Consider the following 133,702-nt stretch of genomic DNA (forward strand, 5'->3'; position numbering starts at 1 on the left):
TTAGGTTTAGGTTGAGAGTGAGTGTGAGGGTTAGGGTTAGGGCTAGGCTTAGGTTTAGGGTTAGGGTTTGGATTAGGTGAGGGTTAGGGTAAGGGTTAGGCTTAGCCTCTGGGTAACCTTAGGGTGAGGGTGAGTGTGAGGATTAGGGTTGGGGTGATGGTTAGGGTTAGGGTTAGTGTTATTGTTAGGGTTAGGGTTAGAGTTAAAGTGAGGGTGAGGGTGCGGGTGAGGGTTAGGGTTAGGGTTAGGGTGAGGTTTAGGGTTAGGGTTAGAGATAGGGTTAGGGTGAGCTTTAGGGTTAGAGTTAGGGTTAGTGTTAGGGTTAGGCTTAGGGTTAGGCTGAGGGTGAGAGTGGGGATGAGGATTAGGGTTACGATTAGGGTTAGGGTGAGGTTTAGGGTTAGGGTGAGGGTTAGGTTTAGGGTTAGTGTTAGCCTTAGGGTGAGGGTGAGGGTTAGGTTGAGGTTTAGGGATAGAGTTAGGATTAGGATTAGGGTTAGGGTGACTGTGAATGTGAGGGTTAGGGTTACGGTTTGGCTTAGGCTTAGGGTTAGGATTAGGGTGAGGGTTAGTGTCAGGGTGAGGGTGAGAGTTAGGGTTAGGGTTAAGGTGAATTTTAGGGTTAGAATACGTGTGAGTGTTGGTGTTAGGGTTAGGGTTAGGGTTAGGGTTAGTCTTAGGGTTAGGGTTAGGGTGAGGGTTAGTTTGACATTCAGGTTTAGGGTTAGGATTAGGTTTAGGAATAGGTTTAGGCTGATGGTGAGGTTCAGGGTGAGGGTTAGTGTTAGGGTGATGGTTAGGGTTAGGGTTAGAGTGAGGTTTAGGATGATGGTTAGGGTTAGGATTAGGATTAGGGTGAGGGCTAGGGTGAGGGTGAGGGTGAGGGTTAGGTTTAGGGTGATGGTTAGGGTTACGGTTAGCTTGAAAGTTAGGATGGGGTTTAGGGATAGGGTGAGGGTTAGGGTGAGGGTGATGGTAAGGTTAAAGTTGAGGGTTAGGCTGAGGGTGAGGTTTAAGATAAGGGTGAGTGTTACTTGTAGGGTGAAGGTTTGGGCAAGAATGTGGGTTAGGGATTAGGGTGAGGCTGAGGGTTAGATTTCGGGTTAGGATTAGGGTTAGTGTGAGGTTTAGGTTGAGGATGAGTGTTAGGGTTATGTGAAGGTAAGGGTTAGAATTAGGGTTAGGGTGAGAGCTAAGGTGAGGGTGAGGGTTAGGGTTAGTGTTAGGGTTAGGGTGAGGTTTAGGCTTAGGGTGAGGTTTAGGGTTAGTGTGAGGGTTAGTGTTAGGGTTAGGGTTAGTGTTAGGGTGAGGGTAAGTGTTAGGGTGAGAGTTAGGGTTAGGGTGAGATTTATAGTTAGGGTGCAGGTTAGGGTTAGGTTTAGGGTGAGGTTCAGGGTTAAGATTAGGGTTAGAGTTAGGGTTAGGGTGAGGGTAAGGTTTATGGTTAGATTTAGGCTTAGGCTGAGGGTTACAGTTAGGGTTCGGTTTAGGGTTAGTGTTAGGTTAGGGTTAGGGTGAGGCTTAGTATGAGTGTTAGGTTTAGAGTTAGGATTAGGGTAAGGTTGAGGGTGAGCGTGTGCGTTAGGGTTAGGTTTAGGGTTAGGCTTAGTGTTAGGCTGAGGGTGAGGTTGAGGGTGAGGTTTAGGGTTAGGTGAGGGTTAGGATTAGGGTTAGGTTGAGGGTTAGGAGGAGGGTTAGGGTTAGGATTAGTGTTAGGGTGGGGGCTAGTGTGAGGGTGAGGTTTAGGGTTAGGGTTAGGGTGAGCTTTAGGGTTAGGATTAGGGTGAGGGTGAGGTTTAGTGTTAGAGTTAGTGTTAGGGTGAGGGTTAGGGTTAGGGTTAGTGTTAGGGTTAGGGTTAGGGTGAGTGTTAGGGTTAGGGTTATGGTTATGTTTAGGATTAGGATTAGGGTTAGGGTGAGGGTGAGTGTGAGGATTACGGTTAGGCTTAGGGTTAGGCTGAGGGGGAGGGGGAGGATGAGGGTTAGGGTTAGGCTGAGGGTGATGTTTACGGTTAGAGTTAGTGTTACTGTGAGGGTTAGTGTTATGGTGATGGTGTGGGTGAGGGTTAGAGTTAGGGTGATGCTTAGGGTTATGGTCAGGGTGAGGGTTAGGATGAGGGTTAGGGTTAGGGTTAGTGTGAGGGTTAGCGTGAGGGTGATAGTAAGTTTAAAGTTGAAGGTTAGGCTGAGAATGAGGATTACGGTACATGTGAGGGTTAGGGTTAGATTGAGGGTTAGAGTTAGGGTTAGGGTGACGGTGTGGTTTAGATTGAGGATTAGTTTTAGGATTAGTGTGAGGTTTAGGGTGAGGAGGATAGTTAAGGTTGGGTGAGGACTAGGGTGAGGGTGAGGGTTAGGTTTAGGGTTAGGGTGAGTGTTAGGGTTAGGGTGAGTGTTAGGGTTAGTGTGAGGGTTAGTGTTAGTGTTAGGGTTTGGGTTAGGATGAGGGTTAGGGTTAGGGTTAGTGTGAGGGTTAGCGTGAGGGTGATAGTAAGTGTAAAGTTGAGGGTTAGGCTGAGAGTGAGGATTACGGTAAATGTGAGGGTTAGGGTTAGAGTGAGGGTTAGAGTTAGGGTTAGGGTGAGGGTGTGGATTAGATTGAGGATTAGTTTTAGGGTTAGTGTGAGGTTTAGGGTGAGGATGATAGTTAAGGTTGGGTGAGGGCTAGGGTGAGGGTGAGGGTTAGGTTTAGGGTTAGGGTGAGTGTTCGGGTTAGGGTGAGTGTTAGGGTTAGTGTGAGGGTTAGTGTTACGGTTAGGGTTAGTGTTAGGGTGATAGTAAGTGTTAGGGTTAGTGTTAGGGTTTGGTTAAGTTTTAGGGTGAGGGTTAGGGTTACGGTTAGGTTTATGGTTAGAATGAGAGTTAGGTTTAGGGTTAGGGTTATTGTTATGTTTGGGTTTAGGGATAGGATGAGGGTTAGGGTTAGGATTAGGGTTAGGGTGAAGGCTAGGGTGAGGGTGAGTGTTAGGGTTAGGCTTAGGCTTAGGTTTAGGATGAGGCTGAGGGTGAGGTTGAGGGTTAGGGTTAGCGTGATCGTTAGGGTTACGGTTAGGCTGAGGGTTAGGATGAGGTTTGGGGTTGGGGTGAGGGTTAGGGTGAGGGTGACAGTAAGGGTAAATGTGAGGGTTAGGGTTAGGGTGAGGATTAGGGTTAGGGTTAAGGTGAGGGTGAGGGTTAGACTGAGTATTAGTATTAGGGTTAGTGTGAGGTTTAGGGTGAGGATGAGGGGTAGGGTTAGGATGAGGGCTAGGGTGAGGGTGAGAGTTAGGGATAGGGTTAGGTTGAGGTTTAGGGTTAAGGTGATGGTTAGGGTTAGTGTGAGGGTTAGCGTTAGGATTAGGGTAAGTTTTAGGGTGAGGGTAAGTGTTAGGGTGAGGGTTAGGTTTAGGGTGAGAGTTATAGTTAGGGTTAGGATTAGTATTTGGGTTAGTGTTATTTTTAGGTTTAGGGAGAGGGGGAGGGTTAGGGTTAGGGTTAGCGTGAGGTTTAGTTTTAGGGTTATGGTTAGAGTTAGGGTTAGGTTGAGGGTGAGGTTTAGGTTTAGATTTAGATTTAGAGGAGGGTTAGGGTGAGGGTTAGTGTTAGGGTTAGGGTTAGTGTTAGGATTAGGGTTAGGGTGAGGGCCAGTGTGAGGCTTAGGGTTACGGTTAGGCTTAGGCACAGGGTTAGGCAGAGGGTGAGGGTTAGGGTTAGGGTGAGGGTTAGGGTTAGGGTTTGGGTGAGGGTTAGGATGAGCTTTAGAGTTAGGATTAGGGTTAGGATGAGGGCAAGGGTGAGGGTGAGGTTTAGACTTAGCATAATGGCGAGGTTTAGGATTAGGGTTAGGTTTAGGGTTAGGGTGAGGGTCAGGGTTATGGTTACTGTGAGGATTAGGGTTAGGGTTAGTGTGAGGGTAAGGGTTAGGATTAGGGTTAGGGTTATTGTTAGTGTTAAGGTTAAGGTTAAGTTCACAGTGAGGTTGAGGCTGAGGGTGAGGTATAGGTTTAGGGTAAGGGTGTGGTTTAGGGTTAGGTTTAGGGTTAGGGTTAGGGTGAGGGCTTGGGTTTAGGTTAGGGTTATGGTGAGGGTGAGCGTTAGGTTTAGGGTTAGGGTTAGTGTTATTGTTAGGGTTAGGGTTAGAGTTACTGTGAGGGTGAGGGTGAGGGTGAGGTTTAGGTTTAGGGTGAGGGTGAGGTTAAGGGTTAGAGTTAGGTTCAGGGGGAGGGTTAGGGTTAGGGTTAGTGTTAGGCTTAGGGTTAAGGTGAGGGTTAGGTTGTGGTTTAGAGTTGGGGTTAGGATTAGGATTAGGGTTTTGGTGAGGGTGAGGGTGAGGGTTAGGCTTAGGCTTAGGCTTAAGGTTAGGCTGAGGGTGAGCGTGGGGATGAGGATTAGGTTTAGGGTGATGGTTAGGGTTAGGGTTAGGTTTAGGGTTAGGATTAGGGTTAGGGTGAGGGCTAGGTTGAGGGTGAGGATTAGGGATAGGGTTAAGCTTAGGGTTAGGGTAAGCGTTAGTGTTAGGGTGAGGGTAAGGGTTAGGGTGAGGGTTAGGGTTAGGGTTAGGGCTAGGGTTAGGGTGAGTGTTAGCGTTAGGGTGATGGTTAGGGTTAGTGTGAGGGTTAGTGTTAGGGTTAGCGTTAGTGTTATGGTGAGGGTAAGTGTTAGGGTGAGTGTTAGGGTTAGGGTGAGGCTTATGGTTAGAATGAGGGTTAGGGTTAGGGTTAGGGTTATTGTTTGGGTTAGGGTTAGGGTTAGGATGAGGGTTAGGGTTAGGATTAGGGTGAGGGTGATGGCTAGGGTGAGGGTGAGGGTTAGGGTTAGGCCTAGGCTTAATCTTAGGTTAGGGCTGAGGCTGAGGGTGAGGTTGAGGGTTAGGGTTAGCGTGATGGTTAGATTATGGTTAGGCTGAGGGTGAGGTTTAGGGTTAGGGTTATGGTGAGGGTTAGTGTTAGGGTTAGGGTCAGGTTTAGGGTTAGGGTTAGGTTGAGATTTAGGTTTACGGTGAGCGGTTGGTTGATGGTTAGTGTGAGGTTTATGGTTAGGTTTAGGGTTATGGTGAGGGTGAGTGTTAGGGTTAGGTTTAGTGTTATTTTTATGGTTAGGGTTAGAGTTACGGTGAGTGTGAGGGTGAGGATGAGGGTTAGGGTTAGGATGAGGTTTAGGGTTAGTGTTAGGGTTAGGGTGAGGGTGAGTGTGAGATTCAGTGTTAGAGTTAGGGTTACGGTGAGAGTTACTGTGAGGCTTAGTGTTAGGGTTAGTTTTATGGTTAGGATGAGGGTGAGGGTTAGGGTTAGGGTTAGGATTAGGATTAGGTTTATTGTTAGGGTGAGTGTTTGGGTTAGGTGTAGGGTTAGGGTTAGGCTAAGGGTTAAGCTGAGGGTGAGGGTAAGGGTGAGGGTTAGGGTTAGGGTTCGGGTTAGGGTTAGCGTTAGGGTGAGAGTTAGGGTTCGGGTTAAGTTTAGGGTTTGGGTGAGGTTTAGTGTTCAGGTTACAGTGATGGTGAGGGTTAGAGTTAGTTTGAGGGTTAGGGTTAGGATTAGGGTTAGGGTGAGGGTTAGGGTTAGGTTTAAAGTTAGTGTTAGGATGAGGATTAGGTTTAGGATTAGGGTTAGGGTGAGGGCTAGGGTGAGGGTGAGGTTTAGGGTTAGGCTTAGGCTTAGGTTTTTTTTTTGTTTTTTTTTTTTAATTTTTTTATTGTAGAGATACTATACAGAGGGTTACAGTTACATGAGTGAGGTAATGAGTACACTTCCACTTCCTCTTGAACATTGTTACCCCCTCCATTGTTTTCCCCCTACCATCCCCTCCCTCCCTCCCTTCCCCAAGGTTCTTTTTTTTTTTTTTTAAGTGATTACTTAATTTCCGGAAATTCACAGTATTGTGGAATAATGATGCTCATTTAAAGTCACAAGTTCATTCTAACTTTCCTGGAGCAAATTGTCTATCACAGTCTGTAATATATAACGGTGCTCATATGTTATATACCATATATGTGATCAGCAGCATGGGGATATTTAGTAGTGGTTCAACCAGATGAGTGGGAGTTCTTTGTTTCTTAAGTCCTGTTAGTTTTGTCATATCACCTAACATTTTGGATTCATCATCCACTTATCAGGGAGACCATGTACTGTTTGTCTCTTCGTTCTTGGCTTACCTCGCTCAACATGATTCCTTCTAGCTCCATCCATTTCCCTGCAAATGCCATTATTTTGTCATTTCTAATGGCTGTATAATATTCCATTGTGTATAGATACCACAATTTTTGGATCCATTCATCTGTGGTTGTTTCCATATCCTAGCTATTGCGAACAGTGCTGCAATAAACATGGAGGTGCATGTGTCTTTGTGTATTGGTTCCTGTTGTTCAGGGTAGATGCCTAGAAGTGGTATGACTGGGTCGTAAGGGAGGTCAATCTTTAGCTTTCTAAGGACCCTCCAGACTGCTTTCCAAAGTGGTTGTATGAGTGTACATTCCCACCAGCAGTGTAATAGCGTTCCTCGTTCTCCACATCCCCTCCAGCATTTGTCGTTGGCTGATTTGTGGATGTGGGACATTCTGACTGGGGTAAGGTGGTATCTCAGGGTTGTCTTTATTTGCATTTCCTTCACCACCAGGGATGATGAACATTTCCTCATGTGTTTCTTTGCCATTTTTATTTCTTCATTTGAGAAGTCCCTCTTTAGTTCCCTTGCCCATTTAGTAATTGGTTTGTTGGGTTTGGGAGGGATTAGTTTCTTGAGTTCCCTGTATATACAGGATGTTAACCCCTTGTCTGATATATTGCTGGTAAATATTTTTTCCCAATTAGTTGGTTGTCTTTCTAGCTTGGTTGCGATAGCTTTATCTGTGCAGAAGCTTTTTATTTTAAGGTAGTCCCATTTGTCGAGTCTCTCTCCAATTTGTTGTGACCCTGGGACTCTGTTCAGGAAGTTCCTTCCTGTGCCTATTAGTTCAAGTGTCTCTCCTACTCTGTCCTGCAGTAGTTTCAGAGATTCAGGTTTAATGTTAAGGTCTTTAATCCATTTTGAGTTGATGTTGGTGCATGGTGATAGGCTGGGGTCCACTTTTAGTTTTCTGCATGTGGCTACCCAGTTTTCCCAGCACCAGCGGTTGAAGAGGCTGTGTTTCTTCCATTGTATGTCTTTGGCTCCTTTGTCGAATATCAGCTGGCTGTAGGCCTGTGGATTTATTTCTGGATCTTCTATTCTGTTCCATTGGTCTTCGGGTCTGTTTTTGTGCCAGTACCATGCTGTCTTTGTTATTATAGCTCTGTAGTAGAGTTTGAAGTTCGGCATGGATAGCCCTCCCATATTGTCTTTATCCCCTAGAATTGTTTTGGCTATTCTAGGTCTTTTGTTGTTCCATATGAATTTTTGGACTGTTTTCTGTATTTCAGAGATGTACGTCATTGGGATTTTAATAGGAATTGCGTTGAATTTGTATATTAGTTTTGGAAGTATTACCATCTTTACTATATTAAGTCGGCCTATCCAGGAGCATGGGAGGTCTTTCCATTTCCTAGTGTCTTCTGCAATTTCTTTCTTTAACTTTTTATAGTTCTCATTAAATAGTTCTTTTACATCTTTGGTTAGGTTAATTCCTAAATATTTTATTTTTCGGGAGGTTATTGTGAATGGGGTTGCTCCCTTTATTTCCCTCTCTTCCTGTACATTATCAGTGTATAGGAAGGCAACTGATTTTTGTGGGTTTATTTTGTATCCTGCTATTTTGCCAAAGTGATTTATGATTTCTAAGAGTTTGGGGATGGAGTTTTTGGGATCTTGGAGGTATAGTATCATGTCGTCTGCAAAAAGGGATAGTTTAACTTCTTCTTTTCCTATGCGGATCCCTTTAATGTCTTTTTCTTGCCTTATTGCCCTGGCTAAGGGTTCTAGGACTATATTGAAGAGGAGTGGAGACAGTGGGCATCCTTGCCTTGTTCCTGATTTTAGGAGAATTGGTTGTAGCTTTTCCCCATTAAGTATAATATTGGCTATTGGTCTGTCATAAATGGCTTTTATTGTTTTTAGAAATGTTCCTTCTATTCCTATTTTCTCCAGAGCTTTTAGCATGAATGAATGTTGAATTTTGTCAAAGGCCTTTTCTGCATCTGTAGCGATAATCATGTGATTCTTGACCTTGGCTCTGTTGATATGTTGGATTACATTTATTGACTTACGTATGTTAAACCATCCCTGTGTCTCTGGGATGAAGCCTACCTGGTCATAGTGAATTATTTTTTTTATGTGTTTCTGGATTCTGTTAGCTAGAATCTTGTTAAGGATCTTTGCATCTGTGTTCATCAAGGAGATTGGCCTGTAATTCTCCTTTTTGGTTGGGTCTTTGCCTGGTTTGGGGATGAGTGTGATATTGGCTTAGTAGAATGAGTTTGGGATAGCTCCTTCCTTCTCTGTTTCTCTGAAGAGCTTGAGGAGTATGGGTATTAGTTCTTGTTTGAAGGTCTTATAGAATTCTGCTGTGAATCCATCTGGTCCTGGGCTTTTTTTTGTTGGAAGACTTTTGATAGCTTCCTGTATCTCATTATAGGATATTGGCTTATTTAATTGGTTAACTTCTTCTTTGCTCAGTTTGGGCAACTTGTATTTCTCTAAAAATGCATCCATTTCTGCCCGATTTTCTTCCTTTAGAGAGTATAGCTTTTGAAAGTAGTCTGTTAGAATTGTTTGGATATCTTGGGTACGTGTGGTGATGTTTCCCGTGGCATCCCTAATCCTATTAATATGGGTTTCCTCTCTTCTTTTTTTAATTAATCTAGCCAATGGGCCATCAATTTTGTTTATTTTTTCAAAGAACCAGCTTTTTGTTTGGTTTATTTTGGTTATGGTTTTCTGATTTTCTAATTGGTTAATCTCTGCTTTTAATTTGGTTATCTGGCTTCTTCTAGTAGCTTTAGGTCCCATTTTTTCCTGTTTTTCTAGCTGTTTTAATTGCAACATGAGATTATTTACTTGGTCTGTCTCCATTCTCTTGATGTGGGCACTGAGGGCAATAAATTTGCCCCTCAGGACTGCTTTTGCTGTGTCCCACAAGTTTCTTTGTGAGGTGTTTTCATTTTCATTGAGTTGTAGGAAATGCTTTATTTCTTCTCTGATCTCTTCTGTTATCCAGGCATTGTTAAGGAGTGTGCTGTTCAATTTCCATGTATTGGAGAAATTTCTGCGGTATGCTTTGTTATTGAGAGCTAGCTTGATTCCACTGTGGTCAGATAGGATACAGGGGATTATGTCGATCCCTTTGTATTTGCTTAAGTTCCTTGCATGAACTATGATATGGTCTATTTTGGAGAAAGTTCCGTGAGCTGCTGAGAAGAATGTGTACTGTGTTGTTTTAGGGTGAAATACTCGGTAGATGTCAGTTAATTCCGCTTGCAGTATGGCCTCTCTTAATTCGGTAGCTTCTTTGCCAATCCTCTGGTTGGTAGACCTGTCCTTTGGTGAGAGTGGTGTGTTAAAGTCTCCTAGTATTATCGTATTGGGATCTATTTTATTCTGTAAGTTTGAGAGCATTTGTTTGACATATCTGGGTGCACCAATATTTGGGGCATATAAGTTGATGATGGTTATATCCTCCTCTTGGATTGTTCCCTTTATTAATATGTAGTGTCCGTCCTTGTCTTTCTGTACTGATTTTAATGAAAAGTTTATTTTGTCAGATATCAGGATAGCTACACCTGCTTTCTTACTGGGGGCGTTTGATTGGTAGATCCTTTTCCACCCCTTCACTCTGAGTTTGTTTGTATGTTTGGCTGAGAGGTGGGTCTCCTGAAGGCAACAGATGGATGGGTCTTGTTTTCTTATCCAGTCCTCAGTTCGTTTTCTTTTAATTGGCGAATTCAGCCCATTTATATTAAGAGAAAGTATAGAGAGATGCATTGTTGTCCCTGCCATTCCGTTTTCCTAAGTTTTTCTTTTTTCCTTTCCTCCTGTGCTTGCTCAGTTAGACTTTGAGTAACGCCTGTTTGGGGCAGGCCCCAGTTCCTGGCTGCTTTCTTCAGGTTGTGTCCCCCCTCTTAGAATTCTTTGTAATGCTGGCTTAATGTTTATGTATTCATTTAGTTTTTCTTTGCTATTAAAAGTTTTCAGTTCTCCATCAAATGTGAATGCTAGCTTTGCCGGGTAGATCAGTTTGGGTTGGCAGTTATTGGCTCTCAGGGCTCGTATGGTGCTTTCCCAGGCTTTTCTTGCATTCATTGTTTGTGTGGAGAGATCTGCAGTAATTCTTATTTTTTTCCCATTGTAGTATAGCTCCTTCTTCATTTTTGCTGCATGCAGGATTGTTTCCTTATTATTCAGATCTATCATTTTTACTATAATGTGTCTAGGAGTGTTTCTCCTGGGGTCTTGCTTGTTGGGTGTTCGATAAGCTTTTGTGATATAGTTAAGATGGTCGTTTTTGAGGTGGGGAAAATTTTCATTGATTATATTGTTAAATAGGTGGTGCATTCCCTTGCTCTGGAATTCCTCACCTTCGTCCACTCCAATTATGCGAAGGTTAAATTTTTTAGCATTATCTGCTTGCTCTTGAATATCCCTTTGGTTTAATTTGAGTAATTTTTCCATATCTGTCACTTTTTGGTCCAGTTGGTGTATTCTGTCTTCTGTATCTGACACTCGACCTTCCATTTCATTCACTCTGTTGACAGTGGCTTCTATTGTGGTTTGCATGGAGGAAATGGATCCCTTTATGGATTCAATGTTGGTTCTCAGAGTACTGATCTCACCTCTCAATGAGGTATGCATTACCTCTAATTTGGCGTTTATCTCACTTCTTACTGAAGTTTGTGCAGCTTCTATTTTTGCATGCATCTCTTGTTTGATACCCTGTATCTCTTTGGATAGTTCATCCTTGTGCTCTTTCAATTTCTGATCAATTTCTCGCTTTATTTCTTGAGTCATTGCCTCCAGCAACCCTTGGAAGTAGCCTTTGTCTTCCATTCCTGCTTTGCTCCCACTGGGGCTCTCCCCTGTGTGGCTGCTGGCTTTTGAGGTGAGCTTGCTGTCCTGGGTGGTAGTAAACCTTGTGATTTTTCTCTGTGATTTTCGCATGGAGGTTCAGGAGACTGCTCTTCAATTTTGTTTTGGTGTGTCTGTCTTTGCTTGGTTGCTGATTCTGTATTGGTAGAGAGAGTCTGTGCCTGATCTGGGTTCTGTTGGGAGCCTATTTCCAGCTGCTATTCTGACTTACTTAGGATTCTCAGCTCTCGGCTGTAGATTGCTGGCAGGTCCCGCCTTTGGAAGGGTTGAGCAGCCTAGACTGCTTGTGTTTGCTCCTACGGGTGCTCTTGTGAAGAACAGATGCTCTGGATGCACTCTCCCAAATGCTGGAGTCTGCTATGGGCTCCTGATGTGTTTTTGTTTATTTGTTTTGGGCTGGTTGTGGGCTTGAACTCTAGGTTTGGGTGCTGTCCCTCAGCTTTTCAGCTCAAGGCTGGCACCCTACCGTTTGAGCCACAGCACCACTTCTGACCCTTTTTGCTTTTGTGATGCTGAGGAATCAGATCCAGGGCCTCATACATCCAAGACTATCACTCTATTGCTGAGCCGCCTTAACAGTCTGAGCTCCTGCTTACTATCAGGTGCTGGCAGCCTGTGTTGCCCAATTCCCAGTCTAGGGTATATGGGTGGAGTTTTGGTGGGGTTTGGGCTTCTCTTGTCCTGGGCCTCCAGGTCTTTTGTTGTCACAGGCGTGCTTCCCGGGGGAGTGTTGTTTCCTGGTTTTCTCCCCTCTGTTGAGGCGTATGCTCAGCTTTTTACTTCAATTGGGAGGAGTTGGTTGTGTTGTTCAGGCGCCGGATCCCCGGGCCTGGTTCCGGCCCCAGCCTGGAGCGCGCTTGTTAGGCCTGTGCTGATGTGTATACCACCTAGGTTATGCAGCCTGGAGCGCACTCGTTAGGCCTGTGCTGATGTGTATACCACCTAGGTTATACAGCCTGGGGGACACAGTTCAAATTTCTTCTACTGTTGGTAGTCTTGACCCAGGGGCGCTGTTCCTGGCTTGGGCATTTAAGCTCCCTTCCAGGGGTGCTCTTGCTCTAGCCTGGCCAGCTGAGTGTGCTCCATGGGCTGGTGGAGCTCTCAAACAGTTCCCAGTTTTAGTGGGTCCTGTGGTCCGGGTGCTGGGGTAGGGAGTCTAGGTCAGGGTCTGGGGATTCCCTCCAGCTCTGGTCTCCCTTGAGGGATACACTTCCCCTGTGGGGTACTCACCCTGGAGCTGGTTGTTTCTGTGTGGTGTAGGTCGTCAGTTGTTGTTGCAATCCGCGCTGGGTTGGGCGGTGGTGGCTCTGTGTGATTCTTTTCTGTCTCTGCCTCTGTCGAAGCTGTTGGGTCAAGAGTGTCCACGCTCAGGCAGCTTCTTCTCGGTACCTCTGGGGCCCAAGTGACCCCGCCGGGTTGTTGCGATCGTGATCGGGTGGGCGGGTGGTCTGCAGACAGGACCCTTTGTCGCGCCAAGCGGCTTTGGCGGGATGGAACCTCTCTGCTCGGGTGGAGAGTGCTGGATCGTTGCGATCGCGATCAGGCGGGCTGGGTGGTCTGCCCACAGGTCCTTTTGTCACTCTGCTGATGCCGAGCGGCTTTGGCGGGATGGAGCCTCTCTGCTCGGGTGGAGAGTGAGGGGTGGGGGTGGGATCCTCGTGGAGACTCCCGGCTGGTAGGTTTCTCTGTTCCTGGCGATCTGCTGTTCTGCAAACCAGTACCTGATGTTCTGAAAGTGGCCCCTTGTGTCTCTGCTGTTTCTCTGGGGCTCCCACAGCCCCCGCCAGGCCGGCTGGCCGGCGGCTTGGCGCACTGCCGCGCAGCCAGTAAAGGTTGGGGGAGGGGTCTTCGCTTTTCTCTGTTTTGAAATTCTTTTCCTCTCTTTCTTTTTTTGTTATTCTCCGCCTCTGGTTTTTCTCTGAGTGTTCGTCTTTTTGTTGTTGTCGGTCTCTTGGGGAGATTAAGCGTTGGAACTCGAACTCTCTTTTTGGTTGGAGAGAGCTGTGGCGTTTCCCTACTGCCCCGTCGCCATCTTCAGGCTTAGGTTTAAGTTGAATCTGAGGGTGAGGTTGAAGGTTAGGGTTAGCATGATGGTTAGGGTTAAGGTTAGGCTAAGGGTTCAGATGAGGGTTAAGATTAGGGTGAGGGTTTGGGTGAGGGTGACAGTAAGGGTAAATGTGAGGGTTAGGGTTAGGGTGAGTGTTAGGGTGAGGATAAGAGTTAGGGTTAGGATGAGGGTGAGGGTTAGATTGAGTATTAGTCTTGGGTTAGTGTGAGGTTTAGGGTGAGGATGAGGGGTAGCTTTAGGGTGAGGGCTGGGGTGAGGGTGAGGGTTAGGGATAGGGTTAGGTTGAGGTTTAGGGTTGAGGTGATGGTTAGGGTTAGTGTGAGGATTAGTGTTAGGATTAGGGTTAGTTTTAGGTTGAGGGTAAGTGTTAGGGTGAGGGTTAGCGTTAGGGTGAGAGATGGTTACTGTTAGGATTAGTGTTAGGGTTAGTGTTATTTTTAGGGTTAGGGTTTGGCTTATTGTTACGTTGAGGTTGAGGGTGAGGATCAGGGTTAGGGTTAGGCTGAGGTTTAGGTATAAGGTTATGGTTAGAGTTAGTTTTAGGTTGAGGGTGAGTTTTAGGTTTAGAGTTAGGGTTAGGAGGAGGGTTAGGGTGAGGGTTAGGGTTAGGGTTAGGGTTAGTGTTAGGATTAGGGTTAGGGTGAGTGTGAGGGTTAGGGTTAGGCATAGGCTTAGGGTTAGGCTGAGGGGGAGGGGGAGGGGGAGGGTTAGGGTTAAGGTGAGGGTTAGGGTTAGGGTTAGGGTGAGGGTTAGGATGAGGTTTAGGGTTAGGATTAGGGTTACGTTGAGGGCAAGGGTGAGGGTGAGTTGTAGAGTTAGCATTATGGCGAGGTTTATGATTAGGGTTAGGGTTAGGGTGAGGGTTAGGGTTAGGGCTACTCTGAGGGTGAGGGTTAGGGTTAGGTTGAGGGTTAGGGTTAGGGTTAGTGTGATGGTGAGGGTTAGGATTACGGTTAGGGTTATTGCTAGTGTTATGGTTAAGGTTAAGTTTACAGTGAGGCTGAGGCTGAGGGTGAGGTTTAGGGTTAAGGTTAGGGTGAGTTTTAGGGTTAAGGTTAGGGTTATGGTTAGGGTGAGGGCTTGGGTTAGGGTTAGGATTACGGTGAGGGTGAGCGTTAGGGTTAGTGTTAGTGTTAGGGTTAGGGTTAGGGTTAGAGTTACAGTGAGGGTGAGGGTGAGGGTGAGTTTTAGGGTTAGGGTTAGGTTTATGTTGAAGGTGAGTTTTAGGGTTAGAGTAAGGTTTAGGGGTAGGTTTAGGGTAAGGGTTAGGGTTACGGTTAGTGTTAGGTTTAGGGTTAGGGTGAGGGTTAGGTTGAGGTTTATTGTTAGGTTTAGGGTTAGTTTGAGGATTAAGGTTATGGTGAGGGTGAGTGTGAGGGTTGGGGTTAGGGTTAGGCTTAGGCTTAGGGTTAGCCTAAGAGTGAGGGTAGGGATGAGGATTAGGTTTAGGGTGATGGTTAGGGTTAGGGTTAGGTTTAGAGTTAGGATTGGGGTTAGGGTTAGGATTAGGGTTAGGGTGAGGGCTAGGTTGAGGGTGAGGGTTCCGCTTAGGTTTAGGCTTAGGGTTAGGGTTAGGCTGAGGCTGTGTGTGAGGGTGAGGGTTAGGGTTAGGGTGATGCTTAGGGTTACAGTCAGGGTGAGGTTCAGGATGAGGGTTAGGGTTAGGGTGAGTGTTAGGGTGAGGTTGACTGTAAGGGTAAAGGTGAAGGTTAGGCTGAGAGTGAGGATTAAGGTAAGGGTGAAGGTTAGTTTTAGGTTGAGGGTTAAGGTTCGGGTTAGGGTGAGGGTGAGGTTAAGGTTGAGGATTAGTTTTAGGGTTAGTCTGAGATTTAGTGTGAGCGTCAGGGCTAGGGTGAGGGTGAGGGTTAGGATTAGATTGAGGTTTATGGTTAGGGTGACGATTAGGTTTATTGTGAGGATTAGTGTTAGGGATAGGTTTAGTGTTAGGGTGAGGGTGTTAGGGTGAGGGTTAGGGTTAGGGTGAGGGTTAGGTTGAGGTTTATTGTTAGGGTTAGGGTTAGGGTTATGGTGAGGGTGTGTGTGAGGGTTAGGGTTAGGCTTAGGCTTAGGCTTAGGGTTAGGCTGAGAGTGAGGTTAGGGATGAGGATTAGGTTTAGGGTGATGTTTAGGGTTAGGGTTAGGTTTAGGGTTACGATTGGGGATAGGGTGAGGATTAGGGTTAGGGTGAGGGCTAGGGCTAGGATGAGGGTTAGGGCTAGGTTTAGGCTTAGGTTTAGGGTTAGGCTGAGGCTGTGTGTGAGGGTGAGGGTTAGGGTTGGGGTGATGCTTAGGGTTACAGTCAAGGTGAGGGTTAGGATGAGGGTTAGGTTTAGGGTGAGTGTTAGGGTGAGTTTCACGGTAAGGGTAAAGGTGAAGGTTAGGCTGAGAGTGAGGATTACAGTAACAGTCAGGGTTAGGTTTAGGTTGAGGGTTAGGGTTCGGGTTAGGGTGAGGGTGAGGTTAAGATTGAGTATTAGTTTTAGGGTTAGTCTGAAGTTTAGGGTGAGGGTGAGGGTTAGGGTTAGGCTGAGGGCTAGGGTGAGGGTGAGGGTTAGGGTTAGATTGGGGTTTATGGTTAGGGTGACGATTAGGGTTATTGTGAGGATTAGTGTTAGGGTTAGGGTTAGTGTTAGGGTGAGGGTAAGTGTTAGGGTGAGGGTTAGGGTTAGGGTGAGAGTTATTGTTAGAATGAGGGGTAGGGTTAGGTTTAGGGTTATTGTTAGGGTTACAGTTACGATGAGGGTGAGGGTTAGTGTTAGGTTTAGGGTGAGGTTTATGTTTAGGGTTAGTGTTAGAGTTAGGGTGAGTGTGAGGGTGAGGTTTAGGGTTAGAATAAGCGATATTGTTAGTGTTAGTGTTAGGGTGAGGGTTAGTGTGAGGGTTAGAGTTAGGATTAAGCTTAGTTTTAGGCTTAGGCTTAGACGGAGTGTGAGGGTGAGGGTTAGGGTTAGGGTTAGGGTTAGGGTTAGTGTTAGGGTTAGGGTCAGTGTTAGGGTGAGGTTTAGGGTTAGTGTGAGCGGTTGGTTGATGGTTAGTGTGAGGTTTAGGGTTAGGGTTAGGGTTATGGTGACGGTGAGGGTTAGGGTTAGGGTCAGGGTTAGTGTTATTGTTAGGGTTAGGGTTAGAGTTACGGTGAGGGTCTGGGTGAGGATCAGGGTTAGGGTTAGGATGAGGTTTAGGCTTAGGTTTAGGGTTAGGATGAGGGTGAGGGTGAGATTGAGTGTTAGAGTTAGGGTTAGGGTGAGAGTTAGTGTGAGGGTTAGGGTTAGTTTTAGGATTAGGGTGAGGGTTAGGATGAGGGTGAGTGTTAGGGTTAGGGTTAGGATTTGGATTAGGGTTAGTGTTAAGGTGAGTGTTTGGTTTAGGCTTAGGGTTAGGGTTAGGCTAAAGGTTAAGCTGTGGGTGAGGGTAAGGGTGAGGGTTAGGGTTAGGGTATGGGTTAGGGTTAGCGTTAGGCTGAGCATTAGGGTGCGGGTTATGTTTAGGGTTTGGGTGAGGTTTAGGGTTCAGGTTACAGTGATGGTGAGGGTTAGAGTTAGGATGAGGGTTAAGGTTAGGATTAGGGTTAGTGTGAGGATTAGGGTTAGGGTTAGGGTTAGTGTTAGGATGAGGATTAGGATTAGGATTAGGGTTAGGGTGAGGACTAGGGTGAGGGGGTGGGTTAGGGTTAGTGTTAGGGTGAGGTTTAGGGTTAGGGTTAGTGTGAGGTGATGGTTAGGATGAGGATTCGGTTTTTGGTGAGGCTGAGGGCTAGAGTTACTGTGAGGGTTAGGGTCAGGAAGATGGTTAGGGTTAGGATTAGGGTTAGTGTTAGGATTATTGTTAGTGTTAAGTTTATGGATACCTTTGCAGTGAGGGTGAGGCTGAGGGTGAGGGTTAGGGATAGGATTAATGTTAGGGTTAGGTTTAGGTTTTGGATTAGTGTTATTGTTAGTGTTAGGGTTAGTGTTACGGTCAGGGTGAAGGTCATGGTAAGGCTGGGGTTTAGGGTTAGGTTTGGGGTGAGGGTTAGGGTTAAGATTAGGGTTAGGGTGAGTGTGAGGTTTAGGGTTAGGGTTAGGGTGAGTGTTAGTGTGAGGTTTAGGGTTAGAATTAGGGTTAGGGTTAGCATTAGGGTTACGTTGGGGGTGAGTGTGTGGGTTAGGGTTAGGTTTAGGTTTAGGGTTAGGGTTAGGCTGAGGGTGAGGTTGAGGCTGAGAATTAGGTTTATGGTGAGGATTAGGATTATGGTTAGGGTGAGGGTTAGGTTTAGGATTAGGTTTAGGGTGAGGGCTAGCGTGAGGGTGAGGTTTAGGGTTAGGGTTAGGGTGAGCTTTAGGGTTAGGGTTAGGGTCAGGGTGAGGTTTAGTGTTACAGTTAGTGTTAGGGTCAGGGTTAGGGTTAGGGTTAGGTTGAGTGTTAGGGTTAGTGTGAGCTTTATGGTTATGTTTAGGATTAGGATTAGGGTTAGTTTGAGTGTGAGTGTTCGGGTTAGGTTTAGACTTAGGCTTAGGCTGAGGGTGAGGGTGAGGGTTTGGGTTAATGTGTGGGTGAGGGTTAGAGTGAGGGTGATGCTTAGGGTTACAATCAGGGTGAGGTTTAGGATGAGGGTTAGGGTTAGTGTGAAGGTTAGGGTGAGGGTGACAGTAAGGGTAAAGTTGAGGGTTAGGCTGAGAATGAGGATTATAGTAAATGTGAGGGTTAGGGCTAGGGTGAGGGTTAGAGTTAGGGTTAGGGTGAGGGTGTGTTTTAGATTAAGGATGAGTTTCAGGGTTAGTGTGAGGTTTAGGGTGAGTATGATAATTATGGTTAGGGTGAGGCCTAGGGTGAGAGTGAGGGTTAAGGTTAGGGTTAGGGTGGGTGTTAGGGTTAGGGTGATGATTAGGGTTAGTGTGAGGTTTAGTTTTAGGGTTAGGGTTAGTGTTAGGGTGATGGTAAGTATAAGGGTGAGGGTTAGGGTTAGGGTGAGGGTTATGGTTAGAATGAGGGTTAGGGTTAGGGTTACGGTTATTGTTAGGTTTAGGGTTAGGGTTAGGATGAGGGTTAGGGTTAGGATTAGGGTTAGGGTGAGTGCTAGGGTGAGGGTTTGGGTTAGGGTTAGGGTTAGGCTTAGGCTTAGGTTTAGGCTTAGACTGAGGGTGAGGTTGAGGGTCAGGGTTAGCATGATTGTTAGGGTTATGGTAAGGCTGAGGGTTAGGATGAGGGTTAGGGTTAGGGGTAGGGTTAGGCTGAGGGTGACAGTAAGGGTAAAGGTGAGGGCTAGGGTGAGGGTGAGGGTTAGATTGAGTATTAGTGTTAGGGTTAGGGTGAGGGCTAGGGTGAGGGTGTGGGTTACGGATACTGTTAGGTTGAGGTTTAGGGTTAAGGTGATGGTTAATGTTAGTGTGAGGGTTAGTGTTAGGGTTAGGGTTAGTTTTAGGGTGAGGGTAAGTGTTAGGGTGAGGGTTAGGGTTAGGGTGAGAGTTATGCTTAGGTTTAGGATTAGTGTTAGGGTTAGGGTTATTTTTAGGGTTAGGGTTAGGCTTATGATTAAGGTGAGGGTGAGGGTGAGGTTTAGGGTTAGAGTTAGTGTGAGGTTTACGTTTAGAGTTATGGTTAGAGTTCGGGTTAGGTTTAGGGTGAGGTTTAGAGTTAGGGTTAGGGAGAGGGTTATGGTGAGTTTTAGGGTTAGGGTTAGGTTTAGTGTTAGGATAAGGTTTAGGGTGAGGGTGAGTGTGAGGGTTAGGGTTAGGCTTAGGCTTAGGCATAGGTTTAGGCTGATGGTGAGGGTGAGGACAAGGGTTAGGTTTAGGGTGAGTGTTAGGGTTAGGGTTAGGTTGAGGGTTAGGATGAGGTTTAGGGTTAGGATTAGGGTTAGAATGAGGCAAGGGTGAGGGTGAGGTTTAGAGTTAGCCTTATGGCGAGGTTTAGGATTAGGGTTAGGTTTAGGGTTAGGGTGAGGGTTAGGGATAGGGTTACTGTGAGGGTGAGGGTTAGGGTTAGGGTGAGGGTTAGGGTTAGGGTTAGAGTGAGGGATAATGTTAGTGTTAAGGTTAAGGTTAAGTTTACAGTGAACGTGAGGCTGAGGGTGAGATTTAGGGTTATGGTTAGGGTGAGGTTTAGGGTTAGGGTTAGGGTTAGGGTTAGGGTGAGGGCTTCGGTAAGGGTTAGGTTTATGATGAGTGTGAGCGTTAGGGTTAGGGTTAGGGTTAGGGTAAGTGTTATTGTTAGGGTTAGGGTTAGAGTTACGGTGAGGGTGAGGGTGAGGGTTAGGTTTAGGGTTAGGCTTAGGCTTAGGGTTAGGCTGAGGGTGAATGTAGGGATGCGGATTACGTTTAGGGTGATTGTTAGGGTTAGAGTTAGGGTTAGGGTTAGTATTAGGGTTAGGGTTAGGATTAGGGTTAGGGTGAGGTCTAGGGTGAGGGTGAGGGTTAGGGTTAGGGTTAGGCTTAGGGTTAGAGTTAGGCTGAGGCTGTGGTGTGGGTGAGGGTTAGGGTTAGGTTGATGCTTAGGGTTACAGTCAGGGTGAGGGTTAGGATGAGGGTTAGGGTTAGGGTGAGGGTGAGGGTTAGGGTTAGGTTGAGGTTTAGGGTTTGAGTGACCATGAGGGTTAGTGTGAGGATTAGTGTTAGGGTTAGGGTTAGTGTTAGGGTGAGAGTTAGGGTTAGGGTTAGGGTTATGGTTAGAATGAGGGTTAGGGTTAGTTTGAGGATTATTGTTAGGGTTAGGGTTAGGGTTACATTTACAGTGAGAGTGATGGTTAGGGTTAGGTTTAGGGTGAGGTTTTTGTTTAGGGTTAGGGTTAGTGTGAGGGTGAGGTTTAGGATTAGAGTTAGCGTTAGTGTTAGTGTTAGGGTTAGGGTGACATTGTGAGGGTTAGGTTGAGGTTTAGGGTTAGGGTTAGCATTACAGTTAGGATTAGTGTTAGGGTGAAGGTAAGGATTAGGATTAGGATTAGGGTTAAGGTGAGGGTGAGTGTGAGGGTTAGTGTTATGGTTAGTTTTAGGGGTAGGGTGAGGGTGAGGGTTAACTTTAGGGTTAGGTTTAGAGTGAGGGTTAGGGTGAGGGTTAGGCTGACGGTGATTGCTAGGGTGGTGGTTAATATGAGGGTTAGGGTTAGGGATAGGGTTAGGTTTAGGATTAGGTTTAGATTGAGGGTAAGTGTGAGGGTTAGGGTTAGGGTTAGGGTTAGGCTTAGGGTTAGAGTGAGTGTTAGGGTTAGGCTTTGGTTTAGGGGAAGGTGAGGGTTAGGGTTAGGGTTAGGGTGAGGGTGAGGGTGAGGGTTAGGGTTAGGGTTAGTGTGAAAGTTAGGGTTATGGTGAGGGTATGGTTAGGGTGAGGGTTAGGGTTAGGGTTAGGCTTAGGGTGAGGGCTAGGGTGAGAGTGAGGTTTAGGGTTAGGGTTAGGGTGATTTTTAGGGTGAGGGTGATGTTTAGAGTTAGGGTTAGGGTGAGTTTTAGGGTTAGGGTTAGGGTAAAGGCGTGTGTGAGGTTTAGAGTTAGATTTAGGGTTAGGGTGAGGGTTAGAGTTAGTGTTAGTGTTAGGGGCAGGGTTAGGATGAGGGTTCGGGTGAGGGTGAGGGTTAAGGTAAGTGTTAGGATTAGGATTAGGGTTAAGGTGAGGGTGCATGTGAGGGTTAGTGTTAGGGTTAGGATTAGGTGTAGGGTGAGGGTGAGGGTTAGCTTTAGGGTTAGGTTTAGAGTGAGGGTTAGGGTGAGCGTTATGGTGAGGGTTAGGGATAGGATTAGTGTTAGGGCATGTGCTAGGATGAGCGACAGTGTTAGGGTTAGGGTTAGAGTGAGAGTTAGGGTGAGGGTTACGTTTAGGGTTAGTGTTAGGTTTAGAGTTGGTGTTAGGGTTAGGATTAGGGTTTCAATGACTGTGAGTGTGACAGTTAGGGTTAGGGTTAGTGTTAGGCTTAGGGTTAGGCTGAGGCTGAGGGTGAGGATGAGGGTTAGATTTAGGTTGAGGGTTTGGTTTAGGGTTAGAGTGAGGGTTAGGGTGAGGGTTAGGGTTATGATTAGGGTTAGGGTATGTCCTAGGGTGAGGATTAGGGTTAGGGTTACATTTAGGGTAAGGTTTAGCACTAGGGTTAGGGTTAGGGTGAGGGTTTGGATTAGGTTTAGAGTTACGGTGAGGGTGAGTTTTAAGTTTAGGTTTAGGATTATTGTTATTCTTAGGGTTAGGTTTAAGTTTAAGGTTAAGGTAAGGGTGAGGGTGAGGGTGATGTTGAGGGTTAGGGTTAGGGTTAGGATGAGGTTGAGAGTTAGGGTTAGTGTTAGGGTGAGGGTGAGGTTTAGGGTTATTGTTAGGTTTAGGGTTAGGGTTAGTGTGAGTGTTAGGGTTAGGTTTAATGTTATGGTTTGGGTTATGGCGAGGGCTAGTGTGAGGGTGAGGGTTAGGGTTAGAGTTAGGCTTAGGCTTAGTTTTAAACTGAGGGTGGGGGTGAGGGTTAGGGTTAGGCTTAGGCTTAGGGTTAGGCTAAGGGTGAGGGTGAGGGTTAGGTTTAGTGTGAGGGTGAGGTTTAGGGTTAGGGTTAGCGTTAGGGTGTGGTTTAGAGTGAGGGTTAGGGTTAGGGTTAGTGTTATGGTTACAGTGAGGGTGAGGGTGAATGTGATGGTTAAGCGTAGGCTTAGGCTTAGGCTTATGCTTAGCCGAGCTTGAGGGTGAAGGATAGGGTAAGGGTTAGGGTGATTGTTAGGGTTTTAGGGTTAGCGTGATGGTTAGGGTTAGGGTTAGGGTGAGGTTTAAGGTGAGGTTGAGGTTTAAGATTAGGGCTAGGGTCAGTGCTAGGGTGAGGGTGAGGGTTAGGGTTAGAGTTAGGGTGAGGTTTAGGGTTAGGGTTAGGTTTAGGGTTAGGGTGAATGTTAGGGTGAGGATTACGGTGAGGGTGAGGGTTAGGGTTAGGGTGAGGGTTAGGGTTAGGGTGAGGGTGATGGTGAGTGTTAGATTAGGGTTAGGGTTAGTGTTATTGTTAGTGTTATGGTTAGGTTTAAGTTTACAGTGAGGGTGAAGCTGAGGATGAGGGTTAGGTTTAGGGTTAGGGTGAGGTTTATCTTAGGGTTAGGGTAAAGGTTAGGGTGAGGGTTTGTGTTAGGGTTAGGATTACGGTGAGGGTGAGTGTTAGGGTTAAGGTGATGGTTAGTGTTATTCTTAGGGTTAGGGTTAGAGTTATGGCGAAGGTGAGGGTGAGTGTGAGGGTTAGGGTTAGGGTGAGGTTTAGGGTTAGGTTTAGGTTTAGGGTGAGGGTGAGGGTGAGGTTTAGGGTTAGATTTAGGGTGAGGGTGAGGTTTAGTGTGAGGTTTAGGGTTAGGGTTAGTGTTAGGGTTAGGGTTAGGGTGAGGGTTAGGATGAGGGTGAGGGTTAGGGTGAGGGTTAGAGTTTGGGTTAGGATTAGGATTAGGGTTAGTGTTAGGGTGAGTGTTTGGGTTAGGCTTAGGGTTAGGGTTAGGCTTAGCGTTAAGCTGAGGGTGAGGGTGAGGGTGAGGTTTAGGGTTAGGGTTTGGGTTAGGGTTAGCGTTTGAGTGAGAGTTAGGGTTAGGGTGAGAGTTAGGATGAGGATTAGGGTTAGGATTAGTGTTAGGGTTAGGGTTAGGGTGAGGGTTAGGATGAGGTGATGTTTCGGATTAGGGTTAGCGTGAGGGTGAGGGTGAGTTTTAGGGTTAGGGTAAGGGATAGGGAGAGGTTTAGGGTTAGGGTTAGTGTTAGGTTTAGGGTTAGGTTGAGGGTTAGTGTTAGGGTGAGGGTAAGTGTTAGGGTGAGGGTTAGTGTTATGGTGACGGTTATGGTTACAATGAGGGTTAGGGTTAGGTTTAGGGTTATTGTTAGGGTTAGGGTTACGGTTAATGTGAGGGTTAGGGTTAGGTTTAGGGTGAGGTTTATATTAAGGGTTAGGGTTAGAGTTAGTGTTAGGGTGAGGGTGAGGTTTAGGGTTAGAGTTAGCGTTAGTGTTAATGTTAGGGTTAGGGTGAGGTTTAGTGTGAGGGTTAGGGTTAGGGTTAGGGTGAGTGTTAGGATGAGGTGTAGGGTTAGGATTAGTGTTAGGGTGAGCGCTAGGGTGATGGTTAATGTGAGGATTAGTGTTAGGGATAGGGTTAGGTTTAAGATTAGGTTTAGATTGAGGGTGAGTGTGAGGGTTAGGGTTAGGGTTAGGGTTAGGGTTAGAGTGAGTGTTAGGGTTAAGATTTGGTTTAGGGTGAGGGTGAGCGTTAGGGTTAGGGTTAGGGTGAGGGTGCGGGTGAGGGTTAGGGTTAGGGTTAGTGTGAAAGTTAGGTTTATGGTGAGGGTTATGGTTAGGGTGAAGGTTAGGGTTAGGGTGAGGGCTAGGTTGAGAGTGAGGTTTAGGGTTAGGGTTAGGGTGAGTTTTAGGATGAGGGTGAGGTTTTGGGTTAGGGTTAGGATGAGTTTTTGGGTTATGGTTAGGGTTCCGGTTAAGGCGAAGGTGAGGGTAAGGGTTAGATTTAGAGTTAGTGTTAGGTTTAGGGTGAGGTTTAGCATTAGGGTTAGGGTCAGGGTTAGGGTTAGGGTGAGGGTTTGGGTTAGGGTTAGAGTTACGGTGAGGGTGAATTTTAAGTTTAGGTTTCGGGTCATGGTTATTCTTAGGGTTAGGGTTAAGGTTAAGGTTAAGGTAAGGGTGAGGGTGAGGGTGATGTTGAGGGTTAGGGTTAGGGTTAGGATGAGGTTTAGAGTTAGGGTTAGTGTTAGGTGAGGGTGAGGTTTAGGGTTTTTGTTAGGGTTAGGGTTAGGGATAGTGTGAGTGTTAGGGTTAGGTTTAGTGTTATGGTTAGGGTTATGGTGAGGGCTAGTGTGAGGGTGAGGGTTAGGCTTAGGCTTAGGCTTAGGCTTAGTGTTAAGCTGAGGGTGAGGGTGAGGGTTAGGGTTAACCTTAGGCCTAGGCTTATGCTTAGGCCGAGCTTGAGGGTGAAAGTGAGGGTTAGGGTTAGGGTGATTGTTAGAGTTTTAGGGTTAGGTTGAGGGTTAGGGTTAGGGTTAGGGTGAGGCTTAGGATGAGGTTTAGGTTTAAGGTTAGGGCTAGTGTGAGTGCTAGGGTGAGGGTGAGGGTTAGGGTTAGAGTTAGGGTGCGGTTTAGGGATAGGGTTAGGTTTAGGGTTAGGGTGTGTGTAAGGGTGAGGGTTACATTGAGGGTGAGGGTTAGGGTTAGGGTGAGGGTTAGGGTTAGGTTGAGGGTGAGGGTAAGATTAGGGTAGGGTTATTGTTAGTGTTAGTGTTATGGTTAGGTTTAAGTTTACAGTGAGGGTGAGGCTGAGGGTGAGGGTTAGGTTTAGGGTTAGGGTGAGGTTTAGGTTAGGGTTAGGGTAAGGGTAAGGGTGAGGGTTTGGGTCAGGTTTACGATTATGGTGAGGGTGAGTGTTAGGTTTAGGGTGAGGGTTAGAGTTATTGTTAGTGTTAGGGTTAGAGTTATGGTGAAGGTGAGGGTGAGTGTGAGGGTTAGGGTTAGGGTGAGGTTTAGGGTTAGGGTTAGGGTTAGGGTTAGGGTGAGGGTGAGGGTGAGGGTGAGGTTTAGGGTTAGATTTAGGGTTAGGGAGAGGGTTAGGGAGAGGTTTAGGGTTATGGTTAGTGTTAGGGTTAGGGTTAGGGTGAGGTTTAGGATGAGGGTGAGGGTTAGGGTGAGGGTTAGCGTTAGGGTTAGTATTAGGATTAGAGTTAGTGTTAGGGTGAGTGTTTGGGTTAGGCTTAGGGTTAGGGTTAGGCTTAGTGTTAAGCTGAGGGTGAGGGTGAGGGTGAGGATTAGGGTTAGTGTTTGGGTTAGGGTTAGCGTTTGGGTGAGAGTTAGTGTTAGGGTTAGGGTGAGTTAGGATGAGGATTAGGGTTAGGATTAGTGTTAGGGTTAGGTTTAGGTTGAGGTTTACGATGAGGGTGATGTTTAGGTTTAGGGTTAGGGTGAGGGTGAGGGTGAGTTTTAGGGTTAGAGTTAGGGTTAGGGTTAGGGATAGGGTGAGGTTTAGGGTTAGGGTTAGTGGTAGGATTAGGGTTAGGGTGAGGGTTAGTGTTAGGGTAAGGGTTAGGTTTAGGTTTAAGATTAGGATTAGGGTAAGTGTGAGCGTGAGTATGAGGGTTAGGGTTAGGTTTAGGGTTAGGTTTAGGCTTAGGGATAGGCTGAGGGTGAGGGTGAGGGTTAGGGTTAGGGTGAGGGTGAGGTTTAGGGTTAGAGTTAGTGTTAAGTTGAGGTTTAGTGTGAGGGTTAGTGTTAGGGTTAGTGTTAGGGTTAGGGTTAGGGTGAGGGTTAGGGTTAGGGATAGGTTTAGGTTTAGGATTAGGTTTTGGGTGAGGTTGAGTGTGAGGGTTATGGTTAGGGTTATGATTAGGCTTAGGGTTAGGCTGAGGGTGCGGGTGAGGGTTAGGTTTAGGGTGAGGGTTATTATTAGTGTTAGATTTAGGATTAGGATTGGGGTGAGGGCTAGCATGAGGGTGAGGGTTATGGTTAGGGTTAGGGAGAGGTATAGGGTTAGGATTAAGTTTAGGCATAGGGTGAGCTTTAGGGTTAAGGTTATGATGAAGTTGAGGGTTAGGGTTAGGCTGATTGTTAGAGTTTAATTTTAGGGTGAGTGTTAGGGTTAGATTTAGGGTGAGGCTTAGGGTGAGGTTTAGGTTTACGATTAGGGCTAGGGTGAGTGCTAGGGTGAGGGTGAGGGTTAGGGATAAAGTTAGGGTGCGTTTTAGGGATAGGGTTAGGTTTAGGGTTACGGTGAGTGTTAGGGTGAGGGTTACATTGAGGGTGAGGGTTAGGGTTAGGCTGAGGTTTAGGGTTAGGGTTAGGTTTAGGGTGAGGGTGAGGGTGAGGTTTAGGGTTAGATTTAGGGTTAGGTTGAGGGTTAAGGAGAGGTTTAGGGTTATGCTTAGTGTTAGGGTTAGGGTGAGGGTTAGGATGAGTGTGAGGGTTAGGGTGAGGGTTAGAGTTAGGGTTAGGATTGGGATTAGGGTTAGTGTTAGGGTGAGTGTTTGGGTTAGGCTTAGGGTTAGGGTTAGGCTTAGCGTTAAGCTGAGGGTGAGGGTGAGGGTTAGGATTAGGGTTAGTGTTTGGGTTAGGGTTAGCGTTTGGGTGAGAGTTAGTGTTAGGGTTAGGGTGAGAGTTAGGTTGAGGATTAGGGTTAGGATTAGTGTTAGGGTTAGGTTTAGGTTGAGGTTTCGGATGAGGGTGATGTTTAGGATTAGGGTTAGGGTGAGGGTGAGGGTGAGTTTTAAGGTTAGAGTTAGGGTTAGGGTAAGGTATAGGGTGAGGTTTAGGGTTAGGGTTAGGGTTAGGGTTAGGGTTAGGGTGAGGGTTAGTGTTAGGGTGAGGGTTAGGTTTAGGGTTAGGTTAAGGATTAGGGTAAGTGTGAGGGTGAGTATGAGGGTTAGGGTTAGGGTTTGGTTTAGGCTTAGGGATAGCCTGAGGCAGAGGGTGAGGTTTAGGGTTAGGGTTAGGGAGAGGTTTAGGGTTAGGATTAAGTTTAGGCATAGGGTGAGCTTTAGGGTTAAGGTTATGATGAAGGTGAGGGTTAGGGTAAGGGTGAGAGTTAGGATTAGGTCTAGGTTTAGGGTGAGTGTTAGGGTTAGGGTGAGGCCTAGGGTGAGGGTGAGGTTTAGGGTTAGGGTGAGGTTTAGGGTTAGAGTGATGGTTAGGGTTAGTGTGAAGATTAGTGTTAGGGTTGGGGTTAGTGTTAGGGTGAGGGTAATTGTTATGGTGAGGTTTAGGGTTATGGTGACATTTATGGTTACAATGAGGGTTAGGGCTAGATTTAGGGTTATTGTTAGGGTTAGGGTTAGGGTTTCGGTTACTGTTAGGGTGAGGGTTAGGGTTTGGTTTAGGGTGAGGTTTATATTAAGGGTTAGGTTTAGAGTTAGGGTTAGGGTGAGGGTGTGGTTTAGGGTTAGAGTTAGCGTTAGTGTTAGTGTTAGAGTTAGGGTGAGGGTTAGAGTGAGGTTTAGGGTTAGACTTAATCTTAGGGTTAGGCTTAGGCTTAGGCCAAGAGTGAGGGTGAGGGTTAGGGTTAGGGTTAGGTTGAGGTTAGGGTTAGGGTTAGGGTGAGTGTTAGGATGTGGTGTAGTGTTAGGATTAGGGTTAGTGTGAGCGCTAGGGTGATGGTTAATGTGAGGGTTAGGGTTAGGCATAGGGTTAGGTTTAGGATTAGGTTTAGATTGAGGGTGAGTGTGAGGGTTAGGGTGAGGGTTAGGCTTAGGCTTAGGGTTAGAGTGAGTGTTAGGGTTAGGGTTTGGTTTAAGGTGAGGGTGAGGGTTAGGGTTAGGGTGAGGGTGAGGGTGAGGGTGAGGTTTAGGGTTAGGTTTAGTGTGAAAGTTAGGGTTATGGTGAGGGTTAGGTTTAGGTTGAGGGCTAGGGTGAGGGCTAGGGTGAGAGTGAGGTTTAGGGTTAGGGTTAGGGTGAGGTTTAGGTTGAGGGTGAGGTTTAGGGTTAGGGTTAGGGTTAGGGTGAGGTTTAGGGTTATGGTTAGGGTTATGGGTAAGGCGAGGGTGAGGGTTAGGATTAGAGTTAGGTTTAGCATGAGGCTTAGGGTGAGGGTTAGTGTTAGTGTTAGTGTTAGGGGTAGGGTTAGGATGAGGGTTAGGGTGAGGGTGAGGGTTAGGGTAAGGCTTAGGTTTAGGATTAGGGTTAAGGTGAGGGTGAGTGTGAGAGTGAGGGTTAGTGTTAGTGTTAGGGTTAGGGTTAGCATTAGGGTTAGGGTAAGGGTGAGGTTTAGCTTTAGAGTTAGGTTTAGAGTGAGGGTTAGGGTGAAGGTTATGGTGAGGGTTAGGGATAGGATTAGCGTTAGGCTATGTGCTAGGACCAGCAACACTGTTAGGGTTAGGGTTAGAGTGAGGGTTAGGGTGAGTGTTAGATTTAGGGTTAGTGTTAGTGTTAGGGCTGGTGTTAAGGTTAGGATTAGGGTTACGGTGACTGTGAGTGTGACAGTTAAGGTTAGGGTTAGTGTTAGGCTTAGGGTTAGACTGAGGCTGAGGGTGAGGGTTTGGTTTAGGGTTAGAGTGAGGGTTAGGGTAAGGGTTAGGGTTGGATTAGGGTTAGGGTATGTCCTAGGGTGAGGATTAGGATTAGTTTTAGGTTTAGGGTGAGGTTAAGCATTAGGGTTAGGGTCAGGGTTAGGGTTAGGGTGAGGGTTTGGGTTAGGTTTAGAGTTACGGTGAGGGTGAGTTTTAAGTTTAGGTTTCGGGTCATGGTTATTCTTAGGGTTAGGGTTAAGGTTAAGGTTAAGGTAGGGGTGAGGGTGAGTGTGATGTTGAGGGTTAGGGTTAGGGTTAGGATGAGTTTTAGATTTAGGGTTAGTTTTAGGGTGAGGGTGAGGTTTAGGGTTATTGTTAGGGTTAGGGTTAGGGTTAGTGTGAGTGTTAGGGTTAGGGTTAGTGTTATGGTTAGGGTTATCGTGAGGGCTAGTGTGAGGGTGAGGGTTAGGGTTAGGCTTAGGCTTAGGCTTAGTGTTAAGCTGAGGGTGAGGATGAGGGTTAGGTTAAGGCTGAGGGTGACGTTTAGGGTTAGGGTTAGCCTTATGGTGCGGGTTAGTGTGAGGTTTAGGTCTAGGGTTAGTGTTACAGTTACGGTGAGGGTGAGGGTGAGTGTCAGGGTTAGGCTTAGCCTTAGGCTTAGGCTTATGCTTAGGCCGAGCTTGAGGGTGAAGGTGAGGCTTAGGGTTAGGGTGATTGTTAGGGTTTTAGGGTTAGGGTGAGGGTTAGGATTAGGGTTAGGGTGAGGTTTAGGGTGAGGTTTAGGTTTAAGACTAGGGCTAGGGTGAGGGTGAGGGTTAGGGTTAGAGTTAGGGTGAGGTTCAGGGATAGGGTTAGGTTTAGGGTTAGGGTGAGTGTTAAGGTGAGGGTTACAGTGAGGGTGAGGGATAGGTTTAGGGTGAGGGTTAGGGTTAGTGTGAGGTTGAGGGTAAGTTTAGGGTTACGGTTATTGTTATTGTTAGTGTTATGGTTAGGTTTAATTTTACAGTGAGGGTGAGGGTTAGGTTTAGGGTTAGGGTGAGGTTTAGGTTAGGGTTAGGGTAAGGGTTAGGGTGAGGTTTTGGTTTAGTTTTATGATTATGGTGAGGGTGAGTGTTAGGTTTAGGGTGAGGGTTAGTGTTATTGTTAGGGTTAGGGTTAGAGTTACGGTGAAGGTGAGGGTGAGTTTGAGGGTTAGGGTTAGGGTGAGGTTTAGGGTTAGGGTTAGTTTTAGGGTGAGGGTGAGGGTGAAGTTTAGGGTTAGATTTAGGCTTAGGGTGAGTTTTAGATTGAGGTTTAGGGTTAGTGTTAGTGTTAGGGTTAGTGTTTGGGTTAGACTTAGGGTTAGGGTTTGGCTTAGCCTTAAGCTGAGGGTGAAGGTGAGGGTGAGGGTTAGGGTTTGGCTTTGGATTAGGGTTAGCGTTTGGGTGAGAGTTAGGGTTAGGTTTAGGGTGAGAGTTAGGATGAGGATTAGGGTTAGGATTAGTGTTAGGGTTAGGGTTAGGGTGAGGGTTAGGATGATGGTGATGTTTAGGATTAGGGTTAGGGTGAGGTTGAGGGTGAGTTTTAGGGTTAGAGATAGGGTTAGGGTAAGGGATAGGGTGAGGTTTAGGGTTACGGTTAGTGTTAGGGTTAGGGTTAGGGTGAGGATTAGTGTTAGGGTGCAGGTTAGGTTTAGGGTTAGGATTAGGATTAGGGTTAGTGTGAGGGTGAGTATGAGGGTTAGGGTTAGGGTTAAGGTTAGGTTTAGGCTTAGGGTTAGGCTGAGGTTGAGGGTGAGGTTTAGGGTTTGGATGAGGGTTAGGTTTATGGTTAGGGTGAGGGTTAGGATGAGGATTAGGTTTAGGATTAGGATTAGGGTGATGGCTAGCATGAGGTTGAGGGTTAGGGTTAGGGTTAGGGTGAGGTTAACGGTTAGGATTAAGGTTAGGCATAGGGTGGGGGTTATGGTTACGGTTTTGATGAGGGTGAGGTTTAGGGTAAGTTTGATGGTTAGGATTAGGTCTAGGTTTAGGGTGAGGGTTAGGGTTATGTTGAGGGCTAGGGTGAGAGTGAGGTTTAGGGTTACGGTGAGGTTTAGGGTTAGTATGATGGTTAGGGTTAGAGTGAGGATTAGTGTTAGGGTTAGGATTAGTGTTAAGGTGAGGGTAAGTGTTAGGGTGAGGGTTAGGTTTATGGTGACAGTTATGGTTACAATGAGGGTTAGGTTTAGTTTTAGTGTTATTGTTAGGTTTAGGGTTAGGGTTGTGGTTACTGTGAGGGTGAGGGTTAGGGTTCGGTTTAGGGTGAGGTTTATATTAAGGGTAACGGTTAGGGTGAGGGTAAGGTTTAGGGTTAGAGTTAGCGTTAGTGTTAGTGTTAGGGTTAGGATGAGGGTTAGTGTGAGGGTTAGGGTTAGGCTTAAGCTTAGGGTTGGGTTTAGGCTTAGGCCGAGATTGAGGGTTTCGTTTAGGGGTAGGGTGAGGGCTAGGGTGATAGTGAGGTTTAGGGTTAGGGTTAGGGTGAGGTTTAGGGTGAGGGTGAGGTTTAGGGTTAGGATTAGGGTGAGTTTTAGGGTTATGGTTAGGGTTACGGTTAAGGCGAGGGTGAGGGTTAGGGTTAGAGTTAGGGTTAGGGTGAGGATTAGTGTTAGTGTTAGTGTTGGGTGTAGGGTTAGAATGAGAGTTAGGGTGAGCGTGAGGGTTAGGGTAAGAGTTAGGATTAGGAGTAGGGATAAGGTGAGGGTTAGTGTGAGGGTTAGTGGTAGTGTTAGGGTTAGTGTTAGCATTAGTTTTAGGGTGAGGTTAAGGGTTAACTTTAGGGTTAGGTTTAGAGTGAGGGTAAGGGTGAGGGTTATGGTGAGGGTTAGGGATAGGATTAGCGTTAGGGTATGTGCTAGGATGAGCAATAGAGTTCAGGTTAGGGTTAGAGTGAGGGTTAGGTTGAGGTTTAGGTTTAGGTTTAGTGTTAGGGTTAGGGTTGGTGTTAGGGTTAGGAGTAGGGTTACGGTGACTGTGAGTGTGACAGTTAGGGTTAGGGTTAGGCTTAGGCTTAGGGTTAAGCTGAGGCTGAGAGTGAGGGTGAGGGTTAGATTTAGGGTGAGGGTTTGGTTTAGGGTTAGAATGAGGGTTAGTGTGAGGGTTAGGGTTAGATTAGGGTTAGGGTATGTCCTAGGGTGAGGATTAAGGTTAGTGTTAGGTTTAGGGTGAGGGTGAGGGTGAGGTTTAGGGTTAGATTTAGGGTTAGGGTGAGGTTTAGGGTGAGGTTTAGGGTTAGGGTTAGTGTTAGGTTTGGGGTTAGGTTGAGGGTTAGGATGAGGGTGAGGGTTAGGGTGAAGTTTAGTGTTAGGGCTAGGTTTAGGATTAGGGTTAGCATTAGGGTGAGTGTTTGGGTTAGGGTTAGGGCTAGGCTTAGCATTAAGCTGAGGGTGAGGGTGAGGGTGAGGATTAGATTTAGGGTTAGCGTTTGGGTGAGAGTTAGTGTTAGGGTTAGGGTGAGAGTTAGGATGAGGATTAGGGTTAGGATTAGTGTTAGGGTTAGGTTTAGGGTGAGAGTTAGGATGAGGGTGATGTTTAGGGTTAGGGTTAGGGTGAGAGTGAGGATGAGGTTTAGGATTAGAGTTAGGGTTAGGGTGAGGGATAGGGTGAGGTTTAGGGTTAGGGTTAGTGATAGGGTTAGGGTTAGGGTGAGGGTTAGTGTTAGGGTGAAGGTTAGGGTTAGGATTAGGGTTAGGATTAGTGTGAGGGTGAGTATGAGGGTTAGGGTTAGGGGTAGGTTTAGGCTTAGGGATAGGCTGAGGGTGAGGGTGAGGGTGATGGTTAGGGTTAGGGTGAGGGTGAGTTTTAGGGTTAGAGTTAGTGTTAAGTTGAGATTTACTGTGAGGGTTAGTGTTAGGTTTAGTGTTAGGGTAAGGGTTAGGATGAGGGTTAGGGTGAAGGTTAGGTTTAGGGATAGGCTTAGGTTTAGGATTCGGTTTTGGGTGAGGTTGAGTGTGAGGGTTATGGTTAGGGTTATGATTAGACTTAGGGTTAGGCTGAGGGTGAGGGTGAGGTTTAGGTTTAGGGTGAGCTTTATGTTTAGGGTTAGGGTGAGTGTTAGGATGAGGGTTAGGTTTAGGATTAGGATTACGGTGAGGGCTAGCATGAGGGTGAGGTTTAGGGTTAGGGTTAGGATGAAGTTTAGGGTTAGGATTATTTTTAGGCATAGGGTGGGTGTTAGGGTTAAGGTTATGATGAGGGTGAGGGTTAGGGTAAGTTTGAGGGTTAGGTTTAGGGTGAGGGTTAGGGTGAGGGCTAGAGTGAGTGTGAGGTTTAGGGTTAGGGTGAGGTTTAGGGTTAGGGTGATGGTAAGGGTTAGTGTGAGGATTAGTGTTAGGGTTAGGCTCAGTGTTAGGGTGAGGGTAAGTGTTAGGGTGAGGGTTAGGGTTATGGTGACGGTTATGGATACAATGAGGGTTAGGTTTAGGTTTAGTGTTATTGTTAGGGTTATGGTTAGGGTTACGGTTACTGTGAGAGTGAGGGTTAGTGTTCGGTTTAGGGTGATGTTTATAATAAGGGTTAGGGTTAGAGTTAGGAATAGGGTGAGGGTGAGGTTTAGGGCTAGAGTTAGCGTTAGTGTTAGTGTTAGAGTTAGGGTGAGGGTTAGTGTGAGGATTAGGGTTAGGCTTAAGCTTAGGGTTAGGCTTAGGCTTAGGCCGAGAGTGAGGGTGAGGGTTAGGGTTAGGGTTAGGGTAAGGGTTAGGGTTAGCGTTAGGGTGAGTGTTAGGATGAGGTGTAGGGTTAGAATTAGAGTTAGTGTGAGCGCTAGGGTGATGGTTAATGTGAGGGTCAGGGTTAGGGATAGGGTTAAGTTTAGGATTAGGTTTAGAATGAGGGTAAGTGTGAGGGTTAGGGTTAGGGTTAGGCTTAGGGTTAGAGTCAGTGTTAGGGTTAGCGTTTGGTTTAGGGTGAGGGTGAGGGTTAGGGTTAGGGTTAGGGTGAGGGTGAGGGTGAGGGTTAGGGTTAGGGTTAGTGTGAAATTTAGGGTTATGATGAGGGTTATGTTTAGGGTGAGGGTTAGTGTTAGGGTTAGCTTTAGGTTGAGGGCTAGGGTGAGAGTGAGGTTTAGGGTTAGGGTTAGGGTGAGGTTTAGGGTGAGGGTGAGGTTTAGGGTTAGGGTTAGGGTTACGGTGAGGGTGAGTGTCAGGGTTAGGGTGAGAGTTAGTATTATTGTTAGGGTTAGGGTTAGAGTTACTGTGAAGGTGAGGGTGACTGTGAGGGTTAGGGTTAGGGTGAGGTTTAGGGTTAGGTTTAGATTTAGGGTGAGGGTGAGGGTGAGGTTTAGGGTTAGTTTTAGGGTTAGGGTGAGGGTCAGGGTGAGGTTTAGGATTAGGGTTAGAGTTAGGGTTTGGGTTAGTGTGAGGGTTAGGATGAGGGTGAGGGCTTAAGTTGAGGGTTTGGGTTAGGGTTAGGATTAGGATAAAGGTTAGTGTTAGGGTGAGTGTTTGGGTTAGGCTTAGGTTAAGGTTAGGCTTAGCGTTAAGCTGAGGGTGAGGGTGAGGTTGAGGGTTAGGGTTAGGGTTTGGGTTAGGGTTAGCGTTTGGATGAGAGTTAGGGTTAGGGTTAGGGTGAGAGTTAGGATTAGGATTAGGGTTAGGATTAGTGTTAGGGTTAGTGTTAGGGTGAGGGTTAGGATGAGGATGATGTTGAGGGGTAGGGTTAGGATGAGGTTGAGGGTGAGGTTTAGGGTTAGAGTTAGGGTTAGGGTGAGGGATAGGGTGAGGTTTAGGGTTAGAATTAGTGTTAAGTTGAGATTTACTGTGAGGGTTAGTGTTAGGTTTAGTGTTAGGGTTAGGGTTAGGGTGAGGGTTAGGGTGAGGGTTAGGGTTAGGGATAGGGTTAGGTTTAGGATTAGGTTTTGGGTGAGGTTGAGTGTGAGGGTTATGGTTAGGGTTATGATTAGGCTTAGTGTTAGGCTGAGGGTGAGGGTGAGGTTTAGGTTTAGGGTGAGGTTTAGGTTTAGGTTTAGGGTTAGGGTGAGCGTTAGGATGAGGGTTAGGTTTAGGTTTATGGTTAGGGTGTGGACTATCATGAGGGTGAGGGTTAGGGTTACAGTTAGGGTGAGGTTTAGGGTTAGGATTAGGTTTAGGCATAGGGTGGGGATTAGGGTTAATGTTATGATAAGGGTGAGGGTTAGGGTAAGGTTGAGGGTTAGGATTAGGTCTAGGTTTAGGGTGAGGTTTAGGGTTAGGGTTAGTGTGAGAATTAGTGTTAGGGTTAGGGTTAGTGTTAATGTGAGGGGAAGAGTTAGGGTGAGGGTTAGGTTTATGGTGACGCTTAGGGTTACAATGAGGGTTAGGGTTAGGTTTAGTGTTATTTTTAGAGTTAGGGTTAGGGTTACGGTTACTGTGAGGGTGAGGGTTAGGGTTCGTTTAGGGTGAGGTTTATATTAAGGGTTAGGGTTAGAATTAGGGTTAGGGTGAGAGTGAAGTTTAGGGTTAGAGTTAGCGTTAGTGTTACTGTTAGTGTTAGGGTGAGGGTTATTGTGAGGTTAGTTTGAGGGTTAGGGTTAGGATTAAGCTTAGAGTTAGGTTTAGGCTTAGGCCGAGATTGAGGGTTAGGGTTAGGGTTAGGGTGAGGATTAGTGTTAGTGTTAGTGTTAGGGTTAGGGTTAGGGTGAGGTTTAGGGTGAGGGTGAGGTTTAGGGTTAGGGTTAGAGTGAGGTTTAGGGTTATGGTTAGGGTTACGGTTAAGGCGAGGGTGAGGGATAGGATTAGAGCTAGGGTTAGGGTGAGGGTTAGGGTGAGGACTGGTGTTAGGGTTAGTGTTAGGGGTAGGGTTAGGCTGAGAGTTAGGGTGAGGGTGAGGGTTAGGGTAAGGTTTAGGATTAGGATTAGGGTTAAGGTGAGGGTGAGGGTGAGGTTAGTGTTATTGTTAGGGTTAGGGTTAGCATTAGCGTTAGGGTGAGGTTTAGGGTTAGCTTTAGATTTAGGTTTAGAGTGAGGGTAAGGTTGAGACTTATGGTGAGGGTTAGGGATAGGATTAGCGTTAGGTTATGTGCTAGGATGAGCAATAGGGTTAGGGTTAGCTTTAGAGTGAGGGTAAGGGTGAGGGTTAGGTATAGGTTTAGTGTTAGGGTTAGGGTTGGTGTTAGGGTTAGGATTAGGGTTACGGTGAATGTGAGTGTGACAGTTGGGGTTAGGGTTAGTGTTAAGCTTAGGCTTAGGCAGGGGCTAAGGGTGAGGGTGAGGGTTAGATTTAGGGTGAGGTTTTGGTTTAGGGTTAGAGTGAGGGTTAGGGTGAGGGTTAGGGTTAGATTAGGGTTAGGGTATGTCCTAGGGTGAGGATTAGGTTTAGTGTTAGGTTTATGGTGAGGTTTAGCGTTAGGATTAGGGTCAGGGTTAGAGTAAGGGTGAGTGTTTGGGTTAGGGTTAGAGTTACGGTGAGGGTGAAGTTTAAGTTTAGGTTTAGGGTTATGGTTATTCTTAGGGTTAGGGTTAGGGTTATGATGAACGTGTGGGTTAGGGTAAGGTAGAGGGTTAGGATTAGGTCTAGGTTTAGGGTGAGGGTTAGGGTTAGGATGAGGGCTAGGGTGACGGTGAGGTTTAGGGTTAGGGTGAGGTTTAGGGTTAGGGTGATGGTTAGGGTTAGTGTGAGGATTAGTGTTAGGGTTGGGGTTATTGTTAGGGTGAGGGTAAGTGTTAGGTTGAGGGTTAGGGTTATGGTGACGGTTATGGTTACAATGAGGGTTAGGTTTAGGTTTAGTGTTATTGTTAGGGTTAGGGTTATGGTTACTATGAGGGTGAGGGTTAGGGTTCGGTTTAGGGTGAGGTTTATATTAAGGGTGAGGGTTAGAATTAGGGTTAAGGTAAGGGTGAAATTTAGGGTTAGAGTTAGCGTTAGTGTCACTGTTAGGGTTAGGGTGAGGGTTAGTGTGAGGGTGAGGGTTAGGGTTAGGCCGAGATTGAGGGTGAGGGTTAGGGTTAGGGTTAGGGTAAGGGTTAGGGTTAGGGTTAGGGTGAGAGTTAGGATGAGGTGAAGTGTTAGGATTAGGGATAGGGTGAGCACTAGGGTGATGGTTAATGTGAGGGTTAGGCTTAGGGATACGGATAGGTTTAGGATTAGGTTTAGATTGAGGGTGAGTGTGAGGGTTAGAGTTAGGGTTAGGCTTAGGGTTAGAGTCAGTGTTAGGGTTAGCGTTTGGTTTAGGGTGAGGGTGAAGTTTAGTTTAGGGTTAGGGTGAGGATGAGGGTGAGGGTTAGGTTTAGGTTTAGTGTGAAAGTTAGGGTTATGGTGAGAGTTATGGTTAGGGTGAGGGTTAGGGTTAGGGTTAGGGTGAGGGCTAGGTTGAGAGTGAGGTTTAGGGTTAGGGTTAGGGTGAGGTTTAGGGTGAGGGTGAGGTTTAGGGTTAGTGTTAGGGTGAGGTTTAGGGTTATGGTTAGGGTTACGGTTAAGGCGAGCGTGAGAGTTAGGGTTAGAATTAGGGTTAGGGTGATCGTTAGGGTGAGGGTTTGTGTTAGTGTTAGTGTTAGGGGTTGGGTTAGGATGAGGGTTAGGGTGAGGGTTAGGGTTAGTTTTAGGATTAGGTTTAGGGTGAGGGTGAGTGTGAGCGTTAGGGTTAGGTTAGGCTTAGGCTTAGGGTTAGGGTTTGGGTTAGGGTGAGGGTGCGGCTGAGGATTACGGTTAGGTTTAGGGTTAGGGTTAATGTTAGGTTTAGGGTTACAATGAGGATTAGGGTTACGCCTAGCGTTAGGCTTAGGGTTAGGCTGAGGGTGAAGGTGGGGGTTAGGATAAGGGTTAGGTTTCGGGTTAAAATTAGTGTTATTGTCAGTGTTATGGTTTTGGTTAAGTTTGCGGTGAGGGTGAGGCTGAGGGTGAGGGTTATGGTTAAGTTTAGGCTTAGGCTAAGGGTTAGGCTGAGGGTGAGGTTGGGGGTGAGGAATAAGTTTTGGGTGATGGGTAGGGTGCGGGTTAGGGTGAGGGTTAGGATGAGGGATAGGGTTAGGATGGTTAGGATGAGGTTTAGGGTGAGGGCTAGGGTGAGGTTGAGTGTTAGGGTTAGGGTTAGGCTTATACTTAGGTTTAGGCTGAGGGTGAGGGTGAGGGTGAGGGTTAGGGTTAAGGTAATGGATAGGGTTAGGGTTAGGGTGAGTGTTAGAATGAGGGTTAGGGTTAGGGTGACTGTTAGGGTGAACATGATGGTCAGAGTAAAGATGAGGGTTAGGCTGAGGGTGAGTGTTCCCCTAAGGGTGAGGGTTAGGCTTAGGGTGATTGTTAGGGTAAGGATTAGGGTGAGGGTGAGGGATAGATTGAGGATTAGGGTTAGGGTTAGTGTGAGGTTTAGGGTGAGGATGATGGTTAGTGTTAGGGTGAGGGTTAGGGTTAGAATTAAGATTAGTGTGGGGGCTAGGGTGACGCTGAGGGTCAGGGTTAGGGTTAGGGTGAGGTTTAGGGTTAGGGTGACAGTGTTACTGTGAGGGTTAGTGTGAGAGTTAGGGTTAGTGTTAGGGTGAGGGTAAGTGTTAGGGTGAGTGTTAAGGTTAGGTTAAGTCTTAGGTTTAGTGTGAGGGTTAGGGTTAGGTTTTGGGTTAGGGTGTGGGTGAGGCTGAAGATTAGGGTTAGGTTTAGGGTTAAGGTTAGGATTATGGTGAGGGTTAGGCTTAGGCTAAGGGTTAGGCTGAGGGTGAGGGTGAGGGTGGGGGTGCGGATTAGGTTTAGGGTTACGGTTAGGTTTAGGTTTATTGTTAGTGTTATGGTTCGGGTTAAGTTTGCGGTGAGGGTGAGGCTGAGGGTGAGGGTTATGGTTATGGTTAGGGTCACAGTTAGGGTTAGGGTTAGGGTTAGTGTTATTGTTAGGGTTAGGGTTAGAGTTACGGTGAGGTTGAGGGTGAGAGTGAGGGTTTTGTTTAGGGTCAGGGTGAAGTTTAGGGTTAGAGTTAGGGTGAGGGTGAGGGTTAGGGTGAGAGATAGGTTTAGTGTTAGGGTTAGGGGGAGGGGGAGGATTAGGTTGAGGTTTAGGGATAGGGTTAGGTTTAGCTTTAGGGTTAGGGTGAGGGTGAGTATGAGGGTCAGTGTGAGTGTTAGGCTTAGGCTTAGGGTTAGGCTGGGGGTGAGTTTGGGGGTGAGGATTAGGGTTAGGGTGATGGTTCAGGTTAGGGTTAGTGTTATTGTTAGGTTTAGGGTTAGAGTTACGGTGAGGGTGTGGGTGCGGGTGAGGGTTAGGGTTAGGGTGAGGGTGAGGGTTAGGATGAGGATTAGGGTTAGGATTAGAGTTAGGGTGAGTGCTAGGGTTTGGGTGAGGGGTAGGGTTAGTGTTAGGGTGAAGTTTAGGGTTAGGATTAGGGTTATGGTGAGGGTGAGTGTTAGGATTAGGGTTGGGCTTAGGGTTAGGGTTAGGTTTAGGGTTAGGATTAGTGTTATTGTTAGGGTTAGGGTTAGAATTATGGTGATTGTGAGGGTACGGTGAGGAATTGGGTTAGGTTTATGTTGGGGTTTAGGGTTAGGGTTAGGGTTAGGGTTAAGGTGAGTGTGAAGTTTAGGGTTAGATACAGTTTTAGTGGGAGGGTTAGGGTGAGGGTTAAGTTTAGTGTTAGTGTTAGGATTAGTGTGAGGGTGAGAGTTAGGTTGAGGTTTAGGGTTGGGAATAGGGTTAGTGTGAGGGTTAGTGTTAGGTTTAGGGTTAGTGTTAGATTGAGGGTATTTGTTAGGGTGAGGGTTTGGGTTAGGGTGAGGGTTATGGTTAGGGTTAGGTTGAGGGTTTAGATGAGGTTGGGGGTTAGGGTTAGGGTTAGGATAAGGATTAGGGTTAGGGTTTCAGTGAGTGTGAGGGTTAGGGATAGTATTAGGTTGAGGGTTAGGGTTAGGGTGAGGGTTATGTTTAGGGCTAGGATTACGTTTATGATGAGGTTGAGTGTGAGGTTTAGGGTTAGGGTGAGGTTTAGTGTTAGGATTAGGGTTAGAGTTAGGCTTAGGGTGAGGGTGAGGTTTAGGGGTAGAGTTAGGGTTAGGGAGGGGTGTTAGGGTGAGGGTTATGGTTAGCGTGAGGGTTAGGGTTGGTTTGACGGTAAGGCTAAAAATGAGGGTTATGCTGAGTGTGAGAGTTATGGTAAGGGTGAGGGTTAAGTTTAGGATGAGGGTTAGGGTTAGGGTTAAGGTGAAGGTGAGGGTTAGATTGAGGATTAGTGTTAAGGTTAGTGTGAGGTTTAGGGTGAGGATGAGATTTAGGGTTAGGGTGAGGGCTAGGGTGAGGGTGAGGGTTAGGGTTAGTGTTAGGGTGAGGTTTAGGGTTAGGGTGATGGTTAGGGTTAGTGTGAGGTTTAGGTTTATGGTTAGGGTTAGTGTTAGGTTGAGGGTTAGGTTTAGGGTGAGGGTTATGGTTATGGTTATGGTTAGGGTGATGGTTAGGGTTAGGGTTAGGGTTATTTTTAGTGTTAGGGTTATAGTGTTATGTTTACCGTGAGGGTAAGTTTGTGGGTTAGGCTTGGGGTTAGGATGAGATTTAGGTTTAGGATTAGGTTTAGAGTTAGGGTTAGGGTGAGGGTGAGGTTTAGGGTTAGAGTTAGGGTTAGTGTTAGGTTTAGGGTTAGGGTGAGGGTTAGTGTTAGGATTGGTGTGAGAGTTAGGGTTAGGCTTAGGCTTAGCCTTAAGCTTAGGCTTAGGCTTAGCATGAGTGTGAGGGTTAGGGTTAGGGTTAGGATGAGGGTTAGGTTAGAGTTAGGATGAGGTTTAGGTTTAGACTTAGGGTTAGGGTGAGGGCTAGGTTTAGGGTTAGGGTGAGGGTTAGGGTTAGGGATAGGTTTAGGTTTCAGATTAGGGTTAGGGTGAGGTTGAGTGTGAACGTTAGGTTTAGGGTTAGGTTTAGGCTTAGGGTTAAGGTGAGGGTTAGGGTTGGGGTTTGGGTTAGGGTGAAGGTGAGGCTGAGGACTAGGGTTAGGTTTAGGGTTAGGTTTAGGGCTAGGGTTACAGTGAGGGTTAGGGTTAGGCCTAGGGTTATGCTTAGGGTTAAGCTGAGGGTGAGGGTGGGTGTGAGGGTTAGGGTTAGTGTTAGGGTTTAAATTAGGGTTATTGTTAGTGTTATGGTTTGCTTTAAGTTTGCAGTGAGGGTGAGGTTGAGGGTGAGGGTTATGGCTAGGGTTAGGCTTAGGCTTAGGGTTAGGCTGAGGGTGATCTTGGGTGTGAGGGATCGGGTGAGCGGTACGTTTAGGGTTAGGTTTAGGGTGAGGGTAAAGGTTAGGATGAGTTTTAGGGTGAGGATGAGTTTTAGGGAGAGGAATAGAGTTAGGTTGAGGGTTAGGGTTAGGTTTAGGGTGAGGTTATGTTTTAGGGTGAGGGTTAGGGTGAGGGTTAGGGTTAGGGTGAGGGTTAGGGATACGGTTAGGGTTATGGTTAGAGTGACAGTGCGAGTGAGGGTTAGTTTTAAGGTTAGGGTTAGGGTTAGGGTTAGGGATACGGTTAGGGTTAGGGTTAGGGTGACGGTGAGGGTTAGGGTTAGGGTTAGGGTTATGGTGAGGGTAAGGTCTAGGGTGAGGTTTAGGGTTGAGGGTGAGGTTTAGGGTGAGGGTTAGGGTGAGGGTTAAGGTGAGGGTGAGGGTATGTGTTAGATTGAGGGTTATGTTGAGGGTTAGGGTTAGGGTGAGGGTTAGTGATAGGTTTATGGTTAGGGTTAGGGTGAGGGTGAGGGTGATGGTTAGGGTTAGGGTTAGGTTCAGGGTGAGGGTGAGGTTCAGGGTTAGGATTAGGGTTAGGCTGAAGGTGAGGGTGTGGGTGAGGGTTAGGGTTTGGGTGAGGATGAGGATTATGGTGAGTTTTAGTGTGTGGGTTAGTGTTAGGGTTAGTGTGAGGATTAGGGTTAGGGTTATGGTGAGGGTAAGTGTTAGGTTTAGGTTTAGGGTAAGGTTTAGTGTTACGGTTATGGTTAGAGTGAGGGTTAGGTTTAGTGTGAGTGTTAGGGTGAGGGTTAGGTTTAGTGTTAGCTTTAGGGTGAGAGTGAGGGTTAGGGTGAGTGTGAGGGTTAGGGTTTGGGTGATGGTTAGGGTGAAGGTGAAGGTTAGGGTGAGGTTGAGACTTAGTGTTAGGGTTAGGGTTAGGGTGAGGGTTAGTGTGAGGATAAGGGTTAGTGTTAGGTTTAGGGTTAGTGTGAGGATTAGGGTTAGGGTGAGCGTTAGAGTTATGGTGAGGGTGAGGGTTAAGTTTAAGGTTGTGTGAGGGTTAGGGTTAGGGTCAGGGTTAGGGTTAGGTTTTGGGTTAGGGTGAGGGCGAGGGTGAGGGTGAGGGTTAGGGTGAGGGTGAAGTTGAGGGTGATGGTGAGGGTTAGGGTTAGGGTTAGGTTGAGGTTTACGCTTAGTGTGAGGGTTGGGTGAGCTTTAGGTTAAGGGATAGGGTGAGGGTTAATGTGAGGGTGAGAATTAAGGTTAGGGTTAGGGTTAGGTTGAGGGTTCGTGTGAGGGTTAGGGTTAGGGTTAGTTTTAGAGTTAGTGTGAGGATTAGGGTTAGGGTGAGGGTAAGTGTTAGGGTGAGGGTTAGGATTAGGCTGAGGGTTATGGTTAGGGTGAGGGTTTGGGTTAGGGTTATTGTTAGGGTTAGGTTTACGGTTACAGTTACGGTGAGTGTGAGGGTGAGAGTTAGGGTTAGGGTTAGGGTGAAGTTTAGTGTTAGGGTTAAGGTTAGAGTTAGGGTTAAGGTGAGGTTGAGGTTTAGGGTTAGAGTTAGGATTAGGGTGAGGGTTTGGGTGAGGGTTAGTGTTAGGTTGCGGGTTAGGGTGGGGTTGAAGGTAAGGGTAAATTTGAGGGTTAGGCTGAGGGTGAGGTTTACAGTAAGGGTGAGGGTTAGGGTTAGGTTGAGCGTTAGTGTTAGCATTAGGGTTTATTTTAGGGTTAGGGTAAGTGTTAGGGTGAGGGTTAGGGTTAGGGTTATGCTTAGGGTTAGTGTTAGGGTTAGGGTTAGGATGAAGTTTAGTTTTAGGGTTAGGGTTAGAGTTAAGGTTAGGGTGAGGGTGAGATTTAGGGTTAGATTTAGGGTTAGTGTTAGGGTTAGGGTTAGGGTGAGGGTTAGGGTTAAGTTTAGGATTAGGCTTAGGCTTAGGCCAAGCATGAGGATGAGTTTTAGGGTTCGGGTTAAGAGTCGGGTTAGGGTGAAGGTTAGATTGAGGTTTAGATTTAGGATTAGGGTAAGGGTGAGGGCTAGGGTTAAGGTTAGGGTGAGGGCTAGGGTTAGGGATAGCGTTAGGTTTAGGATTAGGGTTAGGGTGAGGGTGAGTGTGAGGTTTAGTGTTAGGGTTAGGCTTAGAGTTAGGGTGAGGGTTTTGGTTAGGGTTTGGGTTCGTGTGAGGGTGAGGCTGAGTATTAGGGTTAGGTTTAGGGTTAGGGTTATTGTTAGGGTTAGGGTTAGTGTTAGGGTTAGGATTAGGGTGAGGGTATGATTTAGGGTGAGGGTTAGGGTGAGGGTTAGGGTTAAGTTGAGGGTTAGGGATATGGTTAGGGTTATGTTTAGAGTGACGATGAGAGTGTGTGTTCGTTTTAAGTTTAGGGTTAGCGTTAGGGTTATGGTAAAGGATTCGTTTAGGGTTAGGGTTAGGGTGACGGTGAGGTTTAGGGTTAAGGTTAGGGTTAGGGTTAGGATAAGGTTTAGGGTGAGGTTTAGGGTGCGGGTGAGGTTTAGGGTGAGGGTTAAGGTGAGGGTTTGGGTGAGGGTGAGCGTATGTGTTAGATTGAGGTTTAGGTTGAGGGTTAGTGTTAGGGTGAGGTTAGTGATAGGTTTACGGTTAGGGTTAGGGTGAGGGTGATGGTGAGGTTTAGGGTTAGGGTTAGGTTCAGAGTGAGGGTGAGGTTCAGGGTTAGGATTAGGGTTAGAGTTAGGGTTCGGCTGAAGGTGAGGGTGTGGGTGAGGGTTATGGTTAGGGTGAGGGTGAGGGTTAGGGTGAGTTTTAGTGTGTGGGTTAGTGTTAGGGTTAGTGTGAGGATTAGGGTTAGGGTTATGGTGAGGGTAAGGGTTAGGGTAAGGGTTAGGGTAAGGTTTAGTGTTAGGGTTATGGTGAGAGTGAGGGTTAGGTTTAGTGTGAGTGTTAGGGTGAGGTTTAGGTTTAGTGTTAGCTTTAGGGTGAGGGTGAGCGTTAGGGTGAGTGTGAGGGTTAAGGTTTGGGTGAGGGTTAAGGTGAAGGTGAAGGTTATGGTGAGGGTGAGACTTAGAGTTAAGGTTAGGGTTAGGGTGAGGGTTAGTGTGAGGATAAGGGTTAGGGTTAGGTTTAGGGTTAGTGTGAGGATTAGGGTTAGGGTGAGGGTTAGAGTTAGGGTGAGGGTGAGGGTTAAGTTTAAGGTTGTGTGAGGGTTAGGGTTAGGGTGAGGGTTAGGGTTATGTTTTGGGTTAGGGTTAGGGTGAGGATGAGGGTGAGGTTGAGGGCTAGGGTGAGGGTGAAGTTGAGTGTGATGGTGAGGGTTAAGGTTAGGGTTAAGTTGAGTTTTAGGCTTAGTGTGAGGGTTGGGTGAGCATGAGGTTAAGGGATAGGGTGATCGTTAGGGTAAGGGTGAGGGTTATTGTTAGCATGAGTGTGAGTTTTAGGGTTATTGTTAGGGTTAGTGTTAGTGTTAGGGTTATGATTAGGGTTAGGGTTAGGGTTACAGTTAGAATGAAGTTTAGTTTTAGGGTTTCGGTTAGAGTAAAGGTTAGGGTGAGGGTGAGATTTAGGGTTATAGTTAGGGTTAGTGTTAGTGTTAGGTTAGGGTGAGGGTTAGGATTAAGCTTAGGCTTAGGCTTAGGCTTAGGCTTAGGCTTAGGCTGAGCATGAGGGTGAGGGGTAGGGTTCTGGTTAGGGTTCGGGTTAGGGTGAAGGTTAGATTGAGTTTTAGGGTTAGGGTTAGGGTGAGGGCTACGGTTAGGGATAGGTTTAGGTTTAGGATTAGGGTTAGGGTGAGGGTGAGTGTGAGGTTTAGGGTTAGGGTTAGGCTTAGAATTAGGGTGAGGGTTAGGGTTAGGTTTTGGGTTAGTGTGAGGGTGAGGCTGAGGATTAGGCTTATTTTTAGTGTTAGGTTTATTGTTAGGGTTAGTGTTAGTGTTAGGGTTAGGGTTAGGGTTATGGTGAGAGTTATGGTTAGAGTTAGGATTAGGCTTAGGGTTAGGATGAGGGTGAGGGTGGGTTTGAGGATTAGAGTTAGGGTTAGGTTTAGGCTTAGGTTTAGGCTTATTGTTAGTGTTATGCTTAGGGTTAAGTTTGCGGTGAGCATGACGCTGAAGGTGAGGGTTATGCTTATGGTTAAGGTTAGGGTTAGGGTTAGTGTTATTCTTAGGGTTAGGGTTAGAGATACGGTGAGGATGAGGTTGAGGGTTAGGGTTAGGGTGCGGTTTCGGGCTAGGTTTAGAGTAAGGGTTAGGGTGAGGGTGAGGTTTAGAATTAGAGTTATTGTTAGGGATAGGGTTAGTGTTAGGGTTAGGGTTAGGCTTAGGGTTAGGCTGAGGGTGAGGGTGGGTGTGAGGAATAGGGTGAGGGTTAGGGTTAGTGTTAGGGTTATTGTTAGTGTTATGGTTAGGGTTAAGTTTGCTGTGAGGGTGAGTCTGAGGGCGAGGGTTTTGGTTATGGTTATGGTTAGGGTTAGGGTTAGAGGTATTGTTAGGGTTAGGGTTAGAGTTACCGTGAGGGTGAGGTTTCGGGTTCAGGTTAGGGTTTGGGTTAGGGTGAAGGTTAGATTGAGGTTTAGGGTTAGGATTAGGGTTAGGGTGAGGGCTAGGGTTAGGGATAGGGTTATGTTTTGGATTAGGGTTAGGGTGAGGGTGAGTGTGAGGTTTAGGGTTAGGGTTAGGCTTAGAGTTAGTGTGAGGGTTAGGCTTAGGGTTTGGGTTAGTGTGAGGGTGAGGCTGAGGATTAGGGTTAGGTTTAGGGTTAGGGTTAGTGTTAGGTTTAGGGTTAGAATTAGGGTTATGGTGAGGGTTAGGGTTAGAGTTAGGATTAGGCTTAGGGTTAGGCTGAGGGTGAAGGTGGGTGTGAGGATTAGTGTTAGGGTTAGGGTTAGTGTTAGGGTTATTGTTAGTGTTATGGTTAGGGTTAAGTTTGGTGTGAGGGTGAGTCTGAGGTTGAGTGTTATGGTTATGGTTAGTGTTATTGTTAGAGTTATTGTTAGGGTTAGGGTTAGAGTTATGGTGAGGGTGAGGGTGAGGGTGAGGGTGAGGGTTACAGTGAAAGTTAACTTGCGGTTTAGGGTTAGGATTAGGGTAAGGGTGGGGGCTAGGGTTAGGGTTAGAGTTAGGGTTATGGGGAGGGATAGGGTTAGGTTTACGGTTAGGTTTAGGGTTAGGGTTAGGATTACGGTGAGGGTTAGGGTTTGGATTAGGCTTAGGCTTACAGTAAGGCTGAGGTTGAGGCTGAGGTGAAGGTTATGGTTATGTTTAGGGTTATGATTACTGTTAGGGTAAGTGTTATTGTTAGGTTTAGGGTTAGAGTTATGGTGAGGTTCAGGATGAGGGTGAGGGTTAGGGTTAGGGTGAGGTTTAGGTTTAGGTTTAGTGTTAGGGTTAGTGTTAGGGTGAGGGTGTCGGTAAGGTTAAAGGTGAGGGTTAGGCTGAGTGTGAGGCTTACGGTAAGGGTGAGGGTTAGGCTTAGGGTGAGGGTTAGGTTTAGGGTTGGGGTGAGAGTTAGGGTTCGGGTTCAATTTAGGGTTAAGTTAAGCGTTAGGGTAAGGGTTACGGTGACAGTGAGGGTTAGGGTTAGGTTGAGGGTTAGTGTTAGGATTAGGGTTAGTGTGAGGTGAAGATTAAGGTTAGTGTTAGGGTGAGGGTTACGATGAGGGTTAGGGATAGGATTAGGGTTAGGGTGAGGGCTAGTTTGAGGTTGAGGTTTAGGGTTAGCGTTAGGGTGAGGTTTAGGGTTAGTGTTAGGGTTCGGGTTAGGGTGAGGGTGAGGTTTACAGTTAGAGTTATGTTTAGGGTGAGGCTGAAATTGAGGTTTAGGGTTAGGGTTAGTGTTACAGTTAGGGTTAGGGTGAGGGTTAGGTTGAGGGTGAGGATGAGGCAAAAGGTTGGGATTAGGATTAGCATAAGGGTTAGGGTGAGTGTATGGGTTAGGGTTAGGGTTAGGCTTAGGGTTAGGCTGAGGGTGAGGTTGAGAGTGAGGGTTAGGGTTAGGTTTACAGTGAGAGTTAGGGTTCGGGTAAATTTAGGGTTAGGGTGAGGGTTAGGGTTAGGTTTATGGTGAGCTTGAGTTTTAGGGTAAGGTTGACGCTTAGGGTTAGGATTATGGTTAGGGTAAGGGTTAAGTTTAGGGTTAGGGTGAGGTTAAGAATGAAGATTAGGGATAGGGTGAGGGCTAGGTTGAGGTTGAGGTTTAGTGTTAGTGTTAAATTAAGGTTTAGGGTTAGAGTTAGAGTTAGGGTGAGGGTTAGGTTGAGGGTTAGGTTTATGGTGAGGGTGAGGGTTAGGGTTAGGGTGAGGGTTAGGGTGAGGATGATGGTAAGGGTAAAGGTGAGGTTTAGGCTGAGTTTGACTGTTAGGGTGAGGGTTAGGGTTAGGTTTAGGGTTAGGGTAAGGGTTAGGGTTAGGTTCAGGGTGAGTGTTAGATTGAGGATTAGGCTTAGGGTTAGTGTGAGGTTTAGGGTGAGGATGTGGGTTAGGGTTAGGGTGAAGGTGAGGGTTAAAATTAGGGTTATGGTGAGGGCTAGTGTGAGGGTCAGTGTTAGGGTTAGGGTTAGGGTAATGGTGAGATTTAGGATTAGGTTGAGGTTTAGCGTTAGTTTGAGGGTTAGTGTTCGGGTTAGGGTCAGTGTTAGGGTGAGGGGAAGTGTTAGGGTGAGGGTTAGGTTTAGGGTGAGGTTTATGGTTGGGTGAGGGTTAGGGTTAGGGTTAGGGTTAGGGTTATTGTTAGGGTTAGGGTTAGGGTTAGGGTTAAGGTGAGGGTGAGGTTTCGGGGTAGAGTTAGGTTTAGTGTGATGGTTAGGGTCAAGGTTAGGGTGGGGTTGAAGGTAAGGGTAAATTTGAGGGTTTGGCTGAGGGTGAGGATTACAGTAATGGTGAGGGTTACGGTTAGGGTGAGGGTTATTGTTAGGTTTAGGATGAGGGTGAGGGTTAGATTGAGGATTAGTGTTAGGGTTAGTGTGAGGTTTAGGGTGAGCTTGAGGGTTAGGGTTAGTGTTAGGATGAGGTTTATGGTTAGGGTGATGCTTGGGGTTAGTGTGAGCATTAGTGTTAGCTTTAGGGTTTATGTTAGGGTGAGGGTAAGTGTTTTGGTGAGGGTTAGGTTTAGGGTGAGAGTTATGGTTAGGGTGAGTGTGAGGGTTAGGGTTAGGCTTATTGTTAGGGTTAGGGTTAGGGTTATGGTTAGTGTTAGTGTTAGGGTTAGGGTTAGGGTTAGGATGAGGTTTAGTTTTAGTCTTAGGATTAGAGTTAAGGTTAGGGTGAGGGTGAGATTTAGGGTTAGAGTTAGGTTTAGTGTTAGTGTTAGTGTTAGCATGAGGGTTAGGTTTAGGCTTAGGATTAGGCTTAGGCTTGGGCTTAGGCCGAGCATGAGGGTGAGGGTTAGGGTTCGGGTTAGTGTTCAGGTTAGTGTGAAATTTAGATTGAGGTTTAGGGTTAGGATTAGGGTAAGGGTGAGGGCTAGGGTGAGGGTTAGGGTATGGTCTAGGGTTAGGGATAGGGTTAGGTTTAGGGTTAGGGTGAGGGTGAGTGTGAAGTTTAGGGTTAGGGTTAGGCTTAGAATTAGGGTGAGGGTTAGGGTTAGGGTTTGGCTTAGTGTGAGGGTGAGGCTGAGGATTAGGGTTAGTTTTAGGGTTAGATTTAGGGTTAGAGTTATGGTTAGGCTTAGGATGAGGGTGAGGGTGGGGTTGAGGCTTAGAGTTAGGGTTTGGGTTAGGCTTAGTGTTAGGTTTATTGTTAGTGTTATGATTAGGGTTAAGTTTGCGGTGAGCATGAGGCTGAAGTTGAGGGTTATGGGTATGGTTAGGGTTAGGGGGAGGGATAGGGTGAAGTTTAGGATTAGGGGTAGTGTTAAGGTAAGTGTGAGGGTGAGGGTTAGGTTGAGGTTTAGGGATAGGGTTAGGTTTAGGATTAGGGTTAGGGTGAGACTGGGTGTGAGGTTTAGGGTGAGGATTAGGCTTAGGCTTATGGTTAGGCTAAGAGTGAGGGTGGGGGGTGAGGATTAGGGTTAGGGCTACGCTTAGGCTTAGGGTTAGGCTGAGGGTGAGAATGGAGGTGAGGTTTAGGTTAGTGTGATCATTAGGATTAGGGTAAGGGTGAGGGCTCGGGTGAGGGTAAGGGTTAGGGTAAGGCTTAGGCTTAGGCTTCCAGTTAGGCTGAGGGTGAGTTTGAGGGTGAGGGTTAGGGTTAGCGTGATGGTTAGGTTTATTGTTAGGGTGAGGGTTAGGATGAGGTTTAGGGTTCGGGTGAGGTTAGGGTGAGGATGATGGTAAGGGTAAAGGTGAGGTTTACGCTGAGGGTAAGGGTTAAGATGGGAGTGAGGGTTAAGGTAAGGGTGAGGGTTAGGTTTAGGGTGAGGCTGAGTGTGAGGTTTAGGCTGAGGATTAGGCTTAGGCTTACAGTTAGGCTAAGGGTGAGGGTGGGGGTGAGGGTGGGGGTGAGGATTAGGGTTAGGGTGATGGTTAGGGATAGGGTTAGTGTTACCGTTAGGGTTAGGGTTAGAGTTACGGTGAGTGTGAGGGTTAGGGTTAGGGTTAGGGTGGGGTTTAGGGTTGGGTTAGGATTAGGGTTAGGGTGAGGTTTATGGTTAGGATTAGCCTTAGTGTTAGGGTGAGGGTGAGGTTTAGAGTTAGAATTAGGGTTAGGTTGAGGCTGAGGGTGAGGGTGAGAGTTAGGATTATTGTTAGCATTAGGATTAGGGTTTGGGTTAGGGTTAGTGTGAGGGTTAGGGGTAGGGTTAGGGGTAGCCTTAGGTTTAGGCTGAGGGTGAGGGTGAGGGTGAGTGTTAGGGTTAGTTTAAGGGTTAGGGTTAGGGTTAGGGTGAGGTTTAGTGTTAGGGTTAGTGTTAGAGTTAGGGTTTAGAGTGAGGGTGAGGTTTAGGGGTAGAGTTAGGGTTAGGGTGAGGGTTAGGTTTAGAGTTAGGGTTAGGGTGAGGGTTAAGGTGGGGGTGAAGGTAAGGTTAAACGTGACAGTTAGGCTGAGTGTGAGGGTTATGGCAAGGGTGAGGATTAGGGTTAGGGTGAGAGTTAGGGTTAGGGTTAGTGTGAGAGTTAGGGTTCGGGTTAAGTTTAGGGTTAGGGTTAGGGTTAGTCTAAGAGTTTCGGTGAGGGTGAGAGTTAGTGTCAGTTTGAGAGTTAGGGTTAGGATTAGGGATAGGGTGAAGGTTAGTGTTAGGGTTAGTGTTAGGGTGAGGGTTAGGATGAGGGTTAGGGTTAGGATTAGGGTTAGGGTGTGGGCTAGTTTCAGGTGAGGTTTACGGTTAGGGTTAGGGTGAGGTTTACTGTTAGGGTTAGGGTTAAGGTTAGGGTGAAGTTGAGTTTAGGGTTAGAGTTAGGGTTAGGGTGAGGCTGAGGTTGAGGGTTAGGGTGAGGGTGAGGTTTAGTGTTAGGATTAGTGTTAGAGTTAGGGTTAGAGCAAGGGTTAGGTTGTGGGTGAGGGTTAGGCTTAGCGTTAGGATTAGGTTTAGGCTGAGGGTGAGGGTGAGTTTGAGGGCTAGTGTGAGGGTGAGGGTTAGGGTTAGTGTTAGATTAAGGTTTAGGATTAGGGATAGCTTTAGGGTGAGGGTTAGGTTGAGGTTAGGGTTACAGTGAGTGTGAAGGTTAGTGTTAGGGTGAGGGTTAGGGTTAGGATTAGGGTTAGGGTGAGAGTGAGTGTTAGGATTAGGGTTAGGTTTAGGGTTAGGTTTAGGTTTAGGGTTAGGGTGAGGGTTAGGGTGAGGATGATGGTAAGGGTAAAGGTGAGGTTTAGGGTGAGGGTGAGGGTTAAGATAAGGGTGAGTGTTAGGTTTAGGCTTAGGTTTACCGTAAGGGGTAGGATTAGGGTCAGGGTGATTGTTAGATTGAGGATTAGGTTTAGGGTTAGTGTGAGGTTTAGAGTGAGGATGAGGGTTAGGGTTAGGGTGAGGGTGAGGGTTAGAATTAGGGTTAGGGTGAGGGCTAGGGTGAGGATGAGGGTGAGGTTAAGGGTTAGGCTTAGGCTCAGGATTAGGCTGAGCATGAGATTGACGGTGAGTGTTAGGGTTAGGTTGATTGTTAGGTTTACAGTTAGGGTGAGGGTTAGGATGAGTTTTAGGGTTAGGGTGAGGATTAGGGTGAGGTTTAGTGTTAGGTTTAGGGTTAGACTTAGGGTTATGGTGAGGGTGAGGTTCAGGGGTACAGTTAGGGCTAGGATGAGGGTTAGGGTTAGGGTGCAGGTTAGCCTGGGGGTGACGGTAAGGGTAAAGGTGAGGGTTAGGTTGAGGGTGAGGGTTCCGGTAAGGGTGAAGGTTAGGGTTAGGGTGAGGGTTAGTGTTAACATTAGGTTGAGGGTGATGGTTAGATTGAGGATTAGGGTTAGGGTTAGTGTGAGGTTTAGGGTGAGGATGAGGGTTAGGGTTAGGGTGAAGGCTAGGGTGAGTGTGAGGGTTAGGGTTAGGGTTAGGGTGAGGGTAAGTGTTAGGGTGAGGGTTAAGGTTAGGGTGAGGGTTATGGTTAGGGTGAGGGTTAGGGTTAGGGTTAGGTTTATTGTTAGGTTTAGGGGTAGGGTTACGGTTACTGTGAGGGTGAGTATTAGGGTTAGGGTTAGGATGAGGTTTAGGTTTAGGGTTAGGGTTAGAGTCAGGGTTAGGGTGAGGGTTTCGGCTTAGGCTTAGGCTTAGGCTTAGGCTTAGGCTTTGGCCTAGCATGAGGTTGAAGGTTCGGGTTCAGGTTCAGGTGGGGTTTAGGGTTTGGTTTAGGGTTAGGTTGAGAATTAGGTTGAGGTTTATGGTTAGGATAAGTTTAAGGGTGAGGGTTAGGCTGAGGTTTAGGGTGAGGGTTAGGGTTAGTGATAGGGTTAGGTTTAGGATTAGGGTTAGGGTGAGGGTGAGGGTGAGGTTTAGGATTAGGGTTAGGGTTAGGTTTAGAGTTAGGATGAGTGTTAGGATTAGGTTTTGGTTTAGGGTGAGGTTGAGGCTGAGGATTACGGTTAGGTTTAGGGTTAGGTTTAGGGTTACTGTTAGTGTTAGGGTTAGGTATAGGGTGAGGGTGAGGTTTAGATGTAGGGTTAGGGGGTGGGTTAGGGTGAGGGTTAGGGGTAGTGTTAGGTTTAGGTTGAGTGTGAGGGTTAGGTTGATGTTTAGGGTTAGGGTTAGGGGTAGGGTCAGTGTGAGGGTTAGTGTTAGTGTTAGTGTTAGGGTGAGGGTAAGTGTTCGGGTGAGGTTATGGGTTAGGGTGATGGTTATGGGTAGGGTGAGGGTTAGGGTTAGGGTTAGGGTTATTGTTAGGTTTAGGTTTAGGGTTACGGTTACGGTGAGGGTGAGTGTGAAGATTAGGGTTAGGGTTAGGATGAGGTTTAGGATTTGGGTTAGGGTTAGAGTTAGGGTTAGGGTGAGGGTGAGGTTTAGGTTAAGAGTTAAGTTTAGGGTGACGGTTAGGGTTAGGTAGGGTGAGAGTTAAGGGGAGGGTAAGGCTTAGTGTTAGGGTTAGGGATAGGATTATGGTTATGGTTAGTGTGAGGGTCCGTGTGTTTGTTAGGGTTAGTTCTGGGGTTAGGCTTAGGTTTAGGCTGAAGGTGAGAGTGATGGTTAGGGTTAGGGTTAGGGTTAGTGTTAGGGTTAAGGGGAGGGTTAGGATGACGGTTAAGGTTAGGATTAGGGTTAGGTTAAGGGCTAGGGTGAGGTTGAGGTTTAGGGTTAGAGTTAGGGTGAGGTTTATGGTTAGGGTAAGGGTTAAGGTGAGGGTGAGGTTTAGGGTTAGAGTTAGGGTTAGGGTGAGGCTGAGGGTGAGGGTTAGGGTTAGGGTTAGTGTTAGGTTCAGGGTTAGGGTTAGGGTGAGGGTTAGGGTGAGGGTTAGGGTTGGGTTTAGGGTTAGGTTTAGGCTGAGGGTGAGGGTGAGGGTGAGGGTTAGGGTGAGGATGAGGGTTAGGTTTAGGTGAGGGCTAGGGTTGGGTGAGGTTTAGGGCTAGGGTTATCGTGAGGTTTAGGGTTAGGCTGATGATTAGGGTTAGGGTTAGGGTTAGGGTTATTAGGTTTGGGGTAAGTGTTAGGGTGAGTTTTAGAGTTAAGGTGAGTGTTATAGTTAGGGTGAGGGTTACGGTTATGGTTAAGGTTATTGTTAGGGTTAGGGTTAGGGTTATGGTGAGGGTGAGGGTGAGGGTTACAGTTAGTGTTAGGATGAGGTTTAGGGTTAGGGTTAAGGATAGAATTAGGGTTCGGGTGACAGTTAGCTTTAGTGTTAGAGTTAGGGTTTGTGATAGGGTTAGGGTTAGGGTGAGGGTTAGGGTTAGGCTTAGGCTTAGGCTGAGCATGAGGGTGCGGGTTAGGGTTAGGGTGATGGTTCTGGTTAGGATTATTGTTATTGTTAGGGTTAGGGTTAGAGTTACAGTGAGGGTGAGGGTGCAGGTGAGGGTTAGGGTTAGGGTTAGGGTTTGGTTTACCGTTAGAGTTAGGGTTAGGTTTAGGTTATGGGTGAGGTTTAGGGTTAGATTTAGGGTTAGTGTGAGGGTGAGGTTTAGTGTTAGAGTTAGAGTTAGCGTGAGGCTGAGGGTGAGGGTTGCGGTTCGGGTTAGGGGTTGGGTGAGGGTGACGGTGTGGGTTAAGTTTAGTGTTAAAGTGAGGGTTAGGATGAGGGTTAGGGTTAGGATTAGAGTTAGGGTGAGGGCTAGGGTGAGGGTGAGGTTTAGGGTTAGAGTTATGGTGAGGTTTAGGGTTAGGGTTAGTTTTAGGCTTAGGGTGAGTGTAAGGTTTAGGGTTAGTTTTAGGGTTAGGGTGAGGCTGAGTTTGAGGGTGAGGGTTAGTGTTAGTGTTAGATTTAGGGTTAGGGTGAGGGTTAAGTTGAGTGTGAGGTTTAAGCTCAGGGTTAGGATTAGGTTTAGGGTAAGGGTTAGGGTGAGTGTGAGCGATATGGTTAGGGTTAGGGTTAGTCTTAGGGTTAGACTGAGGGTGAGGGCTGGGGTGAGGGTTAGGTTAAGGGTGAGTGTGAGGGTTAGGGTTAGGGTGAGGGTTAGGGTTAGGGTTACTGTGAGCGTGAGGGTTAGGGTTAGGTTGAGATTTAGGGTTAGTGTTAGGGTTAGGGTGAGGGTTCAGGTTAGCGTTAGGGTGAGGGTAAGTTTGAGGATTAGGGTTAGGATTAGGGTTAGGGTGAGGGCTAGGGTGAGTTTGAGGGTTAGGGTTCGTGTAAGATTAAGGTTTAGGATTAGGGTTTGGGTTAGATTGAGGATTAGGTTGAGGATTAGGGTTACAGTGAGGGTGAGGATTAGGGTTAGGGTTAGGGTTAGGGTTAGGGATTAGGATTAGGGTAAGGGTGAGGGTGAGGTTTAGGGTTAGATTTAGGGTTAGTTGGAGGATTAGGTCGAGGGTGAGGGTTAGGTTTAATTTTAGTATTAAGGTTAGGGTGAGGGTTAGGTTGAGGTTTAGGCTTACGGTTAGGGTTAGGGTTAGGATTAGGGTTAGGGTGAGGGTGAGTATGAGGGTTAGGGTTAGGGTTAGGCTTAGGCTTAGAGTTAGGCTGAGGGTGAGGGTGGGAGTGAGGATTAGGTTTAGGGTGATTGTTAGGGTTAGGGTTAGGGTGAGGGTTAGGATTAGGATTAGGGTTAGGGTGAGGGATAGGTTGAGGGTGAGGGTTAGGGTTAGGGTAAGGGTTAGGTTTAGGATTAGGATTAGGCTGAGCTTGAGGTTGAGGGTGAAGGTTAGGGTTAGTATGATGGTTAGGTTTACAGTTAGGGTGATGTTTAGGATGAGTTTTAGGGTTAAGGTGTGGGTTAGGGTGAGATTTAGTGTTTGGGTTAGGGTTAGACTTAGGGTTATGGTGAGGGTGAGGTTCAGGGGTACAGTTAGGGTTAGGATGAGGGTTAGGTTTAGGGTGCAGGTTAGTCTGGGGTTGATGGTAAGGGTTAAGGTGAGGGTTAGGATGAGGGTGTGGGTTTCGGTATGGGTGAGGGGTAGGGTTAGGGTGAGGGTTAGTGTTAGCATTAGATTGAGGGTGAGGGTTAGATTGTGGATTAGTGTTAGGGTTAGTGTGAGGTTTAGGGTGATGATGAGGGTTAGGGTTAGGGTGAAGGCTAGGGTGAGTGTGAGTGTTAGAGTTAGGGTTAGGGTGAGGGTAAGTGTTATGGTGAGGGTTAAGTTTAGGGTGAGGGTTATGGTTAGGGTGAGGGTTAGGGTTAGGGTTAGGTTTATTGTTAGGTTTAGGGGTAGGGTTACGGTTACTGTGAGGGTGAGGGTGAGGATTAGGGTTAGGGTTTTTATGAGGTTTAGGTTTAGGTTAGGGTTAGAGTTAGGGTTAGTGTGAGGGTTAGGGTTAGGGTTAGGGTTAGGCTTAGGCTTAGGCCGAGCATGAGGGTGAGGGTTCGTGTTCGTGTTCAGGTGAGGATTAGGGTTAGGTTTAGGGGTAGGTTTGGAGATAGGTTGAGGTTTAGGTTTAGGATAAGTTTAAGGGTGAGGGCTAGGCTGAGGGTTAGGGTGAGGGTTTGGGTTAGGGATAGGTTTAGGTTTAGGATTAGGGTTAGGGTGAGTGTGAGTGTGAGGGTTAGGATTAGGGTTAGGGTTAGGCTTAGGGTTAGGATGAGGGTTAGGGTTAGGGTTTGGGTTAGGGTGATGTTGAGGCTGAGGATTAGTGTTAGGTTTAGGGTTAGGTTTAGGGTTAGTGTTAGGGTTGGGGTTAGGGTGAGGGAGAGGTTTAGATATAGGGTTAGGGTGAGGGTTAGGGTGAGGGTTAGGGTTAGGGTTAGTGTTAGGTTTAGGTTGAGTGTGAGGCTTAGGTTGAGGTTTAGGGTTAGGATTAGGGTTAGGGTCAGTGTGAGGGTTAGTGTTAGTGTTAGGGTTAGTGTTAGGGTGAGGGTAAGTGTTAGGGTGAGGTATGGGTTAGGGTGATGGTTATGTTTAGGGTGACAGTTAGGGTTAGGGTTAGGGTTATTGTTAGGTTTAAGTTTAGGGTTACGGTTACGGTGAGGGTGAGTGTGAGGGTTAGGGTTAGGGTTAGGTTGAGCTTTAGGGTTTGGGATAGGGTTAGAGTTAGGGTAAGGGTGAGGGTGAGGTTTAGGTTTAGAGTTAGGGATAGGGTTACGGTTAGGGTTAGGGTTAGGGTGAGAGTTAGGGGGAGGGTAAGGGTTAGTCTTAAGGTTAGGGATAGGATTAGGGTTAGGGTTTTAGGGTGAGGGTCAATGTGTTTGTTAGGGTTAAGTCTAGGGTTAGGCTTAGATTTAGGCTGAGGGGGAGGATGATGGTTAGGTTAAGGTTAGGGTTAGGGGGAGGGTTAGGATGAGGGTTAGGTTTAGGATTAGGGTTAGGGCAAGGCCTAGGGTGAGGGTGAGGTTTAGTGTTAGAGTTAAGGTGAGATTTATTGTTAGGGTTAAGTTAGGGTGAGGGTGAGGTGTAGGGCTAGAGTTAGGGTTAGTGTGAGGCTGAGGGTGAGGGTTAGGGTTAGGGTTAGTGTTAGGTTTAGTGTTACGGTTAGGGCGAGGGTTAGGGTGAGGGTTATGGTTAGATTTAGGATTAGGGTTAGGCTGAAGGTTAGGGTGAGGGTGAGGGTTAGGGTGAGGATGAGGGTTAGGTTTAGGGTGAGGGCTAGGGTTGTGTGAGGGTTAGGGATAGGGTTAGCGTGAGGTTTAGGGTTAGGGTAATGGTTAGGGTTAGTGTGAGGGTTAGTGTTAGGGTTAGGGTTATTGTTAGGTTTAGGCTAAGTGTTACGGTGAGGGTTAGGGTTAGGGTGAGGTTTATGGTTAGGGTGAGGGTTACGGTTATGTTTAATTTTATTGTTAGGGTTAGCATTACGGTTATGGTGAGGGTGAGGGTGAGGGTGGGGTTTACGGTTAGGGTTAGGGTTAGGGTTAGGTTGAAGGTGAGGTTTAGGGTTAGATTTAGGATTAGTGTTAGGGTGAGGTTTAGTGTTAGAGTTAGGGTTAGGGTGAGGCTGAGGGTGAGGTTTAGCATTAGGATTAATGTTAGGGTTAGGCTTAACGTGAGGGTTAGGTTGAGGGTGACGGTTAGGGTTAGCTTTAGGATTAGGTTTAGGGTTAGGGTTATGGTGAGTGTGAGTGTTAGGGTTAAGGTTAGGGTTAGGGATAGGCTTAGGGTTAGGCTGAGGTTGAGGGTTAGGGTTGGGGTTAGCATGAGGTATAGGGTTAGGGTTAGGGTGAGTGTGAGGGTTAGGTTTAGGGTTAGGCTTAGGATTAGTCTGAGCATGAGGGTGTGGGTTAGGGTTAGGATGAGGGTTAGGGTTATGTTGAGAGTTAGGATGAGGGTTAGGGTTAGGATTAGGGTTAGGGTGCGAGCGAGTGTATGTGTTAGTGTTAGGTTTAGGGTTAGACTTAGGGTTAGGCTGAGCGTGAGTTTGAGGGTTAGGGTTAGGGTTAGGGTGAGCGTTAGGGTAAGAGTTAGGGGGAGGGTTAGGAAGAGGGTTATGCTTAGGTTTAGGGTTGGGTGAGTGCTAGGGTGAGGGTGAGTTTTAGGGTTAGGTTTGTGGTGAGGGTTAGGGTTAGGGTAAGGGTGAGAGTTAGGGTTCGGCTTATGTTTAGGGTTAGGTTGAGGGTTAGGGTAAGGGTTACGGTGAGGGTGAGGGTTAGGGTTAGGTTGAGGGTTAGGTTTCAGATTAGGTTTAGGGTGAGGGTGACTGTGAGGGTTAGGTTTAGTGTTAGGCTGAGGGTTAGGATGAGGGTTAGGGTTAGGATTAGGGTTAGGGTGAGGGCTAGGGTGAGGGTGAGGTTTAGGGTTAGGGTTAGGTTGAAGTTTAGGGTTAGGGTTAGTGTTAGGGTAAGGGTGAGGGAGAGGTTTAGGGTTAGAGTTAGGGTTAGGGTGAGTCTGAGTTTGAGGGTTAGGTTTAGTGTTAGTGTTAGATTTAGGGTTAGGTTGAGGGTAAGGTTGAGTGTGAGGGTTAGGCTTCGGGTTAGGATTATGTTTAGGGTAAGGCTTAGGGTGAGTGTGAGCAATATGGTTAGGGTTAGGGTTAGGGTTAGACTGAGGGTGAGGGTGGGGGTGAGGGTTAGGTAAAGGGTAAGTGTGAGGGTTAGGGTTAGGGTGAGGGTTAGGGTTAGGGTTAATGTGAGCGTGAGGATTAAGGTTAGGTTGAGAGTTAGGGTTAGTGTTAAGGTTTGGGTGAGGGTTAAGTTTAAGCTAGGGTGAGGGTAAGTATGAGGATTAGGGTTAGGATTATGGTTAGGGTGAGGGCTAGGGTGAGAGTGAGGGTTAGGGTTAGTATTAGATTAAGGTTTAGGTTTAGGGTTAGGGTTAGGGTGAGGATTAGGTTGAGGGTTAGGGTTATAGTGAGGGTGAGGATTAGGGTTAGGATGAGGGTTAGGGTTAGGAATAGGGTTAGTTTGAGGGTGAGTGTTAGCATTAGGGTTAGGGTTAGGTTTAGGGTTAGGATTAGTGTTATTGTTAGGGTTAGGGTTAGAGTTATTGTGAGGGTGAGGGTGAGGGTGAGGTTTAGGGTTAGGGTTAGGGCGAGGTTTATAGTTAGGGTTAGGAGTAGGGTTAGGGTGAGGGTGCGGTATAGGGTTAGATTTAGGGTTAGTTGGAGGGTTAGGCCTAGGGTGAGGTTAGGGTTACTTTTAGGGTTAAGGTTAGGTTGAGGGTTAGGTTGAGGTTTAGGCTTTTGGTTAGGGTTAGGGTTACGATTAGGGTGAGGGTGAGGTTGAGTGTGATGGATAGGATTAGGGTTAGGCTTAGGCTTAGGGTTAGGCTGAGAGTGAGGTTGGGCGTGAGGATTAAGTTTAGGGTGATGGTTAGGGTTAGGGTTAGGGTGAGGTTTAGGATGATGGTTAGGATTAGGATTAATGTTAGGGTGAGGGCTAGGGTGAGGGTGAGGATTAGGTAAGGGTTAGGCTTAGGCTTAGGATTAGGCTGAGCATGAGTTTGAGGGTGAGGGTTAGGGTTAGGGTGATGGTTAGGTTTACAGTTAGGGTGAGGGTTAGGATGAGGTTTAGGGTTAGGGTGAGGGTTAAGGTGAGGTTTAGTGTTTGGGTTAGGGTTAGACTTAGGCTTATGGTGAGGGTGAGGTTCAGGGGTACAGTTAGGGTTAGGATGAGGGTTAGGGTTAGGGTGCAGGTTAGCCTGGGGGTGATGGTAAGGGTAAAGGTGAGGGTTAGACTGAGGGTGAAGGTTCCACTAAGGGTGAAGGTTAGTGTTAGGATTAGGGTTAGTGTTAGCGTTAGGGTGAGGTTGAGCGTTAGATTGAGGATTAGTGTTAGGGTTAGTGTGAGGTTTAGGGTGAGGATGAGGGTTAGGATTAGGGTGAAAGCTAGGGTGAGTGTGAGGGTTCCTAGTGTTAGGGTTAGGGTGAGGGTGTTAGGGTGAGAGTTAAGGTTAGGGTGAGGGTTATGGTTAGGGTGAGGGTTAGGGTTAGGGTTAGGTTTATTGTTAGGTTTAGGGGTAGGGTTAAAGTTACTGTGAGGGTGAGCGTGAGTATTAGGGTTAGGGTTAGGATGAGGTTTAGGTTTAGGGTTACGGTTAGAGTTAGGGTTAGGTTGAGGGTTAGGGTTAGGGTGAGGCTTAGCCTTAGGCCAAGCATGAGGGTGAGGGTGAGGGTTCCGGTGACGGTTAGGGTTAGGTTTAGGGTTAGGTTGAGGGTTAGTTTGAGGTTTAGGGTTAGGATAAATTTAAGGGTGAGGGATAGGCTGAGGGTTAGGGTGAGGGTTAGGATTAGGGATAGGGTTAGGTTTAGGATTAGGGTTAGGGTGAGGGTGAGTGTGAGTTTTAGGATTAGGGTTAGTGTTAGGGTTAGGGTGAGGTTTAGGGTTAGGGTTTGGGTTAGGGTGAAGATTAGTGTTAGGGTGAGGGTTATTGTTAGGGTTAGGTAAAGTGTTAGGGTGAGATTTAGGTTTAGGGTGAGGGTTATGGTTAAGGTGAGGGTTAGGTTTATGGTTAAGGTTATTGTTAGGGTTAGGGTTAGGCTTAGGGTTATGGTGAGGGTGAGGGTGAGGGTTACGGTTATGGTTAGGTTGAGGTTAAGGTTTAGGGTTAGGGTTAGAATTAGGGTTTGGGTGACAGTGAGTTTTAGGATTAGAGTTAGGGTTTGTGATAGTGTTAGGGTTAGGGTGAGGTTTAGGGTTAGGGTTAGGCTTAGGCTTAGGCTTAGGTCGAGCATGAGGGTGAGGTTTAAGGTTAGGGTGATGGTTCTGGTTAGGATTAGTGTTATTGTTAGGGTTAGGTTTAGAGTTACAGTGAGGTTGAGGGTGCAGGTGAGGGTTAGGGTTAGGGATAGGGTTTGGGTTAGGGTTAGTGTTAGGTTGAGGGTGAGGTTTAGGGTTAGATTTAGGGTTAGTTGTAGGGTGAGGGTTAGTGTTAGCCTTAGGTTTAGTTTTAGGGTGAGGCTAAGGGTTATGGTGAGGGTTTGGGTTAGGGTGAGGGTTATGGTTAAGCTGAGGTTTAGGAATCGGTTTAGAGTAATTGTTAGGGTTCGGTTTAAGTTTACGGTTACAGTGAGGGTGAGGATGAGGGTTAGGGTTAGGCTTAGATTGAGGTTTAGTGTGAGGGTGAGGTTTAGGGTTAGAGTCAGTGTGAGGTTTAGGTTGAGGTTTTGGGTTAGGGTTAGTGTTAGTGTTAGGGTTAGGGTGAGAGTTAGGGGGAGGTTTAGGGTTAGGGTTAAGTTTAAGATTAGGTTTAGGATGAGGGTGAGTGTGTGTGTTAGGGTTTGGTTTAGGGTTAGGCTGAGGGTGAGGTTGAGGGTGAGGGTTAGGGTTAGGGTTAGGGTTAGGATTAGGGTTAGGGGGAGGGTTAGGATGAGGGTTAAGGTTAGGATTAGGGTTAGGGTGAGGGCTAGGGTGAGGTTAAGGTTTAGGGTTAGGGTTAGGGTGAGGGTTAGGGTTTTGTTTAGGGTGAGCGTTAGGGTTTGGGTTAAGTTTAGGGTTAGGGTGAGCGTTACGGTAAGGGTTACAGTGAGGGTGAGGTTTAGGGTTAGGTTGAGGGTTAGGGTTAGGATAAGGGTTAGTGTCAGGGTGTGGGTGAGGGTTAGTATTAGGGTTAAGGTGAGGGTTAGGATGAGGGTTAGGGTTAAGATTAGGCTTAGGGTGAGGGCTAGGTTGAGGGTGAGGTTTAGGGTAAGTGTAAGGCTTAGTCTTAGTGTTAGGCTGAGTGTGAGGTTTAGGGTGAGGGTTAGGTGTAGGGTGATGTTTAGGTTTACAGTTAGTGTTAGAGTTAGTATGAGGTTTAGGGTTTGGAGGATGTTTAGGGTGAGGATGATGGTAAGGGTAATGGTGAGGTTTAGGCTGAGGGTGAGGGTTAAGATAAGGGTGAGTGTTAGGGTTAGGTTTAGGGTTAGTTTAAGGGCTAGGGTTAGTGTTAGGGTGAGGGTTAGTTTGAGGATTAGGGTTAGGGTTAGTGTGAGGTTTAGAGTGAGATTGAGGGTTAGGGTGAGGGTTAGGGTTACGGTGAGAGTTATGGTTAGGTTGAGGGTTAGGGTTAGCATTAGGGTGAGGTTTAGTGTTAGGGTTAAGGTTTAGAGTTAGGGTTAGGGTGAGGGTGAGGTTTAGGGTGGAGTTAGGGTTAGGGTGAGGGTTAGGATGAAGGTTAGTGTTAGTGTTAGGGTTAGGTTGAGAGTTAGGGGGAGGGTTAGGATTAGGGTTAAGTTTAAGATTAGGGTTAGGATGAGGGTGAGTGTGTGTGTTAAGGTTTGGTTTAGGGTTAGGCTTAGGGTTAGGCTGAGGGTGAGTTTGATGGTAAGGGTTAATGTTAGGATTAGGGTTAGGGGGAGGGTTAGGATGAGGGTTAAGGTTAGGATTAGGGTTAGGGTGAGGGCTAGGGTGAGGTTAAGGTTTAAGGTTAAGGTTAGGGTGAGGGTTAGGATTTTGTTTAGGGTGAGCGTTAGGGTTCGGGTTAAGTTTACGGTTAGGGTGAGCATTAGGGTAAGGGTTACAGTGAGGGTGAGGTTTAGGGTTAGGTTGAGGGTTAGGGTTAGGATTAGGGTTAGTGTGAGGTTGTGGGTGAGGGTTAGTGTTAGGGTTAGGGTGAGGGTTAGAATGAGGGTTAGGGTTAAGATTAGGGTTAGGGTGAGGGCTAGGTTGAGGGTGAGGTTTAGGGTAAGTGTAAGGCTTAGTCTTAGTGTTAGGCTGAGTGTGAGGTTCAGGGTGAGTGTTAGGGTTAGGGTGATGGTTAGGTTTACAGTTAGTGTTAGAGTTAGTATGAGGTTTAGGGTTAGGGGGATTTTTAGGGTGAGGATGATGGTAAGGGTAATGGTGAGGTTTAGGCTGAGGGTGAGGGTTAAGATAAGGGTGAGCGTTAGGGTTAGGTTTAGGGTTAGATTAAGGGCTAGAGTTAGGGTTAGGGTGAGGGTTAGATTGAGGATTAGGGTTAGGGTTAGTGTGAGGTTTAGAGTGAGGATGAGGGTTAGGGTGAGGTTTAGTGTTAGGGTTAGGGTTAGAGTTAGGGTTAGGGTGAGGGTGAGGTTTAGGGTGGAGTTAGGGTTAGGGTGAGGGTTAGGATGAGGGTTAGTGTTAGAGTTAGGGTTACCGTGAGGTTTAGGGTTAGGGTTAGTGTTAGGGTTAGGTTGAGAGTTAGGGGGAGGTTAGAGTTAGGATTAGGGTTAGGTTTAGGGTTTCGGTTACGGTGAGGATGAGGGTTAGGATTAGGGTTAGGGTGAAGATAAGGTTTAGGGTTAGAATGAGGGTTAGGGTGAGACTGAGGGTGAGGGTGAGGGTTAGAGTTAGGGTTAGGATTAGGATTAGGGTGAGGGTTAGGGTGAGTGTGAGGGTTAAGTTTAGGGTTAGGGTTAGCATTAGGTTTAGGCTGAGGGTTTGGTTGAGGGTGAAGGTTAGGGTTAGGGTTATTGTTAGGGTGAGGTTTAGTGTTAGGGTTAGGGTTAGAGTTATGGTTAGGGTGAGGGTGAGGTTTAGGCATAGAGTTAGTTTTAGGGTGAGGGTTAGGGTGAGTGTTTGGGTTAGGGTGAGGGATAGGGTAGGGCTGATGGTAAGGGTAAAAGTGAGGGTTTGACTGAGGGTGAGGGTTAAGGTAAGGTTGAAGGTTAGGGTTAGGATGTGGGTTAATGTTAGGCTTACCGTTAGAGTTAGGGTTCGGGTTAAGTTTAGGGTTAGGGTGAGGGTTAGAGTAAGGGTTACGGTGAGGGTGACGGTTAGGTTTAGGTTGAGGCTTAGGGTTAGGATTATGGTTAGGGTGAGGGTGAGGTTTAGGGTTAGTGTTAGGGTGAGGGCTAGGAAGAGGTTTAGGGTTAGGATTAGGGTTAAGGTGAGGGCTAGGGTGAGGGTGAGGTTTAGGGTTAGGATTAGCGTGAGGTTTAGGGTTAGGGTTAGGGTTAGGTTTAGAGTGAGGGTGAGGTTTAGGGTTAGATTTAGGGTTAGGGTTAGGCTGAGGTTGAGGGTTAGGATTAGGGTTAGTATTAGAATTAGGGTTAGGGTGAGGGTTAGGATGAGTTTTAGGGTTAGGATTAGAGTAAGGGTGAGGGCTAGGGTGAGGGTTAGGGAGAGGGCTAGGGTTATGGATAGGGTTAGTTTTATGATTAGGGTTAGGTTGAGGGTGAGTGTGAGGGTTAGGGTTAGGCCTAGGTTTAGGCTTAGAGTTAAGGTGAGGGTTAGGGTTATGGTGAGGCTGAGGCTGAGGATTACGGTTCAGTTTAGGGTTAGGGTTAGTGTTAGAGTGAGGGTTACGATTAGGGTGAGGGTTAGGGTTAGGACTAGGATTAGGGTTAGGGTTAGGCTGAGGGTGAGAGTGAGGGTGAGGGTTAGGGTGAGGATGAGGGTTAGGGTTAGGGTGAGGGCTAAGGTGAGGGTGAGGGTTAGGGATATGGTTAGCTTGAGGTTTGGGTTTAGGGTGATGGTTAGGGTTAGTGTGAGTGTTAGTGTTAGGGTTAGGGTTAGTGTTAGGGTTAGGGTAATTTTTAGGGTGAGGGTTAGGGTTAGGGTGAGTGTTAGGGTTAGGATGAAGGTTAGGGTTAGGGTGAGGGTGAGGTTTATATATAGGGTTAGGTGGAGGGTTAGAGTGAGTGTTAGGTTTTGGGGTAGTGTTAGGGTTAGGTTGAGGGTGAGGGTTATGTTGAGGTATAGTGTTAGGGTTAGGGTTAGTGGGAGGGTTAGTGTTAGGGTTAGGGTTAGTGTTAGGGTGAGAGTAAGTGTTAGGGTGCGGGTATGGGTTAGGGTGCGAGATGTTTAGGGTGAGGGTTAGGGTTAGGAATAGGGTTATTGTTAGGTTTAGGTTTAGGGTTACGGTTATGGTGAGGGTGAGGTTGAGGGTTAGGCTTAGGGTTAGGTTGAGGTTTAGGGTTTGGGTTAGGGTTAGAGTTAGGGTTAGGCTGAGGGTAAGGTTTAGGGTTAGAGTTAGGGTTAGGGTGAGGGATAGGGTTAGTGTTAGTTTGAGAGTTAGGGGGAGGGTTATGGTTATGGTTAGGTTTAGGGATAGGATTAGGGTTAGTGTGAAGGTGAGTGTGTGTGTTAGGGTTAGGTCTAGGGTTAGGCTTAGGGTTAGGCAGAGGGTGAAGTTGAGGGTGAGGGTTAGGGTTAGGGTGAGGGTTAGGTTTAGGATGAGGGATAGGGGAAGTGTTAGGGTGAGGGTTAGGGTTAGCATTAAGGTTAGGGCAAGAGCTAGGTTGAGGGTGAGTTTTAGGTTTAGGGTTAGGGTCAGGTTTATGGTTAGGGTTAGGGTGAGAGTGAAGTTTAGGGTTAGATTTAGGGTTAGGGTGAGGCTGAGCTTGAGGGTTATTGTTAGGGTTAGTGTTAGGTTTAGGGTTAGGGTTAGTGTGAGGGTTAGGTTTAGGGTTAGTGTTACCTTAAGGGTTACGGTTACGGTGAGGGTTAAGGTTAGGGTGAGGGTTATGCTTAGGATTAGGATTAGGGTTAGGGTTAGGCTGAGGGTGAGGGTGAGGGTGAGAGTGAGGGTTAGGGTGAGGATGAGGGTTAGGGTTAGGGTGAGGGCTAGGGTGAGGGTGAGGGTTAGGGATAGGTTTAGCGTGAGGTTTGGGGTTAGGGTTATGGTTAGGGTTAGTGTGAGGTTTAGTGTTAGGGTTAGGGTTAGTGTTAGGGTTAGGGTAAGTGTTAGGGTGAGGGTTAGAGTTTGGGTAATTGTTAGGGTTAGGGTTAGGGTTTAGGTTTTAGTGAGGGTGAGGTTGAAGTTTATGGTTAGGTTTAGGATGATGTTTAGGTTTAGGGTTATGTTTAGAATTAGGGTTAGGTTGATAGTGATGTTTAGGGTTAGAGTTAGGGTTTGTGATAGGGTTAGGGTTAGGGTGGGATTTACAGTTAGGGTTAGGATTAGGGTTAGGTTGAGGGAGAGGTTTAGGGTTAGATTTAGGGTTTGTGTTAGGTGAGGTTTAGGGTTAGGGTTAGGGTTAGTGTTAGGGTTAGGTTAAGAGTTAGGGTGAGGGTTTGGGTTAGGGTGTGGGTTATGGTTAGGGTGAGGGTTAGGATTAGGTTTAGGGTTATTGTTAGGGTTCGGGTTAAGGTTAAGGTTACTGTGAGGGTGAGGATGAGGGTTAGGTTTAGGGTGAGGTTTAGGGTGAGTGTGAGGTTTAGGGTTAGTCTTAGGTTTAGGGAGAGGGTTAGGTTGAGGGTTAGGGTTAGAGTTAGGGTTAGGGTGATAGTTAGGGGGAGGGTTAGGGTTAAGGTTAGGGTTAGGGTTAGGGTTAGGGTGAGGGTGAGTGTGTGTGTTATGTTTAGGTTTAGGTTTAGGCTTAGGGTTAGGCTGAGGGTGAGGTTGAGGGTGAGTCTTAGGGTTAGGGTGAGGGTTAGGTTTAGGGTTAGGGTTAGGGTGAGGGTTAAGTTTAGGATTAGGGTTACGGTGAGGGTTAGGGTGAGGGTGATGGTAAGGGTTAGGGTTAGGGTGAGGGTTAGGGTTAGATTTAGGGTGAGAGTTAGGGTTCGGGTTAAGTTTAGGTTTAGGGTGAGGGTTAGGGTAAAGGTTATGGTGAGGGTGAGGTTTAGGGTTAGGTTGAGGGTTAGGGTTAGGATTAGGGTTAGGGTGAGGGTGAGGGTGAGTGTGAGGGTTAGGGTTAGGGTGAGGGCTAGGGTGAGGGTGAAGTTTAGAGTAAGGTTTAGGCTTAGTCTTAGGTTTAGGCTGAGTGTGAGGTTGAGGGTGAGGGTTAGGGTTAGGGTGATGGTTAGGTTTACGGTTTGTGTTAGGATGAGGTTTACGTTTAAGGGGAGGTTTAGGGTGAGGATGTTTATAAGAGTAATGGTGAGGTTTAGGCTTAGGGTGAGGGTTAAGATAAGGGTGAGACTTAGCTTTAGGTTTAACGTTAGGGTAAGGGTTAGGGTTAGGGTTAGGGTGAGTGTTAGATTGAGGATTAGGTTTAGGGTTAGTGTGAGGTTTAGAGTGAGGATGAGGGTTAGGGTGAGGGTTAGGGTTAGGGTGAGGGTTATGGTTAGGGTGAGGGTTAGGGTTAGTGTTAGGGTGAGGTTTAGGGTTAGGGTGATGGTTTTAGGGTGGGGGTGATTATAAGGGTAAACGTGAGGGTTAGGCTGAAGGTGTGGGTTATGGTGGGGTGAGGGTTAGGGTTAGGGTGAGGTTAGGGTTAGGGGAAGGGTGTGGGTGAGGTTTAGATTGAGGATTAGTGTTAGGGTTAGTTTGAGATTTAGGGTGAGAATGAGGGTTATGGTTAGTGTGAGGGCTAGGGTGAAGGTGAGGGTTAGGTTTAGGTTTAGGGTGAGGTTTAGGGTTAGGGTGATGGTTAGGGTTAGTGTGAGGGTTAGTGTTAGGATGAGGGTAAATGTTAGGGTGAGGGTTAGGGTTAGGGTGAGGGTTATGGTTAGGTTGAGGGTTAGGGTTAGGTTTAGGATTATTGTTAGGGTTAGTTAGGTTTACGGTTACGGTTATGGTGAGGGTGAGTGTGAGGGTTAGGGTTAGGGTTAGGGTTAGTGTTAGGGTGAGGGTAAAAGTTAGGGTGAGGGTTAAGGTTAGGGTGAGGGTTATGGTTAGGTTGAGGGTTAGGTTTAGGTTTAGGATGAGGTTTAGGTTTAGGGTTAGGGTTAGAGTTAGGGTCAGGTTGAGAGTGAGGTTTATGTTTAGATTTAGGGTTAGTGTTAGGGTTAGGGTGAGAGTGAGGGTTAGGGTTAGGCTTAGGCTTAGGCTTAGGCCGAGCATGAGGGTGAGGGTTAGTGTTAGGGTTAGGTGAGGGTTAGGTTTAGCGTTAGGGTTGGTGTTAGTATGAGTTTTAGTGTTAGGATTAGGGTTAGGGTGAGGACTAGGGTGAGGGTTAGGTTGAGAGTTAGGTTTAGGGAAAGGGTTAGGTTTAGGATTAGGGTTAATGTGAGTGTGAGAGTAAGGGTTAGGGTTGGGGTTAGGCTTAGTGTTAGGGTGAGGGTTAGGGTTAGGGCTTGGTTTAGGGTCAGGGAGAGGCTAAGGATTAGTGTTAGCTTTAGGGTTAGGGTTAGGGTTAGGTTTAGGTTTAGGGTTAGGTTTAGGGTTACAGTGAGGGTTAGGGATAGGTTTAGGGTTAGGCTTAATGTTAGGCTGAGGGTAAGGGTGCGGGTGTGGATTCGGGTTAGGGTTAGGGTTAGGGTTAGGGTTAAGTTTGCGGTGAGGGTATGGCTGAGGGTAAGGGTTATGGTTAGGGTTAAGATTAGGGTTATGGATAGGGTTAGCGTTATTGTTATTGTTATTGTTAGGGTTAGAGATACAGTGAGGTTGAGGGTAAGGGTGAGGTTTAGGGTTAGGTTGAGGTTTCCTGTGAGGTTTAGGGTTAGGGTGAGGGTGAGGTTTAGGGTTAGAGTTAGGATTAGCGGAAGGGTTAGAGTGAGGTTTCGGGTTAGAGTTAGTGTTAGGGTTAGGGTGAGGGTGAGGGTTAGGTAGAGGTTTAGGGATAGGGTTACGTTTAGGATTAGATTTAGAGTGTGGGTGAGTATAAGTGTTAGGGTGAGGGTTAGACTTAGGCTTAGGGTTAGGCTGAGGGTGAGGGTGGGTGTGAGGATTAGGGTTAGGGTGATGGTTCGGTTTAGGGTTAGTGTTATTTTTAGGGTTAGTGTTATTTTTAGGGTTAGTGTTAGAGTTAAGGTGAGGGTGAGGGAGATGCTTAGGGTTAGATTTAGGGTTAGTGTTAGGGTGAGTGTTAGTGTTAGTGTTAGGGTTAGTGTTAGGGTGAGGGTAAGTCGTAGGATGAGGGTTTTGGTTAGGATGAGGGTTATGGTTAGGGTGAGGGTTAGGATTAGGGTTAGGGTTATTTTTAGGTTTTGGTTTAAGGTTAAGGTTACGGTGAGGGTGAGGGTTAGGCTTAGGTTTAGGGTGAGGTTTAGGGTGAGGGTGAGGTTTAGCGTTAGAGGTAGGGTTAGGGTGAGGGTTAGGTTGAGGTTTAGGTTTAGGGTGAGTGTTAGGGTTAGGGTTAGGGTGAGAGTTAGAGGGAGGGTTAGGATTAAGGTTAGGGTTAGGATTTGGGTTAGCATGAGGGTGAGGGTTAAGGTTAGGGTTAGGATTAGTATTAGGGGTAGGGTTAGGGTGAGTGTGAAGGTGAGGGTTAGGGTTAGGCTTAGTGTTAGGCTGAGGGTGAGGGTGAGGGTTAGGGTTAGGGTGAGGGTTAGGGAAAGGGTGAGGGTTAGGGTTAGGGTTAGGGTTAGGTTTAGGTGGAGGGTTAGGATGAGTGTTAGGGTTAGGATTAGGGTTAGAGTGAGGGCTAGGGTAAGGGGGCGGCTTAGGGTTAGGGTTAGAGTGAGGTTTAGGCTTAGGGTTACTTTTAGGGTTAGGGTGAGGGTGAGTTTTAGGGTTATAGTTAGGGTTAAGGTGAGGCTGAGGTTGAGGGTTAGGGTTAGGGTTAGGATTAGGATTAGGGTAAGGGTTCGGGTGAGTGTGAGTGTTAGGGATAAGGTTAGGTTTAGGCTTAGGGTTACACTGAGGGTGACGGTGAGGGTAAGGGTTAGGGTTTTCTTAGGGTTAGGGTGAGGGTGAATGTGTGTGTTAGAATTAGGTTTAGGTTTAGGCTTAGGGTTAGGCTGAGGGTGAGGTTGAGGGTGAGGGTTAGGGTTAGGTTGAGGGTGAGGGTTATGGTTAGGTTTAGGGTGAGGGTTAGGGTTAGGATTCTGGTTAGGGTGAGGGCTAGTTTGTGGGCGAGGTTTAGAATTAGGGTCCGGGTGAGGTTTAGTGTTAGAGTTAAGGTTAGGATGAGGCTGAGGCTGAGGGTTAGGGTTAGGATTAATGTTAGGCTTTGGCTTAAAATGAGGGTTAGTTTGAGGGTGAGGTTTAGGATTAGGGTTAGGAGTAGGATTAGGGTTAGTGTGAGGGTGAGTGTTAGGATGAGGATTAGGGTTAGGTTTAGGGTGAGTGTAAGGGTTCGGGTTAGGGTGTGGGTTAGGCTTAGGTTTAGGATGAGGGTGAGGGTGAGGATTAAGGTTAAGGTGAGGGTTAGGGTTAGGGTTACCGTGAGGGTTAGGGTTAGGGTTAGGGTGAGGGTTAGGATGAGGATTAGGGTTAGAATTAGGGTTAGGGTGAGGGCTAGGGTGAGGGTGACGGTTAGGGTTAGTGTTTGGATGAGGTTTAGGGTGAGGGTTAGGGTTAGGGTGAGGGTTAGGATGAGGGTTAGGGTTACAGTGAGGGTGAGGATTAGGTTTAGGGTGAGGGTTAGGGTTAGGATTAGGGTTAGGGTGAGGTTGAGTATTTGCATTAGTGTTAGGGTTATGGTTAGGGTTAGGTTGAGGGTTAGGATTACTGTTATTTTTAGGTTCAGGGTTAGAGTTATGATGAGGGTGAGGGTGAGTGTTACGGTTAGGTTGAGGTTTAGGGTCAGGGATAGGATTAGGGTTAGTGTGAGGTGAGGTTTATGGTTAAATTTAGGTTTAGTTGGAGGGTTGGGTGGAGGGTTAGGGTTAGGGTAAGTGTTAGGGTGAAGGTTAGGTTGAGGGTTAGGTTGAGGTTTAGGGCTAGGGTTAGGGTTAGGTTTAGGATTAGGGTTAGGGTGAGGGTGAATGTGAGGTTTAGGGTTAGGGTTAGGCTTAGGCTTAGGGTTAGGCTGAGGGTGACGGTGGGGGTGAGGATTAGGGTTAGGGTGATGGTTAGGGTTAGGGTTAGGGTGAAGGTTAGTGTTAGGGTTAGGGTTAGAGTTAGGGTTAGAGTGAGGGTGAGGTTTAGGGGTAGATTTAGGGTTAGGTTGAGGTTTAGGGTTAGAGTGAGGGTTAGGGTGGGGGTGACGGTAAGGGCAAAGGTCAGGGTTAGGCTGAGGGTATGAGTTACAGTAAGGGTGAGGGTTAGTGTGAAGTTTAAGGTGAGGGTGAGGGTTAGGGTTAGGGCGAGGTCTAGCGAGAGCTTGAGGTTTAGGGTTAGATTTAGGGTGAGGTTTATGGTTAGGGTGATGGTTAGCTTTAATGTGAGGTTTAGTGTTAGGTTTAGGGTTAGTGTTAGGGTGAGAGTAAGGGTTAGGGTTAATGTTAGGGTTATTGTTAGTGTTAGGGTTAGGGTTAAGGTTATGGTGAGGGTGAGGATGATGGTTAGGTTTAGGTCTAGGATGAGGTTTAAGGATAGGGTTAGGGTTAGTGTTAGGGTTAGGGTGAGGTTTAGTGTTAGTTTTAGGGTTAGGGTGAGGCTGCGGGTGAGGGTTAGGGTTAGGATTAATGTTAGGGTTAGGCTTACGTTGAGGGTTAGGTTGAGAGTGAGGGTTAGGGTTAGGATTAGGAGTAGGATTAGGGTTAGTGGTAGGGTGAGGGTTAGGGTTAGGGTTAGGGTTAGGGACAGGCTTAGGGTTAAGCTGAGGTTGAGTGTGAGGGTTAGGGTTAGGGTGAGGTTTAGGGTTAGGGTTAGGATGAGTGTGAGGGTTAGGGTTAGGGTTAATCTTAGGATTAGGCTTAGTGTGAGGTTGACCTTTACGGTTTGGATTAGGTTTAGAGTTAGGGTTAGGGTGAGGGTGAGTTTTAGGATTAGAGTTAGGTTTAGGGTGAGGTTTAGGTTGAGGGTTATGTTATGGGTTAGTTTTAGGGTTAGGGTTAGGGTGAGAGTTAGGGGAAGTGTTAGGATTATGGTTAGGGTTAGGTATAGGATTAAGGTTAGAGTGAGGGGGAGTGTGTGTGTTAGGTTTAGGTTTAGGGATAGGCTTAGGGTTAGGCTGAGGGTGAGGTTGAGGGTGAGGGTTAGGGTTAGGGGGAGGGTTAGCATGAGGGTTAGCATTAGGAATAGGTTTAGGGTAAGGTCTAGGGTGAGTGTGAGGGTGAGGTTTAAGGTTATGGTTAGGGTTAGGGATAGGGTGAGGGTGGGGATTAGGTTAGAGTTAGGGTTACAGTGAGGCTGAGGGTGAGGGTTAGAGCTAGTGTTAGGATTAGGTTTAGGGTAAGGGTTAGGGTGAGTGTGAGGGTTACGGTTACGCTTAGGGTCAGGCTGAGGGTGAGGATGAGGGTGAGGCTTAGGGTTAGGGGGAGGGTTAGGGTTAGGGTTTGGGTGAGAGTTAGGGTTCGTTTATATTTAGGGTTAGGGTTAGGGTTAGAGTTAAGGGGAGCATGAGGTTTAGGGTTATGGTTAGGGTTAGGGTGAGGGTTAAGGTTAGGGTTAGGGTGAGGGTTAAGGTTAGGGTTAGGGTGAGGGTAAGGATGAGGATTAGGTTTAGCATTAGGGTTAGGGTGAGGGCTAGGTTGAGGGTGAGGGTTAGGGTTAGTGTTAGGTTAAGGTTTAGGGTTAGGGTTAGGGTTAGGGTGAGGGTTAGGTTGAGGGTTAGGGTTACAGTGAGGGTGAGGATTAGGGTTAGGGTGAGGGTTTCGGTTAGGATTAGGGTTAACATGAGGGTGAGTGTTAGGATTACAGTTATGGTTAGGGTTAGGGTTAGGTTGAGGGTTAAGATTAGTGTTATTGTTAGGGTTAGGGTTAAAGTTATGGTGAGGGTGAGGGTGAGGGTGATTGTTAGGTTTACGGTTAGGGTGAGGTTTAGGGTTAGGGTTAGGATTAGGGTTAGGGTGAGGGTGAGGTTTAGTGTTAGGGTTAGGGTAAGTGTTAGGGTTAGGGAGAGGGTGAGGTATAGGGGTACATTTAGTGTTAGGGTGAGGGTTAGGGTTTTTGTGCGGGTTAACGTGGGGGTGACGTTAAAGGTAAAGGTGAGGGTTAGGCTGAGGCTGAGGGTTACTGTAACGGTGAGTGTTAGGGTTAGGTTGACAGTCAGTGCTAGCGTTAGGGTGAAGTTGGGAGTTTGATTGAGGATTAGTGTTAGGGTTAGTGTGAGATTTATGGAGAGGATGAGGGTTGGGGTTACCCTGAAGTCTAGTGTGAGTGTGAGGGTTAGGGTTAGTGTTAGGGTGAGGTTTAGGTTTAGGGTGATGTTTAGGGTTAGTGTGAGAGGTAGTGTTTGGATTAGGGTTAGTGTTAGGGTGAGGGTAAGTGTTAGGGTGAGGTTTAGGGTTAGGGTGAGTTTTATGACTAGGGTGAGGGTTAGGGTTAGGATAAGTTTAAGGGTAAGGGCTAGGCTAAGGGTTAGGCTGATGGTTAGGGTTAGGAATAGGGATAGGTTTAGGATTAGGGTTAGGTTGAGGGTTAGGACTAGGGTTAGGGTTAGGCTTAGAGTTAGGATGAGGTTTAGGGTTAGGTTTTGGGTTAGGGTGAGGGTGAGGCTGAGGATTAGGGTTAGGTTTAGGGTTAGGTTTAGGTTAGGTTTAGCGTTAGTGTTAGTGTTAGGGTTAGTGTTAGGGATCCAGTGAGGGTTGGGGTTAGGGTTAGGGTTAGGTTTAGGCTTAGAGTTAGGGTGAAGGTTAGAATGAAGATTAGACTTATGATTAGGGTTAGGGTCAGGGTTAGGGTGAAGGTGAGGATTAGGGTTAATGTTAGGGTAAGATTTAGGGTTAGTGTTAGAGTTAGGGTGAGGGTTAGGATGAGCGTTAGGGTTACAGTGAGGATGAGGGTTAGGGTGAGAGTGAGGATTAGGGTTAGGTTTAGGGTTAAGGTGAGGTTGAGTGTTAGCATTAGGGTTATGGTTAGGGTTAGGGTTAGGTTTAGGGTTAGGATTACTGTTATTTTTAGGGTTAGGGTTAGAGTTATGGTGAGGGTGAGGGTGAGGGTGAGTGTTAGGGTTAGGGTGAGGTTTAGGGTTATGGTTAGGATTAGGGTTAGGGTGAGGGTGAGGTTTATGGTTAGATTTAGGTTTAGTTGGAGGCTTAGGTGGAGGGTTAGGGTTATGGAAAGTGTTAGGGTTAAGTTTAGGTTGAGGGTTAGGTTGAGGTTTAGGGTTAGGGTTAGGATTAGGGTAAGGGTGAGGGTGAGGGTGAGGTTTACTGTTATGCTTAGTCTTAGGCTTAGGGTTAGGCTGAGGGTGAGGGTGGGGTGAGGATTAGGGTTAGGGTGATGGTTAGTGTTAGGGTTAGGTTTAGAGTTAGGGTTAGGGTGAGGGTTAGGGTTAGGATTAGGGTTAGGGTGAGGTTGAGTGTTAGCATTAGGGTTACGGTTAGGGATAGGATTAGGTTTAGGGTTAGGATTATTGTTATTGTTAGGGTTAGGGTTAGAATTATGGTGAGGGTGAGGGTTGGGGTGAGGTTAGGGTTAGGGTTAGGGTGAGGTTTAGGGTTAGGGTTAGGATTAGGGTGAGGGTGAGGGTGAGGTTTAGGTTAGATTTAGGTTTAGTTGGAGGGTTAGGTCGAGGGTTAGGGTTAAGGTTAGTGTTAGGTTTAAAGTTAGGGTCAGGGTTAGGTTGAGGTTTAGGGTTAGGGTTAGGGTTATGGTTAGGTTTAGGATTAGTGTTAGGGTAAGGGTGAGTGTGAGGTTTAGGGTTAGGGTTATTCTTAGGCTTAGGGTTAGGCTGAGGGTGAGGGCTGGGGTGAGGATTAGGGTTAGGGTGATGGTTAGGGTTAGGGTTATGGTGAGGGATAGTATTAGGGTTAGGGTTAGAGTTAGGGTTAGGGTCAGGGTGAGGTTTAGGGGTAGAGTTAGGTTTAGAGTGAGGGTTAGCCTTAGAGTGTGGGTTAGGGTGGGTGACGGTAAGGGTAAAGGTGACTTTTAGGCTGAGGGTGAGGGTTACAGTAAGGGTGAGCATGAGGGTTAGGGTGAGCGTTAGAGTGAGGGTTAGGGTGAGGGTGAGGGTTAGATTGAGGATTACGGTTAGGGTTAGTGTGAAGTTTAGGGTGAGTATGAGGGTGAGGGCTAGGGAGAGGGTGAGGTTTAGGGTTAAGGTTAGAGTGAGGTTTAGGGATAGGTTGATGGTTAGGGTTAGTTTTAGGGTTAGGGTTAGTGTAAGGGTGAGGGTAAGTCTTAGGGTGAGGGTTAGCCTTAGGGTGAGGGTAAGTGTTAGGGTGAGGGTTAGGGTTAGGGTGAGGGTTATGCTTAGGGTGAGGGTTAGGGTTAGGGTTAGGATTATTGATAGCATTAGGGTTAGGGTTAAGATTATGTTGAGGGTGAGGGTGAAGGTTAGGTGTAGGGCTAGGAAGAGGTTTAGGGATAGGGTTCTGGTTAGGGTTAGGGTCAGGGTGAGGTTTAGTGTTAGAGTTAGAGGTAGGGTGAGGCTGAGGGTGAGGGTTAGGGTTAGGATTAATGTTAGGGTTAGGCTTAAGGTGAGGGTTAGGTTGAGGGTGAGGGTTAGGGTTAGGGTGAGGAGTAGGATTAGGGTTAGGGTTAGGGTGAGTGTGAGGGTTAGGGTTAGGGTTAGGGATAGGCTTAGGGTTAGGCTAAGGTTGAGGGTTAGGTTTAGGGTTAGGGTGTTTTAGGGTTAGGGTTAGGGTGAGTGAGAGGGTTAGGGTTTGGCTTAGGCTTAGGATTAGCCTGAGGGTGAGGGTGTGGGTTAGGGTTAGGGTGAGGGTGAGGGTTAGTTTGACAGTTAGGGTTAGATTTAGGGTGAGGTTTAGGGTCAGGTTTAGGATTAAGGTTAGGGTGAGGGTGAGGTTTATGATTAGATTTAGGTTTAGTTGGAGGCTTAGGTCGAGGGTTAGGGTTAGGATTACTGTTAGGGTGAGGTTTATGGTTTGGGTTAGAGTTAGAGTTAGGGTTAGGGTGAGGGTGAGGTTTAGGGTTAGAGTTAGTGTTAGGGTGAGGTTTAGGTTGAGGGTTATGATAAGGGTTAGATTTAGGGTTAGTTTTATGGTAAGAGTTAGGGGGACGGTTAGGATTAGGGTTAGGTTTAGTGATAGGATTAGGGCTAGAGTGAGGGGGAGTGTGTGTGTTAGGTTTAGGTTTAGGGTTAGGATTAAGATTAGGCAGAGGTTGAGGTTGAAACTGAGCCTTAGGGTTATGGGGAGGGTAAGGATGAGGGTTAGGGTTAGGATTAGGGTTAGGGTAAGGGCTAGGGTGAATGTGAGGGTGAGGTTTAAGGTTATGGTCAGGGTTAGGGTTAGGGAGATTGTGATGTTTAGGGTTAGAGTTAGGGTTAGGGTGAAGCTGAGGGTGAGGGTTAGGGTTAGGGTTAGGATTAGTATTAGGGTAAGGTTTACGGTGAGTGTGAGGGTTACAGTTAGGCTTAGGTTTGGGCTGAGGGTGAGGGTGAGGTGAGGGTTAGTGTTACGGTGAGCGTGAGGGTTAGGATTAGGTTGAGGGTTAGGTTTAGGGTTAGGGTTAGGGTGAGGGTTAAGGTTAGGGATAGGGTGAGGGTAAGCATAAGGATTAGGGTTAAGGTGAGGGCAAGGTTGAGGGTGAGGGTTAGGGTTAGTGTTAGATTAAGGTTTAGGGTTAGGGTTAGGGTTAGGGTGAGGGTTAGGTTGAGGGTTAGGGTTACGGTGAGGGTGAGGATTAGGGGTAGGGTGTGGGTTAGCGTTAGGATTAGGGTTAGCATGAGCGTGAGTGTTAGCATTATAGTTAGGGTTAGGGTTAGGGTTAGGTTTAGGGTTAGGATTAGTGTTATTGTTAGGGTTAGGGTTAGAGTTATGATGAGGGTGAGGGTTAGGCTTAGGGTTAGGGTGAGGTTTAGGTTAGGATTAGGATTAGGGTTAGGGTGAGGGTGAAATTTAGGTTAGATTTAGGGTTAGTTGGAGGGTTAGGTTGAGGGTTAGGGTTAGGGTTAGTTTTAGGGTTAAGGTTAGGGTGAGGGTTAGGTTGAGGTTTAGGGTTATGGTTAGGGTTAGGGTTAAGAGTAGGGTGAGGGTGAGGGTGAAGGTGAGTGTGCGGGTTATACTTAATCTTAGGCTTAGGGTTAGGCTGAGGGTGACTTTGGGGTTGAAGATTAGGTTTAGGGTGATGTTTAGGGTTGGGGCTAGGGTGAGTGTTAGGATGAGGGTTAGGTTTAGGATTAGGGTTAGGGTGAGGGCTAGGGTGAGGGTCAGGGTTAGGATAAGGATTAGACTTAGTTTTAGGGTTAGGCTGAGCATGAGGTTGAGGGTGAGTGTTAGCGTTAGGGTGATGGTTAGGTTTACAGTTAAGGTGAAGATTAGGATGAGGTTTAGGGTTAGGGTGAGGGTTAGGGTGAGGATGTTGGTAAGGGTAAAGGTTAGGTTTAGGCTGAGGGTGAGGGTTAAGATAAGGGTGAGGTTTAGGGTTAGGGTTAGGGTTAGGATAAGTGTTAGGGATAGGGTTAGGGTGAGCATGAGGGTTAGATTGAGGCTTAGGGTTAGGGTTAGTGTGAGGCTTAGGGTGAGGATGAGGGTTAAGGTTAGGGTGAGGATGAGGGTTAGAATTAGGGTTAGGGTGAGGGCTAGTGTGAGGATGAGGATTAGGGTTAGGCTTAAAGTTAGGGTGAGGTTTAGGATTAGGGTGAGGGTTAGGGTGAGGTTTAGGATTAGGGTGAGGGTTAGGATGAGGGTTAGGTTTAGGATTAGGATTAAGGTGAGGGCTAGGGTGAGGGTGAGGTTTAGGGTTAGGGTTAGGATTAGGGTTAGAGAGAGGGTGAGATTTATGTTTACATTTAGGTTTAGTTGGAAGGTTAAGTCGAGGGTTAGGGTTAGGGTAAGTGTTAGGGTTAAGGTTAGGTTGAGGGTTAGGTTGAGGTTTAGGGTTAGGTTTAGTTTAGGATTAGGGTTAGGGTGAGGGTGAGTGTGAGGTTTAGGGTTAGGCTTAGGTTTAGGCTTAGGCTTAGGATAAGGGTAAGGGTGGGGGTGAGGATAAGGGTTAGGGTGATGGTTTGGGTTAGGGTTAGGGGGAGGGATAGTGTTAGGGTTCGGTTTAGAGTTAGGGTTAGTGTGAGGGTGAGGTTTAGGCGTAGAGTTAGGGTTAGGGTTAGAGTGAGGGTTAGGGTGGGGGTGAAGGTAAGGGTAAATGTGAGGGTTAGGCTGAGTGTGAGGGTTATGGTAAGAGTGAGGGTTAGGGTTAGGGTGAGGTTTAGGGTTAGGGTGAGGGTTAGGGTGAGGGTTATGTTTATGGTGAGGGTATGGGTTAGGGTTAGGCTTATTGTTAGTGTTAGGGTTAGGGTTAAGGTTATGGTGAGGGTGAGGCTGAGGCTTAGGTTTAGGGCTAGGATTAGATTTAGGGAGAGGGTTAGGGTTAGGATTAGGGTCAGGGTGAGGTTTAGTGTTAGAGTTAGGGTTAGGGTGAGGCTGAAGGTGAGGGTTAGTGTTAGGATTAATGTTAGGGTTAGGCTTAAGGTGAGGGTTAGTTTGAGGGTGAGGGTTATGGTTAGGGTTTGGAATAGGATTAGGGTTAGTGTTAGGGTGAGTGTGCGAGTCATTGTTAGGGTTAGGGATAGGCTTAGTGTTAGGCTGAGCTTGATGGTTAGGGTTAGGGTTAGGGTGAGGTTGAGGGTTAGGGTTAGGATGAGTGTGAAGTTTAGGGTTAGGGTTACGCTTAGGATTAGGCTGAGGTTGAGGGTGTGGTTTAAGGTTAGGGTGAGAGTTAGGGTTATGGGGAGGGTTAGGATGAAGGTTCGTGTTAGGATTAGGGTGAGGGTGAGGGTGAGTGTGTGTGTTAGGGTTATGTTTAGGGTTAGGCTTAGGGTTAGGCTGAGTGAGAGGTTGAGGATGAGGGCTAGGGTGAGGGTGAGGTTTAGGGTAAGGGTTAGGGTGAGGGTTAGGGTTAGGTTAAGTGTGAGAGTTATGGTTCGGTTTAAGTTTAGGGTTAGGTTGAGGGTTTGGGTTCAGATTAGGGTTAGGGTGAGGGTGAGGGTGAGGGTTAGGTTTAGTGTTAGGGTGACGGTGTGGGTTAGGTTTAGTGTTAGTGTGAGCTTTAGGTTTAGGATTAGGGTTAGGGTTAGGGCTATTGTGAGGGTGAGGTATAGAGTTAGGGTTAGGGTGAGGTTTAGGGTTAGAGTTAGGTTTAGTGTTATGTTTAGGGTTAAGTTGAGGGTGAGGTTTAGGCTTAGGGTAAGGATTAGTTTTAGGGTAAGGGTTAGGGTGGGTGTGAGCGTTAGGATTAAGGTTAGGCTTAGTGTTAGGCTGAGCTTGAGGTTTAGGGTTAGGTTGAGATTTAGAGTTAGTGTTAGGGTTTGGGTGAGGTTTAAGTTTAGGGTTAGGGTGAGAATAAGGATGATGATTAGGGTTAGCATTAGGGTTAGGGTGAGTGCTAGGATGAGGCTGAGGGTTAGGGTTAGTGTTAGATTAAGGTTTAGGGTTAGGGTTAGTGTTAGGGTGAGGGTTAGGTTGAGGGTTACGGTTACAGTGAGTGTGAGAATTAAGGTTAGGGTGAGGGTTAGGGTTAGGATTAGGGTTAGCATGAGGGTGTGTGCTAGGATTAGGGTTAGGGTTAGGGTTAGGTTTCGGGTTAGGGTTAGTGTTACTGTTAGGGTTATGGTTACAGTTATGGTGAGGGTGAGGGTGAGGGTTAGGGTTAGGATTAGGGTGAGGTTTAGGGTTAGGGTTAGGGTGAGGATTAGGGTTAGATTTAGGTTAGTTGGATGTTAGGTCGAGGGATAGTGTTAGGGTTAGTTTTAGGGTTAAGGATAGGGTGAGGGTTAGGGTGAGGTTTAGGGTTATGGTTAGGATTAGGGTTAGGATTGGGGTGAGGGTGAGTTTGAAGGTTAGGGTTAGGGTTAGGCTTAGTTTTAGGGTAAGGCTGAGGGTGAGGGTGGGGGTGAGGATTACGTTTAAGGTGGTGGTTAGGGTTAGGGTTAGTTTGAGTTTAGGATGAGGTTTAGGATTAGGATTAGGGTTAGGGTCAGGGCTAGGGTGAGGGTGAGGTTTAGTGTTAGGGTGATGGTTAGGTTTAGGGTTAGGGTGAGGGTTAGGGTGAGGATGATGTTAAGGGTAATGGTGAGGTTTAGGCTGAGGGTGAGGGTTAAGATAAGGGTGAGTGTTAGGGTTAGGTTTAGGTTTAGGGTAAAGGTTAGGGTTAGGATTAGGGTGAGGGTTAGATTGAGGATTAGGGTTAGGGTTAGTCTGAGGTATATGGTGAGGATGAGGGTTAGGATTAGGGTTAGGGTGAGGGTTAGGATGAGGGTGAGGATTAGGGTTAGGGTTAGGTTTAGGATGACGTTTAGGATTAGTGTGAGGTTTAGGGTTAGTGTGAGGGTTAGTGTTAGGGTTAGGGTTAGTGTTAGGGTGAGGGTAAGTGTTAGTGTGAGGGTTAGGTTTAGGGTGAGTGTTATGTTTAGGTTGAGGGTTTGGGTTAGGTTTAGGGTTACTGTTAGGTTTAGGGTTAGGGTTACGGTTACGGTGAGGGTGAGCGTTAGGTTTAGGGTTACAGTGAGGTTTAGTGTTAGGATTAGGGTAAGAGTAAGGATTTGGTTGAGGGTGAGGTTTAGGGGTACAGTTTTAGTTAGGGTGAGGGTTAGGGTTAGGTTGCGGGTTAGCGTGGGGGTGACGGTAAGGGTAAAGGTGACGGTTAGGCTGAGGGTGAGGGTTCCGGTAAGGGTGAGGGTTAGGGTTAGGGTGAGGGTTAGTGTTAGGGTTAGGGTGAGGTTGAGTGTTAGATTGAGGATTAGTGTTATGGTTAGTGGGAGGTTTATGGTGAGGATGAGGGGTAGGGTTAGACTGAAGGCTAGGGTGAGGTTGAGGGTTAGGGTTAGTGTTAGAGTGAGGTTTAGGGTTAGGGTGATGTTTAGGGTTAGTGTTAGGGTTAGTGTTAGGATTAGGGTTAGTGTTAGGTTGAGGGTAAATGTTAGGGTGTGGTTTAGGGTTAGGGTGAGGGTTATGGTTAGGGTGAGGGTTAGGGTAAGGATAAGTGTAATGGTGAGGGCTAGGCTAAGGGTTAGGGTGAGGGTTAGGGTTAGGGATAGGGTGAGGTTTAGGATTAGGTTTAGGGTGAGGGTGAGTGTGAGGGTTAGGATTCGGGTTAGCATTAGACTTAGAGTTAGGATGAGGGTTAGGGTTAGGGTTTGGGTTAGGGTGAGGCTGAGGCTGAGGATTAGGTTTAGGTTAAGGTTTAGTGTTAGTGTTAGGGTTAGTGTTAGCATTACAGTGGGGGTTGGGGTTAGGGTTAGGGTTAAGCTTAGGCTTAGAGTTAGGGACAGGGTTAGAATGAGGATTAGGTTTACGATTAGGGTTAAGGTGAGGGCTAGTGTGAAGGTGAGGATTAGGGTTAGTGTTAGGGTAAGGTTTAGGGTTAGGGTTAGGGTTAGGGTGAGGGTTAGGATGAGGGTGAGGGTTATGGTGAGGGTGATGGTTAGGGTTAGGGTGAGGGTTAGGGTTAGGATTAGGGTTAGGGTGAGGTTGAGTGTTAGCTTTATGGTTAGGGTTAGGGTAAGGTTTAGGGTTAGGATTACTATTATTGTTAGGGTTAGGGTTAGAGTTATGGTGAGGGTGAGGGTGAGGGTGAGTGTTAGGGTTAGGGTGAGGTTTAGGGTTAGGATTAGGTTTAGGGTTAGTGTGAGGGTGAGGTTTATGGTTAGATTTAGGTTATTTGGAGGGTTAGGTCGAGAGCTAGGTTTAGGGTAAGTGTTAGGGTTAAGGTTAGAGTGAGGGTTAGGTTGTGGTTTAGGTTAGGGTTAGGTTTAGGCTTAGGGTGAGGGTAAGGTTTATGGTTAGATTTAGGTTATTTGGAGGGTTAGGTCGAGAGTTAGGGTTAGGGTAAGTGTTAGGGTTAAGGTTAGGGTGAGGGTTAGGTTGAGGTTTTGGTTTTCGTTTAGGTTTAGGGTTAGGAATTGGGTTAGGGTGAGGGTGAGTGTGAGGTTTAGGGTTAGGGTTAGGCTTAGGCTTAGGGTTAGGCTGAGGGTGAGGGTGGAGGTGAGGATTAGGGTTAGGGTGATGGTTAGGGTTAGGGTTAGGTTGAGGGTTAGTGTTAGGGTTAGGGTTAGAGTTAGGGTAAGGCTGAGGGTGAGGTTTCGGGGTAGAGTTAGGGTTAGGGTGAGGGTTAGGGTTAGAGTGAGGGTTATCGTGTGGGTGACGGTAAGGGTAAAATTGAGCTTTAGGCTGAGGGTGAGGGTTACGGTAAGGGTGAGGGTAAGGGTTAGGGTGAGGGTTAGTGTTAGTGTTAGTGTGAGGTTGACGGTTAGATTGAGGATTAGTGTTAGGGTTAGTGTGAGGTTTATGCTGAGGATGAGAATTAGGGTTAGTGTGAAGGCTATGGTGAGGGTGAGGGTTAGGTTTAGTGTTAGGGTGAGGTTTAGGTTTAGGGTGATGTTTAGGGTTAGTGTGAGTGTTAGTGTTATGGTTAGGCTTAGTGTTAGGTTGAGGGTAAGCGTTAGGGTAAGGGTTAGTGTTAGGGTGAGGTTTATGGTTAGTGTGAGGGTTAGTGTTAGGATAACTGTAAGGGTGAGGGCTAGGCGGAGGGTTAGGGTGAGTGTTAGGGTTAGGGATAGGCTAAGTTTAGGATTAGGTTTAGGTTGAGGGTGAGTGTGAGGGTTAGGATTAGGGTTAGAATTAGACTTAGAGTTAGGAGGAGGGTTAGGGTTAGGGTTTGCGTTACGGTGAGGGTGAGGCTGAGGATTAGGGTTAGGTTTAGTGTTAGGTTTAGTGTTAGGGTTAGTGTTAGTGTTACAGTGAGGGTTAGGCTTAGGGTTAGGGTTAGCGTTAGGCTTAGAGTTAGGGTGAATGTTAGGATGAGAATTAGGTTACAATTAGGGTTAGGGTGAGGGCTAGGGTGAAAGTGAGGTTTAGGTTAAGTGTTAGGCTAAGGTTTAGGGTTAGGGTTAGGGTGAGGGTGATGGTTAGGGTTCAGATTAGGGTTAGGGTTAGGATTAGGGTTAGGGTGAGGTTGAGTGTTAGCATTAGGTTTAGGGTTAGGGTTAGGGTGAGATTTAGGGTTAGGATTACTGTTATTGTTAGGGTTAGGATTAGAGTTATCGTGAGGGTGAGGGTGAGGGTGAGTGTTAGGTTTAGGGTGAGGTTGAGTGTTAGTGTTAGGGTTAGGAGTAGGATTAGGGTTAGTGTAAGGGTGAGTGTGAGGGTTAGGGTTAGGGTTAGGCTGAGGTTGAGGGTGAGGGTTAGGGTTAGGGTGAGGTTTAGGGTTAAGGATTGGGTGAGTGTCAGGGTTAGGTTTAGGGTTAGGCTGAGGGTGAAGGTGCGGGGTAGGTTTAGGGTTAGTGTTAGGGTGAGGTTTAGGTTTTGGGTTAGGGTTAGAGTTAGGTTTATGGTGAGGGTGAGGTTTAGGGTTAGAGTTAGGGTTAGGGTGAGGTTTAGGTTGAGGGTTAGGGTAAGGGTTAGTTTTAGGGTTGGGGTTGGTGTCAGAGTTAGGGGCAGGTTTAGGGTTAGACTTAGGTTTAGGGACAGGATTATGGTTAGAGTGAGCGTGAGTGTGTGTGTTAGGTTTAAGTTTAGGGTTAGGCTGAGGGTTAGGCTGAGGGTGAAGTTGAGGGTATGGGTTAGGGTTAGGGGGAGTGTTAGGATGAGGTTTAGATTTAGGGTAAGGGCTAGGGTGAGTGTGAGGGTGAAGTTTAAGGTTAGGCTTAGGGTTAGGGTTAGGGTGAGGGTGAGGTTTAGGGTTAGTGTTAGGGTTAGGGTGAGGCTGAGGGTGAAGGTTAGCGTTTAGGTTATTGTTAGGTTTAGGGTTCGGTTTAGGGTGAGGGTTAGGGTGAGGGTGAGGGTTAGGATTAGGATTAGGGTTAGGGTTAGGGTGAGTGTGAGGGTTAGGGTTAGGTTTAGGGTTAGGCTTAGGGTTAGGCTGAGGTTGAGGGTGAGCGTGAGGTTTAGGGTTAGTGTTAGGGTTAGGGTGATCTTTAGGGTTAGTGTGAGAGTTAGTGTTAGGGGTAGGCTTAGTGATAGTGTGAGGTTAAGTGTTAGGTTGAGGGTTAGGGTTAGGGTGAGGTTTATGGTTAGGGTGAGGGTAAGGGTTAGGATAAGTGTAAGGGTGAGGTCTAGGCTGAGGGTTAGGTTGAGGTTTAGGGTTATTTATAGGTTTAGGTTTAGGATTAGGGTTAGGGTGAGGGTGAGTGTGAGGGTTAGGATTAGGGTTAGGGTTAATCTTAGAGTTAGGATGAGGGTTAGGGTTACGGTTTGTATCAGGGTGAGGGTGAGGCTGAGGATTAGGATTAGGTTTAGTGTTAAATTTAAGGTTAGGTTTAGTGTTAGGTTAGGGTTAGGGTTAGTGTTAGGGTTACAGTGAGGGTTGGGGTTAGGATTAGGGTTAGGCTTAGAGTTAGGGTGAGGGTTAGGATAAGGATTAGGTTTACAACTAGGGTTTTGGGTGAGGGCTATGTTGAAGTTGAGGATTAGGGTTAGTGTTAGGGTAAGGTTTAGATTTAGGGTTAGGTTTAGGGTGAGGGTTAGGATGAGGGTTAGGGTTACGGTGAGAGTTAGGGTTAGGGTTAGGCTTAGGGTTAGGGTTAGGGTTAAGGTGAGGTTGAGTGTTAGCATTAGGTTTAGGTTAGGGTTAGGGTTAGGTTTAGGGTTAGGATTACTGCTATTGTTAAGGTTAGGGTTAGAGTTATGGTGAGGGTGAGGGTGAGGGTGAGTGTTAGGATTAGTGTGAGGTTTAGGGTTAGGGTTAGGATTAGCGTTAGGATTAGCTTTAGGTTGAGCTTGAGGTTTAGGGTTAGATTTAGGTCTAGTTGGAGGGTTATGTCCAGGGTTAGGGTTAGGGTAAATGTTAGGGTTAAGGTTAGGTTGAGGGTTGGGTTGAGGTTTAGGGTTAGGTTTAGAGTTAGAATTAGGTTAGGGTGAGGGTGAGTGTGAGGTTTAGGGTTAGGTTTAGGCTTAGGCTTAGGGTTAGGCTGAGGGTGACGGTGGGGGTGAGTATTAGGGTTAGGGTGATGGTTACAGTTAGGGTTAGGGTGAGGGTTAGTTTTAGGCTCAGGGTTAGAGTTAGGGTTAGGTTGAGGGTGAGGTTTAGGGGTAGAGTTAGGGGTAGGGGGAGGGTTAGGGTTAGAGTGAGGGTTATGGTGGGGTGAGAGTAAGGGTAAAGGTGAGGGTTAGGCTGAGTGTGAGGGTTATGGTAAGGGTGACGTTTATGGTTAGGGTAAGGGTTAGGGTTAGGGATAGGGTGAGGGTGAGGGTTAGATTGAGGATTAGTGTTAGGGTTAGGGTTAGGGTTAATGTGAAGTTTAGGGTGAGGATGAGGATTAGGGTTTGGGCGAGGTATAGCCAGAGGTTGAGGTTTAGGTTTAGTGTTAGGGTGAAGTTTATGGATAGGGTAATTTTTAGGGTTAGTGTGAGGTTTAGTGTTATGTTTAGGGTTAGTATTAGGGTGAAGATAAGCGTTATGGTGATGGTTAGGGTTAGGGTGAGGGTTAGGGTTAGGGTTATTGTTTGTGTTAGGGTTAGGGTTAAGGTTATGGTGAGGGTGAGGGTGAGGGTTAGGGATAGGGGTAGGATGAGGTTTAGGGATAGGGTTAGGGTTACGGTTAGGTTCAGTGTGAGGTTTAGCGTTAGAGTTAGGGTTAGGGTGAGGCTGAGGGTGAGAGTTCGTGTTAGAATTAATGTTAGGGTCAGGCTTAAGGTGAGGGTTAGGGTTAGGGTTAGTGTTAGGTTGAGGGCTAGGGTGAGGATGAGATTTAGGTTATGTTCAGGGTGAGGTTTAGTGGTATAGTTAGTGTTAGGGTGAGGCTGAAGGCGAGGGTTAGGGTTAGGATTAATGTTAGGCTTAGCCTTAATTTGAGGTTTAGGTTGAGGGTGAGGTTTAGGATTAGGGTTAGTAGGATTAGGGTTAGGGATAGGCTTAGGGTTAGGCTGAGGTTGAGGGTGAGGGTTAGGGTTAGGGTGAGGTTTAGGGTTAGGTTTAGGGTGAGTGTGAGGGTTAGGGTTAGGGTTAGGCTTAGGATTATGCTGGGGGTGAGGGTGTGGGTTAGGGTTAGTGTTAGGGTTAGGGTTATGAGGAGGTTTAGGATGAGTGTTAGGGTTAGGGTGAGGTTTAGGGTGAGGGTGAGTGTGTGTGTTAGGGTTAGGTTTAGGGTTAGGCTTAGGGTTAGGCTGAGGGTGAGGTTAGGGTTAGGGTTAGGGTTAGGCTTAGGCTTAGGGTACGGCTGAGAGTGAGGGTAAGGCTGAGGGTTAGTGTTAGACTGAGGGTTAGGGTAAGGGTTAGGGGGAGGGTTAGGAAAAGGGATAGGGTTAGGATTAGGCTTGGGTGTGGCTAGGATTATGGTAAGGGTGAGAGTTAGTGTTCGGGTTAAGTTTAGGGCTAGGTTGAGGGTTAAGGTAAGGGTTACAGTGAGGGTGAGGGTTAGGGTTAGACTGAGGGTGAGGGTTCGGATTAGGGTTAGGGTGAGCTTGAGGATTATGGTTAGTGTTAGGGTGAGGGTTAGGATGAGGATTAGTGTTAGGATTAGTGTTAGGGTGAGGGCTATGGTGAGGGTGAGGTTTAGGGTTAGGGTTAGGGTGAGGTTTAGGTTTAGAGGTAGGGTTAGTGTTAGGGTGAGGGTGACGTTTAAGGTTAGAGTTAGGGGTAGGATGAGGCTGAGGTTGAGCGTTAGGGTTAGGGTTAGTGTTAGATTTAGGGTTAGGGTGAGGGTTAGGTTGAAGGTGAGGGTTAGGCTTAGGGTTAGGATTAGGTTTAGGGTAAGGGTTAGGGTGAGTGTGAGCATTAGGGCTAGGGTTAGGGTTTGGCTTAGGGTTAGGCTGAGGGTGAAGGTGAGGGTTAGGCTTAGTGTTAGATTAAGGTTTAGGGTTAGGGTTAGGGTTAGGGTGATAGTTAGGGTTCGGTTATGTTTATAGTTAGGGTGAGGATTAGGGTTATGGTTAAGGTGAGCATGAGGTTTATGGCTACTTTGAGGATTACCCTTAGCGTTAGGGCTAGGTTGAGGGTTAATTTTAGGGTGATGGTGAGGGTAAGGATGAGGATTAGGGTTAGGATTAGGGTTAGGGTGAGGGCTAGGGTGAGGGTGAGGGTTAGGGTTAGTGTTAGATTAAGGTTTAGGGTTAGGGTTAGGGTGAGGGTAAGTTTGAGGGTTAGGGTTCCGTTCAGGGTGATGATTAGGTTTATGGTGAGAGTTAGGTTTACGATTAGGTTTAGCCTGAGGATGAGTGGTAGGATTAGTGTTAGGGTTAGGGTTAGGGTTAGGTTTAGGGTTAGGATTAGTGTTATTGTTAGGGTTAGGGTTAGAGTTATGGTGAGGGTGAGGGTGAGGGTGAGGGTAAGGGTTAGGGTTAGTGTGAGGTTTAGGGATAGGGTTAGGATTAGGGTTAGGGTGAGGTTGAGGGTTAGGGTTAGGGTGAGTGTTAGGGTTAGGGTTAGGGTGAGGGTTAGTGTTCGGTTATGTGTAGGGTTAGGGTGAGGGTTAGAGTTAGGGTTATGGTGAACATGAGGTTTAGGGTTATGTTGAGGATTAGGCTTAGGGTTAGGGCTAGGGTGAGGGTTAAGGTTAGGGTGAGGGTAAGAATGAGGATTAGGGTTAGGATTACGGTTAGGGTGAGGGCTAGGGTGAGGGTGAGGGTTAGGGTTAGTGTTAGAATAAGGTTTTGGTTTAGGGTTAGGTTTAGGGTGTGGATTAGTTTGAGGGTTAGGGTTACGGTCAGGGTGATGATTAGGGTTAGGGTGAGGGTTAGGTTTAGGATTAAGGTTAGTGTAAGGGTGAGTTTTAGGATTAGGGTTAGGGTTAGGGTTAGGGTTACAGTGAGCATGAGGTTTAGGGTTACATTGAGTATTAGGGTTAGGTTTAGGGCTAGGGTGTGGGTTAAGGTTAGGGTTAGGGTGAGGGTAAGGATGAGGATTAGGGTTAGGATTAGGGTTAGGGTGAGGGCTAGGGTGAGGTTCTGGTTTAGGGTTAGTGTTAGATTAATGTTTAGGGTTAGGGTTAGAGCTAGGGTGAGGGTTAGTTTGAGGGTTATGGTTATGGTCAGGGTAATGATTAGGGTTAGGTTGAGGGTTTGGTTTAGGATTTGGGTTAGCTTGAGGGTGAGTGTTAGGATTAGGGTTAGGGTTAGTGTTAGGGTTTGGATTGGGGTTAGGGTGAGGGTGAGTGTTATTGTTAGGGTGAGTGTTAGGGTTAGGGTTAGGGTGAGAGTTAGGGTTCGGTTATGTTTAGGGTTAGGGTGAGGGTTAGGGTTAGGGTTATGGTGAGCATGAGGTTTAGGGTTACATTGAGGATTAGATTTAGGGTTAGGGCTAGGGTGAGGGTTAAGGTTACGGTTAGGGTGAGGGCAAGGATGAGGATTAGGTTTAGGATTAGGGTTAGGGTGAGGGCTAGGCTGAGGGTGAGGGTTAGTGTTAGATTAAGGATTAGGGTTAGGGTTAGGGTTAGGGTGAGGGTGAGGTTGAGGGTTACAGTTACGGTGCGGGTGAGGATTAGGTTTAGAGTGAAGGTTAGGGTTAGGATTAGGGTTAGCAGGAGAGTGAGTGTTAGGATTACAGTTAAGGTTAGGATTAGGATTAGGATTAGTGTTATCGTTAGGTTTAGGGTTTGAGTTATGGTGAGGGGAGAGTGGTGGTGAGGTTTAGGGTTAGGGTTAGGGTGAGGTTTAGGGTTAGGGTTAGGATTAGAGTTAGGGTGAGGGTGAGGATGAGGGTTATTGTTAGGGTGAGGGTTAGGGTTAGGGTTAGTGGCAAGGTTAGGATGAGGGTTAGGGTAAGGATTAGGGTTAGGGTGATGGCTAGGGTGAGGGTGAGGTTTAGGGGTAGGATTAGGGTGAGGTGTAGGGTTAGGGTTAGGGTTAGGATTAGGGTGAGGGTGATGTTTAGGGTTAGAGTTAGGGTTAAGCTGAGGCTGAGGGTGAGGGTTAGGATTAGGTTTAGGATTAGGATTAGGGTAAGGGTTAGGGTGAGTGTGAGGTTAGGGTTAGGGTTAGGGTTAGGCTTAGGGTTACACAGAGGGTGAGGGTGAGGGTGAGGGTTAGGGTTAGGATTAGGGTTATGGTTAGGTGAGTGTGTGTGTTAGAGTTAGGTTTAGGGTTAGGCTTAGGGTTAGGCTGAGGTTGAGGTTGAGGGTAAGGGTTAGGGTTAGGGTGAGGGTTACGGTAAGGGTTAGGGGGAGGGTTAGGATGAGGTTTAGTGTTAGGATTAAGGTTAGGGTGAGGGCTATGGTGAGAGTGAGGTTTAGGTTTAGGGTGAGGTTTAGTGTCAGAGTTAGTGTTAGGGTGAGGCTGACGGTGAGGGTTAGGGTTAGGATTAATGTTAAGGTTAGGTTAGGGTGAGGGTAAGGATGAGGATTAGGGTTAGGATTAGGGTTAGGGTGAGGGATAGGGTGAGGGTGAGGGTTAGGGTTAGTGTTAGATTAAGGTTTAGGGTTAGAGGTTTAGGGTGAGAGTTAGGGTAAGGCTATGTTTATGGTTTGGGTGAGGGTTAGGGTTAGGGTTACGGTGAGCATGAGGTTTAGGGTTACATTGAGGATTAGGCTTAGGGTTAGGGCTAGGGTGAGGGTTAAGGTTAGGGTTAGGGTGAGGGTAAGTATGAGGATTAGGGTTAGGATTAGGGTTAGGGTGAGGGCTAGGGTGAGGGTGAGGGTTAGGGTTACTGTTAGATTAAGGTTTAGGGTTAGGGTTAGGGTGAGGGTTAGGTTGAGGTTAGGTTTACAGTGAGGGTGAGGATTAGGGTTAGGGTGAGTGTTAGGGTTAGGATTAGGGTTAGCATGAGGGTGAGTTTTAGGATTACAGTTAAGATTAGGGTTCGGGTTAGGTTTATGATTAGGATTAGTATTATTGTTAGGGTTAGGGTTAGAGTAATGGTGAGGGTGAGGGTGAGGGTTAGGGTGAAATTTACGGTTAGGGTTAGGATTAGGGTTAGTGTGAGGGTGAGGTTTAGTGTTAGATTTAGGGTTAGTTGAAGGGTTAGGTCGAGGTTTAAGGTTAGGGTTAGTTTTAGGGTTAAGGTTAGGGTTTAAGGTTAGGGTTAGTTTTAGGGTTAAGGTTAGGGTGAGGGTTAGGTTGAGGTTTAGTTTTATGGTTAGGGTTAGGGTTAGGATCAGAATGAGGTTGAGGGTGAGTGTGAGGGTTAAGATTAGGGTTAGGCTTAGGCTTAGGGTTAGGCTGAGGGTGAGGGTAGGGGTGAAGATTAGGTTTAGGGTGATAGTTAGGTTTGGGGATAGGGTGAGGGTTAGGTTGAGGGTTAGGGTTACGGTGAGGGTGATGATTAGGGTTAGGGTTAGGGTTTGGTTTAGGATTAGGGTTAGCGTGAGGGTGAGTGTTAGCATTAGGGTTAGGGTTAGGTTTCGGGTTAGGATTAGTGTTATTGTTAGGGTTAGGGTTAGAGTTATAGTGAGGGTGAGAGTGAGGTTGAGGTTTACGGTTAGGGTGAGGTTTAGGTTGAGGATTAGGATTAGGGTGAGGTTCAGGGTGAGGGTTAGGTTTAGGGTGAGGGTTAGGATAAGGGTTAGGGTGAGAGTTAGTGTTCGATTATGTTTAGGGATAGGGTGAGGGTTAGGGTTAAGGTTACGTTGAGCATGAGGTTTAGGGTTATGTTGAGGATTAGGCTTAAAGTTAGGGCTAGGGTGAGGGTTAAGGTTAGGGTTAGGGTGAGGGAAAGGATGAGGATTAGGGTTAGGATTAGGGTTAGGGTGAGGGCTAGGGTGAGGGTGAGGGTTAGGGTTAGAGTTAGATTAAGGTTTAGGGTTAGGGTTGCAGTTAGGGTGAGGGTTAGGTTGAGGGTTAGGGTTTCGGTGAGGGTGAGGATTAGGGATAGGGTGAGGGTTAGGGTTAGGATTAGGGTTAGCATGAGAGTGAGTGTTAGGATTAGGGTTAGGGTTTGGGTTAGATTTAGGGTTAGGATTAGTGTTATTGTTAGGGTTAGGGTTAGAGTTGTGGTGAGGGTGAGGGTGAGGGTGAGGCTTACGGATAGCGTTAGGGTGAGGTTTAGGATTAGGTTTAGGATTAGGGTTAGGGTGAGGGTGAGGTTTAGGGTTAGATTTAGGGTTAGTTGGAGGGTTAGGTCGAGGGTTAGGGTTAGGGTTAGTTTTAGGGTTAAGGTTAGGGACAAGGTTAGGTTGAGGTTTAGGGTTATGGTTAAGGTTAGGGTTAGGATTAGGGTGAGGGTGAAGGTGAGTGTGAGAGTTAGGGTTAGGGTTAGTCTTAGGCTTAAGGTTAGGCTTAAGAGTGAGGGTGGAGGTGAAGATTAGGTTTAGGGTGATGTTTAGGATTAGGGCTAGGATGAGTTTTAAGATGAGGGTTAGGATTACTATTATGGTTAGGGTGAGGTCTAGGGTTAGGGTGAGGGTTAGGGTAAGGTTTAGGCTTAGGCTTACGGTTAGGCTGAGCATGAGGTTGAGGGTGAGGTTTAGGGTTAGGGTGATGGTTAGGTTTACGGTTAGGGTGAGGGTTGGGATGAGGTTTAGGGTTAGGGTGAGAGTTAGGGTGAGGATGATGGTAAGTGTAAGGGTGAGGGTTAGGGTAAAGTTTAGGGTTAGGGTTAGGGTTAGGGTTAGGATTAGGGTGAGGGTTAGGGTTAGGATTAGGGTTAGGGTGAGGTTGAGTGTTAGCATTAGGGTTAGGGTTAGGGTTAGGTTTAGGGTTAGGATTAGTGTTCTTGTTAGGGTTAGGGTTAGAGTTATGGTGAGGTTGAGGTTTAGGGTGAGGGTGAGATTTATGTTTAGATTTAGGTTCAGTTGGAGGGTTAGGTCGAGGGTGAGGGTTAGGGGTAGTGTTAGGGTTAAGGTTAGGGTGAGGGTGACTGTGAGTTTTCGTGTTAGGGTTAGGCTTATGCTTAGGGTTAGGCTGAGGGTGAGGGTGGGGGTGAGGATTAGGTTTAGGGTGATGGTTGGGGTTAGTGTTATGGTGAAGGATAGTGTTAGGATTAGGGTTAGAGTTAGGATTAGGGTGAGGATGAGTTTTACGGGTAGAGTTAGGTTTAGGGTGAGGGTTAGCATTAGAGTGAGGGTTAGGGTGGCGTTGACGGTAAGGATAAAGGTGAGGGTTAGGCTGAGGGTGAGTGTTACAGTAAGGGTGAGGGTTAGGATTAGGGTGAGGGTTCAGGTGTTGGTGAGGGTTAGATTGAGGATTAGTGTTAGGGTTAGTGTGAAGTTTAGGGTGAGGATGAGGGTTAGGGTTAGGGTGAGGACTAGGGAGAGGGTCAGGTTTAGGGTTAGTGTTAGGGTGAGGTTTAGGGTTAGGATGATGGTTAGGGTTAGTGTGAGGGTTAGTGTTAGGGTTAGGGTTAGTGTTAGGGTGAGGGTAAGTGTTAGGGTGAGGGTTAGGGTTAGGGTGAGTTTTATGGTTAGGGTGAGGGTTAGGGTTAGGGTTAGGATTATTGTTATCATTAGGGTTAGGGTTTCGGTTATGGTGAGTATGAGGATTACATTTAGGGCTAGGATGAGTTTTAAGGATAGGGTTATGGTTAGGGTTAGGGTCAGGTTGAGGTTTAGTGTTAGAGTTACATTTAGGGTGAGGCTGAGGGTGAGGGTTAGGGTTAGGATAAATGTTAGGGTTAGGCGTAAGGTGAGGGTTAAGTTGAGGGTGAGGGTTAGAGTTAGGGTGAGGAGTAGGATTAGTGTTACCGTTAGGGTGAGTGTGAAGGTTAGGGTTAGGGCTAGGGATAGGCTTAGGGTTAGGCTGAGGTTGAGGGTAAGGTTTGGGGTTAGGGTTAGGGTTAGGATGAGTGTGAGGGTTATTGTTAGGATTAGGGTTAGGGTGAGGGTGAGTGTGTGTGTTAGTGTTAGGTTTAGGGTTAGGCTTAAGTTTAGGCTTAGTGTGAGGTTTAGTGTTAAGGTGAGGGTTAGGTTTAGGTTTAGGTTGAGGTTTGAGGTTTTGTTTAGGGTTAGAGTTAGGTTTATTGTGAGGGTGAGGTTTAGGGTTAGGCTGAGGGTGAGGGTGGGTGTGAGGATTAGAGTTAGGGTTAGGATTAGGCTTAGGGTTAGGGTTATTGTTAGTGTTATGTTTAGGGTTAAGTTTGTGGTGAGGGTGAGGCTGAGGGTGCGGGTGAGGGTGAGGGTTAGGGATAGAATTAGGGTGAGGTTTAGGGTGAGGGTGAGGTTTAGGGTTAGAGTTAGGGTTAAGGTGAGGGTTAGGTTGAGGTTTAGGGTTAGTGTTAGTGTTAGGGGTAGGGTTAGCGTGAGAGTTAGGGGGAGGTTTAGGGTTAGGGTTAGGGTGAGAGATAGGATTAGGGTTAGGGTGGGGATGAGTGTGTGTGTTAGGGTTAGGTTTAGGGTTAGGCTTAGCGTTAGGCTGATGGTGAGGTTGAGGGTGAGGGTTAGGGTTCGGGTTGGGGTGAGAGTTAGGGTTAGGGTTAGGGGTAGGTTGAGAGTTAGGATGAGGTTCATGGTTAGGATTTGAGTAAGGCTGAGGGCTAGGCTGAGGGTTAGGTTGAGGGTTAGGGTTAGGGATAGGGTTAGGTTTAGGATTAGGGTTAGGGTGAGGTTGAGTGTGAGGGTTAGTGTTAAGGTTAGGTTAGGCTTATAGTTAGGGTTAGGGTTAGGGTTAGGTTTTGGGTTAGGGTGAGGGTGAGGCTGAGGAGTAGGTTTAGGGTTAGGATTAGGGATAGGGTTAGTGTTAGGGTTATGGTTAGTGTTAGGGTTATGTTCAGGGTTAGGAATAGGGTTAGGGTTAGACTTAGGGTTAGGCTGAGGGTGAGGGTGGGTGTGATGATTAGGGTTAGGGTTAGGTTTAGGCTTAGGGTTAGGGTTATTGTTAGTGTTATGGTTAGGGTTAAGTTTGTGGTGAGGGTGAGGCTGAGGGTGACGGTTATGTTTATGGATAGGGTTAGGGTTACGGTTAGTGTTAGGGTTATTATTATTGTTAGGGTTAGAGTTAGATTTACGGTGAGGGTGAGGATGCGGGTGAGGGTTAGGTTTAGGGTTAGGGTGAGGTTTACGGTTAGGGTTAGGATTATGGTTCGGGTGAGGTTGAGGTTTAGGGTTAGATTTAGGGTTAGTGTAAGTGTAAGGGTTAGTGTTAGCGTTAGGGTTAGTGTTACAGTGAGGGTACGACTTAGGGTGAGGGTTTGGGTTAGGGTGAGGGTTATGGTTAGGGTGAGGTTTAGCATTAGGGTTAGGGTTATTGTTAGGTTTTGGTTTAAGTTTACTGTTATGGTTCAGGTGAGGGTGAGGTTTAGGGTTAGGGTTAGGGTGAGGTTTAGGGTGAGGGTGAGGTTTAGGGTTAGAGTTAGGGTTAGGGTAAGGGTTAGGTTGAGGGTTAGGGTTAGGGTTAGGGTGAGAGTTAGGCCGAGGTTTAGGGTTAGGGTGAGGGTGAGGGTTAGGATTAGGGTTGGCATGCAGGTGAGTGTGTGTGTTAGGGTTAGGTTTAGGGTTAGGCTGAGGATTAGTCTGAAGGTGAGGTTGAGAGTGAGGGTTAGGATTAGGGTTAGGGTGAGGGTGAGGTTGAGGGTTAGGATTAGGGTTAGGGTGAGGGTTAGGATGAGGCTTAGTGTTAGGATTAGGGTTAGGGTGAGGGCTAGGGTGAGGGTTAGGGTTTGGGTTAGGCTGAGCGTGAGGTAGAGGTTGAGGGTTAGGGTTAGGGTGATGGTTAGGTTTATGGTAAGGGTGAGGGTTAGGATGAGGTTTAGGGTGAGGATGATGGTAAGGGTAAAGGTGAGGTTTAGGCTGAGGGTGAGGGTTAAGATAATGGTGAGTGTTAGGGTTAGGTTTATGGTTAGGGTGAGGGTTAGGATTAGGCTTAGGGTGAGGGTTAAATTGAGGTTTAGGGTTAGGGTTAGTGTAAGGTTTAGGGTGAGGATGAGGGTTAGGGTTAGGTTAGGATTATTTTTAGGTTTAGGGTGAGGGTGAGGTTTTCTGTTGGAAATAGGGTTAGGGTGAGGGTTAGGGTGAAGGTTAAGGATAGGGTAAGGGTTATCATGAGGGTGATGGTAAGGGTAAACGTGAGGGTTAGGCTGAGGGTGAGGGTTACAGTGGGATGAGGGTTAGGGTTCGGGTGAGGGTTAGGGTTAGGGGAAGGGTGTGGGTTAAGGTTAGATTGAGAATTAGTGTTAGGGTTAGTGTGAGGTTTAGGGTGAGGATGAGGGTTAGTGTTAGGGTGATGGCTAGGGTGAGATGAGGGTTAGGTTTAGCTTTAGGGTGAGGTTTCGGGTTAGGGTGATGATTAGAGTTAGTGTGAGGGTTAGTGTTAGGGTTAGGGTTAGTGTTAGGGTGAGAGTAAGTGTTAGGGTGAGTGTTATGTTTAGGGTGAGTGTTATGGTTAGGTTGAGGGTTTGGGTTAGGGTTAGGGTTATTGTTAGGGTTAGGGTTACAGTTATAGTGAGGGTGAGGGTGAGGGTTAGGGTTAGGGTTAGGATGAGGTTTAGGTTTAAGGTTAGGTTTAGAGTTAGTGTTAGGGTGAGAGTGAGGTTTATGGTTAGAGTTAGGGTTAATGTTAGAATTAGGGTTATAGTGAATGTTTGGCTTAGAGTTACGCTTAGGCTTAGGCTTATGCCAAGCATGAGGGTGAGGGTTAGGCTTATGTTTAAGGTGAGGTTTAGGGTTAGGGTTAGGGTGAGGGTTAGGATGAGGTTTAGGGTTAGGATTAGTGTTAGGGTGAGGGTGAGGGTTAGGTTTAGGGATAGGGTTAGGTTTAAGAGGGTTAAGGTTAGGCTTAGGATGAGTGTGAGGTTCAGGTTTAGGATTAGGCTTAGGTTTAGGGTGAGGGTTAGGGTTAGGGGTTTGGTTAGGGTGAGGGTGAGGCTGAGGATTAGGGTAAGGTTTAGGGTTAGGTTTTGGGTTAGGTTTAGGGTTAGGGTTTGGGTTACAATTAGGGTTAGCGATAGGGTTAGTGTTAGGCTTAGGGTTAGGCTGAGGGTGAGGTTGGGGTTGAGGTTTAATGTTAGGTTTAGAATTACGATTATTGTTAGTGTTATGGTTATGGTTAAGTTTGCAGTGAGGGTGAGGCTGAGGGTGAGGTTTATGGTTAGGGTTAGGGTTAGGGTTAGTGTTATTTTTAGGGTTAGGTTTAGAGTTACGATGAGATTGAGGGTGAGGGTGAGGGTTAGAGTTAGGGTGAAGTTTAGAGTGAGGTTTAGGGTTAGGGTTAGGGTGAGGGTGAGTTTTAGGGTTAGAGTTAGTGTTATGGGGAGGGTCAGGGTGAGGTTTATGGTTAGGGTTAGTGTTAATGTTAAGGGCAGGGTGAGGTATAGGTTGAGGTTTAGGGATAGGGTTAAGTTTAGTATTAGGTTTAGGGTGAGGGTTAGGGTGAGGTTTAAGCTTAGGCTTAGGTTTAGGCTGAGGGTGAGGGTGGGGGTGAGGATTAGGGTTTGGGTGATGGTTCAGGTTAGGGTTAGTGTTATTGTTAGGGTTAGGGTTAGAGTTACAGTGAGGGTGAGGGTGCGGGTGAGGTTTAGGCTTAGGGTTAAGGTGGGGTTTAGGGTTAGGGTTAGGGTTAGTGTGAGGGTGAGGTTTAGGTTTAGATTTAGGTTAGGGGGAGGGTTATGGTTAGGGTTAGGCATAGGGTTAGTGTTCGGGTTAGGGTGAGGGTGAGGGTTAGGTTGAGGTATAGGGTTATGGTTAGGGTTAGTGTGAGGGTTAGTGTTAGGGTTAGGGTTAGTGTTAGGGTGAGGGTAAGTTTTAGGCTGAGAGTTTTGGTTAGGGTGAGGGTTACGATTTGGGTGAGGGATAGGATTAGGTTTAGGGTTATTGTTAGGGTTAGGGTTAGGGTTTTGGTTACGGTGAGGGTGAGGTTGAGGTTTAGGGTTTGGGTTAGGTTTAGAGTGAGGGTTAGGATGAGGGTGAGGTTTACGGTTGGATTTAGGGTTAGGGTGAGGGTTAGGGTGAGGTTTAGGGTTAGGGTTACTGTTAGGGTTAGGGTTAGGGTGAAAGTTAGTTGTAGGATTAGGGTTAAGGTTAAGGTTAGGGTTAGGTTTAGGGTTTCAGTTCCAGTGAGTGTGAGGGTTAGGATCAGGGTTGGGGTGAGGGTGACGTTTATGGTTAGACTTAGGGATAGGGTGAGGCTGAGGGTGAGGGTGAGGTTTAGGGTTAGGGTTAGGATGAGGTTTAGGGTTAGGTTTAGGTTGAGTGTGAGGGTTATGGTTATGGTTAGGGTTAGCCGTAAGTTTAGCTTGAGGGTTTGGCTGAGGGTGAGGGTTAGGGTTAGTTTGAGGGTTAGGTTTAGGGTTAGAGTCATGGTTAGGGTGAGGGTGAGATTTAGAGGTAGAGTTAGTTTTAGGGTGAGGGTTAGGGTGAGTGTGAGGGTTAGGGTGAGGGTTAGGGTAGGGGTGATGGTAAGGGTAAATGTGAGGGTTAGGCTGAGCGTGATGGTTACGCTAAGGTTGAGGGTTAGGGTTATGGTGAGGGTTAGGGTTAGGGTTAGGATGAGAGTTAGGGTTCGCGTCAAGTTTAGGGTTAGGGTGAGGGTTAGAGTAATGGTTATGGTGAGGGTGAGGGTTAGGGTTAGGTTGAGGGTTAGGGTTAGGATTAGGGTTAGTGTGAGGTTGAGGGTTAGTGTTAGTGTTAGGGTGAGGGTAAGTGTTAAGTTGAGGGTTAGAGTTAGGTTGAGGGTTATGTTTAGGTTGAGGGGTAGAGTTAGGGTTAGGGTTATTGTTAGGGTTAGGGTTAGGGTTACCATTACAGTGAGGGTGAGGGTGAGGGTTAGGTTTAGGATTAGTATGAGGTTTAGGTTTAGAGTAAGGGTTAGAGTTAGGGTTAGTGTGAGAGTGAGGTTTAGGGATAGAGTTAGGGTTAGTGTTATGTTTAGTGTTATGGTTAGGGTTAGGGTTAAGGTGAGGGTTTGGGTTAGAGTTAGGCTTAGGCTTAGGCTTAGGCCAAGCATGAGGGTGAGGGTTAGGGTTAGGGTTAAGGTGAGGGTTAGGATGAGCTTTAGGTTTAGGATTAGTTTTAGGGTAAGGACTAGGGTGAGGGTTAGTGTGAGGGTTAGGTTTAGGGATAGGTTTAGGTTTAGAATTAGGGTTGGGTTGAGGGTCAGTGTGAGAGTCAGGGTTATGGTTAGGCTTAGGGTTAGGGTGAGAGTTAGGGTTAGGGTTTTGGTTAGGGTGAGAGTGAGGCTGAGGATTGGGGTTAGGTTTAGGGTTAGGTTTTTTGTTAGGTTTAGACTTAGTCTTAGAGTTAGGGTTAGGGTTATGGTTAGGGTTAGGGTTAGTCTTAGGATTAGGCTGAGTGTGAGGGTGGGGTTGAGAATTAGGGTAAGGGTTAGGATTAGGGTCATTGTTAGTGTTATGGTTAGGGTTAAGTTTGCACTGAGGGTGAGACTGAATTTGAGGCTTATGGTTAAGGTTAGGGTTAGGGTTAGTGTTATTTTTAGGGTTAGGGTTAGATTTACGGTGAGATTGAGGGTTAGGGTGAAGGTTAGGGTTAGAGTGAGGTTTAGGGTGAGGTTTAGGGTTAGGGTTAGGGTGAGGGTGAGGTTTAGGGTTAGAGTTAGCGTTAGGGGGATGGTTAGGTTGAGGTTTAGGGTTAGGGTTATTGTTAGGGTTACGGGAAGGTTGAGGGTTAGGTTGAAGTTTAGGGATAGGGTAGATTTAGTATTAGGGGTAGGGTGAGGGTGAGTGTGAGGGTTAGGCATAGGCTTAGGGTTAGGCTGAAGGTGAGGGTGGGGGTGAGGATTAGGGTTACGGTGATGGTTTGGGTTAGGGTTAGTGTTATTGTTAGGGTTAAGCTTAGAGTTTCGGTGAGGGTGAGGGTGCGGGTGAGGGTTAGGCTTAGGGTTAGGGTGGGGTTTCGGATTAGGGTTTGGGTTAGTGTGAGGGTGAGGTTTAGGGTCAGAATTAGGGTTATGGTTAGGGTTAGGGTGAGGGTTAGGGATAGGGTTAGTGTTAGAGTTAAGGTGAGGGTGAGGGTTAGGTTGAGGTTTAGGGTTATGTTTATGGTTAGGTTTAGTGTGAGGGTTAGTGTTAGGGTTAGGGTTAGTGTTAGGGTGAGGGTATGTTTTAGGGTGAGGGTTTGGGTTAGGGTGAGGGTCATGGTTAGGGTGAGGGTTAGGATTAGTGTTAGGATTATTGTTAGGGTTAGGTTTAGGCTTTTGGTTTCAGTGAGGGTGAGGGTGAGTTTTAGGGTAAGGGTTAGGGTGAGGTTTAGGGTTAGGGTTAGGGTTAGGGTTAGGGTTAGGGCGAGAGTTAGGAGTACAGTTAGGGTTAGGGTTAGGCTTAAGGTTAGAGTTAGATTTAGGGTTTCGGTTACGGTGAGGGTGAGTTTCAGTATTAGGGTTAGGGTGAGTGTGAGGTTTAGGGTGAGAATTAGGTTTAGGGTGAGGCTGAACGTGAGGGTGAGGGTTAGGGTTAGGGTTAGGATTAGGATTAGGGTTAGGATTAGGGTGAGTGTGAAGGTTATGGTTAGGGTTAGTGTTAGCCTTAGGTTTAGGCTGAGGGTTTGCCTGAGGGTGAGGGTTATGGTTAGTTTGAGGGGTAGGGTTAGGATTAGGGTGAGTTTTAGTGTTAGGGTTATGGTTAGAGTGATGGTTAGGGTGAGGGTGAGGTTTAGGGCTAGAGTTAGTTTTAGGGTGAGGGTTATGGTGAGTGTGAGGATTATGGTGAGGGTTAGGTTAGGGGTGAAGTTAAGGGTAAACGTGAGGGTTAGGCTGAGGGTGACGGTTACGGTAAGGTTGAGGGTTAGGGTTAGGGTGACATTTAGGGTTAGGTTTAGTGTGCGAGTTAGGGTACACTTTAAGTGGAGGGTTAGGGTGAGGGTTAGGGTAAGGATTACAGTGAGGGTGAGTGTTAGGTTTAGGTTGAGGGCTAGGTTGAGGGTGAGGGTTAGGGTTAGAGTTAGGGTGAGCGCTAGGGTGAGGGTTAGGGTTAGGGATAGAGTTAGGTTTCGGATTAGCGTTAGGTTGAGGGTGAGTGTGAGGGTTAGAGTTAGGGTTAGGGTTAGGCTTAGAGTTAGGGTGAGGATTAGGGGTAGAGTTGGGTTAGGGTGAGGTTGAGGCTGAGGATTAGGGTTAGGTTTAGGGTTAGGGTTACGCTGAGGGTTAAGCTGAGGGTGAGGGTGGTGGTTAGGATTAGAGTTAGGGTTAGGTTAGGCTTAATTTTAGGGTTATTGTTAGTGCTATGGTTCGGGTTAAGTTTGCAGTGAGGGTGAGGCTGAGGGTGAGGGTTATAGTTAGAGTTAGGGTTAGGGTTAGGGTTAGTGTTATTGTTAGTTTTAGGTTTAGAGGGTCAGGGTGAGTGTTAGGGTTAGGGTTAGGGTGAGGTTTAGGGTTAGGGTTAGGATTAGGGTTAGGGTGAGGGTGAAGTTTAGGGTTAGATTTAGACTTAGTTGGAGGGTTAGTTCGAGCGTTAATGTTAGGGTTAGTGTTAGGGTTAAGGTTAGGGTGAGGTTTAGGTTGAGGTTTAGGGTTAGGGTTAGGGTTAGGATTAGGGTTAGGGTGAGGTGAGTGTGAGGGTTAGAGTTAGGGTTAGGCTTAGGCTGTGGGTTAGGCTGAGGGTGAGGGAGTGGGTGAGGATTAGGGTTAGCGTGATGTTAGGGTTCGGGTTAAGGTGAGGGCTAGGATTAGGGTTAGGTGTAGGCTTAAGGTTAGGGTGAGGGCTAGGGTGATGGTGAGGGTTAGGGTAAGTGTTAGGCTTAGGCTTAGTGTTAGGCTGAGCATGAGGTTGAGAGTGAGTGTTAGGGTTAAGGATAGGGTGAGATTTAGTTTTAGGGTTAGTGTTAGAGTTAGGGTTAGGACGAGAGTGGGGTTTAGGAGTAGGTTTAGGGTCAGCGTGAGGATTAGGGTTCGGGTGAGGGCTACCGTGGGGGTGACGTTAAGGGTAAAGGTGAGAGTTAGGTAAGGGTGAGGGTTAGATTTAGGATGAGAGTTAGGGTTAGGGTTAGGGTGAGGTTGAGGGTTAGATTGAGGTTTAGTGTTAGGGTTAGTGTGAGGTTTAGGGTGATTATGAGGGTCAGGGTTAGGGTGAGGGTGAGAGTCAGGGTTAGGTTTAGGGTTTGGGTGAGGTTTAGGATTAGGGTGAGGTTTAGGGTTAGTGTGAGGGTTATGGTTAGTGTTAGGATTAAGATTAGGGTTAGTGTTAGGGTGAGTGTGAGGGTTAGTGTTAGGGTTAGGGTTAGGCTTAGTGTTAGGCTGAATGTGAGGGTGAAGTTGAGGGTTACGGTGAGGGTGAGGGTTACGTTTAGGGTTAGGGTGAGAGTTAGGGTTAGGGTTAGGGTGAAGGTGAGGGTGAGGGTGAGGGTTAGTGTTAGGGTGAGGTTTAGGATGAGGGTTAGGTTTAGGATTAGGGTTAGGGTGAGGGCTAAGGTGAGGGTGAGGTTTAGGGTTAAGTTTAGGGTTAGGGTTAGGGTGAGGGTCAGGTTTTGGGTTAGAGTTAAGGTTAGTGTGAGGCTGAGGGTGAGGGTTAGGGTTAGGGTTAGTGTTAGAGTTAGGGTTACAGTGAGGGTGAGGGTGAGTGTGATGTTTAGGCTTAGTGATAAGTTTAGGTTTGGGATTTGGGTTAGGGTGAGTGTGAGGGTTAGGGTTAGGGTTAGGGTTAGCCTTATGATTAGGCTGAGAGTGAGGGTGAGGGTGAGGGATAGGGTTAGGGTGAGAGTTAGGGGTAGGATTAGGGTGAGTGTTAGGGTTCAGGTTAAGTTTAGAGTTAGGGTGAGGGTTAGGGTTATGGTGAGCGTGAAGGTTAGGGTTAGGGTGAGAGTTAGGGGTAGAGTTAGGGTGAGAGTTAGGGTTCAGGTTAAGTTTAGGGTTACGGTGACTGTTAAGGTTAGGGTTACGGTAAGCATGAGGGTTAGGGTTAGGTTGAGGGTTAGGGTTAGGCTTACGATTATGGTGAATGTTACCGTTAGGGTGACGGTTAGGATGAAGATTAGGGTTAGGATTAGGATTAGGGTGAGGTCTAGGGTGAGGGTCAGGGTTAGGGTTAGTGTTTGGGTGAGAATTAGGGTTAGAGTTTGGGTTAGTGTGAGGATTAGGATGAGGGTTAGTGTTACAGTGAGGGTGAGGTTTAGGGTTAGGGTGAGGGTTAGTGGTAGGATTAGGATTAGGGTGATGGTGAGTTGTAGGGTTAGATTTAGGGTTAGGAGGAGGGTTAGGTCGAGGGTTAAGGTTAGGATTAGTGTTAGGGTTAAGGTTAGGGTGAGGTTTAGGTTGATGTTTAGGGTTTGGGTTAGGGTTAGGGTTAGGATTAGGGTTAGTGTTAGGGTATGTGACTGTTAGGGCTAGGGTTAGGATTAGGGTGATGGTTAGGGTTATTGTGAGGGTTAGTGTTAGGGTTAGGGTTAGTGTTAGGGTGAGGTTAAGTGTTAGGGTAAGGGTTAATGTTAGGGTGAGGATTATGGTTATGGTGAGGATTCGGGTTAGGTTTAGGGTGAGGTGTAGTGTTAGGGTTAGGCTTAGAGTTAGGGTTAGCATGAGAGTGAGGTTTAGGGTTAGATTTAGGGTAAGGTTGAGGCTGAGTTTGAGAGTTAGGTTTAGGGTTAGTGTTAGAGTAAGGGTTAGGGTGAGGTTTAGGGTGAAGGTGAGGGTGAGGGTTAGGTTTAGGATTGGGATTAGGATTAGTGTAAGGGTTCGGGTGAGTGTGAGGGTTAGGGTTAGGTTTAGGCTTAGGCTTAGGGTTAGGCTGAGTATGAGGTTGAGGGTGAGGGTTAGGGTTATGGTGATGGTTAGGTTTAAGGTTAGGTTGAGGGTTAAGATGAGGTTTAGGGATAGGGTGAGGATTATGGTAAGGGTAAAGGTGAGGTTTAGGCTGAGGGTGAGGGATAAGATAAGGGTGAGGGTTAGGTTTAGTTTTAGGGTTAGGGTTAGGGTTACGGTAAGCTTTTGATTGAGGATTAGTGTTAGGGTTAGGGTTAGGGTGAGGTTTATGTTGAGGATGAGGGTTAGGGTTAGGGTGAGGGTGAGGGTTAGATTTAGGGTTAGGGTGAGGGCTAGGGTGATGGTGAGGGTTAGAGTTAGGGTTAGGGTGAGGTTCAGGATTAGGGTGAGGGTTAGGGTTATTGTGAGTGTTAGTGTTAGGGTTAGGGTTAGTGTTAGGGTGAGGTTAAGTGTTAGGGTAAGGGTTAATGTTAGGGTGAGGATTATGGTTATGGTGAGGGTTCGGGTTAGGTTTAGGGTGAGGTGTAGTGTTAGGGTTAGGGTTAGAGTTAGAGTTAGGGTGAGAGTGAGGTTTAGGGTTAGAGTTAGGGTAAGGTTGAGGCTGAGGTTGAGAGTTAGGTTTAGGGTTATTGTTAGAATTAGGTTTAGGGTGAGGTTTAGGGTGAAGGTGAGGGTGAAGGTGAGGGTTAGGCTTAGGATTGGGATTAGGATTAGTGTAAGTGTTCGGGTGAGTGTTAGGGTTAGGGTTAAGGTTAGGCTTAGGCTTAGGGTTAGGCTGAGAGTGAGGGTGAGGTTGAGGGTTAGGGTTACAGTGAGGGTTATAGTTAGGTTTAGGGTGAGAGTTAGGGTTTGGGTTAAGTTTAGGGTTAGGTTGAGGGTTAGGGTAATGGTTACAGTGAGGGTGAGGGTTAGGGTTAGGTTGAGGATTAGGGTTAGGTTTAGGCTTACGGTGAGTGTGAGTGTGAGGGTTAGGGTGAGTGTTAGGGTGAGGGTTAGGATGAGGGTGAGTTTTAGGATTAGGGTTAGGGTGAGGGCTAGGGTGAGGTTGAGGTTTATGGTTTTGGGTTAGGCTGAGGTTTAGGGTTAGGTTTAGGCTTAGGGTTAGGGTGAGGGTTAGGTTTAGGGTTAGAGTTAGGGTTAGGGTGAGGCTGAGGGTGAGGGTTAGGGTTAGGCTTAGTGTTTGATTTAGGGTTACGGTGAGGGTTAGTGTGAGGGGGAGGGTTGGGGTTAGGGTTAGGATTCAGGTAAGGGTTAGGGTGAGTTTGAGAGTTAGGGTTAGAGCTTGGCTTAGGCTTAGGGTTAGGCTGAGTGAGAGGTTGAGGGTGAGGGTTAGGGTTAGCGTGATGGTTTTGATTATGGTTAGGGTGAGGGTTAGGATGAAGTTTAGGGTTAGGGTGAGGGTTAGGTTGAGGATGTTGGTAAGGGTTAAGTTGAGGTTTAGGCTGAGGGTGAGGGTTAAGATCAGGGTGAGGGTTAGGGTTAGGTTTAGGTTTAGGGTTAGGGTTAGGGTGAGGGTTAGATTGAGGATTAGGGTTACGGTTAGGTTTAGTGTGAGGTTTAGGTTGAGGATGAGGGTTAGGGTGAGGGTGAGGGTTAGAATTAGGGTTAGGGTGAGGGCTAGGGTGAGTGTGATGGTTAGAGTTAGGGTTAGGGTTAGGGTGAGGTTTAGGATTAGTTTGAAGTTTAGGGTTAGTGTGAGGTTTAGTGTTAGGGTTAGAGTTAGAGTGAGGGTATGTATTAGGGTGAGGGTTAATGTTAGGGTGAGGGTTATGTTTATGGTGAGGGTTAGGGTTAGGGTTATTGTTAGGCTTAGGGTTAGGGTTACGGTTATGATGAGGGTGAGTGTTAGGGTAAGGGTTAGGGTGAGGTTCAGTGTTAATGTTATTGTTAGAGTTAGGGTTAGGGTGAGGGTGAGGTTTAGGGTTAGATTTAGGGTAAGGGTGAGGCTGAGGTTGAGGGTTAGGTGAAGGTTTAGTGTTAGAGTTAGGGTTAGGTTGAGGGTTTGATTGAGGGTGAGGGTGAGGGTGGGGGTTAGGCTAGGGTTAGGATTAGGATTAGGGTAAGGGTTAGGGTGAGTGTGAGGGTTAGGGTTAGTGTTAGGCTTAGGCTTAGGGTTAGGCTGAGAGTAAGGGTGAGGTTGAGGGTTAGGGTTAGGGTGAGACTTAGGCTTTGGTTAATTTTAGGGTTACGGTGAAGGTTAGGGTAAGGGTTACAGTGATGGTGAGGGATAGTGTTAGGTTGAGCGTTAGGGTTAGGGTTAGCGTGAGGGTGAGTCTTAGGGTTAGTTTCAGGGTGAGGCTTAGGATGAGGGTTAGGGTTAGGATTAGGGTTAGGGTTAGGGTGAGGGTGAGGTTTAGGGTTAGGGTTAGGGTGTGGTTTACAGTTAGGTTTAGCGTTAGGGATAGGGTGAGGGTGAGGTTTATGGTTAGAGTTAAGGTTAGGGTGAGGCTGATGGTGAGGGTTAGTGTTAAGGTCAGTGTTAGAGTTAGAGTTACCTTGAAGGTTAATGTGAGGTTTAGGGTGAGGATGAGGTTTAGGGTTAGGGTTAGCTTTAGGATTAATATTAGGGTTAGGCTTAAGGTGAGGGTTAGGTTGGGGGTGAGGCTTAGGGATAGTGTTAGAATTAGGATTAGGATTAGTGTTAAGGTTAGGGTTAGGTTTATGGTTAGGATTAGTGTTATTGTTAGGGTTAGGGTTAGAGATATGGTGAGGGTGAGAGTGAGGGTGAGGGTGAGGGTTAGGTTTATGGTGAGGTTTAGGGTGAGGGTTAGGATTAGGGTTAGGGTGACGGGGAGGTTTAGGGTTAGATTTAGGGTTAGTTTTAGGGTTAGGTAGTGCGTTAATATTAGGGTTAGTGTTAGGGTTAAGGTTAGGGTGAGGGTTAGGTTGAGGATTAGTGTGAGGGTTAGTGTGAGGTTTAGTGTTTAAGATGAGGTTTAGGGTTAAGGTTAGGGTTAGGATTAATGTTAGGTTTAGGCTGAAGTTGAGGGTTAGGGTGAGGGTTAGGTTAACAGTTACAGTGAGGGTGAGGGTTAGGGTGAGGGTGAAGGTTAGGGTTAGTGTTAGGGTAAGGGTTAGAATGAGGGTTAGGGTTAGGATTAGGGTTAGTTTGAGGGCTAGGGTTAGGGTGAGGTTTAGCATTAGGTTTAGGGTTAGGGTTAGGCTGAGGGTGAGTGTTAGGGTTAAGGTTAGTGTTAGAGTTAGGGTTACGATAAGGGTTAGGGTGAGTGTGAGGGTTAGGCTTAGTGTTAGCAATAGGATTAGGATAAGGGTTAGTGTGAGTGTGAGGGTTAGGGATAGGGTTAGGTTTAGGCTTAGGCTTAGGCTGAGGTTGAGGGTGAGGGTAAGGGTTAGGTTTAGGGTGAGAGTTAGGGGTATGTTTAGGGTGAGAGCTAGGGTTCGGTTTAAGTTTAGGTTTAGGGTGAGGGTTAGGGTTAGAGGTACTGTGAGCATGAGGGTTAGGGTTAGGTTGAGGGTTATGGTTAGGCTTAGGATTAGGGTGAGGGTTAGTGTTAGGCTTAGGGTGAGGGTTAGGTTGAGGATTAGGGTTAGGATTAGGTTTACGGTGAGGGCTAGGGTGAGGGTGAGGGTTAGGGTTAGTGTTTGGGTGAGGTTTAGGTTTAGGGTTAGGGTGAGGGTTATGATGAGGATTAGGGTTACAGTGAGGGTGAGGGTTAGGGTAAAGGTGATGTTTAGGCTGAGGGTGTGTTTTAGGGTTAGGTTTATTGTTAGGGGGAAGGTTAGGTCGAGGGTTAGGGTTAGCATTATGGATAAGGTTAGGGTGAGGGTTAGGTTGAGGTTTAGGGTTAGGGTTAGAGTAAGGGTGAGGGTAAGTGAAGGTTAGGGTTAGGGTTAGGCTTAGGGTTATGGTTAGGCTGAGGGTGAGGGTGGGGGTGAGAATTAGGGTTAGGGTGATGGTTAGGGTTAGGGTTAGGGTTAGAATGAGGGATAGGGTTAGGATTAGGGTTAGGGTGAGGGCTAGGGTGAGAGTGAGAGTTAGAGCAAGGGTTTGGCTTAGGCTTAGGTTTAGGCTGAGCGTGAGGTTGAGGGTGAGGATTAGGGTTAGGGTTAGGATTATGGTGAGGTTGAGGGTTAAGGTTAGGGTGAGGGTTCGTGATAGGATGAGGGTTAGGGTAAGGGTGAGGGTTAGGATTAGGGTTAGGTTTAGGATTATTGTTAGTGTTATGGTTGTGGTTACATTTGCAGTGAGGTTGAGGCTGAGGGTGAGGGTGAGGGGTAGGGTTAGGTTTAGGGTGAGGTTTAGGGTTAGGGTTAGGATTAGCATTAGGGTGAGTGTGAGGTATAGGTTTAGAGTTAAGTTTAGGGGGAGGGTTATGGTGAGGGTTAAGGTTATGGTTAGTTTTAGGGTTAGGGTGAGGGTGAGGTTTAGGTTGAGGTTTAGGTTTAGGGTTAGGTTAGGTGTTATTGTTAGGGTTAGAGTTAGAGTTACGGTGAGGGTGAGAGTGAGGGTAATGGTGAGGGTTAGGGATAGGATGAGGGTTAGGGTTAGGGTGAGTGATAGGATGAGAGTTAGGGTTAGGGATAGTGTTAGGCTTAGGGTTAGGCTGAGGGTGAGGGTTAGGTTGAGAGTTAGGGTTAGGGTGAAGATTAGGGTTAGGGTTAGGGTGAGAGTTAGGTTTCAGGTTAAGTTTAGGGTTAGGGTGAGTGTTAGGGTAACGGTTACAGTGAGGGTGATGGTTAGGGTTAGGTTGAGGGTTAGGGTTAGGGTTAGGGTTAGGGTGAGGGTGAGGGTGAGGGTTAGGGTTAGTGTTAGGGTTTGGTTTAGGATGAGGTTTAGTTTTAGGATTAGGGTTAGGGTGAGGGCTAGGGTGAGGGTGAGGTTTAGGGTTTGGGTTAGGGTGAGGTTTAGGGTTAGGTTTTGGGGTAGGGTTATGGTGAGTGTGAGGTTTAGGGTTAGAGTTAGGGTTAGGGTGAGGCTGAGGGTGAGGTTTAGGGTTAGGGTTAGTGTTAGAGTTAGGGTTACAGTGAGGGTTAATGTGAGGGTGAGTGTTAGGCTTAGTGTTAGGATTAGGATTCGGGTAAGGGTTAGGGTGAGGGTGAGGGTTAGGGTTAGGTTTAGGGGGAGGTTAAGGGTAGTGTTAGGATTAGGGTTAGGGTGAGTGTGAGGTATAGGGTTAGAGTTTCGGTTAGTGGGAGGGTTATGCTGAGGGTTAGGGTTAGGGTTAGGGTTAGGGTTAGGGTTAGGGTGAGGGTAAGGTTTAGGTTGAGGTTTAGGGTTAGGTTTAGTGTTATAGTTAGGGTTAGAGTTAGCGTTACGGTGAGGGTGAGGATGAGGGAATGGGTGAGGTTTAGAGTTAGGATGAGGGTTAGCGTTAGGGTGAGGGATAGGATGAGAGTTAGGGTTACGGATAGGGTTAGGCTTAGGGTTAGGCTGAGGGTGAGGGTTAGGGTGAAGGTTAGTGTTATGGTGAGGGTTAGGGTTAGGGTGAGAGTTAGGGTTCGTGTTAAGTTTAGGTTTAGGGTGAGGGTTAGGTTAAGGGTTACTGTGAGGGTTTGGGATAGGGTTAGGTTGAAGGTTAGGGCTAGGGTTAGGGTGAGGTTTAGGGTTAGGTTTAGGGTTAGGGTTAGGGTGAGGGTGAGGTTTAGGGTTAGAATTAGGCTTAGGGTGAGGCTGAGGTTGACGGTTTGGGTTAGGGTGAGTGTTAGAGTTAGGGTTACAGTGAGGGTTAGGGTGAGGTTGAGGGTTAGGCTTAAGGTTAGGATTAGGATTAGTGTGTTAGGGTAAGTGTGAGGGTTATGGTTAGGGTTAGGTTTAGGGTTAGGGTTAGGCTTAGGGTAAGGTTGAGGGTGAGGGTTAGGGTTAGGGTGAGAGTTAGGGGTAAGGTTAGGGTTAGAGTTAGGGTTCGGGTTAAGTCTAGGATTATGGTGAGGGTTAGGTTAAGGGTTACGGTGAGAGTGAGGGTTAGGGTTAGGTTGAGGGTTAGGGTTAGGGTTAGGGTGAGGGTTAGATTGAGAATTAGGGTTAGGGTTAGGGTTAGTGTGAAGGTTAGGGTGAGGATGAGCGTTAGGGTTAGGGTTCGTGTTAAAGTGAGGGTAAGTGTTAAGGTGAGGGTTAATGTTATGGTGACGGTTATGGTTAGGGTGAGGATAGGGTTAGGGTTATTGTAAGGGTTAGGGTTACGGTTACGGTTAAGGTGAGGATGAGGGTTAGGGTTAGGATTAGGGTGAGGTTCACTGTTAGGTTTAGGGTTAGAGTTAGGGTTAGGTTGAGGGTGAGGATTAGGGTTAGAGTTAGGGTAAGATTGAGGCTGACGTTGAGGGTTAGGTGTAGGGTTAGTGTTAGAGTTAGGGTTAGGTTGAGGGTTTGGGTGAGGGTGAGGTTGAGCGTTAGGCTTAGGGTGAAGATTAGGATTAGGGTAAGGGTTAGGGTGAGTGCGAAGGTTAGGGTTAGGCTTCGGCATAGGCTTCGGGTTAGGCTGAGAGTGAAGGTGAGGTTGAGGTTTAGGGTTAGGGTGAGGGTTAGGGTTAGGGTTAGGGTGAGAGTTAGGGTTTGGTTAAGTTTAGGGTTAGGGTGAGGATGAAGGTAAGGGTGACTGGGAGGGTGAGGGATCGGGTTAGGTTGAGGGTTAGGGCTAGGGTTAGCGTTAGGGTGAGGTTGAGGGTGAGGGTTAGGGTTAGGGTTAGGGTGAGGCTTATGATGAGGTTTAGGGTTAGGATTAGGGTTAGGGTGAGGTCTAGGGTGAGGGTCAGATTTAGGGTTAGGCTTAGGATGAGGTTTAGGGTTAGGTTTAGGGTTAGGGTGAGGGTGAGGGTGAGGCTTAGGGTTAGAGTTAGGGTTAGGGTGAGGCTGAGGGTGAGGGTTAGGGTTATGGTTAGTGTTAGAGTTAGGGTTACATTGAAGTTTAGTGTGTGTGTGAGGGTTAGGCTTCGTGTTAGGATTAGGATTAGGGTGTTAGGGTGAGTGGGAGGGTTAGTGTTAGGGTTAGGTTTAGGGTTAGGTTTAGGCTTAGGGTAAGGGTGAGGGTTATGGTTAGGGTGAGAATTAGGGGTAGGGTTAGGGTGAGAGTTAGGGTTCGGGTTAAGTTTAGGGTTAGGGTGAGGGTTTGGGTTAGGGTTACAATGAGGGTGAGGGTTATTGTTAGGTTGAGGTTTAGGGTTAGGCTTAGGATTAGGGTGAGGGTTAGGGTTAGGTTTAGGGTGAGGTATAGGATGAGGATTAGGGTTAAGATTAGGGTTTGGGTGAGGGCTAGGCTGAGTGTGAGGGTTAGGATTAGTGTTTGGGTGAGGTTTAGGGTTAGGGTTAGGGTGAGTGTTAGGATATGTGTTAGGATCACAGGGAGGGTGAGGATTAGTGTTAGGGTGAGGGTTAAGGTTAGGATTTGGGTTAGGGTGAGGGTGAGTTTTAGGATTAAATTTAGGGTTGGGGGAGGGTTAGGGTTAGGATTAGGGTTAGGGTGAGGGTATGTGAGGGTTAGGGTTAGGGTTAGGCTTAGGCGTGGGGTTAGGGTGAGGCTGAGGGTGGGGGTGAGGATTAGGTTTAGGGTGATAGGTTAGGGTGAGGGTTAGGATGAGGGATATGGTTAGGATTAGGGTTAGGGTGAGGGCTAGGGTGAGGGTGAGGGTTAGAGTAAGGGTTAGGCTTTGGCTTAGCTTTACGCTGAGCATGAGGTTGAGGGTGAGGGTTAGGATTAGGGTGATGGGTAGCTTTATGTTTAGGATGAAGGTTAAGATTAGGTTTAGGGTTAGGGTGAGGATGATGGTAAGGGTAAAGGTGAGGTTTAGGCTGAGGGTGAGGGTTAAGATAAGGGTGAGGGTTAGGGTTAGGTTTAGGGTTAGCGTTAGGTTTAGGGTGAGGGTGAGGTTTAGGCTTAGGGTGCGGATGAGGGTTAGAATAAGGGTTATGGTGAGGGCTAGGGCGTTGGTGAGGTTTAGAGCTCGGGTAAGGGTTAAGTTGAGGTTTAGGATTAGGTTGAGGGCTAGGGTTAGTGTGAGGGTTAGTGTTATTTTTAGGGTTAGTGTTAGGATGAGGTTAAGTGTTAGGGTGACGGTTAATGTTATGGTGAGGGTTCTGGTTAGGGTGAGGTTTAGGGTTAGGGTTAAGGTTATTGTTAGTGTCAGGGTTAGGGTGAGGGTTAGATTGAGGATTAGTTTTAGGGTTAGTGTGAGGTTTAGTGTGAGGATGATGATTAGGGTTAAGGTGAGGGCTAGGGTGAGGGTGAGGTATAGGGTTAATTTTAGGGTGAGTTTTAGGGTTAGGGTGATGGTTAGAGTTAGTGTGAGCATTAGTGTTAGCGTTAGGGTTTATGTTAGGGTGAGGTTAAATGTTAGGGTGAAGGTGAGAGTTAGGGTGAGTGTTATGGTTAGGGTGAGGGTTAGGGTTAGTGTTAGGGTTATTGTTAGGGTTAGGGTTAGGGTTACTGTTACGCTGAGGGTGAGGGTTAGGGTTAGGTTTAGGATTAAAATGAGGTTTAGGTTTAGGGTTAGGGTTAGAGTTAGGGTTAGGGTGAGTGTGAGGTTTAGGGTTAGAGTTAGGGATAGTGTTAGGGTTAGGGATAGGGTTAGGCTTAGGCTTAGGCTTAGGCTTAGGCTTAGGCAGAGCATGAGGGTGAGGGTTAGGGTTAGGGTTAGGGTGAGGGTTAGGGTTAGGGTTATGGAGAGGTTTAGGATGAGGTTTAGGGTTAGGATTAGGTTTAGGGTGAGGACTATGGTGAGGATTAGGGTGAGGTTTAGGGATAGGTTTAGGTTTAGGATTTGGGTTAAGGTCAGGGTGAGTGTGAGGTTTAGGGTGAGGCTTAGGATTAGGGTGAGGATTTGTGTTAGGGTTTGTGTTAGGGTGAGGGTGAGGCTGAGGATTAGGGTTAGGTTTAGGGTTGGGTTTAGGTTTAATGTTAGTGTTAGGGTTAGGGTTACCTTGAGGGTTAGGGTTAGGGTTAGGGTTAGGGTGAGGGTGAGGGTGGTTGTGAGGATTAGCGTTATGGTTAGGTTTAGGGTTATTGTTAGTGTTGTGGTTAGGGTTGAGTTTGCAGTGAGGGTGAGGCTGAGGCTGAGGGTAATGGTTAGGGTTAGGATTAAGGTTAGGGTTAGTGTTATTGTTAGGGTTAGGGTTAGAGTTACAGTGAGGTTGAGATTGAGGATGAGGGTAAGGTTTAGGGTGAGGTTTAGGGTTAGGGTTAGGGTTAGGGGGAGGGGGAGGTTTAGTGTTAGAGTTAGTGTTAGGGTGAGGGTTAGGGTGAGGTTTAGGGTTAGGGTTAGTGTTAGGGTTAGGGTGAGGGTTAGGTTGAGGTTTAGGGATAGGGTTAGGGTTAGGATTAGGGTTAGGTTGAATTTGAGTATGAGGGTTAGGGTGAGGCTTAGGCTTAGGCTTAGGGTTAGGCTGAGGGTGAGTGTGGGGGTGAGGATTAGGGTTAGGGATAGGGTGAGGTTTAGTGTTAGGGTCAGGGTTAGAGTTAAGGTTAGGTTGAGGGTGAGGTTTAGGGGTATGGTTAGGGTCAGGGTGAGGGTTAGGGTTAGGTTGAGGGTTAGGGTGGGGGTGACGGTTAGGGTAAAGGTGAGGTTTAGGCTGAAGGTGAGGGTTATGGTAAGGGTGAGGGTTAGGTTTAGGGTGAGGGTTAGGTTTACGGTTAGCATGAGGGTGAGGGTTAGATTGAGGATTAGTATTAGGGTTAGTGTGAGGTTTAGGGTGAATATGAGGGTTAGGGTTAGGGTGAGGGCTAGGGTGAGGGTGAGGGTGATGGTTAGATTGAGGATTAGTTTTAGGGTTAGTGTGAGGTTTAGGTTGAGGATGAGTTTTAGGGTTAGGTTTAGGGTTATGATTAATATTAGGGTTAGGCTTAAGGTGAAGGTTAGGGTGAGGGTGAGGTTCAGGGTTAGTGTTCGGATTAGGATTATGTTTAGGGTTAGGGTGTGTGTGAGGGTTAGAGTTAGGGTTAGGTTTAGGCTTAGTGTTTGGGTGAAGGTGAGGGTGAGGGTGAGGGTTAGGGTTAGGGTGAGTGTTAGGGTTAAGGTTAGGGTGAGAGTTGGGGTTTCGGGTTAAGTTTAGGGTTAGGGTGACGGTTAGGGTAAGGGTTACAGTGAGGGTGAGGGTTAGGGTTAGGTTGAGGGTTAGGGTTAGTGTTAGTGTTAGGGTAAGTGTTAGGCTTATGGTTAGGGTTTGGATTAGGGTTAGGGTGAGGGCTAGGGTGATGGTGAGGTTTAGGATTACGGTTAGGGTGAGATTTAGGTTTAGGTTTAGGGTTAAGGTTAGTGTTAGAGTGAGGGTTTGATTGAGCATTAGGGTTCGGGTTAGGGTTAGGGTTAGGGTGAGGTTGAGGTTAGGGTTAGGGTGAGGTTGAGGTTTAGATTTAGGCTTATGGTGAGTGCTAGGGTTAGGGTTAAGATGAGGGTGAGGGTGGGGGTGAGGATTAGGGTTAGGGTTACTGTGAGGGTGAGGGTGAGTTTTAGGGTTATAGTTAGGTTGTTTGGGAGGGTTTGGGTGAGGTTTAAGCTTAGGGTTAGTGTTAGGGTTAGGGTGAGGGTGAGGGTTAGTTTGAGGTTTAGGGATAAGGTTAGGTTTACGATTAGTGTAAGCTGAGCATGAGTATGAGGGTTAGGGTGAGGGTTAGGCTTAGGCTTAGGGTTAGGCTGAGGGTGAGAGTGGTGGTGAGGATTAGGGTTAGGGTGATGGTTAGGGTTAGGTTTAGTGTTATTGTTAGGTTTAGGGTTTGAGTTACTGTGATGGTGAGGATGGGGGTGAGGGTTAGGCTTAGGGTTAAGGTGGGGTTTAGGAATAGGTTTAGTTTTAGAATGAGGGTGAGGTTGAGGGTTATATATAGGGTTAGGGGGAGGGTTAGGGTGAGGGTTAGGGTTAGTGTTAGTGTTAGAGTTCGGGTGATGGTGAGGGTTAGGGTTAGGGTGAGGTTTAGGGTTAGGGTTAGGGTTAGGGTTAGAATTTCGGTGAGGGTGAGGGTGCGGGTGAGTGTGAGGTTTAGGGTTAAGTTTATGGTTAGGCTTAGGTTTATGCTTAGGGTTAGGCAGAGAATGAGGGTGAGTGTGAGGTTTAGGGTTAGGGTGAGGGTTAGGGATAGGGTTATGGGGAGGGTTAGGATGAGGGTTAGGGTTAGGAATAGTGTTAATGTGAGGGCTAGGGTGAGGGTTATGTTTATGGTTAGGGTTAGGGTGAGGTTTAGGTTTAGGTTTAGGTTTAGGGTTAGAGTTAGGGTTAGGTTGAGGTTTAGAGTTAGAGTTAGTGTTAGGGTGAGGGTGAGGTTTAGGGTTAGAGTTAGGTTTAGGGTTAGGGTTGGTGTTAGTGTTAGGGTTAGGTTTAGAGTGAGTGTTAGGGAGAGGGTTTGGGTTAGGGTTAGGGTTAGGGATAGGATTATTGTTAAGGTAAGGGTGAGTGTGTTTTTTAGGGTTAGGCTTAGGGGTAGGGTGAGGGTGAGATTGAGGGTGAGGGTTAAGGTTAGGTTGAGGTTTAAGGTTCCGGTTAAGGGGCGGGTTAGGATTAGGATTAGGGTTAAGATAAAAACTAGGGTGATGGTGAGGTTTAGGGTGAGTTTTAGCTTTAGGGTTAGGGTTAGGGACAGGGTGAGGTTGAGGTTTAGGGTTAGAGTTAGGGTTAGCGTGAGGCTGAGTTTGAGGGTTAGGTTTAGGGTTAGTATTAGGGTTACAGTTAGGGTTAGGGTGAGGGTTAGGATGGGGGTGAGGGTTAGGGTTAGGGTTAGGGGAGGGTGAGGTTTAAGGTTAGGGTTAGGGTTAACGTGAGGTTGAGTGTTAGGGTTAGCGTGATTGTTAGGGTTTTAGGGTTGGGGTGAGGGTTAAGGTGAGGTTTAGGTTTAGGTTTGTAATTAGGGCTAGGGTGAGGTCTAGGGTTAGCCTGAGGGTTAGGTTTAGCATTAGGGTGTGGTTTATGGTTAGGGTTAATTTTAGAGTTAGGGTGAGTTTTAGGGTTAGGGTTATGGTGAGGGTGAGCGGTAGGGTTAGAGTGAGGGTTAGCGTTTTGGTTAGGGTGAGTTGTAGTGTTAGGGTTAGGGTTAGAAGTAGGGTTAGGGTGAGGTTGAGGTTTAGGGTTAGAGTTAGGGTTAGGGTGAGGTTTAGGTTGAGGGTTAGGGTTAGGGTGAGAGTTTGGGTAAGGGTTAGGGTTACGGTGAGGGATAGGGATAGGGTTAGGGTAAGTTTTAGTGTTATTGTTAGGGTTAGTATTAGAGTTACAGTGAGGGGGAGGGGGAGGGGGAGGTTTAGGGATAGAGTGAGATTTAGGGTTATGTTTAGGGTTAGAGTTAGGGTTATGGTGAGGGCTATGGTGAGGTTAGTGTAAGGGTTAGGGTGAGGGATAGGATGAGGGTTAATTTAAAGGTTTGGGTGAGATTTAGGGTTCGGGTTACAGTGAGGGTGAGGGTTAGGGTTAGGTTGAGTGTTAGGGATAGGATTAGGTTTAGGGTGAGGGTTAGGGTTAGGGTTAGGATGAGTGTTAGGTTGAGGATTAGGGTTAGGATTAGGGTTAGGGTGAGTGCCAGGGAGAGGGTGAGGGTTAGGGTTAGTGTTCAGTTGAGGTTTAGGGTTAGGGTTAGGGTGAGGATGAGGGTTAGGCTGAGGGTTAGGGTTATGGTGAGGGTGTGGGTTAAGGTTAGGTTGAGGTTTAAGGATAGGATGAGGGTTAGGGTGAGGGTGAAGGTTAGAATTAGTGTTAGAGTTAGGATTATTGTTAGTGTTATGGTTATGCTTATGTTTGCAGTGAGGGTGAGGCTGAGGGTGAGGGTTAGGGATAGGATTAGTGTTAGGGTTAGGTTTAGGGTTAGGATTAGTGTTATTGTTAGGGTTAGGGTTAGAGTTACGGTGAGGGTGAGGGTGAGGGTAAGGGTTAGGATTAGGGTTAGGGTGAGTGTGAGTTTTAGGGTTAGGGTTAGGATTAGGGTTAGGGTGACTGTGAGGTTTAGGGTTAGAGTTAGGGTTAGGGGGAGGTTTAGGGTGAGGGTTAGTGTTAGGGTTAGTGTTTGGGCTAAGGTTAGGGTGAGGTTTAAGTTGAGGTTTAGGGTTAGGGTTACAGTTAGGGTTAGGATGAGGGTTAGGGTGAGGGTGAGTGTGAGGGTTCTTGTTAGGGTTAGGCTTAGGCTTAGGGTGAGGTTGGGGGTGAGGATTAGGGTTTGGGTGAAGGTTAGGGTTACTGTTTGGTTGAGGGTTAGGATGAGGGTTAGGGTTAGGATTAGGGCTAGGGTGAGGTCTTGGGTGAGGTTTAGGCTTAGGTTTAGGTATAGGCTTAGGCTTAGAGTTAGTCTGAAGGTGAGGTTGAGGGTGAGGGTTAGGGTTTGGGTGATGGTTAGGTTTAAGGTTAGGGTGAGGGTTCGGGTGAGGGTTAGGTTTAAGGTGAGTGTGATGGTAAGCGTAAAGGTGAGGGTTAGGCTGAGGGTGAGGCTTAAGATAAGGGTAAGTGTTATTGTTAGCGTGAGGGTTAGGGTAAGGGTTACGGTTAGGGTAGGGTGAGGGTGAGGGTTAGATTGAGTATTAGGGTTAGGGTTAGGGTTACGGTGAGGTTTAGGTTTAGGTTGAGGGTTAAGATTAGTGTGAGGGTTAGTGTTATGGTTAGGGTTAGTGTAAGGGTGAGGGTAAGTGTTAGAGTGATGGTTAGGGTTAGGGTTAGGGTTCTTTTTAGGGTTAGGGTTAGGGTTACCCTTACAGTGAGGGTGAGGGTTAGGGTTAGGTTTAGGGTGAGGTTTAGTGTTAGGGTTAAGGTTAGAGTTTGGGTTAGGGCTTGGATTAGGGTTAGGGTGAAGGCTAGGTTGAGGGTGAGGGTTAGGATTAGGGTTAGGGTTAGGATTAGGGTGAGGGTGAGGGTGAATGTGTGGGTTAGGGTTAGGTTTACGGTTAGGTTTAGGGTTAGGTTTAGGGTTAGGCTAAGGGTGAGGTTGAGTGTGAGGTTTAGGGTTAGGTGAGGGTTAGGTTTAGGGTTAGGGTGAGGGTTAGGCTGAGGCTTAGGGTTAGGATGAGGGTTAGGGTTTGGATTAGGGTTTGGATGATGTCTAGGGTTAGGGTGAGGGTTAGGGTGAGGGTTACGGTGAGGTTTAGGTTTCGGGTTAGGTTTAGGGTTAGGGTGAGTGTTAGGGTTAGAGTTACGGTGAGGGTCATGTTTAGGGTTAGGTTGAGGGATAGAATTAGGTTTAGGGTTAGGGTGAGGGTTAGGGTTAGGGTGAGGGTGAGGGTTAGTATGAGGGTTAGTGATACAATGAGGGTTAAGGTGAGGGCTAGGGTGAGTGTGAGGGTAAGTGTTAGGGTTAGGGTGAGGTTTAGGTTTAGGGTTAGGGGTAGGTTTAGGGTGATGGTTAGGGTTCAGGTTACGGTTAGGCTTAGGGTGAGGGCTAGAGTGAGGGTTATGTTTAAGATTAGGGTTAGGGTGAGGGTGAGGGTGAGTTTTAGGGTTAGAGTTAGTGTTAGGGTGAGGGATAGTGTGAGGTTTAGGTTTAGTGTTACTGTTAGGGTGAGGGTTAGGGTTAGGGTGAAGGTTAGGTTTAGGGTTAGGATTAGGATTAGGGTTAGGGTGAGGGTGAGTTTGAGGGTTAGGGTTAGGGTTAGTGTTAGGCTTAGGGAAAGGCTGAGCATGAAGGTGAGAGTGAGGGTTAGGGTGAGCCTGAAGTTTAGGGTTAGAGGTAGTGTTAAGGTGAGGGTTAGTGTGATGGTTAGTGTTTTGGTTAGGGTTAGGGGTAGGGTTAGAGTGAGGGTTAGGGTTAGGGAAAGGGTTAGGTTTAGGATTAGGGTTTTGGTGAGGGTGAGGATGAGGGTGAGGGTTAGGGTTAGGGTTCGGGTTAGGGTTAGCATTTGGGTGAGGGTTAGGGTTCTGGTTAAGTTTAGAGTTAGGGTGAGGGTTAGGGTTAGGGTTATGGTGAGGGTGAGGGTTAGAGTTAGCGTGAGGGTTAGGGTTTGGATTAGGGTTAGGGTGAGGGTTAGGGTTAGGGTTAGAATAAGAGTTAGGATGAGGATTAGGGTTAGGATTATGGTTAGGGTGAGAACTAGGGTGAGGGTGAGGGTTAGGGTTAGTGTTAGGGTGAGGTTTAGCGTTTGTGTGAGGGTAAGGGTGAGTGTTAGGATGAGGGTTAGGTTTACGGTGAGGGTTAGGGTTAGGGTTAGGGTGAGGTTTAGGGTTAGGATTAGTGTTAGGGTGAGGGTGAGTTTTAGGATTAGGGTTAGGTTTAGGATTATTGTTATTGTTATGATTATGGTGATATTTGCAGTGAGGGGGAGGCTGAGGGGGAGAGTTAGGGATGGGATTAGGGTTAAGGTTAGGTTTAGGGTTAGGATTAGTGTTATTGTTAGGGTTAAGGTTAGAGTTACATTGAGGGTGAAGGTGAGGGTAAGGGTGAGGGTTAGGTTTAGGACTAGGGTTAGGTTTAGGTTGAGGGTGAGTGTGAGGGTTAGGGTTAGTGTTAGGGTTAGGCTTAGGGTTAGTATGAGGGTTAGGATTAGGGTTTGGTTTAGGGTGATGGTGAGGTTTAGGGTTAGGGTGAGGGTGAGGGTGAGGGTGAGGGTTAGGGTTAGTGTGAGTGTTAGGGTTACAGTGAGGGTTATGTTTAGGGTGAGTTGTGCGTTTAGGGTTAGGGTTAGGGTGAGGTCTAGGGTGAGGGTGCGGGTTAGGTTTAGAGTGAGGGTAAGTGTTAGGGTTAGGTTGAGGTTTAGTTTTAGGGTTTAGGTTAGAGTTAGGGTTAGGTTGAGGGTAAGGTTTAGGGATAGAGTTAGGGTTAGGGTGAGGGTTAGGTTCAGAGCTAGAGTTAGTGTGAGGGTTATGTTGGGGGTGATGGTAAGTGTTAAACTGAGGGTTAGGATGACGATGAGGGTTACAGTAAGGGTGAGGGTTAGGGTTAGGGTGAGTGTTAGGATTAGGGGAAGGTTGTGGGTGAGGGTTTGATTGAGGATTAGGGTTAGGGTGAGGGCTAGGGTGAGGGTGAGGTTTAGGGTTAGAGTTAGGGTGAGTTTTAGGGTTAGGGTGATGGTTAGGGTTAGTGTGAGGGTTAGTGTTAGTGTTAGTGTTAGTGTTAGGGTGAGTGTAAGTGTTAGGGTGAGGGTTAGGTTTAGGGTGAGGGTTATGATTAGGGTTACGGTGAGCGTGAGTGTTAGGGTTAGGTTGATGTTTAGGGTTAGGCTTAGGGTGAGGGTTAGGTTTAGGTATAGGCTGAGGGTTATGAGGAGAATTAGGGTTTGGATTAGGGTTAGGGTGAGGGCTAGGGTGAGGGTTAGGGTTAGGGTTAGTGTTAGAGTGAGGTTTAGGCTTAGGTTTATGGTTAGGGTGAGGGTTTGGATGCCGGTTAAGGTTATGCTGTGGGTGAGGGTTAGGGTTTGGGTGAGAGTTAGGATTAGGGTTAGGGTTAGGGTTAGGTTAGGTTTAGAATTAGTGTTATTGTTAGGGTTTGGGTTAGAGTTAAGGTGAGGGTGAGGGTGAGAGTTAGGGTTAGGGTTAGCGTGAGGTTTAGGGTTAGGGGTAGGATTAGGGTTAGGGTGAGGGTGACTTTTAGGGTTAGATTTGGGTTAGGGAGAGGGTTATTTCGTGGGTTGGATTAGTGTTCGTGTTAGGGTTAAGGTTAGTTTTAGGGTGAGGGTAAGTGTTAGGTTGAGGGTAAGTGTTAGGGTGAGGTTTAGCGTTAGGGTGAGGGTTATGGTTAGTGTGAGGGTTAGGGTTTGGGTTTGGGTTAGTGTGAGGGTTAGTGTTAGTGTTAGGGTTATTGTTAGGGTTAGGTTTAGGGTTACAGTTACTATGAGTGTGAGGGTGAGGGTTAGGGTTAGGGTGATGTTTAGGGTTTGGGTTAGGGTCAGGGTGAGGTTTAAAGTTTCGTTTAGGGTTAGAGTTAGGTTTAGGCTGAAGTTTAGGGTTAGAGTTAGCGTTAGGGTGAGTGTTAGGTTGAGGTTTACGGTTAGGATTAGTATTAGTGCTAGGGTTAGGTTGAGAGTTGGGGGAGGGTTAGGGTTAGGGTTAGGTTTAGAGTTAGGGTTAGGATGTGGGTGAGGTTTAGTGTTAGATTTAGGGTTAAGTTGAGGCTGAGGTTGAGGGTTACGTTTAGGGTTAGTGTTAGGGTTAGGTTTAGGTTGAGGGTTAGGTTTAGGATTAGGATTAGGGTTAGTGTTAGAGTGATTGTGAGTTTTAGGGTTAGGATTAGTGTTAGCCTCAGGTTTAGGCTGAGGGTGAGGTTGAGAATGAGGGTTAGCTTTAGGGTGAGGGTTAGGGTTGGGGTTAGGGTGAGGTTTAGTGTTAGGGTTAGGGTTAGAGTTAGGGCTATGGTGAGGGTGAGGTTTAGGGGTAGAGTTAAGGTTAGGGTGAGGGTTAGGTTGAGGGTTAGTGTTAGGTTGAGGGTTAGGTTGGGGGTGACGGTAAGGGTAAACCTGAGGGTTAGGCTGAGGTCGAGGGTTACGGTAAGGGTGAGGGTTAGGGTTAGGGTGAGGGATAGGGTTAGGGGATGGGTGTGGTTGAGGGTTAGATTGAGCATTAGGTTTAGGGTGAGGGCTAGGATGAGGGTGAGGGTTAAGGTTAATGTGAGGGTTAGTGTTAGGGTGAGGGTTAGTGTTAGGGTGAGGGTAAGTGTTAGAGTGAGGGTTAGGGTTAGGGTGAGTGTTATGGTTAGGGTTACGGTGAGCTTCAGGGTTAGGGTTAGGTTGATGTTTAGGGTTAGGGTTAGGGTGAGGGTTCGGTTTAGGATTAGGCTGAGGCTTAGGAGGAAAATTAGGGTTAGGGTGAGGGCTAGGGTGAGGGTGAGGGTGAGGGTTAGTGTTAGGGTGAGGTTTAGGGTTCGGTTTAGGGTTAGGGTGAGGGTTAGGATGAGGATTAAGGTTATGGTGAAGGTGAGGCTTAGGGTTTGGGTGAGGGTTAGGGTTAGTGTTAGGGTTAGGGTGAGGGTGAGTGTGAGGATTAGGGTTATGGTTAGGGTTAGGGTTAGGTTTAGGGTTAGAAATAGTGTTATTGGTAGGGTTAGGGTTAGAGTTAAGGTGAGGGTGAGGGTGAGGTTGAGGGTGATGGTTAAGATTACAATTAGGGGGAGGTATAAGGTTAGAAGTAGGATGACGGTTAGGGTGAGGGTGAGGTTTAGCGTTAGATTTGTTTAGGGGGAGGGTTAGTTCGTGGTTTAGGTTTAGGGTTCGTGTTAGGGTTAAGGATAGGGTTAGGTTGAGGGTAAGTGTTAGTGTGAGGGTTGGGGTTAGGGTGAGGGTTATGGTTAGGTTGAGGGTTAGGGTTAGGGTTCGTGTTAGTGTTAAGTTTAGTGTTAGCTTCAGGGTTAGGGTTAGGGTTAGAGTTAGGGTTAGGGTGAGGTGAGGTTTAGAGGTAGAGTTATCGTTAGAGTAATTGTTAGGTTTGGGGTGATGGTAAGGGTTAACGTGAGGGTTAGGGTGAGGGTGAGGTTGACCGTGGGGTGAGGGTTAGGGTTACGGTGAGGGTTAGGGTTAGGGGAAGGGTGTGGGTGAGATTTAGATTTAGGATTATTGTTAGGGTTAGGTTTAGATTTAGGATTCGGGTGAGAGATAGGTTTCAGATTAAGTTTAGGGTTAGGGTGAGGGTTAATGTAAGAATTACCTTGAAGGTGAGGGTTAGGGTTAGGTTGAGGGTTAGGGTTAGTATTAGGGTGAGGGTGAGGTTGAGGGTTAGGGTTAGTGTTAGGGTGAGTGTTAGGATGAGGATTAGGATTAGGGTTAGGGTGAGGTCTAGGGTGAGGTTGAGGTTTAAGGTAAGGGTTAGGATGAGGTTTAGGGTTAGGGTTAGGATTAGGGTTAGGGTGTGGGTGAGATTTAGGGTTAGAGTTAGTGTTAGTGTTCGGCTTAGTTTTGGGTGAGGGTTAGGGTTGGGTTTAGGCTTAGGCTGAGGCTTAGGCTTAGGCCAAGCATGAGGGTGAGGGTTAGGGTTCGTTTTTGGGTGAGGGTTAGGGTTATTGTTAGGGTGAGTGTTAGGATGAGGTTTAGGATTAGAATTAGGATTAGGGTGAGGGCTAGGCTGAGGGTTAGGATGAGGGTTAAGGTAAGGGGTAGGGGTAGGTTTAGGATAAGGGTGAGTGTGAGGATTAGGGTTAGGGTTAGGGTTAGGCTTAATGTTAGGGTGAGGGTTAGGGTTGGGTTTGGGTTAGGATTAGGATTCGGGTAAGGATTAGGATGAGTGTGAGGGTTAGGGTTATGGTTAGGGTTAGATAGGCTTAGGGTTAGGGTTAGGCTGAGCGTGAGGTTGAGGGTCAGGGTTAGGTTTAGGGTTAGGTTGAGGTTTAGTGTTAGGGTTAGAGTTAGAGTTAGGTTTAGGGTGAGGTTGAGGTTTAAGGGTGGAGTTTGTGTTAGGGTGATGGTTAGGGTTAGGGTCAGGGTTAAGGTGGGGGTGACGGTAAGGGTAACGTTGAGGGTTAAGTTGAGGGTGAGGGTTACGTTAAGGGTGAGGGCTAGGGTTAGGGTGAGTGTTAGGTTTAGGGTGAGGGTGAGGGTGAGGGTTAGATTGAGGATTAGTGTTAGGTTTAGAGTGAGGATGAGGGTTAGGGTTAGGGTGAGGGCTAGGGTGAGGGTGAGGGTTAGGGTTAATGTTAGAGTGAGGTTTAGGGTTAGGGTGATGGTTAGGGTTAGTTTGATGGTTAGTGTTAGGGTTAGGGTTAGTGTTAGCCTGAGGGTAAGTGTTAGGGTGTGGGTTAGGTTCAGGGTGAGGGTTATGGTTAGAATGAAGGTTAGGGTTAGTGTGAGGGATAGGGTGAGGGTCAGGGTTAGGGTTAGGGTTCGGTTGAAGTTGAGGCATAGGTCTAAGTTTAGGGTTAGGGTCAGGGTGAGGTTTAGTGTTAGACTTAGGGTTAGGGTGAGGGTCAGGGTTAGGGTTTGGTTAGGGTGAGGGTGAGGCTGAGGATTAGGGTTAGGTTTAGAGTAAGGTTTAGGCTTAGGCTTCGGGTTACCCTGAGAATGAGGTTGAGGGTGAGGGTTAGGGTTAGGGTGATGGTTAGGTTTACGGTTAGGGTTAGGGTTAGGATGAGGTTTAGTGTTAGGGTGAGGATGATGGTAAGGGTAAAGGTGACGTTTAGACTGAGGGTGAGGTTTATGTTTAGGTTTAGCGTTAGGGTTATTGTTAGGGTGAGGGTTAGATTGAGGATTAGGTTTAGGGGTAGGATTAGTGTTAGGGTTAGGGTTAGGGTGAGGGTTAGGGTTAGGGCTAGGCTTAGGCTTAGGCTTAGGCTTAGGCAGAACATGAGGTTGCGGTTATGGTTATGGTTAGGGTGAGGGTTAGGGTTTGGGTTAGGGTGAAGTTTAGGATGAGATTTAGGGTTAGGGTTAGGGTTAGGGTGAGGGCTAGGGTGAGGCTTAGGTTGAGGGTTAGGGGTAGGGATAGGGTTACATTTAGGATTAGGGTTAGGGTGAGGGTGAGTGTGAGGTTTAGGTTAGGGTTAGGTTTAGGCTTAGGGTTAGGGTGAGGGTTCGGGTTAGGGTTTGGGTTAGGGTGAGGGTGAGGGTGAGGCTGAGGATTAGGGTTAGGTTTAGGGTTAGGGTTAGGGTTAGATTTAGCATTAGGGTTAGGCTGAGGTTGAGAGTGTGGGTGAGGATTAGGGTTAGGGTTAGGGTTAGGGTTATTGTTAGTGTTATGTTTAGGGTTATGTTTGCGGTGAGGATGAGGCTGAGGTTGAGGGTTATGGTTATGGTTAGGGTTAGGGTTAGGGTTAGGTTTAGGGTTAGAGTTACTTTCAGGTTGAGGGTGAGGGTTAGGGTTAGGGTTAGGGTGATGTTTAGGTTGAGGTTTAGGTTTAGGGTTAGGGTTAGTGTGAGGTTTAGGGTTATAGTTATTGTTAGGGTGAGGCTGAGGATTAGGGTTATTGATAGGGTTAGTGTTAGAGTTAGGGTTAGGGTGAGGGTTAGGGTGAGGGTGAGGGTTAGGCTTAGGGTTAGGATTAGGATTAGGGTAAGTGTTAGGGTGAGTGTGAGGGTTAGGATTAGGATGAGGTTTATGTTTAAGGTTTGGGTTATAGTTAGGGTTAGGGTGAGAGTGAGGTTTAGGGTTAGAATTAATGTTAGCGTTAGGGTTAGTGTTAGGGTTAGACTTAGGCTTAGGCTTACGCTTAGGCCTATCATGAGGGTGAGGGTTAGGGTTAGGGTTAGGGTGAGTGTTAGGATGAGGTTTAGAGTTAGGATTAGGGTTATGTTGAGGTTAGGGTGAGGCTTAGTGTGAGGGTTAGGGTTAGGGGTAGGGGTAGGTTTAGGATTAGTGTTAGGGTGAGAGTGAGTGTGAGGGTTAGGGTTAGGGTGAGGGTCAGCATTAAGGTTTGGTTAGGGTGAGGGTGAGGCTGAGGATTAGGGTTAGGTTTAGGGTTAGGTTTAGGTTTAGGGTTAGGCTGAGGGTGAGGGTGGGGTGAGGATTAGGGATAGGGTTATTGTTAGTGTTATGGTTAGGGTTAGAGTTACGGTGAGGTTGAGGGTGAGGGTTATGTTAGGTTAGGGTTAGGGTTAGGGTTAGAGTTAGTGTTATTGTTAGGGTTAGGGTTAGAGTTACTGTGAGTTTGAGGGTGAGGGTGAGGGTTAGGGTTAGGGTGAGGTTTAGGGTGAGGTTTAAGCTTTAGGTTTAGGGTTAGGGTTAGGGTAAGGGTGAGGTTTAGGGTTAGGGTTAGGGTGAGGTTTATGGTTAGTTTGAGGATTAGGGTGAGGGTGAGGGTGAGGTTTAGGGTTAGAGTTAGGGTTAGAGGGAGGGTTGGGGTGAGGTTTAGGGTTAGGATTAGCGTTAGGGTTAGGGCGAGGGTGAGGGTAAGGTTGAGGTTTTGGGATAGGGTTAGGTTTAGGTTTAGGTTAGGGTGAGGGTGAGGTTTAGGGTTAGGTTTAGGGTTAGGGGGAGGGTTAGTTCGATGGTTAGGGTTAGGGTTAGTGTTAGGGTTAAGGTTAGCGTGACTGTTAGTTTGAGGTTTAGGGTTAGGGTTAGGATTAGGGTTAGGATTAGGGTTAGGGTGAGGGTGAGTGTTAGGGTTAGGGTTAGGGTTAGGCTTAGGCTTAGGCTTAGGCTGAGTGTAAGGGTGGGGGTGAGGATTAGGGTTAGGTTGATGGTTATTGTTAGGGTTAGTTTAATTTTGGGGTTAGGGTTAGAGTAATGGTGAGGGTGAGGTTGCGGGTGAGGGTTAGGGTTAGGGTTACGGTGGAGTTTAGGGTTAGGGTTAGGGTTAGGGTTAGGGTGACGGTGAGGTTTAGGGTTAGATATAGGGTTGGGGGAGCGTTAGTTTTAAGGTTAGGGTTAGTGTTAGGGTGAGGGTAAGTGTTAAGGTGAGGCTTTGGGTTAGGGTGAGGGTTATGGATAGGGTGAGGGTTAGGGTTAGAGTTAGAGTTATTGTTAGGGTTAGTGTTAGGGTTACTGTTAAGGTGAGGGTGAGAGTGAGGCTTAGGGTTAGGGTAAGGATGAGGTTTTGGTTTATGGTTAGGGTTAGAGTTAGTGTCAGGGTGAGAGTGAGGTTTAGGGTTAGAGTTAGTGTTAGTGTTAGGGTTAGGGTTAGGGTGAGGTTTAGTGTTAGGGTTAGGGTGAAGTTGAGGGTTAGATTGAAGATTAGTGTTAGGGTTAGTGTGAGGTTTAGGGTGAAGATGAGAGTTAGAGGTAGGTTGAGGGTTAGTGTTAGGTTGAGGGGTAGTGTTACAATAATGGTTAGGTTTAGCGTGAGTGTTACGGTTATGGTTAGGGTGAGTGTTAGGGTTAGGGTTAGGGTTATTGTTAGTGTAAGGGTTAGGGTTATGTTTACGGTGAGGATAAGGGTGTGGGTTAGGTTTGGGATTAGAATAAGGTTTATGTTTAGGATTAGGGTTAGAGCTAGGGTTAGGGTGAGGGTTAGGGTTAGGGTTAAGCTTAGGGTTAAGCTTAGGCTTAGGCAGAGCATGAGGGTGAGGGTTAGGGTTAGGGTGAAGGTTAGGTTTAGGTTTAGGATGAGGTTTAGGTTTAGGATTAGGGTTAGGGTGAGGGCTAGGGTGTGGCTTAGGGTGAGGGTTAGGGTTTGGGATAAAGTTAGGTTTAGGATTATGTTTAGGGTGAGGGTGAGTGTGATCGTTGGGTTTAGGGTTAGGGTTAGGTTTTGGGATAGGTTGAGGGTGAGGCTGAGGATTAGGGTTAGGTTTAGGGTTAGGTTTAGGGTTAGGGTTAGGGTAAGGTTTAGGGATACAGTGAGGGTTAGGGTTAGTCCTAGGGTTAGGCTTAGGGTTAGGCTGAGGGTGAGGGTGGGGGTGAGGATTAGGGTTAGTTTTAGGGTTAAAATTAGGGTTATTGTTAGTGTTATGTTTTGGGTTAAGTTTGCAGTGAGGGTGAGGCTTAGGGTGAGGGTTATGGCTAGGGTTTGGCTTAGGCTTAAGGTTAGGCTGAGGGTGAGGTTTTGGGTGATGGTTAGGGTTCGGGTTAGGGTTCGGGTTAGGATGAGGGTTCGGGTTAGGGTGAGTGTTAGGGTGAGCATGACAGTCAGAGTAATGGTGAGGGTTACGCTGAGGGTGAGAGTTCCACTAAGGGTGAGGGTTAGGATTAGGGTGATTGTTAGGGTAAGGGTTAGGGTGAGGGTTACGGTGAGGGTGAGGGATAGATTGAGGATTAGTGCTAGGATTAGTGTGAGGTTTAGGGTGAAGGCGAAGGTTAGGGTTAGGGTAAGGGTTAGGGTTAGAATTAAATTAGGGTGGGGGCTAGGGTGAGGCTGAGGGATAGGGTTAGGTTTAGGGTGAGGTTTAGGTTTAGGGTGAGAGTTAGGTTTACTGTGAGGGTTAGTGTGAGCGTTAGGTTTAGTGTTAGGGTGAGGGTAAGTGTTAGGGTGAGGGTTAGGGTTAGGTTTAGGCTTAGGCTTAGGGTGAGGGTTAGGGTTAGGGTTTGGGTTAGGTTGGGGGTGAGGCTGAGGATTAGGGTTAGGTTTAGGGTTAGGTTTAGGGTTAGGCTTAGGTTTAGGGTTAAGGTTAGGATTATGGTGAGGGTTAGGATTAGGGTTAGGCTTAGGCTTAGGGTTAGGCTGAGGGTGAGGGTGAGGGTGGGGTTACGGATTAGGTTTAGGGTTAGGGTTAGGGTTAGGTTTATTGTTAGTGTTATGGTTAGGGTTAAGTTTGTGGTGAGGGTGAGGCAGAGGGTGAGGGTTATGGTTAGGTTTAGGGTCAGGGTTAGGGTTAGGGTTAGTGTTATTGTTAGGGTTAGGGTTAGAGTTATGGTGAGGTTGAGGGTGAGGGTGAGGTTTTTGGTGAGGGGGAGGCTTAGGGTGAGGTTTTATGGTTAGGGTTAGTGTTAGTGTTAGGGTGAGGGTGAAATTTAGGGTTAGATTTAGGGTGAGGGGCAGGGTTAGGGTGAGGGTTAGTGTTAGGGTTAGGGGGAGGGGAGGGTTAGGTTGAGGTTTAGGGATACGGTTAGGTTTAGGATTAGGGTTAGGGTGAGGGTGAGTATGAGGGTTAGGGTGAGGGTTAGTCTAAGGCTTAGGGTTAGGCTGAGGGTGAGGGTGGGGGTGAGGATTATGGTTAGGGTGATGGTTCGGGTTTGGGTTAGTTTTATTGTTAGGGTTAGGGTTAGGGTTAGGGTGAGGATGAGGGTGCGGGTGAAGGTTAGGTTTAAGGTTAGGGTGAGGGTTAGGATGAGGATTAGGGTTAGGATTAGGGTTAGGGTGAGTGCTAGGGTTTGGGTGAGGGTTAGGGTTAGTGTTAGGGTGAGGTTTAGGGTTAGGATTATGGTTAGGGTGAGGGTGAGTGTTAGGATTAGGGTTGGGCTTAGGGTTAGGGTTAGGTTTAGGATTAGGATTAGTGTTATTGTTAGGTTTAGGGTTAGAGTTATGGTGAGGGTGAGGGAACGGGTGAGGGTTTGGGTTAGTGTTATGGTGTGGTTTAGGGCTAGGGTTAGGTTTAGGGTTAAGGTGAGGTGAGGTTTAGTGTTACATATAGGTTGATGGTGAGGGTTAAGTTTAGGGTTAGTGTTATGTTAGTGTGAGAGTGAGGGTTATTTTGAGGTTTAGGGTTAGGGTTAGCGTTGGTGTGAGGGTTAGTGTTAGTGTTAGGGTTAGTGTTAGGGTGAGCGTATTTTTTGGGTGAGGGTTTGGGTTAGGGTGAAGGTTATGGTTAGGGTGAGGGTTGGGGTTAGGATTAGGGTTATTGTTAGGGTTAGAGTTACAGTTAATGTGAGGGTGAGAGTGAGGGTTATGGTTAGGGTTAGGATGAGGTTTAGGTTTAGGGTTAGGGTTAGAGTTAGGGTTAGGGTGAGAGTGAGGTTTAGGGTTAGAGTTAGCCTTAGTGTTACAGTTAGGGTTACAGTGAGGTTTAGGGTTAGGATTAGTCTTAGGCTTAGGCCGAGCATGAAGTTGAGGGTTAAGGTTAGGGTTTTGGTGAGGGTTAGGGTTAGGGTTAGGGTGAGGGTTAGGATGAGGTTTAGGGTTAGCATTAGGGTTAGGCTTAGGGCTAGGGTGAGGGTTATGGTGAGGGTTAGGCTTAGGGATAGGGTTAGGGTAAGGATTAGGATTAAGGTGAGGGTGAGGGTGAGGGTTAGTTTTAGGGTTAGGATTAGGCTTAGGTTTAGGGTGAGGGTTAAGTTTAGGGTTTGGGTTAGGGTGAGGGTGAGGATGAGTATTAGGATAAGGTTTAGGGTTAGGGTTAGGGTGAGGTTTAGGTTTAGGTTTAGGGTTAGGCTTTCATTGTGAGGGTTAGGTTTAGGGTTAGGCTTAGGGTTAGGTTAAGGGTGAGGGTGGGGTTGAGGATTAGTGTTACGGTTAGGTTTTGGGTTATTGTTAATGTTATGGTTAGGGTTAAGTTTGTGGTGAGGGTGTGGCTGAGGGTTTTCGTTAGGGTGAGGTTTAGGTTGAGGTTTAGGGTTAGTGTTAGGGTTTGGGTTAGGGTGAGGGTGAGGTTTAGGGTTAGAGTTAGGGTTAGGGGGAGGTTTAGGATGAGGGTTAGTGTTAGTATTAGGGTTAGGGTAAGGGCTAGGGTGAGGGTGAGTTTTAGCGTTAGGGTTAGGTTGAGGTTTAGGGTTAGGTTTAGGGTTAGGGAGAAGGTGAGGTTTTGGGTTATATTTAGGGTTAGCATGAGGCTGAGGCTCAGGATTAGGGTTAGGGTGAGTGTTAGGGTTAGGGTTATGGTGAGGGTTTATCTGAGGGTGAGGGTTAGGGTTAGGAGTAGGAGTAGGGTTAGGTTTTCAGTGAGTGTTAGGGTGAGGGTGAGGGATAGATTGAGGATTAGGGTTAGGGTTAGTGTGAGGTTTAGGGTGAGGATGAGGGTTAGGGTTAGTGTGAGGGTTAGGGTTAGAATTAAGTTTAGGGTGGGGGCTAGGGTGAGGCTGAGGGTTAGGGTTAGGGTTAGGGTGAGAGTTAGGGTTACTCTGAGGGTTATTGTTAGAGTTAGGTTTAGTGTAAGTGTGAGGGTAAGTGTTAGCCTGAGGGTTAGTGTTAGGTTGAGGGTTCAGTTTAGGGTGAGGTTTAGGGTTAGTTTTAGGGTTATTATTAGGTTTAGGGTTAGGGGTACTGTGAGGGTTAGAATTAGGGGAGGTTTGGGGTTAAGATTAGTGTTAGAGTTTGGGTTAGGGTGAGTGTGAGTTTTAGGGTTAGAGTTAGGGTTCAGGTGAGGGTTATGATGAGGGTTAGGTTTAGGGTTAGTTTTAGGTTTAGGGTTAGGGTTCAGGTGAGGGTTAGGGTTAGGGTTAGTGCGAGGGTTAGGATGAAGGTTAGCTTTAGGATTAGGGTTAGGGTGAGGGCTAGGGTAAAGGTGAGTTTTAGGGTTAGGGTTAGGGTGAGGTTTAGGGTTAGGGTTAGGGTCAGTATGAGTTTGAGGTTTAGGGTTAGAGATAGGGTTAGGGTGAGTGTTAGGGTGAGGGTATGGCTAAGTGTTAGTGTTAGAGTTAGGTTTTGGGTGAGGGTTAGGGTGAGGGTTAGGGTGAGGGTGTGTGTTAGGGTTAGGGTTAGGATTAGGATTAGGGTTAGGGAGAGGGGGAGTGTGAGGGTTAGAAATAGCCTTAGGTTTAGGCTGAGGGTGAGGGTGAGGGTGAGTGTTAGGGTTAGTTTGACGGTTAGGGTTAGGGTTAGGGTGTTTTTTAGTGTTAGGGTTAGTGTTAGAGTTAGGGTTAGGGTGAGGGTGAGGTTTAGGGTAGAGTTAGGGTTAGGTTGAGTATTAGGATGAGTGTTAGGGTTAGGGAGAGGTTTAGGGTGGGGGTGACGGTTAGGATAAACATGAGGGTTAGTCTAAGGGTGAGGGTTAGGGTTAGGGTTAGCGTTAGGATGAGATTTAGGGTTCAGGTTAAGTTTAGGGTTAGGGTGAGGGTTAGGGTAAGGGTTAGGGTGAGGGTGAGAGTTAGGGTTAGGTTGAGGGTTAGGGTTAGGATTAGGATAAGTGTAAGGGTGAGGTTTGGGGTTAATGTTGGGGTGAGGGTTAGATTGAGGGTTAGGATTAATATTAGTTTTAGGGTGAGGGCTAGGGTGAGAGTGAGATTTAGGGTGAGAGTGAGATTTAGGGTTAGAGTTAGGGTGAGGTTGAGGTTGAGCGAGAGGGTCAGGGTTAGGTTTAGGGTTAGGATTAGGATTAGGGTTAGGGTTAGGGTGAGTGTGAGGGTTAGGGTTAGCCTTAGGTTTAGGCTGAGTGTGAGGGTGAGGGTAAGAGTTCAGGTTAGGGTTAGGGTTAGTGTTAGAGTTAAGGTTAGGGTGAGGGTGAGGTTTATGGGTAGAGTTAGGGTTAGGTTGAGGGTTAGGTTGCGTGTTAGGGTTAGGGTGAGTGTTAGGGTGGGGGTGATGGTAAGGGTAAACGTGAGGGTTAGTCTAAGGGTGATGGTTACTGTAAGGGTTAGGATGAGGGTTAGGGTTAGGGTTAGGGTGAGAGTTAGGGTTCAGGTTAAGTTTAGGGTTAGGGTGAGGGTTAGGGTAAGGGTTACGGTGAGGGTGAGAGTTAGGGTTAGGTTGAGGGTTAGGGTTAGGATTAGGGTTAGGGTGAGGGTGAGGGTTAGGGTTAGTGTTAGGGTGAGGGTTAGGATGTGGGTTAGGGTTGGGATTAGGGTTAGGGTGAGGGTTAGGCTGAGGGTGAGGTTTAGGATTAGGGTTTGGGTGAGGTTTAGATTTAGGGTGAGGTTTAGTGTTAGGGTGAGGTTGAGGTTTAGGGTTAGATTTAGGGTTAGGTTGAGACTGAGGTTGAGGGCTATGATTAGGGTTAGTGTTAGAGTTAGGGTTAGGGTGAGGGTTAGGTTGTGGGTGAGAGTTAGGCTTAGGTTTAGTATAAGGATTAGGGTAAGTGTTAGGGTGAGTGTGAGGGTTAGGGTTGGGGTTAGGGTTAGGCTTAGGTTTAGGCTGAGGCTGAGGGTGAGGTTGAGGGTTATGATAAGGGTGAGGGTTAGGTTAGGGTTATGGTGAGAATTAGGGTTTGGTTTAAGTTTAGAGTTAGGGTGAGGGTGAGGTTTAGGGTTAGGGATAGGGTTATTGTTAGGGTTAGGGTTAGGGTTAGGGTTACAGTTACAGTGAGGGTGAGGGTTAGGGTTAGGGTTAGGATGACGGTTAGGTTTAGGGTAGGTTTAGAGTTAGGTTTAGGATGAGGGTGAGATTTAGGGTTAGAGTTTGGGTTAGTGTTAGGGTTAGGCTTCGGATTAGGGTGAGTGTTAGTGTTAGTGTTAGGGCGAGGGTTAGGATGAGGTTTAGGGTTAGGATTAGGGTATGGGTGAGGGTTAGGGTTAGGGCTAGGGATAGGGATAGGGTTAGGTTTAGGATTAGGGTTAGGGTTAGGGTGAGTGTGAGAGATAGTTTTAGCGTTAGTGTTAGGCTTAGAGTTAGGGTGAGGGTTAGGGTTAGGGTTTGGGTTAGGGTGAGGGTGAGGCTCTCGATTAGGGTTAGGTTTAGGATTAGGTTTAGTGTTAGTGTTAGTGTTAGGGTTAGGGTTATGGTGAGGGTTAGGGTTAGGTTTAGGGTTAGGATTAGGTTAAGGCTTAGGGTTAGGTTTATTGTTAGGGTTATGTTTAGGTTTAAGTTTGCAGTGAGGGTGAGGCTGAGTGTGACCGTTATCCTTAGGGTTAGGGTTAGGGTTAGGGTTAGTGTTATTGTTACCATTAGTGTTAGAGTTACGGTGAGGTTGAGGGTGAGTTTGAGGGTTAGGGTTATGGTGAGGTTTAGGATAAGGGTTAGGGTTAGGGTGAGGGTGAGGTTTAGGGATAGAGTTAGGGTTAGGGGGAGGGTTAGGGGGAGGTTTAGGGTTAAGGTTAGTGTTTTGTTAGTGTGAGGGTGAAGGTTAGGTTGAGATTGAGGGATAGGGTTACCTTTAGTATTAGGGTTAGGTTGAGGGTGAGTGTGAGGGTTAGTGTGAGGGTTAGGTTTACGGTTAGGGTGAGTGCTAGAATGAGGTTTAGGGTAAGGATGAGGTTAGGGTGAGGATAATTTTAAGGGTAAAGGTGAGGCTCACGTTTAGTTTGAGGGTGAGGTTTAGATATACAGATAGTGGGAGGGTTAGGGTGAGTGTTAGGACTAGGGTTAGTGTTAGGGTTAGGTTGAGGGTGAGGGTTAGGTTGAGGTTTAGGGTTAGGATTAAGGTTAGGGTTAGTGTGAGGGTTAGTGTTAGGGTTAGGGTTAGTGTTAGGATGAGGGTAAGTGTTAGGTTTAGGATATGGGTTAGGGTGTGTGTTATGGTAAGGGTGAAGGTTAGGATTAGGGTTAGGGTTATTGTTAGGGTTAGGTTTAGGGTTACGGTTACTGTGAGGGTGAGGGTTAGGGTTAGGATTAGGTTGAGGTTTAGGTTGGGGTTAGGGTTAGAGTTAGGGTTTGGGTGAGGGTGAGGTTTAGGGTTATAGTTAGGCTTAGGGCGTGGGTTAGGGTTAGGGTTAGGGTGATAGTTAGGGGGAGGGTTACAGTTAGGGTTAGGGATAGGATTAGGATTAGGTTGAGGGTGAGTATGTGTGTTAGGATTAGGTCTATGGTTAGGCTTAGGTTTAGGCTGAGGTTGAGGGTGAGGTTGAGGGTTAGGGTGAGGGTTATGGTTAGGGTTAGGGGGAGGGTTAGTATGAGGGTTAGGGTTAGGATTAGGGTTAGGGTAAGGTCTAGGGTGAGGGTGAGGTTTAGGGTTAGGGTTAGGGTGAAGTTTATGGTTAGGGTTAGGGTTAGGGTTAGAGTGACGGTGAGGTTTAGGATTAGCCTTAGGGTTAGGGTGGGGCTGAGGGTGAAGTTTAGAGTTAGGGTTAGTGTTAGTTTTAGGGTTAGGGTTAGGGTGAGGGTGAGGGTGAGGGATAGGTTTAGGATTAGGATTAGGTTTAGGGTTAGGCTGAGGGTGAAGGTGAGTGTGAGGGTTAGGGTGAGGATGAGTGTTAGTGTTAGGGTGAGGGCTAGGGTGAGGGTGAGGGTTAGGGATAGGGTTAGAGTGAGGGTGAGGGTTAGAGTGATGGTTAGGGTTGGTGTTAGAGTTACGGTTAGTGTTAGTGTGAGGGGAAGTGTTAAGGTGAGGGTTAGGTTTAGGGTGAGGTTTATTGTTAGAGTTAGGGTTAGGGTTATGGTTATGGTGAGGGTGAGGTTGAGAGTTAGGGTTAGGTTTAGGATGAGGTTTAGGTTTAGGTTTAGGGTTAGGGTTAGGTTTAGGGTTAGGTTGAGTTTTAGGGTTTGGGTTAGGGTTAGAGTTAGGTTCAGGGTGAGCAGGAGGTTTAGGGTTAGAGTTAGGGTTAGGGTGACGGTTAGGTTGAGGGTTAGGGTTAGTGTTAGCGTTAGGGTTATGGTGAGAGTTAGGGGGAGGGTTAGGGTTAGGGTTAGGGTTAGGTTTAGGATTAGGTTTTGGGTGAGGGTGAGTGTGTGTGTTAAGTTTAGGTTTAGGGTTCGGCTTAGGTTTAGGTTGAGGGTGAGTTTTAAGGTGAGGATTAGGGTTCGGTTGAGGTTTAGGGTTTGTATTAGGGTTAGTGTGAGGGTGAGGTTTATGGTTAGAATTAGGTGAGGGTTAGGGTTAGGGTTAGTGTTAGATTTTGGGTCAGGTTGAGAGTTAGGGTGAGGGTGAGGGTTAGGCTTAGGGTTAGGATTAGTCTTAGGGTAAGGGTTAGGGTGAGTGTGAGGGTTAGCTTTAGGATTAGGGTTAGGCTAGGTTTAGACTGAGGGTGAGGGTGAGGGTGAGTGTTAGGGTTAGGGTGAAGGTTAGGTTCAGGGTTATTGTGAGACTTAGGGTTTGGGTTAAGTTGAGGGTTAGGGTGAGTGTTAGGGTTAACATTAGGGTTAGGGTGAGGGTTAGGGTTAGGCTTAGAGTGAGGGTTAGGATGAGGATTAGGGTTAGGGTTAGGGTTAGGTTGAGGGTTAGGATGACAGTTAGGGTTACGGTGATGTGAGGGTTAGGGTTAGGGTAAGGTTTAGGGTTATTATTAGGGTTAGGGTGAGGATGAGTGGTAGGATTAAGGTTAGGGTTAGGTTTAGGGTTAGGATTAGTGTTATTGTTAGGGTTATTTTTAGAGTAACAGAGAGAGTGAGGGTGAGGGTGAGGGTGATGTTTAGCGTGAGGGTTAGGGTGAGGTTTAGGGTTAGGGTTAGGATTAGGGTTAGGGTGAGTGTGAGGTTTAGGGTTAGATTTAGGGGTAGGGGGAGTGTTAGGTCGAGGGTTAGGGTTAGGGTTAGTGTTAGGGTTAAGGTTAGGGCGAGGGTTAGTTTGAGGTTTAGAGTTAGGGTTATGGTTAGTGTTAGGATTAGGGTGAGGGTGAGGGTGAGTGTGAGGTTTAGGGTAAGGTTTAAGCTTCGGCTTAGGGTTAGGCTGAGTGTGAATGTGGGGGTGAGGATTAGGGATAGGGTGATGGTTAGGATTAGGGTAAGGGTGAGGGCTCGTGTCAGGGTAAGGGTTAGGGTAAGGCTTAGGCTTAGGCTTAGGTTTAGGCTGAGGGTGAGGTTGAGGGTGAGGTTTAGGCTTAGGGTGATGGTTAGGTTTATGGTTAGGGTGAGTGTCAGGATGAGGTTTAGGGTTAGGGTGAGGTTAGGGTGAGGATGATGGTAAGGGTAAAGGTGAGGTTTACGCTGAGGGTGAGAGTTAAGATAAGGGTGAGTGTTAGGGTTAGGTTTAGGGTTAGTGTAAGGGTTAGGGTTAAGGATAGGATGAGGGTTAGATTGATGATTAGTGTTAGGGTTATTGTGAGGTTTAGGGTGAGGATGAGGGTCAGGTTTAGGGTGAGGGTGAGGGTTAGAATTAGGGTTAGGGTGAGTGCTAGGATGAGGGTCAGGTTTAGTGTGATGGTTAGTGTTAGCGTTAGAGTTAGGGTTAGGTTGACCGTAAGTGGTAGGGTGAGGGTTAGGGTTAGGTTGAGGTTTATGGTTAGAGTGAGTGTTAGGGTTAGGGTTAGGGTTAGGTTTAGGGTTAGGGTTAGGATTTGGGTGAGGGTTAATATTAGGGTTAGGCTTATGCTTACATTTAGGGTGAGGTTGAGGCTGAGGGTGAGCGTTATGGTTAGGGTTAGGGTAAGTGTTATTGTTAGGGTTAGGGTTAGATTTATGGTGAAGTTGAGAGTGAGGGTGAGGGTTAGGTTTAGGGTGAGGTTTAGGATTAGGGTTAGGGTTAGGGTTAGGGTGAGGGTGTCGGTAAGGTTAAAGTTGAGGGTTAGCCTGAGGGTGAGGGTTACGGTAAAGGTGAGTTTTAGGGTTAGGGCGAGGGTTAGGATTAGGGTTAAGTTTAGTGTTACGTTGAGGGTTAGGGTAAGGGTTAAGGTGAGGATGAGGGTTAGGGTTAGGTTGAGGGTTAATGTTGTATTAGGGTTAGGATGAGGGTGAAGTTTAGGGTTAGTGTTAGGGTGAGGGTTAGGATGAGGGTTAGGGTTAGGGTGAGGGCGAGTTTGAGGTTGAGGTTTAGGGTTAGCGTTAGGGTGAGGTTTAGGGTTAGTGTTAGGGTTAGTGTTAGGGTTACAGTGACTTTTGGGGTTAGGGTTAGGGTTAGGCTTAGAGTTAGGGTGAGGGTTAGGATAAGGATTAGGTTTACAACTAGGGTTAGATTGAGGGCTAGGGTGAAGGTGAGGATTAGGGTTAGTGTTAGGGTAAGGTTTAGGGTTAGGGTTAGGGTTAGGGTTAGGGTTACAGTGAGAGTTAGGGTTAAGGTTAAGCTTAGGTTCAGGGTTAGGGTTAGGGTGAGGTTGAGTGTTAGCATTAGGGTTAGGTTAAGTTTAATGTTAGGTTTAGCGTTAGGATTACTGTTATTGTTATGGTTAGGGTTAGAGTTATGGTGAGGGTGAGGGTGAGGGTGAGTGTTAGGATTAGGGTGAGGTTTAGGGTTAGGGTTAGGATTAGGGTTAGGGTGAGAGTGAGGTTTATGTTTAGATTTAGGTTTAGTTGGAGGGTTAGGTCGAGGGTTAGTGTTAGGGTAAATGTTAGGGTTCAGGTTAGGTTGAGGTTTAGGTTGAGGCTTACGGTTAGGGTTAGGGTTGGGGTTAGGATTAGGTTTGGGTGAGCCTGAGTGTGAGGTTTAGGTTTAGGCTTAGGCTTAGGCTTAGGGTTAGGCTGAGGATGAGAGTGGGGGTGAGGATTAGGGATAGGGTGATGGTTACACTTAGGGTTCGGGTGAGGGTTAGTTTTAGGCTCAGGGTTAGTGTTAGGGTTAGGGTGAGGTTGAGGTTTAGGGCTAGAGTTAGGGGTAGGGGGAGGGTTAGGGTTAGAGTGAGGGTTAGGGTGGAGGTGACGGTAAGGGTAAAGTTGAGGGT

This window comes from Dipodomys merriami, unplaced genomic scaffold, assembly GCF_024711535.1.
Source record: "Dipodomys merriami isolate MVZ:Mamm:240054 unplaced genomic scaffold, mDipMer1.0.p SCAF_25, whole genome shotgun sequence".
NCBI classification, from domain to species: domain Eukaryota; kingdom Metazoa; phylum Chordata; class Mammalia; order Rodentia; family Heteromyidae; genus Dipodomys; species Dipodomys merriami.